At 35.3% G+C, this 144,179-nt stretch overlaps 2 protein-coding genes and 1 long non-coding RNA gene across 3 annotated transcripts; 1 reads left to right on the top strand and 2 right to left on the bottom strand.

Moving 5' to 3' along the window:
- Nucleotides 1–52,970: 52,970 nt before the first annotated feature.
- On the bottom strand, nt 52,971–56,703 carry LOC149554693 (7-deoxyloganetin glucosyltransferase-like). Its single transcript, XM_089828742.1, has 2 exons — nt 56,188–56,703; nt 52,971–54,116 (listed from the first exon to the last, which is right to left on the bottom strand). The coding sequence occupies exons 1-2, from the start codon at nt 56,678–56,680 to the stop codon at nt 53,191–53,193; spliced, it is 1,419 nt and encodes a 472-aa protein (XP_089684868.1). The 5' UTR covers nt 56,681–56,703; the 3' UTR covers nt 52,971–53,190.
- Nucleotides 53,972–106,268, top strand: LOC149554692 (uncharacterized). Its single transcript, XR_016364411.1, has 2 exons — nt 53,972–54,105; nt 105,848–106,268. It is a non-coding gene; the product is annotated as an uncharacterized LOC149554692 (long non-coding RNA).
- A 278-nt stretch (nt 106,269–106,546) lies between these two features.
- Nucleotides 106,547–108,820, bottom strand: LOC149554691 (cullin-1-like). Its single transcript, XM_089828959.1, has 4 exons — nt 108,722–108,820; nt 107,165–107,383; nt 106,919–107,086; nt 106,547–106,846 (listed from the first exon to the last, which is right to left on the bottom strand). The coding sequence occupies exons 1-4, from the start codon at nt 108,818–108,820 to the stop codon at nt 106,745–106,747; spliced, it is 588 nt and encodes a 195-aa protein (XP_089685085.1). The 3' UTR covers nt 106,547–106,744.
- Nucleotides 108,821–144,179: the final 35,359 nt, after the last annotated feature.

Here is a 144,179-nt window from a genome sequence, read left to right as displayed (position 1 = left end):
CCTATTATTAAAAAATGGAATGAAAGAGAGAAATATATTACTCTCATGTGTATTTCAGTTATCCAATTCTCTTGTGAACAAATAGAGAAAACTTTTGATCTAATTGATAATTTGAAAGATTTTGATGATAAAAGAGTTTCTATCCAATAAAGAATAATAATTTGTTTGTCAAAATATATAGGAGAAAAATTTTCTCTTTTCCCTAGTGCACTCAAAAAGATTGATAAAGTAAAAGAAAAGGAAGAGTGAGGAAAAGAATTAGATGATTTGCTTTGTCATAAACTGAATGACGTTATCAATGAAAAAGGACATGTGTTGTGGACCATGATCAATGAGGAATATGTCAAAGTACAACTATTTTACAATGCTATCAGAAAAGTGTTTGTTGAAATAGTCAAATTAGGAAGTTTTGTAATTAAAAAATTGCGTGAAATCCTAAATTTTGATTAGCTAGATGATGCTTTTTTTGACAAATGGAGGGAAGACCTTGTGTCTCCATAACAGATGGAAATAGAAGAAGGGGGTCAGTTCTAGGAAGAAGATCAAATAAATGACACCTCATTAGAAGAAGACAAAACAAAACAATCACCCTCAGTGATAGAAATAGAACAACCAACCATAACTGCTAGCCTTGGAGACCAAATTGATGCCGTGGTAGCCGAGGACTCAGAAATAACTATTGTTTTAATAGTTCATGATGACGGAAGTGTAGGGCCTCGAGTTGAAGTAACCTTGCAGAAATCAAAGCCAAACACATCATTGGCACATTTGATGGCCACATATTCTAAGGATTTAGAATAATAAAAGGCCAATCATGAAATTTTGGTATTTAAAAAGTGTAACAGAAAAAGGGCCCACCAAGAGAATATTATGATGTAAAGTCTTTTTTGTTTCACAAAATTTTGTCTCATATGACAGTAACAATTGTAAAAAATCTTTTGTCTAAAGGACAACTGCTAATTCTCTATGCTTGAAGCTTGTTGCATCTCACACTATATAAGTGATATTCGAGGGCTAGAGAAAGGGTTCGAGTTATTGCATATTTTAGTCTTTACTAAACTTGTTCAGTCCAATTTTCTTGATGTATACTTTGTGATATGTTTTTTTTGCAAATTTTATCAGAATACTTTAAATTGGCAGGACTTGGATGTTTCATCTTGAGTCATTCTGAGTCTTGTTCAATTGTATACAATTTTCAAATGAAATTAATACAAAGATGAACTGTCCCCATATTTGTTTTGATTAAGTAAAAATAGGTTTTGAAAGGACCTGAAACCTTTTAATAAAGGATAAGAAAGATATATCAATTAGGATCTTAATACAAATGTGGAAAACCACTCAGCACAATAGAGGGACACACCAAAGTTCCCAACAAGAGGGCAAACAACCCAAGAAGCCGTAGACCATCAAGATTTATATTTTGGTCCAGTGTTTTGAGAACATAAAGGCATATCAAATGAAGGAATGGAGGATTTGTCTTTTCTTCCTTTGACTAATGTCCAACCATCCTCTACCTTCCTAGTAGGCTTCTGCCAATCCCTATTGACCCCCCAAAACCCCTCATCAACAGTACTTTGGATAGAGTCAGTAGCAGTATGATCCAAAGTTGTCAAAGGGACAACAATCGAATCAATAGTCCTAATAGCAGGCGACGAGTCAAAAACAACATTATGATTCAAATCTGTTATAGGGACAACATTCAAATAATTAGAAACAACAATAGAATCCTCAACTAAAGAGAGATCAATATGTGAAGAGCTAATCAAACCATCCACCTCTGTAGATACTTTATTAACCATATAGTGATCATCTGAAACCCCCAACCACCAAGAATGTGATTTATTTGATCTAGCCTTGTTAGAGGAGCAACACGCAGTGAGATGGCCAATCATATGGCATTTCCTGCATCTGAAAGGAATACCCTCATAATCAAGCAGCTAAATCCAAGAACCATTTGGAGAATCCAACTTCAACATTGTTGGGAGCCCCTTGGAGGTATCCATCTCCACCAGAATGCGAGCATACGTTGTCCTAAAGACATTGGAAGAAATCAAATCAACCAACCCAAGGGCATCCTCTATAGCCTCCAGGACTGAATCCTGCCAGAAATGAAGGGGAACTGCCCCCATATCTGTTTTTGTTGAATCTTGTCTCCATTTTTATTACCTAGTTATTTTGATGTTGTATGAATAAGGCTAATTCAATTGAATGCAATTAAATCAAATTGCATGTCAATTCACTATTGCTTTTAATTCAATGAATTAAGTAAATGCTTCAGTGAGATAAATAGGATTTCCATGGTAATAGGAAGGATATTTGTAAGAATGAGTTTTAATGAGAATTGCTGATGATATTGATTGTAATGCAATCAATTAGATCTAGAGATTGAATGAACTCTGAGTCCCAATGGATGAGGCACTTTAGTTTGTAGATGAGAGATCATGAACAAGCATTAAGCTTAAGTTCAAAATCATTTCTATTTTGTTGTTTGAAGAATATCAATGCTGGTCAACACTTTTTTGCATTTAATCTCTGAGTCTTAGCTAGCTACTATTGCCAGAAGTACTTGTAAACCTAAGAAGAATTGTGACCAAATCTGCTTTAAGGGATGTGTGTTGTGGTAAAGTGTCATGGCATGAACCAAATATGTATATAATATTAGATTGAAAATCTTCCATCCTCAAGTATACCTACCTTGGTTCTGCAGAGACTGAAGAGTAGAAAATCTGCTTGATTTTCTTGAAGTTTGGTCAAGATATAGAACACATGTAATTGTTTATAGGAAGTAGCTGATCCTTAGATTATTTGTGATTTTATTGTCTTGGTATTGAGTATTTTGTTTCTTTATAGTTGGAAAACACCAACAGATGGGTTGGAGAATTCGAATCAAACTTAGCTAGTACTGCATTGTATATAAAAGATTTCTTAGTTCTCCAAAAAGATGGCCAAAGGATGAACCTATTTGATTGGTTTGATTAGTCATTTGCCATAACTAAAAGATGATGACAAAGATATGGTGGTTCTATTATGAAGATATTTATTGGTTCTCTAAATCTACTGGCTAGGAGTCTAGCAATATTCGTTGAGCATGTTGGGACATATATGGTTGGCCAAGTTAGTAATATACGAGACAATACACATTTTAGGAATGTAATATATTGTAAGTGATAGTTGGTGACAAGTCAGAATTCAATCAAAATTGATTGGCAATTACCTAATTTATTAGGAACTGTTCAAAGTGGACAAAATTTGCAAAAGAGATGATTACTTTGTACCTTTGCATGCTTCAATTTTAACTATTATATATATTGCTTTGCAACACTAAATGTAATTTAGGGTTCTTGAGAAGAACCTAAAAGTCATCATTCTTGGTAGGGTAGTGACCTGCTATTCTTAAAAGTGTTAAATGGACGTTTCACCGAGGAAAAACTTGTTAGAAACATATACTTGTTTGATTTATTTAGCTCAGACACATTTACATGTAGCCCATTGCCCGAAATTTCAAATCGTGTCTAAGTGAGTCACAAAATTTAAAACTGTAAGGCCTTATTGCATGGGTGAATTCCACTTTGGGGTGACAATAAATTGCAAACTTGTTAGAAATGTATGTATGTATGATTTATTTAGTTTAGACACATTTACATGTAGCCCATTGCCCAAAATTTCAAATCATGTCTAAAAGGGTCACAAAATTTAAAAGCATAAGGCCTTATTGCATGGGTGAATTCCACTATGGGTTGCTAATAAACTGCAAATTATGAAAATGTAGAACAAATCTAAGATCTATAATTTAGGAGCTCTTCAAAATTCTACAAAACATTGCCTACTTAATAGACCTTAGCATTGAGTTTGCATTAAGTATGTGAATTTAGATTAGTGTTACAAGATTTTTCAAGTCCTTTAAGGACTTTGTAAGTCTTGGGACGAGGGAGCCTTTCAGAGGGTGGTGGCTCTTGGACTCTAACTTGGCCGAATCCTCTAGGACTCATATAGTCCATAAGTTCTCCTAAATCTCTTGTGGTCATGACTCTTCCATGGCCATATAAGCCATAGAGCAAAAAATAAACATTTTAAAATTGTTTAAAGGATACTTTTGGCTTTTATGATTGTATTGTGATATCAAGTTCCAAAAATTTGTAATGGTTATTTCAAATAAGGCAATCAATATGGAGTAGTAAAAAATGTTTTGCGTGTAGTAGGTATAAAACATAACAATTTGTCTACAAAACAATTCACTAATAGGACCTCACTAATTTTTTTGCCAAAAAAGCATCATTATGTTACAATCTATGATCACCGAGTCTTCCAACTAGGTATTACACATTTAAAACATGCGAGAGCATTGCAAATTTGTAACAAATAAAATGATTTCCTTTTAAAGAATTGGATATCTCAAAAAAAAAAAAAAAAACTTTTAAGGTTTGTAAAAGGTTGAAAAAACAAATATCAATTAAATCGACCATTTGGCAAAGTTAAAAGATGATGACATTTGAGCAATTATGTAGTTAACAATTTGATATCATTCTAAAAATTCATAATGATCTTTCTTATATACTAAGAATAAAAAATTTATGCAAAGCATTATGAAATAACTTGCATAATAGAAGAATATAATATGAACTTTTTTGTAAACACTTGATAACAAAGTGCCAGTTCAAGGGAGCAACTTTGTAGTCCACTTAAAAAGGGAGATATCACAAATAGCATTCAATATGAATACAATGCTCAACATGATGATAAAAAATATTCTATATTATATACTATATACCTTTTATACTTTTAGTTTAACTAATTTCCTTTAGAAATTCATGTTGGTACTTATGTGATCAATGTTAACTTGTGCATGTATGCAAATTAGCTTCTATTCATGTCAATTATTGTATCTTTGATGTTAATTGACAAAATAATTCATGGAAAATGTTTTAAATCCTTAAATATATTTAAGTTTTATCATTTTTCAATTTGTCGAGTTCGAGTCCAAGCTCAAATCCAACTTGTCAAGTTCGAGTCTTGCAACACTCATTTAGATTAGGTAGGTTGCATTTGCAATAAAAGATCTATTTTTGTTTATTTGTTTACATTGTATGACATTGCATTGTGGAGTTATTAGTTGGATGAGTAAGTGGTAAGTTGTATTGATGCAGTAACATCCTACTTGTCAAACCCACAAATGATATTTATAGGCAAAAATTGTTATTAAAGGAAGTTGGTTTCCTTGAAATCTAGTCGATTCACAATAATTTAAAAAGTTATTAAAGGAAGTTAGCTAAAGTAGGGAGATTGCTAGACAGGTAGATATAATGTTAAAAGAACATATTTCTGCAATCCATGATCATTCTTTGTAATAACTTCTAGATTTGATTGTATTAAGTTTTTTGCATCAACTTTTCGAATCACACTCCGTGATCCATTATCATTTTTCCTTATGCTCACTGGCTTGGTTTCATCCTGATGATGGATCACAAAGTGTGATTCAAAACGTTGATGCAAAAAAATTAACACAATTGAATCTAGAAGTTATAACAAAGAGATAATGTTGTTAGATTACGTGCATGAGTTTTACACATACGTACATAAATACATTGTGTGTGTGTGTGTGTGTGTGTGTGTGTGTGTGTGTGTGTGTGTGTGTGTGTGTGTGTGTAATTATTCATGAAATTTTGGTTTTAATATGTTGTTTGAGAAAGAGTCATAATAAATGTTAATTTCTTGAACACCAAGTTTTTGGTATTAGAGCTAGAATTGTTGTAAAGATGAAGATAGGTTATTTTAATTCACAACAAGGATTATCAAATTATTGATGTTGAAGGGGATTCTAAATTTTAGAAAACCAAATTGCCTAAGATCACAAAAGAGCATAACCATTCAAAGATGCCACCAAGAGAAACATTGTTACTTTCCATCAAGCCATTGAACCATAGCTTGTTGGAGCACAAAGAAGAGTGGATTAAAGTTGGGAGTTAGATCATAGTCTTTTAGAAGGCAAGTTGATAACTTAAGGGAGCTTGTAAGATCAAATTACCAAAGTTCCAGGAGAATCCCTTTGAAGGAGATTTTTTGATGAAGGTTCAGAATTGTGAGCAAGGCTACCCAATAGGGGTATGAAGCCTATGAGAAAACCAACCCAACGAGGGCCACCACAAGTCTTTTTACTTCTTGATATGGGAGCACAAACCTATAAGCTGACCTCTTTGACTAAGAGCCAAGTACTCAGGGGTATACATTTCACCCTATTTGCCCGAGGCTTGATATCGACCACATTCTTTATGATGTTGAAGCCTTGCACTTAGCAAGACTTGATCCTTGGCATGCTCATTTGGAACCATTCAACTTTACCAATAGACCAAGGGTCCATTGACTTGAAGCAGATTGAAGACTCTAGTGTTGACAAAGTAGACTTGAAGCACCTAGATAAAGTCAAGAGTTTACATCTATAGAAAGTGAAGTTGTAGAACACAAAGGTATGATTGGAGATCATTGCAAGGTCTAGAGTCACAATAAAGAGAACATTTCTATACAAAGCATAATGCATAGTTTTATGTGAGATTAATCTTTAATAAGGAAAACATCATGACTTCATTAACTCACAAAGGCATGGAGAGATTTTCATATGGAATCCAATATAATGACATGAGATATAACTAGAAAAAAATAGTGTGGGGAGTAGATAGAGAAGAGTTGCTAACAATGTTTTTGATTAAGGAAAATAGGTTTTGAAGGGTGCTTGAAACCCTTCACACATCAAAATATTTTCAATGGAGCCCATACAAAAGATACAACAAACCAGAGGTGCAATAGGTCACCAACCAAAATAATGTGAGCAGGGTGGCCTCAAAGATAACACAAACACTTCTACCACCAAATTACAACTCAAAAAAACCATTTAGGACCCTTTAGTCCCAAAAAAGTGAGATCTAAGAAGCCGATCAGAGGACTATTGGGATCATTTGTATTTTTTTTCTTTAAACTTTGTCCAACCTTCCTCCACCAAAGAAGCCTCCTTCCAAACCAAAACATCGACATCAGGCCCAATCAGAGAAACATGCAAAACCATACTAGAAATATTGCCCATAGGATCTCTATCGACGGAGGGAGGGGAAACCGCTACATCCACATTCAACAAAGAACCAGAAGCCTGGTCAGACGGGAAAGAGCTACAGGCACCTGAAGCAACCACAGACATGGGGGAAACCAAAGGAGTAGATTACTATTGAACCAAAGCCCCAACCCACCAAGAAGGTCTTTTCTTTGATTTCCACAACTCCACAGGGCAGTGCACAACCACATGTCTAGTTTTGGAGCAGACCTATAGCAGAAAGGAATGCCTTACATAGTCTAGAGTTTGAATCTAGGAACCATTAGGGACCTCTGGTTTGATCTTCTTAGCGAGGCCCTTTGAAACATCAACCACCATGATAATGCAAACTTAAGTAGTATGAAGAATATCCGAAGATTTAGAATCCACCATTTGAAAGTCTCCAATGGCATCTCCCACAACTTCAAGAACTGAATCCAACCACAGGTGAAGGGGAAGATTTAGGAGCCTAACCCAAAGAGGCATATGAGAAAAAGATTCAGATGTAGGGTCGAAACCCTCATGCCAGGGTTTGGCCAACAAAGGGTAATGATCCTCCCAATTGAAGCGATTACACAAAATAAACCTTCTATCTTCAACAACACCAAATTTAACTATGAAAAAACCGCTGTCCACAAGGTAAATATGGACAAATTCAGAAATTAATGAGTCCCAATGCTTAGAAATCCAAGCATGCAGAGCCTGAAAGGAAGGCTAGAAGCCTCAAAATCTCAAAATAGCTACCCTCTCAAAGAAGTCATTGAACTTATGAGCAATTTCTCTTGCAACTTCATCCTCCAACTCCAACTAGATTGGATTGCAGACTGCGACAGGAGTCACACCCAAAGAGAATTCTAGACTATCCATAGCTGGAACCCCTAATCCATGGACCTTAGCTTCAAAAGTGGGCACATCTGCAAAGGAAGTGACACTACCGTTTGCAGCTGAGGCAAGGAACCTAACCCCCAACCAACTGCTAGAGACAGGCCGAGAAGACGTGACCCTAACAACCATTCACAGACTAGGCGATGGAGGGAGCAACGAGCAAAAGGAGTTGCTAACAATGTTGTAGAGATCTATTTGGAAAATAAATAATTTGATGAGATTTTATGTTAGTGTTCATACTTGTACAAAGAAAGGCTTATTTCACCTCGCCTTGAGTTGTAGATGAGAACTTGAGGGAGACTTTTTAAAGAAATGGTGACTCAATTGATTAGTGGAGGGGTGTTGTGGTTGAGTGTAACAACATTTTTGAGTGATGTTTTTGTGGAAAATTATAAACAAGCATATAATTGACATGTACTTGCTTCAATGAGATTGATTTATACCATAACACACAACTTTGGATTGGTAGTGCTTAGGTGTCTAAATTGTGCTCCTTAGTCTTTGTAGTGCTTGAGAAATATGAGGATAGTCAAATAGTTGGGAAAGAGACAAAAGAGCACATGCTAAACATCAATTTATGTAACCTACATTATTGATATTTATATTTTGCATTCTGCTTATGAAAGTTGCTCATATTTTAGGGGATTGTATGCATTTTTTTCTCTTCTAGATTTTCATTGTAAAAAAAACAAGATGATGTATTGTTTGAAAATTTCTAGTTATGGGATTCATTATTAAGTATCAATTTTGTGTATGAGAAGAAGGTTATTTTTCAGCTCTATACCATTATTGGTATATAAAAACAAAAAAACTCGTGCAGGTGTTAGAACAAACCCGTGTCAAGAGATGACACAATGAGTCCATGGAAGAGGACCAGATCAAGGAAGACCTAATGCCAATGCATCTTAGAACAAGACTACATGATATTAAATATTTTAGAGGGAAGTGTTTATAAAGGAGATGCCAGTAAGAACCAATGGAAAGAGAAGTGGATATAGATCTAGTTGTCCCAAAAGAAGAGAGGGAAGAAGATAAAATCACCAAGGTTATTATGAGAATCCACTCCAAATATAAGATAGAGATCCCATGTATGAGTAGCTTGGATTTATGTATTAGAAAAGTTTGAATAGCCGTAAGTGGATGATGAAAAGAAGGTGAAATTTTTTCTTACAAGGATGAAGGGTGAGTCCAAACATAATGATTATCAAACTAGTATATTTAGAACACTTTGAAACCTAAGACAAAGAAACTTATAAGAAAAATATTAGATAAGAGAATTTCTATGGGCCAACTATAAGAGTAGGAAATGGGGAGGATGACTTAGAGAAGGGATAAATATATTTTGATGGTTTGAAGTTCACCATTCTAGATGAGATTTTTATTCTTTATAATATATTAGTTGATGAAGCTTACGATTGCCACTCAAGGTGGAGAATCTTCCTTTTTGGAAGCAAACTTTGTACTCAAGAGGAAGGGACAAAATTCTTTGAGGTAGAGGACATCAAGGAGGAAAAATACAATTGGAATCATCTGAAGGGGAGGGTAGCAACTCATGAAGCTTAGAGGCTTTACACCAGAGGAAGAAGACCTTACGAAAGAGGAAGAAGAAAGTTTATGAGTAAGTGCTTTAGATGCAATAAATATGCAAGCCATAAATTTACAAGTTTCTAGAAAACCCCTCTAATAGTAAAGAGAGAGGTGTTAATGTGACTCAAAGTGAAGATGAGGGATGCTTATGGAGATCCTCTTGAAGTTGGTGAATCGCTCTTAATGATGAGATCATTACTCAAACCAAACAAGGAAATTGTAAAACCACATCAAAGAAAGAATTTTTTTACATCATGTAATACTAGAGGAAAGAATTGCTAGGTCACCATACACAATGGGCATACACAATAATTTTTTCTAATGAGAGATGGAGGAAAAACTAGGCTTGAAAAAGGTAGTGCACCCTGCTCCTTACAAAGTATCATGATTGCAAAATGAGCTTCAATTCTTGGTCAATGAGCAATAGAAGGTAGATTTTTCAATTAGGAACTTACAAATATTAGGTGGTATGCAATTTTATGGCATTAGATGTTTGCCACATAATTCTTGGGAGACCTTGGCAATCTAATATGAAGGCTATGGATGATAGGAGGCACAATACTTATGCTTTTGAGAAAGATGGAAGAAAGCATTCTCTTACACCCTTGAAAGAAGAATATTTGATTATTTAACCAAGCTCAAACATGGTTCTAATGAGTGATAAGGAATTCTTGCACCAAATGGAGAAGGAAGAGGTAAACTTCACTTTGATTGGAAAGCCTAGACATGTAGTCACTAGTACAAAGTTGATTGTTTTTCTTCAAGAAGTACAAGATATGTTGAACATATGTATGTAGGAACCATAGTGGACGATCTACATAATTACTAGCTCCATTGAGAAGTATCAACCATCATACAAACTTTATTCCACAAGAAAATCTTCCAAATAAGGCAACTTGCTAGATAACTCTAAAAGGAGAATGAAGAAATAAAAAAATGGTCCAAGAATTGTTGGAGAAATGGATGATGAGGGAAACTTTATGTTCCTATGTAATGCCAATAGTTTTGAGTCCTAAGAAGGATGTAGGTTAGAGAATATGCATATATTCTAGAGAAATCAACAAAATTACCATCAATTATGGATACCCTTCGAAAAGGCGAAGAACACTTGGTCTAGCTTCTTCAAAAGGATAGACTGGACACACTTATTAGAGATTTCATAAAACTCTACAAATTTTTATTAATGTTGATAATAATGATACAAGGATAAAGGAAATGAATTTCAGGTGTTTGAAGTTGTGAAATTTGTTCAAAACTCCATGCTTCAAAGGAAAACTATGAGCCATAAACGATGGCAGCATACATTGTTTGAAAACCCAATAACATAAGTTGAATTTGTTATGCAACATAAGCATACATTGTTGAAAACCTGATAACATAAGCATAAATGCAAGAATTTTAACTTTACAACTTTTAGAAAATATATTTCTAAGATTTGATTGGGTGAATTCATTTAACTCTTATGTGAGTTAGGTTTGATGGATTGTAAATTTTTATTAAGGTGAGTATGATTCATTTTTGATAAATTTTTACCCAGTTTTATATTTTTATATATTTTTTTGCATTTTTTTATAATATAATTTTTATCATTCAATTAAAAATACTAAAATAATGATATTTCATATAATCGTTTAAGCAAAATTATTATATACTATTATAATAAAGATATTATGATTTAATTATAATATAATAGTATCACATGATATATATGCAATTATATATATATATATATATATATATATATATATATATATATATATATATATATATATATATATATATATATATATATATATATAGATATATATATATATAAAACTAATTATATTAATAAATAAAATTATAATTAATATCATTGTAAAAAACTATAAACAAATAATATTTTTATTCATTAAAATATTTATTAAATTAAAACTATATCTATATAAAAACTAAAGGCAAGTACTAAGCCACTATGTGGCACTTGTTAATGCTTGCAACATTCATTGAAAAACATAAACAACCCATTTGGATTGTTGGATAGTGTTAACCACATTTTGAACAATTTATAGAATTTGATTAAAGAATAATGACGATGGAGTAAATTATTGTATATTATTAATGCTTGTAATATTCATTGAAAAACATAAACAACCCATTTGGATTGCATAGTGTTAACTACATGTTGAACTTGGTCCTATTATTTTTATTGAGTTCTTGAGAAGAGTTGTGAGTAAGGAATATGAACCTTGAACCTTGAACCTATCAGTTCAAAGTTCAAAGTTCAAAGATTCAAAACTGCTTTACTAACTTCTGGAAACTTTTCTTCAAACCTACCTTTATTGAATAAAACCTTGAACTTGAATCTTGAACTTGAAGCTTGAGCCTATTGGTTCAAAGTTCAAAGTTAATTAGTTCACTGTTCTATGCTTTCACACCTGGCAAGAAGAGTTGTGTTTTGTAATGGGTTTCAATGCTCTATCGAACTTGAACCTTGAACCATTTAAGGTTAGTTCAAGTTTAGGGTCTATGTCAAGAGTTCGTTACGTAATGTTTTTTAGATGTTTTCATGAGCACTTTAGCCTAACATTCTGCGACTAGGTGAACTTGAATTGTGAACCGATTTTGCTATGGTTAGATTCAAAGTTCGTGGGCTTAAGAGTCACCCACTTATAGATATGTGGTAGTACGTAGATATCCAATCTTTCTAAAAATGATGAAAATAAATGCAATTAATACCAATTCATGAAGGTGGTAGTGGTAAATTAAAGTCCAATACATACAGAAGTTAAAATCACTCATTAATAAGTAAGAGATCCTAACAAATCGGTATTTTCCCGGAGCATTTAGTGTACTCATCCTCTAGGTATGTTTTACGATAAAACCCCCTTTCTTGGTAAAAGCCAAAAATTTCCCGAACTAGCAAATTTGGCGTGTTTTCTTGGAACTAGAGGTGAATAGCAAATTGTGTCAGTGTTGAAAATTCATGTTGAGTTTTCCTTTTTTGCGTACATTCTTTGCTTTGTTTCTTTTCATAATATTAAAGGGTTGTTTGCTTTCTTTATGCATCTTGTCTAGTAATGTGGGTGTAAGCTTGTATCCCCATGGCCACCTCACATCCAAAATTTCCCAAAGAGAAGAAGCCTACCCCTTTGACAAGATTTTTACTAGAGTTAGGAGACATAACTCTTGTGGATAAGGAAATTGAAAAAGTAGTGGATAGGTTCAAGAATGTGCACCCAAATTCCATAGCCGAACATTTGTCTGAAAGTGGTGTTATCCAAGCTACTGGCTTCCTTGAAGCTATACCCTACCTGACCTAGTATTAGAATGTAGAGAAATATGATGCAGCTGAGAGGTGTATTCAAAGTTTAAATGGTGAAGTTCTGGTATATGTGAACCTTGTTACTTGTAATGCTTCGCTTGGGAATTCAAAAGAAATAAACCTAATATGTTACAAATTTTACTAAACTGTTGTTTTCTTCTAAATTTTATACAACATCAAAGAAACAATGCAGAAGAAATATACACAAACACAACACTTACACATGCAATTATGATATAGATCACTTCATTCCTCAAGGGTTTCTTCACGTTGAGTGATGTTTTTAAGATTTTATTATTATTAATTGTTTAAGTCTTAAGTAGAATGTCCATAATCATAAAAATATAACATATTAATCTCATAAGAAAATGCATGAATACATCTAATGGATAACATCCACCACACATGTCGCAGGGTATGTGAGATAGATACACGTACATCAAAATACAAGATAAATGATAACTTAAAAATATATCAAATGAATAGAAGTCTCCAAGATAGGGATAAGAATGATAAAGGTACAACTACATCATCAACCTTCCAATATTTGTAAATCTAAGAGGGATCCAAATGGTAAGAAGTCACTACCTCCCAACTGCGTGGTTACCTAGTTAGGCTTCCACTCCCACCATGCAGGGAAGATAATGAACATTCCACATACAACTAATCAAACCATAAACCATTCTTAGGAAAGGAATCCTAACATCATCAACCTTCCAATATTTGTAAATCTAAGAGGGATCCAAATGGTAAGAAGTCACTACCTCCCAACTGCGTGGTTACCTAGTTAGGCTTCCACTCCCACCGTGCAGGGAAGATAATGAACATTCCACATACAACTAATCAAACCATAAAAAATTCTTAGGAAAGGAATCCTAATAGGAAAATCTACCTTAAGGGTAACACAAACTACTCAAGAAGAAAAGATAACCAAAGTTGAAAGAACAATCATTCAATACCAACATCACATACCAAGTCAACATACATATACGAAGTATATATCGAGTACCAAAATAATGAGATAAAGTCCAAAGAAGATATCCACCTCAAGTCAAAAGACACATATCAAAAGTATAATTACCATGAATCAGCAATCATCATTAATAAAAGAAAACACCAATAATAAGTACAACATTAATAATTGCACCACTAGAGGTAAATACAAAATTTGTGGAGGAGACTTAGGCTACATACTAGGGAGTGTCAACACATGGTAAAACTACTTGAGTTATCCTGGATTGGTCTCTCATTATACCCTGGACCCTCAAGCGTTGAGTTACCCTGGAACCCCAATCCTCAATGTGACACATGTGGAACTACAATACCCTCTCATAAAGATGAAGAAAACTAGTCATACCTGTTGAAGTTGATGAAATATCAACCCCACAACTCCTAAGAATCACCTACATACAAAGACCTGTCAAAAAAGAGAGAAGAAAAAAACCACGGAGTTTGGAATTCTCAGATCCACATATGAGACATTCTTGATGAGAAAAAAAAAAATTGCTATGATTAAAAGTTGTAGGGCCCATTTGCTGTTGCACCAAAAGCCATGACTGTTAGTGAACATGGAACACCACATAATTAACCACCTGTGGGCAGGGAAGCGCGTCGCATCACCCAACAATCTTCCCCTCGACGCGCATACCAAGTGCTTATGCGGGTCGGGAAGGCACCGGGGAGATTTGGACCCATGACCAGGCCAAAACTAGGCTCTGATACCACTTGTAAGGAAACTTGGAAATAAAGAATATAACCGTTTCCACATAACCCATAATAAATTTGAAATATATACGAAATTAAAATCCACATGCAAGAGAATAGACAACATACCCACAAAATTGTGAAACAAGATATACCCTGGGAAACCCTCATTGAGGGAAAAACCCAGCCTCCAAAAGCATCCATCACCATGTATTATTCAATAAAAAATACCATTGCCATACATACATGGAAGCCTTCATGGCCATAGCCACAACTGAGCAAACTATGTGAACAAGCATGAATCCACACATCCCATGCCATGCTTTCAACCTTCACAAATGCTCCCTTGGCTAACCTGTCAAGCCTTGTCCTGCTCGACTCTTGCCTTTTGTCTTCTCCTTGTCACTCTTACTCTCACTACAACAACTACCCTTGTGGCTGCTTATATAGTAGCAAGTCCCACAAAACCACCAAGTGGTATTACATAAACCATGTGCTACCTAACCCATTGACCCCACATTTAATATTGGGCATTTAATTCTTTTCTCCAATATTAAATAATTACATGAAATATTATCACAATGTTACAATACAACTCATCAAGAATATTCCATGGAAATCTTTACATGTTGCACATCCATCTAGGTACAACATTACATAACAAAATAACAATATTATGCAATGTGTGCAACACCCATTATCTCAACAAAAGTGAATGAATAAAATTACAAAGAGATCAATCCTTATAAAAGGAGATCAAAACCCTAACAAGTAAAACTTATGTTGCATGATAATAATTAATTATTATATGCCTAAAGTTTAGCTTAAGTAAACTAGAGATAATAAGTGACTTAATAATTAAATCAAAATAATTTAATTAATAAGACAATATCTTATTACCCTAACACCCCACTTAAGATAAACTTAGGGAGTAGCTAAAAATCTAGAAACTACTGCTGAAAGCAAATTTGGGTCCTGAGAACAAGGATTGATGAGGTACCCAAGTACAACCAAATCTCTGTAAAGAGGAGAAATAGAGAAAACCAAATGGGAAAAACCCTACTCCAAAAAGAGATGGAAATGAAATGCTCTAGAAGATGGGAACAAAAGGATAATCATGAAGAACATCATTGAAGCATGAAGCTACAAACACTGCCAAACTATTGATCTGAAGAACCTTCGTTGTATAGAATATGATTAGGTAGAGAAGACTAAGGCTGAAGAGCTGATCAATTGAAGATGAAAGGTATATTCATGGTCTCCAAAAATAGGAATGAAAGAATGTCTATATGGTAAATGATCCATCTCAACGAAATGCATAGGTATCCAGCCACTGCAATCACTTTGCACATAGGATCAAATACTGAATACATACAATAGAACCGACATAACCCTCCGATAATTCTGAGAGGTAAGACATAAATGCTGAAAATAAATGGAATATCTCTTGCAAAAAGAAAAATCAGGAACATTGAGAGTGCAAAAGAAGTACAAACACCTATAATGGCACGTGTTATCGACACATCATGAGGCTAATGTCATTGAAGGAACACTCACTTGACAAAGGAAGATGATGAATATGACCAACATGAAACCCTCCAAGGTACTTTATGATTTAGTGCGAGTACAAAAAAATACAAAGATGTGTAAGATCTCGAAATGCAATAGAGTGACACTTTATCTCAATGCATTAAAAAAAATACTATAGAAGGATGTCAACAAAGATCAAAGGAAACATAAGGATGATACAATAGATAATATAACCCATTTAAAATCATCTAAAACAAAAAAATTGATCCCCAAACCTGAAACAACCAAGATATCCATCACAATGCAAAAAATAAAAAAAATTGAGTAGTATGTGCCTGGAGCAAAATCTAGAAAATAAAATGCCTCAAAATATGGGTCTTGAAATGCAAAATAGAACTTAAATAGAAATTTTGTCTTTGATAGAAAAAATAAGCAACCAAATAATATCAAAAATTCAAATAAATTCCACCATCACGATGGGCTCAGAATCAAATTTTCGACGCTTCTTTCAGATTAAAAAATGGAGTTCGGATGAGCAAGTTATGGCCAGAAAACCACATGCAGGTCAAAAAAGAGCTGAAAAAGCAAAAAATATTTTTTACCACCTCGGTACCCATGCCAAAATGGCTCAAAAATTGTGACCACTAGCACCAAAAATTGGCTTGAGAAGTGTGCTAGTTCCGTACCAAAATTATTTCAATTTGTGTGCCAAAAATCTTGCTTTGTGTACCAAAAATCTCATTGCAAACCAAAAATTTTCTTTTTCATAACAAAATTAAAAATCACCACCTCAAGAAACATGTAAAATCTTAATTTTGAACAAAAAATCTCGATTTGCATGCAAAATAGAAAATTTCCACCTCAGGAAACACACACAATCTTAGAGCAATATTTTTTGGCCTCAAATTCCAACTATGTCTAAATTGGACAAATTTGAAAATAGGGATTTTTGGGTGCTCTGAGCTCAGTGGTGATGTCTGTTTGGGCTCAAATTGCACCGAAAATTAGTGACCCCCAGATTCAATACAAAAAACTCTGAAAATTGGAACCCTTTGAAAAAAAAGGTACAAATCTAAAAATCGAGCTAAACTTCTCATAACCAGAATAGGGGCATGAAGACTTGGAGCTCTGATACCATGTTGAAGTTGATGAAAGCTCAATGCCACAACTCCTAAGAATTACCTACATGAAAACACCTGTCACATAAGAGAGAAGCAAAAAACTACGGAGGTTGGAATTCCCAGATCCATAGATGAGACATTCTTGATGAGCAAAAAAAAGATTGCTATAATCAAAAGTGAATGAATAAAATTACAAAGATATCAATCCTTATAAAAAGAGATCAAAACCCTAACAAGTAAAACCTAAGTTGTATGATAATAATTAATTATTATATGCCTAAAGTTTAGCTTATGTAAACTAGATATAATAAGTGACTTAATAATTAAATTAAAATTATTTAATCAATAAGGCAACATGTTATTACTCTAACAATACCTCTCACTAGGTATCATCCCATTTCCATCCTTAGGTTGTACAAGCACTCAAGGCATGGGTGAGGCACATCTCTAACTTATTTTGTAATGTATCTCAAGGAAAAGGGCTAGGCAAGATATTTTCATTACCATGTTATCACTTATTACACAACTTACAATAGGTTACCCTGGTACTGACCACTTTGGGTCATGGACCCCTATTGCAAGCCACCCCCAAAGACACGTATGTAGACAACCTCCCCTAAGCACATAAACTACAATTGTGTCTCATACATAACATCCATAATAATAGAACTAACTTCCTTAACATGCAACCCAAAAATAATTTGGTTCTCAAAACCCAAGTCATCATAAATGCTCACCAAATAAATCTCATAAACATAAGTCTCAATTTTGAATCATAAAATACATCCTAACATCTACTCAAATAACCATCATAAAATAAATCTTAAAAGATGCCTCTGGTGCACATCCTAGTTTGGCCAGCTAAATAGTTCACATAAAAGTCACCACAAAATAAAAGATCACATTAAAATTTCCAAAACCCATCACAAAATAAATACTACAAAACCTCAAATAAACACACATCAAATAATACAAGGTTCCATCGAATGATTTGGATTAGATTGTTTTCAAAAGTTTTGATTGGTTATATAAAGGGTATATAAATGTAGATAAATTTAGTATGTTAATTATCTAATTAGTTTAGAATTAATTATTATTATTTTTTAAATCAATAATATTTAAAAAGAGACATAAAATATTTTCAAAGTTTATAACAGTGAGTTTTTATGCAGTTTCTCTCTGTAGATCAGTTGGTAACTTAAATGTTATAATCTCATATGGAATGATACAAATATGCAACCTATATGATGGAAAGATAATTGAATTTCACACATTTTTCATTATTACCAATCCTAAAGGAAAATTCATTTGAATAGTGTGAAATATGAATCTTCTTAACAACACTATTCAGATTTGAAGGTTACAAATTTAGAAGAAAGAGCATAACTTTTTTTTGAATTGTTGGATCTTCATGAAAAAATAAATAAATTCATAATAGACTTGTTTAAAATCACAAAGAAGATACTTTCCTAACTATATATTTTGCAAAATTTATATGTGACTGTTCGCATGTCTCTAATTGAAAAATCAAGCTCAAATAGGCCTAGCTTTAGCATGTCAATCAATATTTGACCATGTCCACGTACAAAATAATCATATATGATTTTTTAATATGTTAAATAAAATCCAAAAGAATGTCTAAAACTATATTTTTATTTTTGATAAAATATATTAAATAAAAGTTATAGAAAAATCACACGTTTCAAACCCTAAAACTAACACACAAGTAACTGCAAACAAATTTATTCATAAGCAAGAATATAACTATATATTTTAATTACATTTATATAAAATAGTAAAATAATAATTATAAATACTAGCACCATAATTCATTTTAAATCTTCTCTTCTAAAATTTCCAAACAAACTTTCTCTGAATATCAATTATGTCATAAACATAATTTTAAATAAAATTCTACTAAACTCTATTTGTCAAAAAATCAAATGTCCTCATTCAAATTCAAGGCTAAATCTACAATAAAGAAAACACAGAGAAGACAATCTTTCTAACATAAATTGCAAAGAGATTTGAAAACCCTTGCCTCCAAACACCAATTTGATTTGTTAAGAAGAAGAAGAAAATCCAATTGTAGACTTCATTCCCAAGTTTTGAAGAAAAACTTTTTATTTGAAAATTTGAATGCATAACCTGTAACTTGCCTTCTAAAATCTTTGTTCTAAATTATTTTATTGTTGTCCAAAAATCTTCTCACCTCAATTCTTAATAAAGAAAAATAAATAAATAAAACTAATAAAACTAAAGTTTGTAAAATAAGTACACTTACAAAAGAAGATATCTCAACTAAAATAAAATAATAGTTTTTCTTTATTTTCTTATATATATTTTTAAAAAATCACTTAATTTTTTTAAAGAAAAGGAATACATAATTTCTTTTTTTTTCTCCTTTCTTTTAATATTAAATAAATAAATATTCTTTATTTATTTACTTTCTTTTCCCAAAATAAATTTATCTTTTTATAATAAAATAAATAAATATCACTTCTTTTAAATTAAATAACTTATTCCCCACTCAAATACTTATTTTAATTTTATTAATTAATGTGTAATTAGATTGCATATAATTAGTTTAATCATTAATAATAATTAAAGCTCACTAATTATGTATAACTCTAATTTTATTATCATTGATTAAATATTCGCGATAAATCAATATTTAGTCTTTAATATTTTGATTTATCCTTTTCCCAACTTTCACATTTTGACTTTTTAAATCAAGTCTTTTAAATAAAAAAATAATATTTAATTAATTCAATTTCCTAATTAACTAAATATCCTGATATTATAATTTGTCCTTCTATTTAAATAGTATTTAATAATTCTAATATTATGTGATTGATCTAAATATCATAATTAAACCTTTTACCAAATAAATAACATAGTCAAATCCACATAAGCAAAACCATTCAAAGCCCAAACTCAAACAAGATACACAAAGATAAACTCACCAGTTTAAAAAGGGGTAAAGAGTTAGAAACGATACCTCCTTGCAAGACAAGTGTTTAGGCTATGACTGGGATTGAACTTGATCAGTATCTTTTCATTCTTACCATTGAGTTATTATGATAGGGCATGCTCATCCTGGCAATTCAGGGAAGTCGATATCCAATATCTGCATCCTAAAAAAAAGACGAGCATGTATATGTGCATAAATATATCTAAACTAAATAGGCAATGATATGGAGTGGTACATCATGTAGATCCCAACTAGTAGGTGACTACAACTCCCTCCCTTAACCACATCAAACATGTCAGACAAAAAAAGTAAAACACACACACACACACACACACACACACACACACATGCAAATATGCGGTAAGTACCATAATGAATCACGAGTCAAATCATCAAATGTTCAAATATAAGAATGTGAATGTAAAATAATCATCATTAAAGGCATATCATTTGACATCGTTACGAAAGTTATCACATTTACTAATTAAGAAACATTAAAGCAAGATTAACACGAAAGTAATAATAAACATTAGACATCATGTGAAATATAATCAATTATGTAATCATAAATGATATTTTGAAGTCATGAGATAATATCATACCATATATCTATGAAACTAACACATGTATGAAATAGGCCTAAAAGAGTTCAACATATATAATATAAAGCAAACTACAGGTGGGCATGACATTATTGCCATGGGAACCCTAAGAATTCCACCCAAAGAAGTATATCAAGATTGGACTATCAGCCTGCGTATTCCCAATTCACCATTGACTCTAGAGATTATAATAGTGTTAGTGCTAAAAAATGGTTGTTGCAACCTGAGAAAGGTGGATCTCATTTGCTGAGGCCCCTTACCAAAGAACACATGATACCAAAGATTAGAGATGTGATCATTCTTTTGAACAGGGTGAAGGGAAATCCACATGCCTTCTTGTGGGAAAATTGGATGTATTTCCTCATCCAAGACATGCTTGCAAAAGACAAATATATTGACTAGGCCGAAATCATCATAGAAAAGTTGCGTGGAGAGTTTTCTTAGGTCTTTGGGACTTTGGGGTTCTATTAATTGCCTTCTTATCTTTTCTATGTTTTGGCTTGTTGTAGACAATTAGAAGGTTTGCCCCATGAAACATGGATTGATAATATGGCCATTTATGATTTCTACCCCCTATTGTAGAGAAATAGGAATTCTGAAGATTTTCGTAGAGTTTAGGATACTTTCCTAGGAAGATTGTTAGGATTAAACCACAGACAAAAATAACAATTACATGAAAATATAACCAATATTAGAAAATAATAGATCACACAGAAAAGAACACAAGACACCAAGATTTAATGTGGTTCACCCAATCCCTGGGCTATATCCACCAAACAATAAGTCTGATATTATTACGATCCAGTAATTACAACCTGATTACAATCCATAATACCTTATAGCTCAATACCGCTGCAAGAACCAATTTTTGCATCAAAACTACAAAATAATCCCTAACTCTAAGTCCTATTATACAAGTATTTTTACCCCTTTAGGTTTATAATTAATAATTATATGTTAGCCCAAAATCCCAATAAAATAGGGCCCCACATTTTTTTTAGGGTGATTCCCCAAACCCTAAAGAGTTTATGAAGTATGTACGGTACTTTCCTAATTAGTCACCACAAACTAACACAATTTGGTGTTTGAATTGCAAGGAAAAGAAAAGAAAATATTGTTAGAAGAGGCCATATTACTGATTACAATCTACGATAGCTATTTTATACAATTCCCCAAATTCACTTATCTGAGAGTTGGAGGTTTTCAAGGGAAGCCTTTAAAGTTACCTAGATATTTTAGGGATAGATACACTTTAATTGAGGTATGTCGCCAAGTTGTTGAAATTGATAAGAATTGCAAGATCAAAAAGGGTTCAAGGTTGTTTTTCCTATTGAACTAGGCCATTACTGTTGCAAAAGTATCCAAGATGCCCATGACCTCAAAGAACTAAAAACCATGAATTTGCAACCATACTCTGTCCAAACTAATTTTGATAGAAATAACTTTGCCAGTTCTCAATTTGAATTGCACTCTTCAATTGTTCATGAACCCCATGTGGAGGATTATTGGACAGACTGTGTAGATAATCCAAAAGTTAGGAAGAGGTTGTGGTCCCGATTCACAATCAAGTAGATTTTGGAGTTCAACCTCCCATTGAAAGTATTAGGAATTGAAGAAGCAGAAAATGAAGAGGTCTTGGACCATGTGTTCATAAAATAAGTTGAAGTTCTAGACAAAGACAAAGAGAAACTCAGATTGCTTGCTACTTTTTTACTCATACTTTGGCTTAGTTGTATTGTGAGAAACATGGGCATGAAAATTAAGAGAGCTAATCATGCTCTAATGATTGCCTTTCCCACTGAGGGCCATCCCATGATTCACTTTGCCAAGATCTTGTGTGCCTGAGGATTCCACATTACTTTTGTTAATACTGAGAAGATGTATGTGAAAATGTTGAAGTCTCCAGATTAATCAACTCCATGGGTAGCATTATTACTTTTAAGACAATTCCAGATGTGAAGGCATGCACTTCACCACTCACATACATCGTTCCACTGCATGCGCATGCAACAATGATGCATTTTAATGCATTCACAATGTATTAACTTAGATTGTTTTATTAATCTCATGCTTATTGAAACTATATGTTGTAGTTAGCTTTGTAGGCATCATTTTAAATTATTTTTTAATTAGTTTGTGTAAAATGCAAAATTGTTACTATCATGTAATCTCTTTGCATGTTATTGTTTAGGATTTTTAATTGTAGTTTTCAATATCTTCCTTGATCAACATTCAAGGTTAAGTTTTTTAGTTTTTCTATATAATGTACTATTTAAATTTAGAAATATACATTCAATTAAAACAAAATTATTATTTTGATTTCGGTTGTTCATTTCTTATGCTCCATTTTTTATTTCTTTGATTATCAGTATAACATAAGAGCTTTTATTTTAGATCTTCAATTAGTATCAAAGAAGGTTCTAGAATATTGTTCTCTTGTAGGAAGAACAATGGTTTTCTCCAAGATGTTTCAAAATTAGTAGAAGAAAGTTCTAGAATATTGTTCTCTTGCAGGTAGAGCACTAGTTTTCTCCACTATTTTTTGGAGACAACTATGAATATTGGAGTATCAAGATGAAGAACCTATTAGTATCTCAAGATCTTTGGGAATTAGTAGAAGGAGGATACACCAAGCTTGCAGACCTAAATGCTTTAAATGCCTTAATACAGGCTCAATGAAATCAGTTGAAAGAAGATAATAAGAAGGATAATTGAGCTCTTTTCCTCATTCAAACTGCATTGGATATGTCTATTTTCCCCCATATAGCTAGTATGAAAAAGTCAAAGGATGCATGGGAAGCCCTTTAAACAACATACCAAAGATCTCACCAAGATAAGATCAATGAAACTTCAAACCCTTCGAAGAGATTTCAAAAAATTAAGGATGAGAGAAGTTGAGTCCACTCATGAGTTTATTACAAGGGCTCAAACTATTATTAACCATCTTAAAACTCAAGGGGAAACTATCATAAAAAAAAGTTGTAGAGAAGATTCTGAGATCTATTCCTCCAAAGTTTGACCTAGTGATCATAGCCTTTAAATAGAGTGAAGATACATCTACCTTCAAAACTGAAGAGCTTATAGGGTCTTTGCAATCACATGAAGAACGCATGCAACTTTCAATGTAAAGAATCTAGTGCAAGCCTTTCGGTCTACAATAAAAATTGAAGAAAAATATGCAGCCCCTTTTCAATCAAACAAAACTATAGAGGAGTCTTCTACATCAAGAGGATGTGGTAGAGGACAAGGATGAGGAAATAATCGAGGAAGAGGAAGGAATTCTAAGGATTGAAGAGGCATCAAGTGCAGATATTGTGAAAGGTATGTACACTATTAATTTGGATGTAGAAAGAAAAAATTTGATTTCAAGAAGTCATGAGCCAAATATACTAAAAAATCTCTTGAAGATGCAATGTACTCCATGTTCTTTACATAAAATTTGGCAAAAGAACCTTAGAAGGAGGTATAGCGGGTGCTCAAATCATATGATAGGTAAATCCGATCTCTTTGTCAAATTAGATGAATCTGTGAGAAGTCAAGTAAAATTTAGTGATCATAAAGAGGTTGATGTTATGGAAAAAGGTACCCTTGTAGTGGAAACTAAGAAAGGATAAATTACTTATATTCATGACACCTCGTATGTGCCCAAGTTACAACATAATTTTTTAATATTAGGCAACTTGTAGCAAAATATTATAAGGTTGTTTTTGAGGATAACTGTTGCAAAGTTTTTGATAAATCAACTAACAACCATCTTGTAGCAAAGACTTGTATGATAGAGAATAGATTGTTTTCCTCTCACTTTGGTTTCTGCTAAGATACATGCTATTAAGGCAACTACAAATGATTCATGGTTTTGGCATCAAAGGTATGGTCATTTGCATTTTTAGGGCTTAAGATTGCTTCATAAAAAGGACATGGTGAGAGGACTTCCTACCATTCAAGAAAAAAAAGAAGTATGTTCAAGGTGTGCTCTTGGTAAGAAACATCAAGAAAGTTTTTCAGTGAACAAGTCATGGAGGGAAAAATCTCTTCTAGAACTTGTGGATTCTAACAGCTGTGGTGTTATGCAAGAGGAATCCTTGGGTAAGAATATATCTTTTTTGACCTTTTTTGATGATTTCTCACACTACACATGGGTTTATTTTCTTAAGCATAAATATGAATCACTTGGATGCTTCAAGAATTTTACAGCTATGGTAGAAAAGCAAAGTGGGTATTCCATTAAAATACTTAGAACAAATAGAGGGGGAGAATTCATCTCTAAAGAGTTTGCTAATTTTTGTGACATGCATGACATTTAAAAACAACTTACGACAACCTTTACCCCCCAACAAAATGGTATTGCAAAAAGTAAGAACCATACCATTATGGAGATGGCGCAAAGTATGTTAAAGTCTAAAAACCTTTCAAATTCTTTTTGGGAGTTGCAGTGGCAACCACAATTTATATTTTGAATCGAAGCCCAACAAAAGTTCTTCAAAATATCACTCCAAAGGAAGCTTGGAGTGGACACAAACCCTAAGTAGCTCACTTTCATGTATTTGGTTTCCATGCATATGTTCATGTTCTTGTTCAAAAGGGAAAAAAGTTGGATGCCAAATCCCAACTTTGTATCTTTGTGGGATATTTTGATTCCACCAAAGGATATAAATTTTATGAACTTGACACTAAGAAATGGATTATTAGTTGAGATGTGGTTTTTGATGGAGGGGGAGTATGAAAATGGAAGAAATAAGTTCAACAATCTACACCATTCATTATGGGTAATGAATATGTTTGAGTCCCTCCTCTTCCCACAAGCTCAAGTGGAGCCTCAAGCCCAAGTCCACCAAGTTCCTCTTCAAGTGAAAGTTCAAACTCACAATCTAGTCCAAGTTCTTCACAAAAGGTAAAAAGTTTATATGAAATATATCAAAGGAGTTCTACTGTGGATCCATTTGCTAAATTTTCATTGTTAAGTTTCATTCAAGTTGAACCTTCTATGTATGAAGAAGATGTGATAGAACCAATGTGGATTGATGCTATGAATGAAGAGATGCATGCTATTGAGGAAAATGACACATGGAAATTAGTTCCACTTCCAAAAGAAAAACAAGTGATTGGTGTCAAATGGATTTACAAGGTGAAATATCATGTTGATGGTTTTGTGAAAAGACGCAAAGCTAGACTAGTTGCCAAGGGATTCACACAAACACATGGAATAGATTATTCAGAGACTTTTGCTTTGGTTGCCCGGTTTGATACAGTTAAAATTATGTTGTCTATTACTACTCAAAACAAGTGGCCAATCTTTCAGATGGATGTAAAATCAGCTTTCCTAAATGGTTATATTGATGAAGAAATTTATGTGGATCAGCCTAGGCTATGAAATTTTAGGAAAAGAACACTTGGTTTACAAGTTGAAAAAAAAAACTCAATGGCTTGAAGCAAGCACCACGTGCTTGGTATGCACAAATTAATAGTTATTTCTTGCAAAAAGGATTCATTCAAAGTCCTTCAGAGTCAACCCTCTATATCCAAAATGTTGGTAATGATATTCTAATTGTTTGCATTTATGTCAATGATCTCATTTTTATAGGTAATAGCCCATCTCTCATGGAGAAATTCAAAGAAGAAATGAAACGAGAATTTGAGATGTCAAATTTGGGACTTACATATTATTTTCTTGGGGTAGAGGTGCAACAACAACCTGAAGATATATCCATTTCTCAAACCAAGTATGTTGTTGATTTATTAAAGTAGTTTAGAATGATGTCATGCATGACAATTGTTACCCCTGCAACTCTTGGTGAATAGTTAACTAAGGATGATCCAAGTCCCCATGTTGATCCTACATTATACATAATTTTAGTTGGAAGCCTCATGTATGTTACTACAATGAGATCTAATATTATGTATGCCATGAGCCTCATCTTTCGGTTCATGCAAGATCCACATGAGTCTCATTAGAAAGCTACAAAAATAATCTTAAGGTATGTGAGTGGTACACACAATTTTAGTATTCATTGTTCTGCCAATGATAAGTTTGAGCTGGTTGGTTACATGGATTTTGATTGGGTGAGTTCAATGGATGATCAAAAATCAACCTCTGGTTACATTTTCTCACTTGGTTTTGGAGTTGTTTCATGGAGTACTAAGAAACAAACAACCATGACTCTCTCTTTAGTGGAAGAAAATTATGTTGCAGCAACAACAACTAGTTGTCAAGTGATATGGATTTGAAGGATTATGGAAGATTTGCATTTGGTTCAAGAAAATTCTACAGCTATTTTTTGTGATGATAGTAGTGTCATTGCAATGACCAAGAATCATGTGTTTCATGCTAGATCGAAGCACATTGAAATCCACCATAACTTCATTCAAGATATGGTTCATAATGGTACAATGAAGTTACAATTTTGCCCAATTTTTGAGCAAGTTACTGATAACTTCACCAAAGCTCTCATTACATCTAGTTTTATTACCTTGAGAACTCAACTCGATCTCATTCCCATTGTTTATGCAGGGGGAGATTGAAGGCGTGCACTTCACCACTTGCATACACCATTCCATTGCTTGTGCATGCAACGGTGATGCATTTCAGTGCTTTCACAATGCATCAATTTAGATTGTTTTTATTAATTTCATGCTTAATAAAATTGCATGTTGCAGTTAGCTTTGTAGGCACCATTTTAAATAATTTTTAAATTAGTTTGCGTAGAATGCAAAACTATTAATATCATGCAATCTCTTTGCATGTTATTATTTAAGATTTTTAATTGTAGTTTTCACTATCTTCCTTAATTAGCATTCAAGGTTAAGTTTTTAGTTTTTCTATATAATGTACTATTTAAATTCAAAAATATACATTACATAAAAATGAAGTCTTTATTGTGATTTTGGTTGTTCATTATTTATGCTCTATTTTTTAAATTCTTTGATTATTAGTATAGCATAAGAGCTTTTATTTTAGATCTCCAAGATGACCTTCCTCCCGAGCATGGGCATACCACCCACCAAATTGATGAGCTCTACAAATCCATCACAAATAGTTGCCCCCCACATTTTGAGAAGGTGATAGATTAGTTGAATAACTCAGCAGTTTACGTCCCTCCATTAACATGCATTGTCTACAATGGAATCATGACTTTGTTTTCTTCCTCTCTTTCTTCTTTTATTCTTAGCTCTTTATAATCCATCAAAATAATAAAGAAAGAAAGGGGTTCTTCAAGAACTTTAAGGTATACTTGTGGCTTCAATGCTTCAATGCTTACTTCTCACTACCTCTTTTCATGGAGAAGGAATACATACCTCTCAAAGGTATGTATCTTATAAATACTTTTTTTCTTCCCTTCTTTCTTCTTTTATATCTTGTTCTTTATAACATTCTTTGAAAAAAATAAAGAAATGGATTCTTTAGCTGAGCATTCTTATGCATGATTTATGATTTTGATTTTTAATATAATAGATAGTTATAAGTAATGCCATAAAAAAATATTGAGATTCTTGAATAAATTTGGATTGAATGATATATCATTAAATGAAACTAATTAAAATAAAGATTTATTATTTTATGAAAACATCCATTCCCCTTAGTGCTCATATAAGTTCCTGAACTCTCCATAAAAATAAAACATGCACTCCAATAGTACCCACAACTACAAATTAAAGCATTCATAAGAAACATTAACTGTTTTTTGAACTCTCCCTTGCTATTTTTGTTTTAGATGGTTGAATACATTTAATATCAACTATCCTCACTCAACTTTATTATACTATTTAATTGCGACGCTATTCAAACATAGAGTATATAAATATTATATCAAACTTACACTATATTAGTATGAGTACAAAAAAGCACGTGACAATTTCAGAGTGTACAGTAATTGAAAGAAAATAACACAATATTTCAAATTTGAATAGTTATCATGAGGATATTTGTTCTTACATATTTGTCTTTATAAATCTTATGTTTGTTTTTATAAATCTTATGTTTTATTTTGATGTTTAACCAATAAGGCTGGGTCCCATGGGCACCTGCTTCCTTAAAAGTAGAGCAAGTGCCGCTGAGATTTTTTAGGATTATTTAAAAAGGGAAGCAGTCCTATGGATTTATATGTCAATCCACTTTAAAAATTAGCTCCTAAATTCAAGGAAGATGATTGTGTCATGAATTTTGAAAATAAAAAAATTATATTTCTTCATAAATTTCATTTTGCTGAGAAAATGTTGTTAACAAATGGTAGAAATCTTCCCTAAGTTGGTGGGATTAAATCTAGCCCCAACCCATTTTCACCCACTCAAATTGTGAGGGCTAAAAATCTAGGGCTCCTATTTTGTAGGAAAAGATTCCAGTTAAAGCTTTAGCCCCCTCTAAAAAATTACCATGAAGCCACCCGCTCCATAAAAATAGAGCCCAAGCCTCTCCCATAGGACCCTTGCCTAAGAGAAAGGAGCCAATTGTACATGAGGAGGTCCAACAGGTGATATGTTAAGTGAAGACTTTACATAATTAGGTGAACAAAATAGATATGGAGTGGTGCACTAAAAATGTCTCATTAATGAATATTCTCCAAAACAGTAGAAATTCTAAAAAATTATTTAGAATGATGTATCATCAATCCACATTAAACATGATTTAGTGCATACTATATGTAATATCATATTTGATCAACTAAATTTTATTTTTAAACAAAAACACTTCACAAATAAACTGTTATATAAAAAATTGAAAATAATTTGAAATTTCCAGGAAAAAAAAAAACATAATGAGCATGTACTGATGCTGGATGCTTCCTTATTTTACCTTTGCCGACTAATAATTATTATCAATTTTGGTCTAATCCTTCAACTTGTGTCTCTTGTGAGTTTTGATTTTCAGCTTCATGAATGCATGGTTTTTTGGCCACCCTTAAACATGACACACTAAGGGGAAAATTAAGTTTGGAAAAAATAAGCCAACTTTGACTATTTAACACTTTTAGTGCTAAAATGAAGCTTAGTGTGTGATGTTCCATCCCTAACTGGCCAACTTCTGTTGCCTTTTACTATCACATCTAAAGTAGTCTTCAAAAATAACTTCAAAATTATTATTTCTATAGTTAACTATTGTTGAGTGTATGCCCCCAATAAAAAATAAGCTCCAAATTGATAACTCTTTAGTTAACTATTATTGAGTGTAAGCCCTGATAATTTTTTTGCTAAGATTAAATTAAAATATTATAGTAAATTTCTATCTAAAGTTGTGAGAGTCCCAAAAATACAGTACTGCCATATGTTTTGACAATTAGTTGTAACCCATATTCATGCCACAATGTGTCGATGGTTGTATAATATGAATAATGATAATGCATGATTTATAGAATTGAAAACCACCATTGACAATAGAAAATCATAGTTAAAGATCTGAATCTATCAATAGTTATCTACCAACAATGCAAAAATGAGTGGACCAAACAACAAGTGAAATTGGGGATCACAGTTCAAACTGATGGTAAAAAGCATGATTTAATTAACGAACACCAACAAAAAATTCTTTGATAGAAAAGAGAAGTATTATTCCTTTTATATAGAGGATGATAGATTGTGAGAATGGAGCATTAGAGATTTCTCATTAGAAACCCTTTCATAACAAGGGCTGCAATGTCGCTTATTCTTGCCTAAAATATTATGTTTTCTTTACATGCAATTTATTTATTGCTCATGCCATATACTATAGCTAAGGAGGCTGTGCTAAACGGTGATTAAATTCTCTTCTTTCAACCAATCAAATTTCAGAAAATCTTTTGGAAAGGTTAATTATTTTATATTTCTAACTAAAACATGCCTAGGATTTAAGGGAGAAGAAACTTGGTGGCTTGGTATTGGCTAGTTTTAGCGGTTGCAGAAAGAAGAGAAAAATAAGGACTCCTAATGCAACAGAAAGTCAAAAAAAACTCTTTTATGGAATTATGCCGCAAGTGTCTGCACCATCATGGCCAGTAATGAAGATGGAGTGATTCCATACTAGAGAATATAAAAGGGGCAATGCAGACTGTCAGACTTCATATTGCTATTTTTCAAAGAGTTATGCGAAATCTTCTTTGTGTAACCTTCATAGGCCTAAAGGATGTTCTATTTTGTTTAAAGGGATTTCTTTTCTTATTAAGATTGAATTTTCCCATCTCAAATACTAAGCTCTTTCAGTAACATCAATCCAAGGGCAATGTTAATTCAGGTTAGATTTCTTTAGTTTTATTTAAATTGTCGTGTTCCTAATATAGAGTGTGGGATATGCAAGAAAAATAATCTACTTACTATGATTTGGAATTTTTCATATGCTTGTTTTATGTGATGAAAAAGCCTAATTTATTCAAATGAAGGAAAATTAAAAAGAAAATATAGAAAAGCTCTCATCAGGCTGAAATGGAATTCACAAATGCAACAATTCTTAAAGGCTAAGGACCTTTCACAATCTACCTCTCAGTATGGAAGAGGGGAAGGATCAATAGGAGGTGGCAATATTCCAAAGCTCCGAAAATAGTTTTGACTTTGAAGTAGCAACAACGAGCTATAGTCACATATCAATTTTGATGGATTGTCTGCCTTAGTTACTAGAGCATTAGTCATAGTAAATTTCAAAGTAGTTTAGTTTTTCTTGGTAACTAGTTCAGACTCATTTTTCAAGCTGGTTGTTTTATGTAAAAATTTAAGGTGACATCAAAAAAGTATTTCTTTTTGTAGAAATTAGTATTTTGGATTTGAATGTATATGGTGTTGACATGTGAGCTTAGTTAGTTGAATATAATGATTAAGATGTTAAAGAGAAATTGGTGATGTCGTTGGTCAGTTCTTGGTTTGTCTTTTGATGTTACAGTATGCATAGTATATATAGTTTTGTATTTATATCTTTTAATTTTCCATCTTGTTGTTAACTTCAAGCACAATGGTGTACTATCAATTCAACTTATATGGAATGAGATTAATGTCAAATTGGTTATTAAATGGGAAAAAGATTTGTCATTTTTAATTTTAGTCAAAAGTATTTCTCGATACCTTTCCAAGAGTGTTTTCATCTTCTCTATTTATCACAACTATATTCCACCATATTGAAATCACCCACAAAAAACCAATATGCCTTTGGTAGCTTAGTGGAGCACCATTCCCACAATTTAGCTATCTCCCTATACTCATTAGGAGCATAGATGTTGCATAACCTAATTACTTCCTCATTATGTTTAAAGATCACCAAAATTAGTCTTTGACGTGGTGAGCATCCATGTTGCACAATAAGTTCGGCCCACTTAGGACTCACAAGAATGGAAACACCACCTTTCCCTCTATCATGGTTTGAGTGAAAGCCTATGGCTTTATCCCAAAGAAATTTCAACATACAAGATGCCTAAAACCTAACCACCTTAATCTCTTATAGAAAAATAATGTCTTTGTGCTGAATTTTATTGCACCATCTTCTAACAGTGAATTTTCTGTCTACCATTTCTAGTCCTCTAACATTCCAGCTGTGAAGGTTTATCATTATGGGGAGATTATTTGGGGGGATTCCTCTGATTCTTATATAATATGCTAAAAAAATTAGGAATAACATTCTTATTACTATCATTATTAGGGAACGACCTTCTCTCATAATTGTTTCTCTTTTTCCTATCAACTTTAGTAAACTGGCCCCCCTAGTTTGAGTTCAAGGCCTTCTGGGCTACAAGTGAGGAAACATTTCTCTCCATTGGGTTAGCAATAGTACTCCCAAGAGTACTAGCCCTCTCATTAATAGACCTAATAGCAAATTGTTGGGCATTCAACTGAACGAGGTTCTTACCGTATCACCCAATTTCGTAGTGCAATATTGAATACTGATACTAATAAAAGAATTAAATAAGCTAACACTTATGATGGGATGAGGTTATCACCAAAAGGAAAGCAAATGAAGAATGGTAAGTTGCTTGGGCATAACCTATGATGATGAAGCTGTGTCCTTGATGAATAACAGATGTATGCTCACGTTGTGCTTAAGCGTCCAGAGGGTGGGGGTTTTTACCAAGTGTGTACATGGATGAGGTTTTCAACAATGGAGGTATGGATGGATTTCAGCATTATGATGGTGTAAAATGGCTATGATGGAGTAGTTAGTGGAGCATTATAAGGTTGCATAAAAGTGGATGATGAATTGTGAAGGGGAAGGGCTTTATTTATAGGCCAAGCGGTAGTGAGATGGAGGGTCAGGATGCAAAGATAAAAAAATGGTGAGGGAGGGCTAAGATGCTTTCAAAGGGAAGCACATGGATTGTGCTTGTTTGGAGCCAATAGGGGAGTGACACTTGTCATAAGGAGGATGAGTGTGAGGGGATGACATAAGGGTTGGTCAAAGGAAGTAATGAAAGAGGTTGAGTATGTAAGAGGGATGTAAGAGTCATAAAGAGGGATGTAAAAGGCATTAATGACATGTAAGAGCCATTAATGCTTTTGGATGGGGATGGAAGAGAATAAGGAAGATATTTTGACTTTGGTTTGGGTTAGCAAGTCTTAACCCTTGCTTAAAGTTGTGTACATGTTTAGGAGGGGGATTGGGATTAGCTTAGGAAGGGGGTTAGGGGGCAAGTGACTTAGCTTTGATGGGATGGGTTAGTTAGGAGGCTAAGTGAGGTTAGTATGGGTGAATGGGTTGGATTAGGGATAAATGTAGGGTTTTAGGGATGTTTTAAGGGTTTGGATATTTTATCAAATGATTTATTTAATAAAATGGGGATATGAGATTAAATTAAATAACTTTTTGAGACTTTATTTAATTTAATAGAGGAATATGGATTTACTTAATAATTTGATTTTGGATTATCATTTGATTTTATCAGTTAGACTATAGTTAATTAAATAAATAAATAAACTATGGGATGACGATTAATTAATTAAATAATAAATATTTAATCAATAATGTCCTAGGAGATGACTAAATAAGATTACTAGTGATGTAATCAGATTTAGGGGTCTATATTTTGCCCCTATTTGATATAGTGTTGAGACAACACTATTTCAAAGAAGTTTGAATATAAATGACGCGAAGAAGAATTTTTGAAGCAACATGGTTGCCCCAATTTTGAGTAGAAAAGGAGAGAATGGACTGTCTGATACCCCCTCAAGAAGGTGGTGAGGAAAGAGCATGAAGCTTGGTGACTTCTTGAAAAGTACAAGAAGCAAAGGTGAGTAGGAGGACTGAGAGTGGCTAAGAGAGGGGGTTTTAAGGAAGCTCATACTCTCACTAAGGGAGAATGATACAAAGGAAAACTGTGTGCAAAAGGCTAACCAAGGGTTAAGAACATTAGTGATGGGGGGGGATTGGTTGTTGTATATTGAATGTAGGGAAGTGATTCAGAAGAGGGTAGGGATGGGGAGAATATGATTCTAGGATTATGACTGGGGATGACTAAGATTATGAGTGATGCAAGAGCTATGATTATGATTGATGCAGGATTGGATACAATGGGATTTGATAGACTGGCTAGAACATGATGGTAGGATTGATTGGATGGGATGCTTGGATAGGATGGGATGCTGAGATAGGATAGAATTCTTGGATAGGATGGAAGGGTGAAGGAATCTATTGAAGCTTGAGTGTGGGGGTGTTTCAAAGGGGAGCACCACCATATAGTTGAGCACTTATTTTGATATAGAAATATTGGAGATATGCTAAGGTTACCAAGAACATCAAGGCATTTGAACCAATATTACATAGGACTGACATGAAACAAACACACAAGGATTTTCCCAACATCGCACATGAATTGCGAAAGAATCAAAGTGGAAATAATACTGGCCACAAGTAAATGATATTTCCCAAGTGCACCATGTAATCACAAGGGATCACATGTTTGGACTATGTAGGGGTCATATCTGACTAACTCACAAGTAGAAAAGAAGACAAAAATGACCTGATCAAAACCTTGCTTTCAAATTGTCCCATTAGTAGCACACCATGATATAAGAGATCGTGGCGACCTTGAGGAGGGAACAACTAAAATTTCTTGGAAGGGATGCATTAAGAACCAAACTTGAAATCCCAAAAAGAAAATAAATTGAAAGAAAATGTGAATCCATGAAAAAGTAACCTTTTGCCAAAGAGATTAGTAGGACTTGATACTGACGGACCAAGATCAGATGAGAGGAAGGATGCATCCGACAAGGATCTATTGGTAATATCAAGGACTAGGATGAGTTGAGAAAGCATAACTTTGTAGGACAACATTTTGATGACAACGGAACTCGTATGAGGATTCTCTAGAGCACCTAACCAAGTGAACTGCATTTTGTGATCAAACATGAACTGATACGAAGAGATGAGAGATATACAATGGTACCAAGTGAAAGACTAAGCACAAGGAATATACAGCTAATAGAACAAAGTATGTACAAGGGATTACTATACAGAAAGCTCAAGGGAATGATATACCTGAAGATAAGGAGTGGAAAAGATGGATTCCAATGATGATGATTGGGGTGTGACCAAGGCTTGCAAAAAGGATGGGTAGAAGATTAGGAAGGTGATTGGATGAGTTGAAAGATGTGCGATGGTATGGTGTAGTGGAGGGTAGATCTTTTAGGATCATTAGGATATGAATAGATGGCATTGGGATATATGGGGATAGCCTAGAGCTAGATACCAATGACAAGAGATGTACCAGGCGATGGAAAGATGGAGAGATGGTGGGAAGTGCAAGGATAGAAGAAAAGGGTATGATTGGTTTTGGGGATGACAAGATGAAAATAGGGCTAGAATGGGGGGGATGGAAAGATGGACACAACACGATCTCCAAGGAATATAGTGCCCCCAGTTATCATAGGTTATTCAAGAGGAGGTTTTATTAGGGATGTGATAGGATGGAAGATTGGTCAACAAGAGGATATAAGAGATATATGGAAGCTAGGATTTTTTTTATTAGGGGTTTGATAGGATAGAGGGTTGGAGGATAAGAGGATAATGAGGTAGAGAGAAGCTAGGATAGGAAAGGTGAATGAGCAGGGAAGGTAGGGGATAATAATATTCAGTGGATGAGGATGATGGAGGGCTTATATGGATGAAAGGGTGGGTGGATAAAGGATACGTAAATGCAAACTTTGATGGGGAATGGATGTCAAAAGGATGACCAAAAGCATGTATCTAGTGGTGGACTTTATTGTTAGCAAGATTCGAAGGAGGATGGCAGGTGAAATAGATAAAATGTGGTTGGTATGGTGGGATGAGATGGGTATGGTGGGTGATCGAACATGCCCCCAAGTGTACAGAGTATTTGGATGGAGGGATTATGCATGACACTTATTTTCCAAGTTTCCATCATGGTAATTGTCCAAGGTGCCTGAATTGCCAAGTTTTCACCAATGGATGCTTATTTTTCTTTACTTTTTTTTTTTTTTTTTTAAAGGAGTGGAATGGTGGGTGGGAGTTGGTAGGTAATGGATGGGAAGACATAAGGTTTGTGGGAAATGGATGAGGAAAATGGAAAGATCATCATTGGCACACACCTTGAGAGGTGATGAAGTAGCAGGAAAGATCATGTTGAACAAGGTGAAGGAGAAAATGGAGAAAGACAAATATAAGGACTAAAAGTAAAGTTGGAAGATGGAGGACTGAAATTTTAGGACAAGAAGTAGAGGGACCAAAAGTGGATTGGGGGGTTGAAGGATATATATATGAAGATTTGGATAAAGTATGAATGGATGAGGCTTTTTGAGTAGCCAGAATAGATGCCAATTGAGATTTTTCTTTGAGACGTATTTCTTTTATGAGCATCCTAGGTATCCACATGATTGTTGACTTTTTCAGCTTGGGCCTTTATGGCCTCTTGAATTTTTCTTTAATTTGGATCAAATGCTTCTCTTCAAGAACATGTTTTATGGAAGGGACATGTCGATACTTGGATTTTTGTGGATTTGTGGATTTATGCTTTTTTATTTTGGCATCCAATTTGCTTCTATTAGCCATGGTATGGGAACAAGAGCATGGACGATATGTATGGTTAATGGATGGAATGAGAGAGGTTGGAGGTTGGAAGGGGTTCAAGGATTTGATGATCTAACTTGTGGATTTGAGGGGATGGAATGATGGATTGGAATATAGGATATGGATGCATATAATTGCCTAAAATGGATGGAGGGAAGGAAGAATATGGGCCTAAAATAGATGGAAATGAGGAAGGAGTAGGTCCCAAAATAGATGGAGGAGATAAAGGATTCATATTAGGCATATAAGGACCCAAATGGATGGAAAGGGTGGGGGAGTTAGATAAGGGATATACAAACCCAAAATGGATGGAGAGGGTGGGGGATTTAGATAAGGGATATACAGACCCAAAATGGAGGGTTGGAAATAAGTAGTAGGATAAGGGCCCAAAATAGATGCAGAACAAGATGGATGAGAACTTTGGCGTGAAGATGGAAGGACTCGAGACCATGCAAGGATAGAAGGGATATCGACATCTAGAGATACACTTTTATTTATTTCCTCAATATGATGTTCATTATTTGGAACACAAGATGCGAGTCCATTACTAGCTAAAGGAGTAAAAGCTTTGGATATGATAGTTAGTTCTTCTTCTATGGATCTATCATCATGGATTATAGGGTATGTATGATTATGAAATAGAGGGGATGGAAGGATAGGATCTTGATTTGGATGGGTTGATGGGAATGGATCTTGAGATGGAGTAGGTAAGGTGGTAGGATTCAGATATGGAGGGGATGGTAAAAGTAGATCATGTAGGGGAATAAGTGGGATGGTGGGATCTTCTTTTTTGTCATGAGATATTGTAACATGCTTTTGGACAAGATCTTGATAGGAACTGATGGGAGTGGATGATAGGAGAAGTATTGATGGTTTCATTAAGTGAGGTAGATGAATGGGTAGGAGGTTCTGCAATGGGGATGGGTTTGTTAGGTTTATTACATGGTATTTGGGTAATGCTAGGAGGATGAGATGTAGATGGGTTTTGGAGGGATTTAATGGGTGGGGGGTAGGAAATGGAAGGGGTTTGATAAGTGGGGTGGATGAGATAGGGATGGTAGCGATAGGATGATGTAAGAGGAGTGACGGGTGTGGGAGATGGATTTGCTTTGGGTTTCCTTGTAAAATTCCTTGGAGACAATTGTGTTGGACTGGGAAGAGAAAGGGGATTGGGGTGATGTGTTGTATGGCTAGGATTTGGAAAGGGGTTTGGAAGGTATTGGGATGGTGGATTTGGACTAGGGATGTAGCTATTAGTAGTGTTCTGGAATGGTGGAGACTGGGATATGAAGGTGGAGGAAGATTGAGATATGACTAATGTATAAGAGGAATATGTGGGCACAATATAGGAAGAAGGTAAGGATGAAGATAATAATGGATTTCCCTTGTCAAAGGCATAGTAAGGAGTACTAGTGGGCATGCATGGAGGAATGATGGAGTAGTTTGGAGGAATGTTTGATTTTTGGAGGATGTTTGGAGGAATATCTCTAAGGCTTTCAATATACCCATCATAATCAACCAGATCTTCATCATTATTGGAATAGGATGGAGTGGGAGAAAAGGTGGGATGACCAAACTCATTGTAATAGGATTGTGACACCATGTTTTGATGATGAGTTGGGTAGGTATGGAATGTTACTAGTTAAGACATGGAGAGAAAAGGAAGACTTTATGGAAGACCTTAGGAATGATGGTATTAGAGGAAATCTTGGAAGCTTGGATGAATCTCAGATGAGGCAATGACTATGCTAAGTATGCCTTTCATTTGGGTTGAATGGTTGGGTTGTTGCAAACAGACTTGCTAAAAATCATTTCAAAGGATAGACAAGTGATCTCTTTACCTAACAACACTCAAGCACGTCAAACACATCAATAACACTATAAGGTTTGCTAGGATATACAAGATTAGCTAGGGGTGTCCTTGATATACACAAGGTACATGAGGCCCAAATCTATAGATGAAAGAAAATAATGCCACACAGTCGGGAGGAGATGGTATCCCAAATCTCCACCTTCACTTCCCAAAGGTATAAAGTTCTTTGGGGCTTACCTAAGAGTGACAATATTATGCTTCCAAGAGAGGTGTCTTTTATTCACCTCCTGATATTTATACTCTGCCAGAATGCTAGAGTTAATTAAGGTTGTCCCAAGGGGTGATGAAATCCCCAAGAAGGCCTCCTAAAAAGTGTAAAACAAGACCACATAAGTGATCTTGGGTTTAAAATACACTTGTTCATTCCAATTGATGATTTAGATTTTGTAATCTGTGATTGAAGAAACTTGTGTTTATGGCATACAATGTTCTTTCCAACTTGACATCATTGTCAGCATAATGAAAATTGAGAATTCATCAACATAAGAAATATGAGCATCATCAACATAGGAATGAGTTAACAAGTCAATTTTATTTATGCATTCAGGATTGAGTGGTTTCTTTTTAAGCCTCAAAGTTGAAGTGTGAGGGATAGCAATGATTATTTGATCCTTGTCATTCAAGATTGTGTTTGTTGTTTTAAGCATGCATTCCAATGAAAAATTTGATTTTAGTCCATGGAATTCAAGATTGATTTGAGCAACATTCATTCAATGAAATATTTGTTTAAACATGCAAGTTCATTCTAAGAAAAACCTGAAAAAAATATGGTTAGGCTTTGAAGATGCTCAAATCTGCAATGCGACAAAAAACCAATTTGATTAGTCACACAAAAATTCCCAAAATCAAAGCTTAACTATGGGAGTTTTTTTTTAAAACTTTTTTTGCTTTTTTTTATAGGCGTAAAAATGCTTAGAATTATCCCCATCCTACATAACAACCAAAAGTCAAAATTTGATTTATACTCTTTTTTTTTTAACAGTAATCTTGTGAGGCAAAAAGTGATCTTGCGGGTAGAACAACAATCTCGCTAGTTTAAATAGAAATCCCATAGGTAAAGTAGAGATCTTGTAGATTTAAAAAATGATCCCATGATGTAAGAACATAGCTAAGAGGTGGTAGGATTGCAGTATAGAGAATTGGTGAAACCGTGGAAAAATTGGCCGCAGGTAAAAAAATCACAGGGCGATCCTGTGGGTCTATGAGGGAGTGTTCCTATCGAAGGATTTGTCAATGGTTCAAAAAAGGAGGAAAAAAGTGAGGAGTAATGGTTGATTAACAAGGCTAAGTGTTCTTGCAGGTCTTTTATAGTGATCGCACTGGTAAAAACTGGCATTCCCGCGAGAATAGGGTTAGCAGGAATGATGGGGTTGTTTTTAATTACACGTGGTGCTAAAATTTGAGACAGAGAGAAATCCCTCCTTCACGGGGATGTGTTCCTATGGGTTTAGGCCATGATCCTGGGGCTGTAGATTTGCTATTTCGGGGCTACAGGTTCACTATTTCGAGGATCATAAAATGTTGCTTAAATTGGAATTTTCTTTCATAACCAAGAGAAAGATTTCTTATAAGAGACTTTGGTGCCTGCAAAAATGTTAAAACACAACCTATCTTCACAAATAAGCACAAACCATTAGGTGGATTAGTTTGACAAAATAAACAAAAGAGCATGATTATGGTGACCTAAATTTGGGGTCTCATCGGGCATGCCAAAATGTATCAACTAATTTAGTAGTGCTATGAAGGGATACTAATACTAAAAAAATTATCCACAAAACTAAATAAGTTAACACTTATGATAGGACAAGGTTATCACCAAAAGGAAGGCAAACTAAGAATGGTAAGCTTCTTGGGCATAACCTATGATGACGAAGCTATGTCCCTGATGGATGGAGATGTGCGCCCATTGTGCACTCAAGCTTCCAATGGATGGGTGATTATCAAGTGTGTGTATGAGTGAGGGTTTGAAACAATGGAGTTATGGACTGATTTCAGCATTGTAATAGTGTAAAATGGCTATGATGGAGTAGTTAGTGGAGCATTATAAGTTTGCATGAAAAGTGGATGATATTTGTGAAGGGTGAGGGTTTCATTTATAGGCTAAGAGGTAGAGGGATGAATGGCCAAGATGCAAGGATTGGAAAAAGTTTATGGAGGGCTAGGATGTCCTAAAAGGAAGCATATGGATTGTGCTAGTTTGGAGCCAATTAGGAGGTGACACATGTCATAGAGTGATTGGATGGAGGGAAGGGCAAGGTGAATAGTCAATAAAGGAGGCTCAAGAGATAAGGGCTTCATAAATGTTCATAAATGCTTTGTAAGAGCTTTTAATGCTTGTGTAAGAGCCATAAATGCTTGAGGGTGAGGGTGAGGATGAGATTGTTGACTTTGGCTTGGGTTAGCAAGTCTTAACCCTTGCTTAAAGTTGTGCACATGTTTAGGATGGGGATTAAGATTAGCTTAGGAAGGGGGTTAGGGGACAAGTGGCTTAGCTTTGATGGGATGGGTTAGTTAGGAGGCCAAGTGAGGTTAGTATGGCTGAATGTGTTGGATTAGGGATCAAGGTAGGGTTTATGGATGTTTTAGGGGTTTGGATATTTTATCAAATGATTTATTTAATAAAATGGGGATATTAGATTAAATTAAATAGTTTTGAGACTTTATTTAATTTAATAGAGGAATAGGGATTTAATTGATAACTTGATTTTACAATTGGACTATAGTTAATTAAATACTTAAATTAACTAGGTGATGATGATTAATTAATTAAATGATAAATATTTAATCGATAATGTCCTAGGAGATGACTAAATAAGATTACCTAGTGATGTAATCAAATTTAGGTGTCTACACTTACCATTATTAATTTCATTAGGAAATTCTAAATCCACCATACCTAGGGTCATGGGATGAACCTCACAAGAAATAGGACTAGTTTTACCAGCCAGGATAACCTCAAAATCTCTATAATATAGAGGGTTATCCAAAGAAATAAAACCACCATTATCAACCGTTTCCAAATTTGAAGGAACCTTCAAAGGCTGAATTGGTATACAATTTTCATCAATACTAACATTATCATTTTTATTTTTATTATTTGGAATAGCCTTCTTACTACCAACTTCAAAAGAGATAATATTAGCACCATCAATATTAACTTTAGCCTTATCGAAATGAGTTTTGAGAATTGGGCAATCCTTCTTAATAAGTCCATTACATTTGCAATGAAAACATACATGGAGATTACCCAATAGAGAAACATCCCATGAGAATTTTTCTCCTTCTAGGTCAAGAGAGATAATATCTGGAACTTCAATCTTAGTTGATAGGGCAACTAGAATACGTGCATTAAGATACGACAGGGTGAAACATTGAACATAAAGGACTTAGGATATGCGAGATAAAAGGCTAGAACTTAGCCTGAAGATTCTTACTTTCCACCCAATTTGGAGTGGATCTTTCCAAAACTTTATCAAAGTTTCCATTCGGTGATCAAACATACACTCATAATAGGGGATGGCCCATACTCTAAAACCCTTTCTTGAGAATTATTTCTTGCACACTGTGACTTTTCAAGGAAATAACAAAAAGACCCTTTTGTATTGAATTCCACAAAAACTTACATGTAATCCAAATTTCTTTCCCCGAACTGAATTCAACCAATCATCAATAAATTTATGAGATGGTAAAGCCTTAATATCTAAAAAAATAGAAAAAATAGTAATATTCTTTAAATGACTTTGTTCTGCCTAACAGATTTAACCATATCTTCATTGGGAGACAAGGTTAGGGTTTTCAAATTGACAAAAAAAGTCCTACCATCTTTGCCTCCATGCTCGAATCCATCTCTATCTCTAGAATCCTATCCATCTCCATTGGTTGAGGATCTTCTACCTCCGCTAGGGTCTTCTGAAGTCATTTTCCTTTCAAATCTTTCATTAAAACTAGTAGAGGCTGGACAAACTAGGATTGAATCTTCAACGAGAACAACTTTATACAAAGGTTTCTTAAACTTATTTTTATTGCCTGACTTACCATCACCCTTCTCAACAATATTAGTGATGCCATCATTTTTAAAACCCTTTGGATTATCATTGCATGATAAGGTAGGATACAACAACATTTCATCATTAGATTGCACAACATCCCTTGATGGATCACATAATGGATCTATGTTATCATCCATCACCTCTGGCTAACACGCATGAGCTAGTGAAGGGGCCAAACAACCCAACCCAAACTACCACGATAGGCCCTAGAAGAAAAAGGAAAAAACACAAACAAAGGACATGCCAATAAAAGGAACTAAAAAATACACCCAAGTGAAGAATGATGACAAAAAGAAAATGACACAAATGCATAAAAATGGAAGCACTAATCCACACAATGACACACAGGGCCACCATGACCATTCAACACTCTTGCATGAACTCTAATGAGTTACAACCAAACGGAGTTGCAGACTAGTTCTTCATTCTCCCAAGTTTAGTTGATTTACAAAAAAGAGAGGTGTCCACTTATACCCCCTTTTGCACACCATCTTGGTGTACATACCTATATCTCATTGTACTTTTATTGTGGTTCACCATACAGTGAACAACCACTGTACTTTTCATTCTAAAAAATCTCTAACTTGTTGAGGTACGCACTCATATCCATAGATGACGAATCTCCTAATGCATACATAATATCCATCTGATATGAATCCATTCAATAAAATCTCACAAAAGTGCAATAACAAACTTGTAGCATAAAGAACATCAACAATATATTAGTTATGTATCATGTCCTTGTACATACACCTCTAAATGCAAACAATGGTAATACCACAACTGTTCCAACAAACACATCTCTAATCACAAGAGAATACAACGTCAGCATCATCTATAGTATCCATGAGCACCTACAATTGATCAATCAATGTCAACCTCAATTGTAACATAGAAATATTATGAAGCATCTTGAAGTGATCAATATAGCAAGATCAATGTCAAAGTTTTCACCATGGCATCATGAGCATAAACATGACAACATGATCTAAAAATTGTCTCAACCAAAGAGATAACATGCTCCATTTGAACATACCATAACATGAAAAATTAAAATATAATATACACCTCTATCAAAGACCCTATTGATCCCTCATGGTGTCAACATCTTTAGTCACATGAAGATAAATGTCTCCAAACAATAATTCAACACATATGAAAAGATCCATATCAGGATCTAAGACACCTTCCAACATTTGCAATACCAATGAAAATCATTCCCTAAAAAAAGAATCTACATCAGTGACAAAAAATCCCATTGAAACATGGTCATGATTCACACATGTCATCTATATCACTGCCAACAACTCCTAGTGTATTGCGGTGCTAATTCACACATGGAATTGTGACAAACATCTTCCACATGAAGATTGAATTAATATAACTAGTCATCATTAGATGTCCTATTAGCCAAAGAAGTACTACTAGCATCTTCATCATCACTCTGAGAAGAATTTGAATCCAAAAGAACTCTTCATTTTATTCTTCTTCTTCGTCTTCTTCTCTTTGCAATCCTTTCAAATATGACTATTCTGTCCGTAGTTCGAACAATTTTCTTTGGACATTTTTCTAGAATACTCAGGCTTTATGTCCTTGCTTTTGTCCTTTGACATGTATCATACAATGAGAGTCTCTTTATCCACCTTGAAAGATTTCCCTTGTAGTGCCTCCAAAAAAAGTGCATCAAATACTTTATCCATTTTAAACTAGGTGGTAGTACTTGTAATGGCCATCACAAGGTGATCCCATGAATCGGGCAACGGGCATAGCAATAACATGCAACATTCTTCTTCATCAATAGAAACACCAAAAAATTTTAGTTATGTAATCACCATGTTGAACATGTTTAGATGATCTTCCATATTCATTCTTTCATCCATCTTGAGAGAGTACAACTTCTTTCTTGGGATGATCTTTTTCACCAAGGATTTTCCTTGATAAATATCTCCCAATTTCTTCCACAAAGAATGTATAATTTTCTCTTCATGAACATTCAACATAATAGAATCTATAAGGTTCAACCTTAATAGTCCTCTAGCCTTTTGATCTACCAGATCCCAACATTCTTGCATCATGCCTGAAGGCTTGTTGCCAAACACAATGGTCCAGGAGTCTCAATCAATCAATATATCTTCAACTTTAGGTTTCCACAACTCAAAGTTTGTGCGATTAAACTTTTCAATGTATATTCTCCCAATACATACCATCTCAATTTTTGGATTAAAAGTTTACAAGCTCCCATTGGAATCAAATTGACACAAATGACCAACCATACCAAATAAGGATAACAAAAACTAGTTTGGCTTTGATATCACTTGCAAGGAAAGTTTCAGTGTGGGAATGCATTCATAACACCAACTTTGTAGGGGAAATAAGAAACAGTAAATCTAAATATAAAGATGTGCAAGAGAATGGGAATATGAAAATACCACACACACAAGGCACACACAAACAACCAAATTTACGTGGGAATCCCTTTTGGGAGAAAATCCACCACTGAAAAATCCCAATCTTCTTTGTAATATAGTAAACAATTTACATACAACTAATAATGGATTTTTCACATAGGATTGAATAGGCTTAGATTGTGTTACAATCACCATTTCAGTCTACCATTCCCTATGAATGTCATAGACATTTATACACTTTGCAATTAGTTATGGAATTCAATATATCAACTGTCACATTATACAATAATCTACCAACTTCCATTAACCCAATTGTCAATCACAATAGAATTGTGTTCCACTGTAGAGACTACACCAATGACATCATTGTTCATCATCATGTTGAAACTAGCACCATACCGAAGGCACACACTTGACATCATACTAGGAACTAGTATCGTACCATCTTTGTTGTCCTCATACCCACTATACTAATACACACTCTAGACTCATACTTTCCATCATTCGTGTACTTGGAAACCACCATACTCATACTTTCCATAATAGTTGTACTCATACCCGACATCCATTATTCTTATACTTTCCATCATACTGTACTTTCCATTGTTTATGACCCTTCAACAATGAGTTTCCACCCCTACAATGGAATCATTGTACTGACCTCTCTACTACTTGACCTTGTTAGCTTTATTATACAATGGACTCAATTGTATAGTGTCTCATCCTACTTGTACATTGATTCAATGTATGATCAACAACCACTATACTCATCATTCTCAATAGTTTTTTCTCTTTGAAGATGAAGTAATTATGAAAATTATCAAAAATGAAATCCATTATAATGTGTGCCATCATACCAAGCCATGTGAGTACAACAAATATTGAAGTCATGTAATAAACTTAACATTCCATCAAGTGATGATTCCAAATTATCCAATTCATAACTATGTCAATCAAGTAAACTTTGTCCAAAGATGTGGGAAAGTGATAAATGATCTATCTATTCTAATCAAGGAGGAGATGTAGGTTGATTGACATGTTGTCATTATGGATTCTTAGTTGTAGTCATGTATTTATTGCATGAATTTCATGAGAATCTGTAGGTTCCAAATATCATCACATACAACATAACAATAAATAGTACTTGTGAGGAACAAAAGGTTAAGGAGGGAATTTTACTATTTGAGAAGATTATGGCTGAGGGTTTCACCCTAGATGTGGTCAACTATTTTTCACTAATCTACATCAATGCAATGAAAAAGTAAGGCTTGTGAAGATTTTATTACATGTCAAAAGTCGCGAGAGCTATGATTTCCCTATGTACAAGGGTCCTTAGAACTCTTATAGAAAGAAAGATCTATTACCATCACATTATGGAGGGAGAATTTGGCCATAAATTTCTACAGTTAACATAATTCATAGATATTAAAAGCATTGTGGAGAAATGGGAAATTTCTCCAATGTGATTGTGATGGACTTTCAAATTTTATAAAGATTTCAAAGAGAAATTTTTAGTTCAATAGAGACGAGCTACTAATCAAAAGACTTATTTAGAGATGTTGAAGATACCCAAGTTATCTCCTTGGTTGTGGTTAGGTGGGGAATTCTTGTTTCTTCATGTAATCTTGTAAATAGTGACTTTGTCACATTTGGGTCAAATTTACAAAATTGACTATTTTTATGCAAAATATGTAAAATTCATAACCCTATTTCAATTGGGAAAAGATGAGTTAGTTACTAACCCAAAAATGGTTAGTTATCAAAATGATGCCTATAAATACAAGGCAATTTATAATGTAAATGTGAGGAAAATTTATGAAGGTGAAATGTTGGAGAAATTTGAAAAGAGACATTTACATTTTCATTATACACTAAGTGTTATTGAACTTGTATATTTTGAAGAAAATAATGAAGAAATCATTCAGTCATATGTCTCAATTGTGTTCATCATTTGTGAAATCACTTCTCACATGTTGAATTAGTGATCTCTTGCACATGTAATAGTGGAATCTAATAGTTTTCATATTCTATGTTTAAAACTTTGATAAAACATATTCATTTCATGGTATCTTGTTATGGGTATATGAAAATAGCATATATTTTTGTATGTCAAGGTTTGTTATTCATGTTTTGTCATCATTACATTTATCTACTTGAAATCCCCTTGTAATTAATTATCCACTATGGAGTCCCATTTGGTATGTGCATGTCTATTAGTGGGGTTTCTTCTATTTATCTTGTTTAGTTTTATGCTTTCTCCTTTATGTACTTTAAGGTTAAAAGTACACAAAAACATAATACACTCATCACACAAGGGAGCTGCCCCTCCCAAATTCAAAGGAAGATTGCAAATTGATAATGATCAATTGCAGTCTATCCAATTTTTGGCATAGTTATCATTGTTCATAGGGTGAACATGGTTAGTTTCAGAGATAACTTCATAGTGATAAATTTGTTTACCAACATAGTCCAAATAGTGTAAGCCAAATCAAGTTCTTTTACCTCAATGAAATCTAATTTAGATACGATGTTGATTAGTGCCTCACTTGAAATCATGTTTAATTGGAAAAGCTTCCTTTCCTTATTTGAGCTTGAATATAGCTCGTGCTCATCTTTGATATCAAATATGATCTTTGTGATCAACCAATAATCAATTCCTATATAGATTAAATATGTTCTCATTTTGTTCTTCCATTATCATGGTTATCACCATCAAATTGAGGACTCTCCTTCATGTAAGACATTGTAGATCTCCTAAAACTACTAAAATTCATTCTCAAATAGGACTTGATGCTCTAATACCAATTTTTAAGAAGTAAAGTCCACACATAATTGAGAGGGGTTGGGGGGGTGAAACAATTCAGAGAAAACACAATTAAATCCAAACTCATAAAATTGATCACCAACAATTATAAAAATGATTAACAACAATAAGAGACCATACACCATAACAAGATGATTTTTTTGACAACAAAAACCCTTGATCAGAGGGAAAACCCTAATGGGGATGGTGCTCACAAGATAATGTACTAATATATAAGTTCCTTTAAAAAGGATGTAACCCTGTTAGGAGCTAAATCCAACTCATTTAGTACAACAATACCTCTTAAAGGATAAATCTATATTAGGAGACCTTAAACCCTTCTTAGAAGGTTTTAATCTTGTTAAAGGTTGATAAGAACAAGTAGAACCACTATCTAAATGCTCTGACAAAAGTGAAAGAAAAATATTTTAGGATAACATATCCAAAATCATGGACTGGTTGAGTTGCAACTTACTTGCCAAAATAGATACATTGAAGGCCGTTTAATCATCCACTCCACATCTATACTCTACTATAATAATCCAACATCAAGGCTCACATCATATATATCTAGACATACCAATCATATCGTGCATCACTTTGCATATCATACATACATCAAGAAAAACATCTTTCATTTATACCCTTTACAAATAATTAATTAGGCCGACCTATTAAAGCTTCCTCAGTGTACAATTAATTATGAAGGACCATGCTAAGGCATACACACATTCATAAGCATCTATACAATTAGTACAATAAATTTCTCATACATTACAATAGGAATATAAATTTTTCCAATGACAATCCACACACTAAAACAATACGGTCAACTTCCCAACAAGTACATTCTACCATCTTCTATGCTTGTTAGCATTAATTCCTTCTCTTCATTAAGATATAACAAAAACTCTGCAATTAACTTTGTCATATTTTACTCCACACTGGTCGGCTACCAGTCTTCACAAAACAATCTATAAGTAATCTAGAACATCACATCAAGTAAAACGAACATAGTATGTCGATACTTATTCTTCTACACAAATGTAAGCTTATATGTCCAAATATTTCAATCACTATTTGTATTGATCAGTTAAGTAGCCTTCCATATATAGAATTTGAGTATGCATGAACCAAAGAGCATATGTTTACATCAATGAAAAAAACCACCATTAATACATCTTTGCAAAAATCCAAGTGTCAACAATATCCTCAATTCCTAACATAGACATCATCATTCCAGTATTATGAGGGTAGGTTGGGAAGTCTAGCCCAAAAAAAGACATTTTCAAAAATAGAATCTAAAAGGTCTAGATATGGAGTCCATTTTTGAAGATTCAATGATGACTTCCCTATAACCCAAGCACTCACTCCTCACAGCTAAAATATCCTCCTTACAAGAAAACTAAAAAATAAAGTATCCATTAGGGAGAGAAGATACTTGAAGTTCACCATTAGTTCTCCATTTGAATCAACTACAATGCTAATTCAAATAAGATCTATGAGTTAGAAGCATAGTACGTATTAGTCTTATATTTTGCTCCTTATGGTTCTTTTTAAATATTTCTCTATCCAGTGAACCTTAATTGAATTAAAGATTTTGTATTCTTTCAAAAAGTTTCATATTCTCATGCTAATATCGATATCATGCCAAATGGATATGAATCACTAACAATGTGAAAAAAAATTGTTTACTTATAACTAGATGTCATTTTCTCAAATTCAACAAAGTTTAAATCATCATAAGAATGATATGATATTGATGAGGGAAATTATATTGAAGAAAGTGATGAGTTGAAAATGCTAGTTCTACCTTAAAATAAATAACAATCTAGTTTAAACAAGTTTGTTTTTGTTTTTTTTTTTTGTTAAAATGCTTTTGCAAATTAAAATAATAAGAAAAAATTTAGTTCTTATTCCATCAGCATATGTTACTGTATTTGATGACCAAAATAAAAGACTACCAAGACCTTGAGGTACAAATTAATCTAATCTTGTAATTTCTTAATGTCTAAGTTGGATTTAGGTGCATATGATTATTGTACTCTACATTTTCCTGGCACATTCTCAGTTGAGATGCATCTTGATAAATGCCATCACAAATTTAAGGAATTTTATAGTAAAAATAATCAATTCTACACATGAAAGTAGTTGCAGAGATGAAATAAGGTGAAATTTCCTTTTCCTTTTTATAAGGTTAGGTAAACCATTAAGTGAAATATTTCTTCAATTTTACCAAACTTAAACTATAGTTCCAAAGCATGTGAATCAAATAGAATATATATATATATAGCTCTACCTCTATAAGACACATGCAACATCATTAATTCATTGTGTAGTTTAAAATTAATGTTCTCTAAAAAATTTGTTCTTAATTTTATCAGCATGATTTCCTAAGAGTAGTTGTATACTAACTATACCTTTTGAAGAAAAAAAATTGGTTCTGTAACATTGTAAATGATTTGAACCTTTTATATTACCAAGAGTTTCATTCTGTGATCGCCAAACCCCTCACACATGTGGTTCATTTTGTAGAGAAATCACTTATGGACTATGGAGGCAGGGAACCCATGGTGCCCCCTATCAGGGTTGATATGAAATTCAAAGATCAAGGTGAATGGAATACCTTCATCATTAGGGCATCATGAACATGGATTTGAAAACTTCAAATATCTCATACTCCTAATGCTTCTAATGTCCTAGCGATTATGGTTGGTTGTGAAGTAGAAGCTAGCTATTGTAATAAACAGACTCGACGAGAACTTGCTTTGGCTTTCTGGTGTAAAACATTTCAATGAGCTCCAATATACTTTAGTAATTCTAAGACTTTGGGAGCTTTTTACAAGATTCTACTTGACATAAAATAAATCCCTCTCAAAATGCTTTGATCAACGCCCATAGCTATTCCATGGTACATCCAAAAGACTTCTGGCAAAGATTATAAAATATGACATTACACCTATTGCTTGAAATCTTAAAAGCTATTGAAAAAAATCTATTGTGTGCATTACCTGCAATTGTGTCTCTTTGTGACGCCACACTTGTTTGAAGAAAATAATCTAATGTTTAACATGCCTCATCTATTCTCCACGCTTTGTAGGTTTTCCTACCAGGTCATTTCCAATTTCTAATAAAATATCTCCATTATGATTATATGGATTCCTATAAGTTATCAGAATGCCCTCATTCTACCATCTAGAGTGAGAAAATTGGGAAACATGAAGGATCTTGGAATTTGCACCAACTAATTGCATTTGCTTTCAAGTTTTAAAAACATATCTGCTCTCTACCTATAATGTTGGCCACAACATGAGAGACCAAATTTCTTTGAGGCATTTTATAAATAAGAAAGCATATTTTATTTCAAAGATTCTAATTGTAGTACATAGAGGCTAAGAAGAGAGACAAGGGAAATAGTGGAATTCTTAGTGATGGTGGTGTGATTTTCAAATCTGTAAGTAACATAAACATTGAAATAAGGAATAAAGAGAGACAAGGGAAATAGTTTAACCTTCTCTATTTATAAAAGGAAATAATAAAAGAGCCAACTATGGAGATTTTTTTTATGTCATCCGCCTACAATAGTAGATCAAACTATGAAGCAAGATCAACTTGTAAGCTAGATAACCAAAAATTCTAAATCTTGCTGCAATAATATCCAAATGAAGTTGGGAATAATACAGGGAAAATAATAATATGAATGAAGCCCAATAAATTCTAGGAGATAACATACATGTTGAACACATTAGATTAAAATATATCCTTGTTGTGGTAGCTGCAGACACTTTGATTCTTGTGGGCTTCGTAAGTTCTATGATTTGTGTATATAATTTAGAGAACACAAATTGATTAATGTAATTCAATGTAGATAAATCATCTATTCTTTAGATCATCCCAAATGTTTCAGGATGTAGGTTATACTTAAAATGTTTCTTTGTATTTTATTGTTTAATGAAAATTTAAATACTTTTTATAATGCTATTAATAATGTCAAAAGTTTTGATAAAACTTTACTAACAATATTTTCTAAAATATTAATATCAAACGCTCTGTTTTACAGGTGAAGACTCAGCTACACCTCATTTTATTACACCACTTCAAGCCATCTATAATATTACCTATTAGATGGGGAAAAAATGATTGTATTATTTTTTTAGAAAATATGTTTTGCACTAAACTCTATCGTGAATCCAATCTGACACAAGATGTTGGTTTGACATTTCCATTCATCATTTTTACTGATTATAAATTTGCCAAATTTGCCTATAGGTATATGAAGTCCTTTAAAAAAAAATCTAATGGTTACTATAAAAATATGATGATGCTGCTATAAATCATTCATAGAAAATACCTGGATATATTTAAGATGGTCTAAATGTAAGGCATAAGGTACATTGGAATTAAAGAGAAAAAGGGAATTCTTCGTTTAATTGCCTTTTATGATCACAATGTTTTTTCATATTTAAATTTTACAATGTAATCCAACAAAAAATGTATCTACAATCTATACTTACCTTTCTTGATGGCAACACAACGAAGAGTGCATAATCGTCACACTGGACGAATGCTCTATTGGAAACTCTTAAAAATGTCTCTACATTTTTACCTTTTCCTTTCATGATAAATTATGAATGGAATAGTGGAAATGATATACACCTCATTACATGCAAACAAACCTTATTCAACAAGTGTTTATCTATTGTTGCCATTACATGTCTCGAGATTTGTTATAGGAGACAGGTAGCTTTCTTACAAAATGACAGTTGCCTTCCTAAATATTTTAGATAATATGTCTACCCAAAAAAGAAAAGACTGTTGGAAAAATTAGCAACAAGCAATAGAAAAAAATTAATTTACATTAATGACTTCATCATATTTTGTAACCTTTAGTGTAAGATGAGATTATTTCAAGAGTGCGAATTCCAACTCACAAACTAATTCTTCTAAATGCAATGAAAGGACTAAAAATAACAAAATCTAAAACTGATATAGATGAACATAAAAACATATAAATTTGAATACATTATACACAAACTAGTACTAATATGAATTTTTGAAAATGATAATTTTAAATTGTTGATCAATGATAAATTATTAAACCAATTAAACATCACTATATTACCTCAACCTAACTCTAACAATATATTGTTAACATTAATGTTACAGAAATAAAAAAAATCTAAATCTAGAGTTATCGATAAGTAATCAATATTCCATTAGAGATAATTATTCACTAACTATAGCCTCTTATTATGCCCAACAAATGGAAATCAATAGAATCTCTACTGAAACTAGAACTAGTTTAGATCAATCAGATCTCATTTCTTCCTTCCATCACCCCTAAGATCATCTCCATATTGTTATAAGAAGATCCTCCTTCTTTGACAGCTTTAATGGCAGAATCTCTGAACTCACGACACCTCCTCCTCATCTCATCCCCTTCCTGCCCTTTCATCAACAATCTCACCTTCTCCTCAACCTCCTCTCTTGTCACGTAATCATTCATTGAATTTCCAATTTTCCAAACCTGGCAAACGTAAGTCCTATTGAGCTGTTGCTCGGCATAGAATGGCCAACAAATCATGGGCACACCTGCACAGATGCTTTCCAATGTGGAGTTCCATCCATTGTGAGTTAAAAAACCTCCCACAGAACAATGCGAGAGCACTTCAATCTGAGGTGCCCAGCTTACAAAAAACCCTCTTCCCTTCACTTTCTCCGTAAACTCCATGGGCAACAAAGCAGAAGCCCCACAAACAAGATCTGCACGAATAGCCCATAAAAAGGGTTGCATGCTCGCCTCTAAACCCCATGCAAACTCTAGAAGCTCCCTTTCAGAGATAACTGCCATGCTTCCAAAGGACACATAAAGTACTGAATGAGGATCTTGATTATCAAGCCATTCCATGCAACTTGTTTCCTCAGCAAATATACTTGCAGAAATCATATTGCATGACCCTTCTGTTTCTTCTGACGCATAAAGTGAAAGAGGACCAATACTGTATATAGGAACCTTGAGCCGAAGTGTTTGTATTAATGGGCCTTCAAGCTCATCAAATGTATTAAACACCATGAAATCTGCTGAAAGAGCTGCCTGGCATTGGGTTTCTAGAAACTCACACATATAATTAGAAGCATCATACAAGAAACTTGGCACATCTTTTATACGCAACGTGGGCATCCCAGCAATGCAACTGATCTCTCCTTCTAGATATCCGTTTGTCAGGTAGCTTTTATCTGCCCCACAAATCGGCAGCTTTAGTTTTGTCAGATACATGTACTAAATATAGAATTGCATAGTTTTATTCGGTTACAAATGTCCAAAACCATAGTTTTTATAGTATCAGTGCCCTTTTATCTCTTTTGTTTTCAACGCAGTTTAGTTAAGATTCCGTAAAGGCAAAGCTCCTCAATATCAGGCAATTCATCCCAAAAAATATATTACAGTAAACTTTGTTGGAATTTCAATTTTTTTTTTCAATTGTTCCCAAGTTTTTTTTCCCTTTGTTACCTGCCTGTCAGAGCAGGGTCGGCAGCGGATTTATTTGACTGCAGATATTGGGATCTTTTCTTGGAGTAAATTGCTTGCGAGTGAATTAAAATGATGGTAGGTCATTTTTAATTTCGGCAGCGGATTTATTTGACTGCAGATATTGGGATCTTTTCTTGGAGTAAATTGCTTGCGAGTGAATTAAAATGATGGTAGGTCATTTTTAATTAAAAAATATAAAGTGGAATTATTTGTGTGAATAAGAAAGAATATTTTTTATATTAAAAGTTGACCAAAAAAATACTAATAATGTACTAGTAGTCACTCACTAAGAAATGTTAATACTTGTGTTTGAATGTCTCGGTAGTAATGACTTAATAGTGGTGCACAACTAGACCAATTACCAACCAAAAAAGTTAAAAATGATTGACTATTAGTACATGTGTGATCAGATATTAGTACACATATTTTCATTTTTTGGTAAAATAGTAGTTACTGATTATTGAACTCCCTATCAATAATTAAATTATTTTCCTGAAAGAAGTGTGCAACATAAGCTATGTGAGTTTGTGCAAAAGAGCAGTGATTATTCCAATCAAAGAGTACTTAAAAGAGAGCTCTAAAAAGGTTCAAGTACTTGGATGCAACTCAACTTAAATGTTTGTAATCCACAATCCATGATATTATATTCATGCTTCTGGTAAGATTGTGTGTGAGTTTATCAATATCAAAGTTTCGGATCACATTCACTCATCCCGATGATGGATCATTAAATATGATCCGAAATGTTGATGATTGGGATGAGTGAGTATGATCCTAAATGTTGATAAGGACAAACTCACACACAATCTTACCAGAAGCATGGACACAATGTCTGTAATTAACCTCTAATTTCTGAATTTGTATTCTTTTGTTTTGTAAAAATAATCTTCAGATTTAGATGCTATGTCTGTTTCAAGTTTTAAGGAGTTTAATTCTTTTACATAATAACCATTGTAATAGTTAATAGAAAGAAGTTTTAAAATTAAACCGTGTTCATTTATTTAATTGAATTTTGCATTTTTTTCCTTCTAATAATAGATCACTAAGTGTGATCTAAAAGTTGATCAAAATAAATGATCACAGTTTAATAATAAATTTTGTTTGTTTTATCGGTGGACTGGGGAAAGTTCATACTATCTATTTTAATAATTTTATAATACAATAAATTTAAAGATGAATAGATTTCGAATGAAAGTAAAATAAGATTAATCAATATATTACTTCTAACTTAAAATATAATAAATTTAAAGATGAAAAGATTTGAAGTGAAAGAAAATAAGATTAACTAATATAATACTTTTTGCAAATTACTCCTAAGAAAACTAGTAAAATTGTATATAACAAAGAGAGTCCTACCGTATGATCTTTGTACAATTAACATCAAAAGATTCATTTAGCAACTACCTTAGAAAATATGAACAAATTCTAAAGATTCATTTAGCAACTACCTTAAAAAATATGAACAAATTCTATGAAATAAGCCGACTTCTCTTGAAATCTGCCATTATCTAAATGGGTAGCCAATCCAATCTAATTCCAATTTATCTCAAAATCCAAACAAATTATTGAACTATGGTGATCCCTTATGAAGTTTGTTTGACTTTCAAACATAAAAAATGTAAAGAATACCTTTTCTTATTTATAAGTTCCCTGTAACGGGTATTCTTTATTTATTTTCAAGGATTTCACAAGAACATCATACAGCGGGCCGCAAAGAAATCCAATTAGTCTTCAAACAAAGGCAATTAAAAAATGAAGTGGAGCAGACAGGCATACCTTTGAGAGGAATATATCCCTTCTCCAAAAGAAGAGGTATTGAGAAGTAAATGTTGAAGCCGCAAGTACTGGCTGTCCAAAATGATATTGCAGGAATCCCCAATCTTTTGGCCGATTTTTGAGCCCAAGTCATAACTGCATTGTATACAATGCAGGTCAACGGAGGGACATCTGATGAGTTATTCAACTTATCTATAAGCTTCTCAAATTGTGGACAGCAACTATTTGTGATGGATTTACAGAGCTCATCAATCTGGTGGCTGGTACGCCCGTGCTCAGGAGGAAGGCCATCTGGAATAGTCTCGAAAGTAATGCCACCCATGGACTGGATCGAGCCAGATTTCAACATTTTTTCATGCATGTTTTCAGTATTAACAAAAGTGATGTGGAATCCTCGGGCACGCAAGATTTTGGCAAACTGTATCATGGGCTTAATATGGCCCTGAGTAGGAAAGGCCAACATTAGAGCATGAGGTTTTTTGGTTATGGCCATGTTGATCAGCAGAACTGAGCCTCAGAAACAGCCTCAATTGTGACTGAAGAATATAGCACCTGAGAAGGTTTGGTGTAACTATGAGGTGGCAAAGTCAACAACAACCTAAAGATGAAGACCATTAGGAAGAAAGATGCATCGTTAGTCCCTATCCCTGATCTGGCATGCTCAATTTTCAGTACTTTAAATTATCCACTTATTGGATGTAGCGATAAAGTAAAAGTCTGAGATGCTATTATTTTACCCCACATGCCTCGTCTGTTCTTAAAATGAAGTAACAAGTACAAAGATACGATTGTCAAAACAAAATGATGATCTTTAAACGATGAAGACCATCAGGAAGAAAGATGCATAGTAGTCCCCATCCCTGACATGGCATTCTCTTTTTCGGTACTTTAAGATATCCAATAGATGAGAACCGTAATCCACTTCTTGGATGTAGTGACAAAGTAACAGTCTCAGATATTATCATACCCCACATGCCCTGTCTGTACTTAAAAATGAAGTAATCAGTACAAATGATTGTCTTTAGAATTTTCCTCCCACAATATCATCCAGTCCCTTTACTACCTAATGCTTTTAACAACAAACAATGATATCTATTAAAGTGAAGTGATAAGATACGATTGTCAAAAACAAAATGATAATCTTTAAAACTTTCCTCCCACCCTATCATCCAGTCCATTTACTAATGCTTAAGCAACCAACAAAGATATTTATTTAAGGCACTTAACCAATCTTAATCATATATCTTCAATAGATATAAGTTTATAATGGTCTCTAGAACAGGCATGATAAGAATAACAGTTGGAAGGATGGTTTTTTATAATGTTGTATCAAAAGTAGTTTATAAGAAATAGGAGCTATCAACAGATCGCTAAAGCAAGTATCTATAAGTAAAGACTTAAAAAACTTAATTCAAAATTTTAACTGTAAAAAAATTGACGATCGTTAAAAGGACGTTGTACAGGTAAAAATATTGATATCAAATGGAATAAATCGCAATTGATTGAAGGTGATTAAACTTAAATCCTCACACATAATATCACGTGGATGCAAATTTCTCTGTTATTTGGAACATTTGGAAACAATTTCTTCAACATTCCTTACCAGAAAGTACTTAGCAGGCCTCATTGCAATTAAGAGCATTTCTAGTGGCCCAAACAGCCCCTATACTTTTAGGCAATTAAGCTCCAATCAACGTTTTGTTGCAGCAGAGACAAAGGAAACAAAGTATTTGCTCATATAAAACAGAGATAAACCAAAACTAACACACGTGGAGTGTTAGCTGACTGGACGGTCCGGCGGTGTTTTTGTATTCTGTAGCCGACGGTTTGGCGGTGTTTCTGTATTCTGTAGCCGACGGTCCGGCGGTGTTTTGTATTCTGTAGCTGACGGTCCGACGGTGTTTTTGTATCCTGTAGCCGACGGTCCGACGGTGTTTCTATATTTTGTAATCGACGGTCTGGCGGTGTTTCTGTATTTTGTAGCCGACGGTCCGGTGGTGTTTTTGTATTCTGTAGCCGACGTCGTCGGTAAATAGTTTGTAGCGGATAGAATATTTGTAGCCGACGGACTCCTTCAGGAAGGTTCGGCGGTAGTATTTATATCCCGTCTGGGATCATTGTAAAGCATCAATCATCTGCTATTATGAATAATAATATAAGTTCTGTTGTTCATGTTCATTGTCTGTATGCGTTCATTTTCTTTACCCCTACGGTAAACATTTGGCGCCGTTGCTTTATGAATCTGGAAGGTGGGAAGCATGAAGATTAATGCCAAATCAGCTTAACAAGGATCGGAATAAGGCGAAGGGAAAAGATGGAATCCGTACTGCGCAGGAGAATTTAATTCTGGCACAGCAAGCCGAACGCCGACGAAGATTTCAGAAGATTGCCAATGGAAACCGAAGTGCGGAGGAATTATTGGAGGAGACTCGGCAGCGGGTGGAATTGGTGGAAGAAGCACAAGAGGAGTTCTTGAATTTGTGTTCGCCGAGGGAAAAAAATTCAGACGGAAGAGCATCAACTCACACGGCTCGCAGTGCCGAGGGAGCACGAGCGTGGAGTGACCTCTTCGTCTGAGATAGACTTCCACGGGAAACAATTTCAGAGGATCCTTCTTCTTCACCAAGGTTCGCAGCTGTCAACACCTCCAGTGCGGGAGTGCAGATTGCCGATGTGGGAGTTCAGACTGTCGGTGCGGGAGTTCAGACTGCCGATGTGGGAGTGCCGACCGTTGGTGTGGGAGTTCCGACCGCCGGTGTGGGAGTTCAGACTGTCGGTGTGGGAGCGCCGACCGCCGGTGTGGGAGTGTCGATCACCGGTGTAGGAGTGCAGACCTCCGGTGTGACAGTGCAGACTTCCCGTGTTGTGATGGTGGGACCCAAAGAAAAGTTGCCGAAATTTGAAGGCAATGGTACAGCCGACCCCATCCGACATTGCAAGACATGTGAAACGATTTGGAGGGAAAATGGCATAATTGATGAAGATGACTGGATGAGGCAATTTTCGGCAAGCCTACGGGGTGTCACGATTGATTGGTTTTTGGATATGGATCCACAGAAGCTGGATACCTGGGATAACATTAAAAAGGAGTTCCTGGCGGAATTTAAACTCTTGCGAGATGATAATGAAATTGTAGCGGAGATTTTCAATACCAAACAGGGGAAGCACGAAACTGTCCGTGTCTATGCCAGGAGATTAAAAGACTTAATAAACAAAATGGAAAGCAAGCCGGCAGACGGATTGTAGAAAAGATGGTTTGTCGACAGCCTACGCTCGAAGTTGCGGAGGAAAATGAAAATTGTGCCACCGTCATCATATGTGGACGTGTATAACAGAGCACTGAACCTTGAAAGTGAGCAGAAGACAAAGAAGAAGAAAACTAGCTCCTCTGATTCTGATGACGACGAGCCTGCCGGAGATGATAGTAGCGACGACGAAGGTAGCAGCAAGAAGGTTCGTGCACTACAGAAGGATATGGTTCGCATGATGAAGGAGTTTAAAAACATGCAGAAGGAGCCAAAAGGTAGTGAACTGTGGTGCACGGAATGTAAGACCGATGGTCATACTAAGGGATCGTGTCCGAAGAACCAATTCTGTGACATCTGTCAGATCATGGGCCATTCGACAAAAGATTGTCCTTTTAACATGAAGACAAGAGGATCTCCACAAGTGTTTCTCACACAGGAGGATTCCTCGTCAGGTGGTAACGGAACCACGAATGCCGCCGGTGCTACATCTGGAGGATACAGGAATAATAGCAAAGGCAAAATAACAATGCAAACAATAACAATAATAATGGAAGCCGAAGTCGAACCCAGTATGATGCAAACGGACGGCCGATCGTTCAATGCCGAGCATGTAATTTGTGGGGTCATTTTGCGGGGGATTGTACAGCGGCAAACACACCGAAATTATTATGCAGATGGTGCGGACCCGGCGATCACGAAGATTCCAAGCGTCCAAAGGCTGGAGTAAACTTAATCACTGTTGGCATGGATGTAGAGGAGGTTCTAGCAATTACACGGAGGCAAGTGGAGGAAAAGAGAAAAGTGGGGGAAGCGCAGGTGGACATTGCAAAGGCATCGTCGGTGGGGACATCTCAGTTGAAGGACGTCACCGACACCTTGGCAAGGAACTTCGCAGAACAAAATATTGTACGACAGATCTTACAAACGGAGATACCGGTCAAGATAAGTGACCTCCTTCTCACAATGCCCCAGTTACGGACGGCCATTCTGAATCATACACCGTTTCCGAAAGTAACGGAGGACACAGGAAGGGACAGTAGGGAAGTGATGACAACAGACCCGATGTTGCTCGCACTCACCTTCGGATGACATCCGGCGGTCGTCGAGATGGGGATTTTGGGAAATGTTTTGACAGAGACAATTGTTGACGGAGGGTCTGACGTGAATGTCTTACCGGAGGATACCTGGAAGAAGTTGGGAAAGCCGACGCTGTGGCCACCTACATTTCAGTTGCTCACGGCGGACCAGCACGGAATCAAACCGTTGGGAATCTTGAGGGCGCAACTGGTAACCATTGGTACGCAACCATTTTTATTGGATTTTGTGGTCATTCCATTAAAAAGAAAAGGATATGATGCTATTCTGGGACGGGATTGGTTGTTGCAAGCAAGAGTAAAACATGATTGGAAACGGAATACTCTATCAATGGAGCATGGAGGCAAAAGATTCACAATTGACTTGCACATGCAAATGGTTGGCGAGGAGGCAGCATTGTCAGATTCTGACAGTGAAGGCGAGAGTGATGACGAAGGAAAGAGGAGAATGGAACTGGATGAAGAAGGAGTATTGAGACTTGACGGAGGATCGAATGATGACGACCTAGACTCAGTGAATGGCCTTTACCAATGGCAGATAGAAGACTACGAATTTTTTTCGAGTTGTAATATGCTAAGGGTCGACGAAGATGAGAAAAATGAGGAAAACGAATGTCCGGAGGAATGCAGGGAAGTGGAAGCTGCCATGGCTAAAGCTGAGGGGAAGAACATACAGTCTGAACACAGAAAAACGAAAAATCCCACTGTCCGGTACATGGTGAATGGACCGCGCGGAAAGAAAAGGTTACACCGCAGCATAAAATTAGTGGAAGGACACTGACAGCAAGGAAATAATCCAGTTGCGCGACAACCGCAAGCACAGTGGGCGATGGGGGTGGCACAGAACAAACGTAAGGCGTACGACGGTCAGAATGAAATCAAAGTGGAAAAGTTTAAGGGCAGATGGGTTGGACCATATTAGATTCGGAAGGTCGGCGACAATGGAGCGATTAGATTATCAACTTTGGATAGGCAGAAGATACCTCCAGCAGTCAACAGATCCAAATTCAAAATATATGGTGCCAGGAAGACTCCGTCGCTGTCACAGGATGGCCAGCTGACTCCGTCGTCGTTGCAAAATGGCGACGCTTGGAGGCAAAATGGAGGTACCTCTGTTATTTGATTTCTTTTAGGAAAAAAAAAAAAATCAAAAAAAAAGGGCCGCGGACAGAAAGGCCCGCGGGCTGAAAAGTCCCGCGGGCAACTGCTGTCCGTGAGCAGTGAAAGTCCCGTGGGAAGAAGATCGCGGGAGTTGGCGGAAGGTCGCGCGGATAGTCTGTCCGCGGGCTGTTAAAAGCCCCGCAGGCAGTTGTCCGCGGGCACAATTTTTTTTCTTAAGAAAAAACAAAGAGAAAACTTTCTCCACCAGGCCACGGGTAGGAGAAGAAAGGCCGCGGGGAGGAGAACATAGACCGCGAGAAAGGAAAGATAGGCTGCGGGTGTAATTAAAAGATTCAGCTCCGCCAGTCAGAGTTTCTCCTCCGCGCTGCAAGGGAAAAGACTTTCGCGGGGAAACAGAGACATAAAGAAGAGTTCTTGTTCTGCCAGAAGGAGAAGAATTTCTGTGTGCAGAGGGATTTGTGGTGGATTGTAGAGGAAGCAGTAACTTATAAAAAAAAAAAAAAAAAAAAAAAACGACAGAATCAAGTTGTTCAGAATGAGTGACAGATGATGCCAAAGGGAAGGGGACACATCCGTGGTTGCCAGAAAGAGTGCAGAATCGGAAAATAATGACAGAAATGGTGTGTTCCGTGCATTTTTGTGTGGGTTTCGAAGTGCTAATTTGGCCAGTCGTTGTGGATATCAGTCGTGGGAGTCTGACCAATTCAAAAGAGTTGAAGTTGCTGCAGGCATGGATTGTTTGTGTACCAGAGGCAGTGGAAGCAGGTGTTGGCTGTGAGGCTATCTTGGTGGATGCGTAGAGAGCTCGAGAGGAGCTGATCATCCAGTTGGAGGTAGTGCAGCAACACTTGGCTCAAGGTACCGAGGAATTGAAAACAGAGAAAGCAGCACAGGTGGCTATCAAGGTCAGCTTGAGGAGGTAGTATTGTGTTAGCAGAGGCTACAGATGTAATGGGATGAATGTGGAAGTGATGTGACAGAAGCAGATTTCTCTTGTTGTAGTCACTTTGTTAATGTATTTTGTTTGTTAATTTGTCTCAGATATTTTGTCAGTCGTCAGGAGACAACTTTTCTTTTTAGGAGGGATGGTGTTAGCTGACTGGACGGTCCGGCGGTGTTTCTGTATTCTGTAGCCGACGGTCTGGCGGTGTTTCTGTATCCTGTAGCCAATGGTCCGACGGTGTTTTGTATTCTGTAGCCGACGGTCTGGCGGTGTTTTTGTATCCTGTAGCCGACGGTCCAACGGTGTTTCTGTATTCTATAGCCGACGGTCCGGCGGTGTTTCTGTATTCTGTGGTCGATGGTCCGGCGGTGTTTTTGTATTCTGTAGCCGACGTCGCCGGTAAATAGTTTGTAGCGGATAGAATATTTGTAGCCGACGGACTCCTTCAGGAAGGTTCGACGGTAGTATTTATATCCCGTCTGGGATCATTGTAAAGCATCAATCATCTGCTATTACAAATAATAATATAAGTTCTGCTGTTCATGTTCATTGTCTGTATGCGTTCATTTTCTTTACCTGTACGGTAAACATGGAGAAAATAAAATAAGTTGTATTGATTCAAATATAAAATACTGTTTTACTACCTATGCCTTTGTTGAACAGCTAGATCTATTTCCCAATAGAGTACTGTTTCTTCTCTCTACAAAATTGTTACAACAGTCAAAATACATAGAGCCCTTTTTACAAAAATGAAGTTTCCAGGAAGTGTAAAGGAATTGCCCAGAATTATCCACGAGAAGACAGCAATCAATAAGTTAGCGAGGCAGGGGAGATTAAAAATGGACAGGCTGGAAGCTCACGTCACCAACACTCCCCCTTAATCTTCACTGCCATGTATGTCTGTAATACCAATACTTTCTCGAAGATGTTCAAAAACATTCTTTGCAAGAGGCTTTGTTAATATGTCCGCCAATTGTTCTTTGGACTTGCAAAACTCAATATATGTCACCCTTGTTCACTAATTCACGAATGTAATGATATCTTATATCTATATGTTTACCATGCTGATGAAAGACAAAATTTTTTAATAAAGCAATTGCCAAATTATTATCACAATATTCTTTTGTAGGTTCTTCTTGTGGATGCTTCAAATCTGAAAGTACTCTTCTCATCCACATTGCTTGATAGGCTGCTGATGTTGCTGCAACATATTCCGCTTCAGCTGATGATAATTTCACAATTGGTTGCTTCTTTGATGCCCAAGAGATAACTTCTGGTCCTAGATGAAAGATATAGCCCAAAGTACTTTTCTTATCATCAAAGCTACCTGCCCAGTCACTATCTATATAACCAATCAACTTATAATCATCTGAAGGTGCATATAAGACCCCAAATTTTTTTGTTCCAGCTATATATCGCAAAATTTGCTTTCCAAATTTCCAATGAGTTTCTTTTGGTCTATCCATAAATCTAGAAATAAGGCTAACTCCATATATTATGTTAGGTCTTGTAGCTGTCAAGTATAGAAGGCTGCCAACTAAACTTTTGAATAAAGTTGCATCTACATTAGAAATTTCATTAGTCTTGCTAAGTTTTAAACCCAATGCAACTGATGTAGGGGCTAAATTCACATTTGTCATTTTAAATTTTCTCAACAATTTAGTAGCATACTTACTTTGACAAATGTAAATGCTTTGATCATTTTGATTTACTTCTATCCCAAAAAAATATCTCATGAGTCCCAAATCAGTCATATCAAATTCATTTTTTATGGCTTCCTTGAATTTGTTAATTGACATATTACTAGTGAATATCAAATCATCTACATATAAGCAAACTATAAATTTTTCTTCTTCATGGCTTGCTTTGATATACAAAGTTGGTTCATAGCCAAACTTACTAAAACCATTATTCACAAAATAAGAGTCTGTTCTACTGTACCAAGCTTTGGGAGCTTGCTTCAAGCCATATAGTGCCTTTTTCAACTTGTATACCTTATGTTCTTCTCCCAAAATTTCATATCCCGGTGGCTGTTTTATATACACTTCTTCTAAAATGCCATTCAAGAATGCTGATTTCACATCCATTTGATAAACCTTCCAATTAATTTGAGCTGCTATGGATAAAACCTTTCTAATAGTGTCTAATCTTGCCACGGGTGCAAATGTCTCATTATAGTCTATTCCCGGTTGTTGTGTTAAGCCTTTGGCTACTAGTCTTGCCTTGTGTTTCTCTACTTTTCCATTAGCATTATATTTTGTTTCGTAAATCCACTTAACTCCAATCACATCCTTGCCTTTAGAAAGCTCTACTATATCCCAAGTTTCATTCTTTTCTATTGATTGAATTTCTTCATCCATGGCTGAGATCCATTTGTCATCTTTAATAGCATATTCAAAATAAATTGGATCAGCTTGTGCTAAGAGTGCAAAATTTACGCATAAATCACAATTTTCAGCCTCTTGTAATTCATCATATATGTCTCTAAGGCTTCATATCTTTCTTGAAGTATTTATAGACCTTGATCTTAATGATGCAAGTGTTGGATTAGAGGACTCACTACTGTTAGCGCTTGCTGGAGTAGCAGCATTTTGAGTAATAGGTGCTCTTGTAGGTGTTTTAGGAACATTTGTTTGTGTCGTAGAATGCACATCTTGAGTTTTATTTTCTTCATTTTCTTGTGGAACACTAGTTGCAACCGTAGTTGACTTATCCAAGCTACCATCATGCTTCTTCTACAAACTCAACATCACGACTTATTATTAGTTTCTTTGTGATGAGATTGTATAGTCTATATGCCTTGCATTGTTCACTATATCCCACAAATATACACTTCTTTCCTCTATCATCCAATTTTTGTCTCACTTCTTGAGTTACCAATGAGTATGCCACAACCAAATACTCTTAAATGTGCTATATTGTGCTTCTTTTTGCTCCAAGTTTCTTCTGGTTTTTTATTTATTACTGCTTTTGTTGGACATCTATTTGGTATGTATGCTGAACATGCGATTGCTTCAGCCTAATACTCATTTGGTAAGTGTTTCTCCTTTATCATACTTTTATCATCTCCATAATTGTTCTATTTTTCCTTTCCGCTACTCCATTTTGTTGTGGAGTGTACCTTGCTGTAAATTGTTTCCGTATGCCATTTTCTTTGCAAAAATTCAAAAAATCATTTGATATGTATTCTCCACCTTGATCGGTTCTTAATGTTTTGATAGAGTATCCACTTTCTTTTTCAACTTTTGCCTTGAATTCTTTAAAAATAGAAAATACATCTGATTTATACTTCACAAAATAAACCCAAACTTTTTTGCTGAAGTCATCAATAAATGTCAAGAAATAAAGTTTTCTGTTTAAGGATGGTGTTTGCATTGGCTCGCAAAGATCTGAATGGACTATGTCAAGTGGATGTTTTTCTCTATAAGACTTTCCAACTGGAATTTTTTCTCTATGTTGCTTTGCCAAAATACAACTCTCCCATATTGTCTTAAGTGGCTTTATTGATGACAACCCATGGACCATTCGTTTTTTATATAAGAGTTGTAACTCTTTGAAGTTAATGACCAAACCTTAAATGCCATAGCCAAGATTCATTTTTGTATGAAGCTTTAAAAGCTGATTTGGCTACCTTTTGCAATTCTTTTGGTTCTAAGAATAGTTCACTTTGAATTTTAAGTGGGAACATTCTATTTTGGGTTATTTCAACTTTTGCAATTAACCTATTGCTTGGTTTTTTATCTAGAATCACACATTTACCATTTTCAAAATGTATTCTATATCCCTTTTGTATTAGTTGCTCAATGCTTATGAGATCATGTTGCAATCCAAGAATATAATATACATCAGGAATTTTCTTTTCTTCACCTTTCTTAGTTCTTATGCTAATTGACCCTTTTCCCATGATTGAAATTTGATGACCCTTTTCCCATGATTGAAATTTGATGACCCTTTTCCCATGATTGAAATTTGATGATCATTCCCCTACTTAACCTCTGATTTTACTAATTCATTTATTGTTGAGAATATCTCCTTAGTCCCACCCATATGGTTACTACAACCACTATCTAAGAACCATACTTCTTTAGAACTCTCTTGTGCAACATTGCATGTTATCAAGATGGTGTTTTGCTCACCAGTGTTGGGCTGATTTTCATTTGTAAAATGTGCCTTTTGCCTATTCATGTCATATTGTCTTTTTCTACACTCAGATGCAAAATGCCCAAATTTATTACAATAATGACATTGGACATTAGATTTGTCATACCTTTCTCCTTGATGAAGGTTGTGAAGATAGTTGCTCCCCCTTCCTCATGTTGATGTGAAATGGGTTTGTGAGCTTGATGTTGGTCTTCTACTCTCAATCTGTGGATTTTCTCTTCCTCCTCTTGGTGTAAAACGTTCTTTGCCTCTGCTATAATTTGATCTTTCTCTCGTTCTTCCAAATGAAAGTTGAGTCTTGAAGCATTCTCCACCAATGAAGTTCCCGAATGATTCAACCTTTGTTCATGTGATAAGAGTGAACCCATTAACTCATCTATTGATAGTTGGGAGAGACCTCTGATTCTTCAATAGCTGCAACTCTTGAATCAAACTTATTTGGTAGGAGTAGGAAGAGTATTGTAACTGTTTTATAGCTACAAGTCGTCATCCTTGGAACACACGCACTATAGTTAGTTCCCACCCAACAATAGCTATATACCGATGCACTAGAATTCCTGCCGGGTTGGGTTGGGGGGGATCTTAGTTCCGGGTTGGGTGGGGTTGGGCTAAAGCTACGGGTGGGTTATGGCCCCTACTATTCTATGGCTAGTTGGGTGGGGGGCCCTCCCCCCCAATATAGTAGTTGTAGTTTAGTTGCCGCAGGAATAGTATTGTAACTGCCAACTAGCCACAAGTCCCCGGCCCTAAGGGCCACATTTACAGGTTCGGTCCTCCGGATGCAAAAGGCCTGCTCTTGGCTAGATTGACTAGGGGAGCCTAGCGACTATAATGGGTGGGGGGGGGCGGGGCGCGGTGAGAACTGGGGCTGATTCCCGTTCTTATGTATCATTATCGGTCCCGGTCGGCCCGGTCGGGCAGGATTATTGGATAGGGAGGGATATGGCCCCGGCTAGATAGTAGGGCGGCAGCGGGCCCCACTATAGATGCGGGGAACACAGAAGGAATGGGCTATCGTAACCATAAAAAAATGAGAGAATGACCGGTCCTCTCTTCACTTCAGTGCTTGCATCGGACTTATTCAACAACTATTATTATTGTTTATTATTGGGGCGGGCGGCAAGAGCCCGAAGCGAGCGTGATAGATCAACATGGATGGGTCGAGCAAATATGCAGTGGCCATTCGTACACTAGACCCGATAGGTGGTGGTGTCACACCCGAGCACCGCACTATTCTGCCATTTATCACCTAGCACCCCATAACCCATCAAATTTTAGGTAGGCATAATGGCAGAACTACTTTTATTCCCAACCCACCCCTAGCCATAGAATAGTAGAGGCCTAGCCTAGCCTAAAATTCTATGGCTATGGCTATGGACTTGGGCGGGAAACTGCTTCAATCGAAACTGTAGCTTCCACTTGATGCGCTTCCACGCGGTTAGCTGGATCTACCAGCTAAGGCCCTTTCCCTTTCAATAGTGGGGGTGGGGTGGGGATCCGCAACATACAATACTGGTTCAACTTGGTCAATAACTGGATTTTAGACGGCTCTGCTTTATCTGCTGCCATCTTTTCCATCTTAGGTGCTACCTTTGCTGGTAAATATGCGTGCGAGGGTGGGTAACCTGGGACAAGAAGGGGTGCTTGCTTTGTTGCTGGTCCTTCGCTTGATGGTCCTACGGCAAGCAACTAGAGATTCCGCATGGGCTGTTCATGATGATCCGCCTGCTGTGTATGCATGAGCTGTTAATGATTGACCGGCCACCAGCGAACTCTGATTGTCTTGATTCTTCACATTGTCTTGATTCTGCATTCGGCCCTATATTTTAAGGGAATTCTTTTTTGTGATATCTGAACTCTTATGTGGTGGTACGATGGCCCAGACCTGATAACAGGTGATCGAGAAAGCCGGGTGCTTCGCACACTCGCACCCCAATGGGTTCACCAATCACACAGTAACTGACTAATCAAGAAGGAAGAGATACTTACTTCCCTGATTTTATCTGTAGGAAAGCCAGAGCCTGAGGTAGCGTTCTACCAAATATGGAACATATATCTCTTTATGTCTAAAGTTAGCTCTTGAACTTAATGGCAAGACGTTCTAAATACACTTCGTTACACAAGTCATGAGGAGGTCCTATTCAATTTTATGGGCCCCATTCCTGTATCTTGAGGAGCTACCCGGAGCTACGATGGAGGTTTAGGATTGCTCCTCATTTGCGAAGAGGATAGTTGGGGCAACCCCATCCCTGTACCTAACCAGCCTTCTTCATTATAGAACTGCCTATAGACCTAGGGTGTCTAGGCCATCTATACTATCTACGTAACATGCGCACCTTGCCGCCTCGGATGGATGGGGCACTATATAAGATAGGGCACTACACTCTAGAGGATAGGGCCCCACCTGCCCTATCTTATATAGTGGCCCTCTCGATCTCAACAAGAACGCCAAGAGCTCGCTATAAAACTCGTGACAGCCAGACAGACATTCGGGGATGGCCCTACTATTCTATGGGATGGGCACTTCTATAATAAGTTCATAACGGGTTAGGGATAGGTACCGGTGTAGGGGAGCCCCTTACCTTGTTATCTAGGGTAATAAAAGCTTTATCGCATCCGCCCTACAATTTTATAATACCTTCCCACCAAGTTAGGTAGGTTCATCTAGAGTAGGGTAGGCTCCCCTAGTAGTAGGGATAGGTAATTCTAGAGATAGTAGTGGGGATAGCCAGGTAATTTAAATCTAAGGGGTACCTTGCTTTACAGATAGGCATTGAGTTTGCAGGGATACCCCCAAGCAAGAGTGGTTAGTTGACCCAGCCCATGTATAGAAAGGGCAGATAGGCATTGAGTTGACCCAGCGGACCTATCTATATATGGGGGCCGTACGGGTAAGCGGTTCATTAGCCCAAAAGCAAGAGCGTGCCTTAAAATAGTGGAGGGCGCCCAAAAGCAAGAGCAGTTAGTTGGGCCTACGGAGAGAATAGTGACCATAAAATTATAGGCCCGGCACTAGAGCAAGAGCGGTTAGTTGCTCCCTACTATTCTATAGGCCCCTACTATTCTATGGGGCCTAGTGCCATGGTAGGGGCGGGGCCCTACCATTCTATAGGAGATGGATTTAGATCATCCATTTCTACATAACATGCGACCCCTGCACGCACGGTTTTGCATTCCATTGGCCTGCCTCACCGCAGGTGCAAAGGTATAACATTAATCGTTCAACTGCATTTAGCCGTAGAATAGTAGGGGCATTGCGGGTGGGTGTTCAATGAAGGTTAGTATCAGTGGGGCCTGGTGCTGAGCATCCATAGAATTTATAGGCCCTTAGAATAGTAGGGGAATAATCACCATAGAATAGTAGGGCAGGGTCCCACCTCATTCCTTACGGTCCTATTCCTTTTGTTTCGGATCCACTTGCCCATAGGTGAAATAAAGATCGGATGGGAAAATTGCTTTTCCCCTTATAATAGTAGGGGCTGGCAAGGGAGGGAATCAGGGTTTCAGTAGGAGATCGGTCCCTTCCTTGCTATCTGTTGGCTAAGATCGTGTGGGAGGGTTTGATCGCTTCATTCCGATTCCCTCTTCATACTCGATCTTCTCTATACGTGATACACCTACCGAACCGAGCTGTTCTCGCCGAATAGAGTCTCGTGGGTGGGGGTGTACAAATCTATAGGAGTGGGCCCCAACTATTATTATTATTAACCCCTTAAAATTTTAGGGCAGCTAGGCGGAATCCTGAATGGAGTGAAGGTGATGGGCACTCGTCATCTCTCGTTATGGCCCGAAGGGAGGTCAACTAATCCAAGTCCTTTGCACTAGCATAACTGCAAAAGTGAGCCACCCCAAATGACTAGTATGATTGGTATCCGAGAAGGAAAAATCCATGTTAGCATGGGCCCCCAGTGTTTGAGCCTTAGAATAGTAGGGGGGGCGCCAGGATGAGGTCTTCTTACATACTTACTATGCCGGAGAGGATTAGAGGCGCGCTATATCTCTATCTAAGTGTCTGAACGAAGGGTGTACTGCCCCTTTGCCATAGTAGGACATAACTTGACTTGTGCATCGTGGCCCTACTATTTTATGGGAGCAAGCATCGACCCGAAAGATAGAAAGAAAGAAAGCTGTCTGCTATAGCCTTAACCTCGAAGGCACAGACCTCGATTAACTCTAGGGGTGGGTGCCTCTCCTCGACTTCTTTCAATGTTGTGTGGCGAGTGGGAAGGGAGGCTCTATCACTCCCACCCACCACTGCCTGGCGCCCCCCGGGAGGTATATTATCGTAGGGGCCCACCATAGAATTGTAGGGGGCCCACTTAAATTAATAAGTGCCCTAATATTCTAAGGATCCGTTCATTAATGCCCCTACTATTCTAAAGGGTTGGGTTGGGGTTAATAATGGTTGGGGCTTCGGCTAAAATAGTGATAGAATAGAATCGAGCCCCTACTATTCTGACGGGAAGAATGAATCTATGATTGGTGGTTGGGAACATATCGTCGTATCCGTCTCCACATCTGGTGGTGGAGTATGAGATAGATATGAGTCACGGGCCCTTCTTTTATAGAAAAAGTCGTGAAACATCTATTGATTGATCCGGCAGGTGGTAGTTATAGCACAACATCGATTCATTAGTGGTGTTTCAGAACGGTGGGGTGCCCTACTATTCTAAGGGACAACTAGTATTGATCTGGTACGGGGGCGCCCTACTATTCTAAGGGCCAACTGATATTGATCTGGTATGGGGGCGCCCTACTATTCTAAGGGCCAATTGATATTGATCTGGTATGCAATGCCTATGCTTCCCATAGAATTGTAGGGCAACGCAACGAACGTTGGGAGCCTCAACATCTAGAATTGTCCAGGGGCCCCAACATCCAGAACTGCCCTATGCTTCTCATGGCCCTCCTTGTGCCATGGGTGAGATGACTTTAACATCCAGAACTGCCCTATGCTTCTTATGGCAGTTCGAATCAGACCTGTGGGAGAGTAGATAGCAGGGGGGGTGGAGAGAAGGTGGAGTGGATAGACCGAGTTATTGCCAGCGTCAAATGCCATGTATCTTCGTGCCCGTGCATCTGCATAAAAGTTCATTTCCGCCCATTAGGATAGTAGGGCCCTGTGCTTATTAATAAAGCACCTTCAACTCAACTAATATACCAGCCTAGCAGACTACCTATAGAATGGTAGGGGCCTGCCTTTAGAATAGTAGGGGCCATCCCGATGAATAATTTGTTTAGGGGGAATAGTAGGGGCCCGGTGGAGATAGTTGGCCGGCCTGCATAAAGCATGATTACTCCCATTTCCCAGTTAGCCGCTTCTTTTAATGCCTTAGATGTATGGTTTATTTAGTGCCGCTAGGACCAACTGACCCTACTATTATATGCACATCCTACTATTCTAATGGGTGGGCCCTCCATTTGAGTAATGTTGCGATACTGAGCTCTTGTTTTGATATAACTAGAATTGCCAGGTGTTCATCTGAAATGCTGTCTCTGAACTGTACCTGGGCTATCTTTCCCGCAGCATTAGTGAGCCCCCCCTACCCCCTACCCCCTACTATTATAAGGTAAGGCCCGCCTAGAAACCTATAGAAACAATGGGGGCAGATCCATAAAATTATAGGGCCGCCTATCCCCTAGCCATTTTATGGATGGGCAGATCCATAAAATTATAGGGAAGGTAAGGCCCGCCTAGACAAAAATGGGCAGATTATTCCCCTACTATTCTATGGGCCCCCCCACTATTTTATGGTTCGCGAGGGCTTGCCATCTAGACGTAACATGCAAACTCTCAATTAAGTTGTGGGCCCCCCCTAGCCTAAAATTTTATGGGTATGGGCCCTACTATTCTAAAGGCCTTAGAGCCATAGAATTGTAGGGGGCCCATAAAATTCTAGGCCACCCAATGGCTACCATATAATAGTAGGGGCCACCCACCACCCATGTTACGTATAGAATCTGGCGCCATGCCCATAGAATTGTAGGGTCAGCCCCGCCCCTAAAATATGATTGATTGATTATTCGGCAGGCAGAGTTCCCTACCCTACCTCGCCTCAAAATTCTATGGGGTGGAGCGGATAATAAGGGAGGGAGGGCCTTATCAACATTTAGTTTATTTATCCGACTCCCTGTTCCCTCGCAGTTTAAAACTTTAAAGTGCTAGAAGAGGGGCTGGCGCGTCGGCCGATAGAAGGGCAGCTGGGCTATAGTATCCATCCCACCAGCCCGGCTAGTCCCGTAGAAGAATCAATCAATCGCCCGCGGCATGCAGAGTTGCCTCCCCCACCCATGCTAAGTGTTTTCTCTATAACTTGTTGATCCCCAAGGGTTTCTCCATTAGATCTAATCTGATTTACTATTCCCATTGCTTGAGTGAAGAATGAATCTATTGAATCTGAATCTTTCATTTGCAAGTTTTCAAAATCTCTTCTAAGATTTTGTAACCTTGAATTTTTTACCTTGCCTGTGCCCTGGTATGTTGTTGGCAAGTTGTCCCATGCCTTCTTTGATCTTGTGGTAGAAGCTACCTTTGGAAATATTGCTTCTTCAACTGCCTATTGAATAAAAAAAATGCCTTAGCATCCTTTTTTCGATTTTCTTTCAACAAATCTTTTTCAGCTTGTGAAAGAGCTTGATATGCCTATTGGTCTGCTGGTTCAGGGAACCCACTTTCAACTAAATCCCAAACATCCTGAGAATGGAAAAGGGTTTTCATTTTGATGCTCCAATAATCATAATTTTTGCCATTAAAAGTCATATTTTGAGGCTGTGAAATACTTCCACTAACTCCTGCCATGATTTAACAATAAAACTTTCACTCTTGTAAAACTACAAACACTTTCACTTCCTTCCTTACATAGCAACTATGATGTCTTCCTTAGATCTTCAACTTTGCTCTCATTTGCCCTTCACCCACAATGACATCTGCTCATAAAAACAATACCCAGATCTTCTACAAGCTCTGATACCAATTTGTTGCAGCAGAGACAAAGGAAACAAAGTATTTGCTCATATAAAATAGAGATAAACCAAAACTGACATCCACAAAGAAAATAAAATAAGTTGTCTTGATTCAAATATAAAATACTGTTTTACTACCTATGCCTTTGTTGAATAGCTAGATCTATTTGCCAATAGAGTACTGTTTCTTCTCTCTACAAAATTGTTATAACAGTCAAAATACATAGAGCCCTTTTTACAAAAATGAAGTTTCCAGAAGGTGTAAAGGAAGGGCCCAGAATTATCCATGAGAAGAGAACAATTAATAAGGTAGAGAGGCAGGGGAGATTAAAAATGGACAGGCTGGAAATCCATGTAACCAACACGTTTTTACTTGGCTAAGCAACACTATTCCTATTTGACTGTGTGCTACTTCTTATTAACCTTGCCATCAGACCAGAGTAACTTTCTAATCATTTTAAAAAACAAATTCAAGTAGAGGCATGATAAATAGGGCAATATTTAACAAATTTGTACCATGCCCAAAGACAGGCAATTATTGTTTCACATAAATTTAGTGAGAGGTTGATAGAAAATGGAACCTTAAGATTCCTCACCAGGTTGTTCAGACTTCTCCATTGCCAATAAAACTTAGAAACCCACTTTGGATCTAGCTCTGCAAGCTAGATTTCATAAAGAAACCTGGATACAGAAGCTTGACAAGAGATTTATGGTCTAACTGTTAGATTGTCCACATTAGATTCATCAAGCATAGGAAGCAAAGCAGTCATCAACAAATTGGACAAAGTTATTGGGGAGGGTAATGCCACGCACTTTTTCTTCAGGCAACTTTGTTCATAAGATGTAGTGCAAAGTCTTTGAAGCAATAACAATAGCTGGGGCAAAAGGGCAGCCCTTCTAGCATGAAAGGGAGGAGAGTAAGCCATTGACTTCTTGAACAGTAGCATCTTTGAAAAGTACTTCAATACTCACGAGGACTCTTGAAATTTTCAAAAGCTTCTAATACAGATCAAAATGAATGTTGCTCCATTTTGTCATTGGCTTTATTCCCCAAGACTTCTTGGAGAATTCAAAAGAGTCTACCATAGAAACAATGAATAATAGTCCACTTTATAAAAAAATTGGAATCAAAATGTCGGTATGTCGATATGATAATCCACTTTGATTTCATTGTTTTTATCCCTTCCTTTATCACAAAAAATTTGAGAACTCCTCTTCGAGTCCCTTTTGACTTCTCTCTAATTGATCCTTCCAATAATGTTTTCAACTATCTCATATGTGTTATCTGTTTACCGTACAGGTAAAATAAATGAACGCATACAGATAATGGAACATGAACAGCAGAATTCTTTAGATTATTTGCATATGCTAGAACATTACATTATGCTTCATAAGATAAGAGGAATGATAGAATATGATTTACAATGATCCCAGACGGGGTATAAATACTATCCGCTGAACTTTCCCAAAGGAGTCCGTCGGCCACAAACATTATGTCCACTACAAACTATTTACTCATCGGCTACAGAATATAGAAACACCAATGACAATCACCCTGTCGGCTATAGAAACACCAACAACAATCACTCCGTCGGTTGACACAATTTCTAACGACGACATCATCCCCCCCAAAAGAAAAAGTCATCTCCGAACAACAATTACAAAATATTTGAGATAAATTAACAACCAAAATACATTAACAGAGTGACTACAAAAAATCTGCTTCTGTCACATCACTTCCACATTCATCCAGTTACATTTGTAGCCTCTACTGACACAATACTGTCTCCTCAAGCTGACCTTGATAGCCACCTGTGCTGCTTTCTCTACTTCTAACACTGGGTCCACTGAGCTAAGTGGCGCTATACTGCCTTCTAGATGACCCACTCCTCCCGAGCTCTCTATGCATCCACCAAGACAGCCTCTCGGCCAACACCTACTCCTAGTGCCTCTGGTACACAGACACTCCATGCTTGCAGCAGCTTCAAGTCTTCTCAACTTGGTCAGACTCCCATAATTGATATCTGCAACGACTGGGGGTCCAGAGGGCAATGCCCCCAACGGGGTCTTGGGGTAGTGCCCCAGGTGCGCTCCCTGTTGCAATACAGGGCAGGACGAGGGGCAGCACCCCTTGCTGCCAAGACCAAATTAGCACTCTGAAACCTACACAAAACTGCATGGAACACACTATTTCTGTCATTTTCTATCGATTCTAGACTCTTTCTGGCAACCACTGATACTTCCCCTTCCCGTTGGCATCCTCTGTTACTTATTCTGAGCATTCTTGATTTGTCATCATTTTTTTTTTTTTTCCAAACCGTGGCCTCTTCTTCTAACTACTTCCGTCTGCCCTCTCTCCTAGCAAGATGCCAATTTCTTGCATTCATAAACTGTTCGAACTCTAATTTATCCCATCCAATCACCACGACCTCTTAACACCTTCAGTATTGGCAGCACAAACTCGGCTCCAGTCGTAGCAACCTTGAATCCTTTTGAAAAGATCACCAAGTCTTCATTCGAGTCACAAACCACGGAAGAATCTAGAATCATGCAATCAGAGGCTTCTCACGAAGAGGATTGAACAATGGATGAATTCGCAGGTCTTTGAGGAAAGATCTTCGATAGAAAAGGCACGATTTGCCTTTGAATTGACACTGCCAATGGCCAAATCGTAGAGAAATTCTGTTCAAAATCCCTTGTGGGCTCGTCGTACCCTCGTTGAGCATATAACACAGTCATCGAATAGTGAACCCGCGAGAAAAAATAGTGAAAAAAGGCTCTGTGGCTAGTTAAGGGGCTCCGCAAGAAGATTGTTTGACATCCGCAGGAGCTGTTCCGTCGACTTCACGTCTTCTCTGCCAATCTTTGCAATGGACATGATGAAAAAGAACTTGACAATGATAATACCACAGACGTTGACCTTTGCTTGGGTTAACATCTTAAAGATCGCGGAGTCTATTCTCTTTTTTTATGATGGCTGGAAGCTTTCACGACCCTTTTACAAAAGAATCTTCTCGTGACTCAGACAACTCCGCAGACAAGATGTCATAGATAGGTGCCCGCGGAGCACCTCCTGCGACGCTTTTTTTTTACAATAAAATAAATACAACTGCTCACTTTTCACTCTCAGCCTTGCCCACCTACGACGAGGAGGGAAACTATCGGGCTTGGTCATTCCGCAACGACGACAAGCTCTTCCTTGCATAGTATATCCTCAATTTCGATCCATTGATTGCCTGAGGCACTTCTTGCCCGTCCAACATCCCCAACTTTATCACTCGATTGTTGCCGACCTCTCGAATCTGATATGGTCCAACCCATCTTGCCTTAAACCTTTCCTGTTTGATTTCATTCCGACCGTCGTATTTGAGTACCAACTGCCTCGGTTGAAACCTGTTGAGTTTGTCATACCACGCCTTATGTCTATTCTGTGTCACCTCTGTTGCCCACTGTGCCTACGATCATCGCACATCTAGCTTATTTCCTTGCCATCGGCACCCTTCAACCAATTTTATGGTGTGATGCATTCTTTTCTTTTTGTGCAGTCCGTTCACCGTGTACTGGACGGTGGAATTTTTCTTTTTTCTGAGTTTGTATTGTATGTCCTTCCCTTCTTCAGCCGTAACCCCCTTTGCTTCATCCGCTTCTTTGTATTCCTTCGGATATTCATTTTCCTCTGTTTTCTCACCTTCATCGACCCTTAACATATTACAACTCGGAAAGAGTTCATAGTCTTCTATTTACTAGTGGTAAAGGCCATTCACCGAGTCTAGGTCATTGTCATTCGATCCCCCTTCTAGTGTCAACACTCCTTCGTCGTCCGGTTCCATTCTCCTCTTTCCTTTATCACCATTTCTTTCGTCGTCACTATCACCTTCACCTTCTGAGTCTGACGATGCTGCCTCCTCACCTACTATTTGTGTGCAGGTCAATTATGAATCTTTTGCCTCCGTGCTCCATTGATAGGGTATTTCGTTTCCAATCATGTTTTACTTTTTCTTGCACCAACCAAGTCTGTCCCAGAATAACATCATATCCTTTTCTTTGGAATGGAATGACTATAAAATCCAATTAAAATGGTTGTGTTTCAATAGTTATCGGTTGCACCCTTAAGGTTCCCAACGGTTTGATCCCGTGCTGGTCTGCCATGAGCAAATGGAATGTAGGTGGCCACAACATTGGCTTTCCCAACTTCTTCCAAGTATTCTCCAGCAACACATTCACGCTGGACCCTCCATCGACAGTTGTGTCTGTTAGAACATTTCCCAAAATCCCCATCTTGACGACCGCCGGATGCCTTCCCGTCATGAGCACGAGAAGCATTGGTTCTGTTGTCATCACTTTCCTACTATCCCTTCCTGTGTCCTCCGTTGCTTCCGAAAATGGTGTATGATTCAGAATGGTCGTCCGTAACTGGGGCGTTGTGAGAAGGTCACTTATCTTGACCGATATCTCTGTTTGTAAGATCTTTCGTACAATGTTTTGTTCCACGAACTTCCTTGCCAAGGTGCCAGTGATGTCCTTCAACTGAGATGTCTCGGCCGACGATGCCTTTCCAATTTCCGCCTGCACTTACCCCAATTTTCTTTTTTCCTCCGCTGGCAGTTTTGCTTGCCTCCCCGTAATTGTCAGAACCTCCTCTTCATCTGTGCCGACAGTGATCAAGTTTACTCCAGACTTTGGGCACTTGGCATCTTCATGGTCACCGGGTCCGCACCATCTGCATAATAATTTCGGTGTGTTTGCCGCTGTACAATCCCGGGCAAAATGACCCCACAAATTACATGCTTAGCATTGAACGATCGGTCATCCGTTTGCATCATACTGGGTTCGAATTTGGCTCCCATTATTATTGTTATTGTTCACATTGTTGTTGTTATTTTTCCCTCTATTATTATTCCTATACCCTTCGGATGTGTCACCTGTGCCATTCATATTTTCGCTACTGCCCGACGAGGAAGCCTCCTGTGTAAGAAGCACTTGCCGAGATCCTCTTGTCTTCATGTTAAAGGGGCACTCTTTTGTCGAATGGCCCATGATCTGACAAATGTCACAAAATTGGTTCTTTGGACATGATCCTTTAATATGACTGTCAGTCTTACACTCCGTGCACCACAGCTCACTACCTTTTGGCTCCTTCTGCATGTTTTTAAACTCCTTCATCGTGCGGATCATGTCCTTCTGTAGGGTACGAACCTTCTTACTGTTGCCTTCATCGTCATTGCTATCACCTTCAGCAGGATCATCATCATTCGAATCAGATGAGCTAGTCTTCGTCTTCTTCTTTGTCTTTAGCTCACTTTTGAGGTCCAATGCTCTGTTATAAGCTTTCATATATGACGACGGTGGCACAATTTTCATTTTTCTCCACAACTTCGAGCGTAGGCCTTCCACGAACCATCTTTTCTGAAGTCCGTCAGCTGACTTACTTTCCATTTTTTTTATCCAGTCTTTTAATTTCCTGGCGTAAACTCGAACAGTTTCGTTCTTTCCTTGCTTGGTATTGAAGATCTCTGCTACAATTTCATTATTGTCACGCAATAGTTGAAATTTGGCCAGAAACTCTTTTTTAATGTTATTCCAACTGTCCAGCTTCTGCGGATCTGTACTAGTAAACTAGTCAATTGCTACACCCCATAGGGTGGCAGAAAATTGCCTCATCCAGTCGTCTTCATTAGTTATGCCATTTGCCCTCCAGATCGTTTCACATGTTTTGTAGTGTTGAATGGGATCGGCTATACCATCACCATTGAACTTCGACAGTTTCTCTTTTGGTAACGCCATCACGATTGGTTTCTGTAAACAAGCATTACTCAGTCCTGCAACACTGGCGAACTGCACTCCCACACCGGCGGACTGGTCTCCCACACCGACGGACTGCACTTCTACACTGGTGGATTGGTCTCCCACACTGACGGATTGCACTCCCACACCGGCGGACTATTCTCCCACACCAGCGAATTGTTCTCCCACACCGTCAGCAGCTACGAACCTTGGTGAAGAAGGGTGTTCTAAAGTTGTCCCTTGTGGAAGTATATCCTAAACGAAGAGTTCACTCTACGCTCTTGCTTCGTCGGCATTCTGAGCCATGCGAGTTGATGCTCTTCCGTCTAGATTCTCTTCCCTCGGCAAACACAAATTCAAAAACTCCTCCCGTGCTTCTTCCACCAATTCCACCCGCTGCCAAGTTTCCTCCAACAAGTCTTCCGTGCTCCGGTTTCCATCGGCAATCTTCTGGAATCTCCTTCGGCATTCGGCTTGCTGTGCCAGAATTAAATTTTCTTGCACAGTACGGATTCCATCTTTTCCCTTGACCTTATTTCGATCTTTGTTAAGCAGATTTGGCATTAATCTTCATTCCTCCCACCTTCCAGGTTCATAAGGCAACGACGCCAAATGTTTACCATATAGGTAAAATAAATCAATGCATACAGACAATGGAACCTAATAGCAGAATTATATTCACATATGCCAGACATACATTATGCTTCATAAGATAAGAGGAATGATAGAATATGATTTACAATGATCCCAGACGGGGTAGAAATACTATCCGCCGAACCTTCCCGAAGGACTCCGTCGACCACAAACATTATGTCTGCTACAAACTATTTACCCATCGGCTACAGAATATAGAAATACTGATGACAATCACCCCATCAGCTACAAAAACACCGATGAAAATCACTTTGTCGGCTGACATAGTTTCTACCAACGACATTATCAAAATGTGATAAAGCTGCAATAATCTTATTCTGAGTTATTTTCATTTTACTTTCAAAACAAGGTGACCTAGTAAGTGTATGAGATAAGTCAAATGTGCATGAGGTGGGAGAAAGTGTGTCACCATATATATCTATATCATCAATGCCATCTTTTATACTCAGTTGTCACAAAGGATTAGGGGCAACATTGTATTCAAAAATAAATTCATCGCAAAAAGAATACATACTATATGAAGAGACCCATAGGTTTGAATCAATGTAAGCCTCATCACTCACAAAAGGTGTCGAGTCTTCATCATTGTAATGTTCTGTGCTAGCAGTGTAGTGTCTAAAACATGATGAGCAAATTGTTAGGTACAAATGGCAATCTGTGTGTTCTTGAATGGGGTCCATACGGTGGAGGAGGCTATGCTAGAAATAGGTTGAATGGTGGAGAGGGGAGAGATGTGCAAGGGAAGTACAAATGAGTCTATATGGTGGAAGGTGGAGGCCGTACAATGATAGGATGTGGGATGACGTATGGGGTGGTAGGAGGATGGTGAGAATGGTCGTACGGGGGAGCCAAGATTGCCATACGATGAGGTTGTAGGAAGGTACAATCGCCACAAGGAAGGTTGTACGGTGTTTGTAGCGAGGCCGTATGGTGGGAATAGGAAGGGTTGTATGGTGGGAATAAGGAGGTCGTACGGTGGGAATAGGAAGGGCCATATGATGGTGTGGGAGGACCATATGGTAGGTTTGAGGGTAGTACGACTTATCTTGGAGGCCGTACGGGGAGTAATGTTGTAGACAAAAATTGTACTGAGTGGTACGGAGGGGAAATGGTTTAGCCCTATACCTTAAACTGTTAACCTTGATTTCATCAGACAATACCAAACAAGAATGGAGATTTGAACACAAAAAACCTTGAATTAATATATGCCGAAAGATGGTGCTCCGATTTGCTAGATCCGAGCAAAGTGTTACAGGCAATGGAATAGGGTGAGGGTTAAGTCCCACCCAAACTGGATAAACCAAATAGGGAAGGTCTTTCACTTCCAAAATGGTAAACAATAGAGAACTCTAACAAGAATTCGCAATACAGAGAAAATATTCCAAATTGCATACCATATGACTACCTACAAGCCATGCTTAAATACTCGTCAGGGAAAAATTTTCGAGGGTGTACAAAGATGGCCGACAATGACACAAACTACGAAAACAAAACAAAAATGGGTCCGAGATATATTAAATCAATCAGCCCAAACAATAGTTTGATTAATAATTTATTTTATGATAGGAATATTACAGTCTTGTTGTCCCAAAATTTGCTTGTCCTCAAGCAAACACAATGCCGAATACTGTAGAATGTGCTCGCTTTCCCAGGTTGTGTCGTCTAGCAGTAAGTGTTTCCAGTGTACTAAATAGTCCTTTACTGTTCGGTTCTGCAGGGTCTTCTCATGTACTTCAATAATCTCTGCTGGTTCCAATATGAGCTTTCGTTCTTCATTGAGTGGGGGAAGGTCTGTAGTAAGTGTGACATTTTGTCCCACCACTTTCTCCAGGTAGGAAATGTGAAAGATGTTATGAATGCGGCTCTCCTTTGGAAGTTCTAGCTCATAGGCAACTTCACTGATGCAATGCACTACACGATAAGGGCCATAAAATCATGGCTTTAGTTTTTCATTTCTCTTTTCTTTCAATGAGGATTGTTGGTATGGCTAGAACCTAAGGTAGACCAAGTCTCCTACTTCGAAACTCCTCTCTATTCGGTGTTTGTCGGCATACATCTTTTGTTGATTTTGTGCCTGTTGTTAGTTTTCCTTCAGGTATCTTAAGATGTCCCATCCCTCCTGAAGCTAGTCCGTTGCCCTTGGTGCGCGACTGTCTCCTAGAACTGTGTTGATGAAGGAGAGGGGTTTGTATTTGTATAGAGCTTTGAATGGTGTCATCCCGATGGACATGTGGTACATGGTATTGTAACAATATTCCCCTAGGTGTATCCATTTGACCAATGCCCATTGTGCCGAAATGTAGTTTCAAAGGTAACCTTCGAGCCACTTGTTCACAATCTCTATTTGTCCATTTGTCTGAGGGTGGTAACTCGTACTTGGTGACAATTCTATCCCTGCCAACCAAAATAGTTCTATCCAAAAGATACTAATGAATCGCCCATCTCGATCACTGACAATGTTTCAAGGTAACCCGTGTAGACGAATGACTTCTCTAAAAAAAGATTAACTATTGTGGCCTGAAAAATCTGAGGGGATGGCGAAGAAATGTGCATATTTTGTCAATTTTTCAACCACCACGAAGATACAATGCTCTCCATTCACCTTGGGAAGTCCAGTTATGAAATCCATCGAGATACTTTCCCACTTATGTTCTAGAATTGGCAGAGGTTGCAGTAACCCATCAGGTAGAGTATGTTTGGATTTGTTTTGCTAGCAGACCACACACTCTTTTACATACTGCAATACGTCTCGTTTAAATCCTTTCCATGAAAAACTCTCCTTGAGGCGTCTGTACATTTTGAGGAAGCTCGGGTGTCCTTCCAAGGGTGAGCCATGTACCTCCTTCAAGTTTTTTGCTTCAATTTGGATTTGGACACTAAAAATATCCGATTCTTATAGTAAATGACATTATCCACCACTTTGTACCGATAATCCTTGGTGTTTCCATCCATTAGCTCACAAGAAAAATGTGTTTGTGGAATATTCTACCAACAAATGTGCTTTCCAGTCAGTTGAAATCTGGGTTAGTAAGCAGATGACGGGTTTCTTGGACAAAGCATCTGCAACCACATTGTTCTTTCCTTTCATATATTCAATGTCAAAATCAAAAGCCTGAACCTTGCTTACCCATTTTTGTTGCCTCTCGTTCAAGTCCGTTGCTCTAGAAAAAATCTCAGACTATTGTGATTTGTATGAATAACAAACTGGCGCCCACTAGATACTACCAGAACTTGGTTAGTGCATGTAGAATGGCCAACATCTCTTTGTCATAAATGGAATATAAGTGTTTTGTTCATGTAAACTTCTTGCTCTCATAGGTTATGGGGTGTTTATCTTGCATCAATACCACACCAATGCCTTCTCAGGATGCGTCGCACTCCAAAATGAAAGGTTGAGCAAAATCAGGCAATGCAAGTACGGGACAAGTGCTCATTGCTTCTTTCAACTTATCAAAAGTGAGTTGTGCTTTTACATTCCACTGAAAGGAACCCTTTCTTGTCAAATTTGTTAATGGGGTGTTGAGCTAAGAGAATCCATTTACAAACCTCTAGTAATAACTGCACAGTCCAAAAAATCCTCGAAACTCCATGAGTTATTTCAGGGGAGGCCAATCAAGGATAGCCTAAATCTTCTCCTGATGAACTTGAACTCCATATTTACTGACAACATGCCCTAAGTACAATATTTTTTTCATACCGAATTCACACTTGGATTGCTTGGCGAATAAGGATTGATCCTTCATGATTCGTAGGACTTTGTCCGGATGCTTCAAGTGCTCTTCCCATTCCTACTATAAATAAAAATATCATCAAAAAATACTAGTAAGTACATATGCAATTGTTTGTTGAAGATGCAATTCATGCATGATTGGAATGTAGCAAGTGCATTTGTTAATCTGAATGACATGACCAGGAACTCATAATGCCCGTAGTGACAATGAAAGACCATTTTTTCCACGTCTTCCTCCCTCATGTGGATCTGATGGTATCCGGAATGGAGATCTATTTTCGAAAAATAGACTGTGCCATGTACTTCAACCAACAACTTATCTATCCTTGGAATGGGATATATATTCTTTATTGTCTTTTTGTTCAATGCATGGTAGTCCACACATCTGTATCGTTCTGTCCTTTTTAACCAATACCACTGATGATGCAAAGGGGCTAGAAATGGGACAGATCCATCCTTTCTCCAGCAGTTCCTGAATAGTCTTTTCGATCTCATTGTTGAATTTCTTGGGATGGCGGTAGGATGTGGTTATGACCAACTTGGCTCGAGCTTCCAACTTGATAGTATGTTCAAGCCCTAGATGAGGCGATATGCTAGGAGGAATGTCAATAAAAGCTTTATCATGTTTATTCAAAATATTGTGGAGATCATCATCCTGGGGAGGTGTCAGTTGCCCTTTTATAGGTTCTGCTGAGACAAAAAAATGTGCAACCCAAGCAACGTCATCATATCGAAAAATTTCCTCCATCTGATGTGCAGAAACTTCCTTCGGACCTTCATTTTCCATTCCGTGGAGAACAACCTTTCCATCGACAACAAAAGTGAAGTCCTTCCATTTGAAGCTCTGAGTGTATTCATCAAGTGTCTCCATCCACTATATGCCTAGAATAACTTCCATGTCATCTACAGCATCCAAGGAAGGCAGCAGGCATGCAAATTACCCAATCTTGACACGGGGAGGTAGTGACAATAAATAACAATATTGGGCTCATTGAGTCTAGTAATTGGAATGAGTACAATCTAAATCCCTTAACGAGGATCCATTGGAGGGCAAGTCTAGTGCCAACAGCCGCAGTAATTCCAGCTCCAATAGTGTATATTTAAGTTGTTGCAGTTAAAAAGCTCATAGTTGGACCTTGGGTCATCACGGTTGGTTCGCCTTCTTGGTGTGGACTAGCCCTCACGTCCCTTCTACCGGCGGCATGTTCCTAGCCTTAATTGGCTGGGTCGCGGTTCCGGCGCTGTTACTTTGAAAAAATGTAGAGTGGAAATATCACTCAAGTTTCATAGATACGGAGATATGCTAATCGCATAAAATAGTTCAATTGATACATATGAATTAAAACCCAACATATACCATTCGTACCGCAGTACCAGTAGGCAAGGAAATTATTTCTTTATTAATACCAAAAATCCACACGAGTACAATACCAATGTTCTAGATATTTAAAGAAGGGTCGGTTAGTTGGAAACCAATTGACATATTTCCTCACTACTTAACTACTCAACCCAACTAATTTAACAAGTACTAAACATAATAGTTACTTTATTCTGACTAGCAAATCTATGGACCTTTTAAATGTCTTGTCCTCCATGAACTTGACATCACATTTGACTATAGTTCTTTTGATCCCTAGAATAAAAGTCCTATATGCCTTAAAGGTTTCATTATACCCAACAAATTGCCCCCTCTCTGCAGTCTGATCTAACTTTGTACGTGTATCATTTGGAATATGACAATATGCCAAGCTCCCAAATATCTTGAAGTGACCAACATCTAGCTTCTTCCTTCTGATAGCTTCCTTTGGTCTCATCTTCCCTAGTACCTTGTGTAGAACCCTATTCTAAATGTATATTGTTGTACTACATGCCTCTGGCCATTAGTAGAAGGGCATGTCTTGGTCATGTAGCATAGCCTTTTCTACCTCTGATATAGAATGATTCTTCCTCTCAGCTACTCCATTTTGTCGTGGATTGTAAAGAACAATCCACACTCTCTTGATTCCTTTCCTGGAACAAAACTCTTGGAGGTCATTTCCTTTGTAATCACCTCCATTGTTTGGCCGAAGAACCTTTATCTTCCTTCCTGTCAAATTCTCCACAAAAGCTTTGTACTCTTGGAATTGATTGAGAACCTCATCCTTGGTCTTCAAAAAGTATATCCAGGTCTTCTTGGAAAATCATCAATAAAAGTAACATAGTACTCATCCTCTGAGAGATTTTGTTGACATTGATCCACATACATTTGAATATACTAGATGAAGAATACCCTTAGATATGATAGTACTCCTTGGAAGAGATACTTTTGCAAACTTCCCCAACACATATCCTTGCATACATCATCATGCTTTGTGCTCACCTCTGGAATACTTGTCACTATGTCACGAAGCAATTTAAGTGCTCCATGATGAATATGGCCCATCCTCCTATGCCATAGCTCTTCGAGATCTCTAGGATTATTGCTTCTCATGAGTGCCTTAGTAGTATCAAACTGCAACCTATAAAGGTGATCACTTGTAACTCCAATAGTCATGGGTGATTTCCAATCCTTATGCTTGATCAACACATGTGCCCCTTTAAAGAGTACATTATACCCCTAGTCCTAAAGAATGGATATGGAAACTGGATTTAGACCTAAGCTTGGCACATCAACACATCATGAAGTGGAATTATCTTTCCCTTTTCCCTCTGAAACTGAACAGTCCCTTTCCTAACTAAGTTGAGTTTGGACAAGTTTCCCATAGAAACTTGGATATTGGTGTTCTCCTTATAACTGGAGAAGTACTCTCTAACTCTTGTCATATGAAATGATGGCCTACTATCTATATACCAAACATACTATGAGGTTGAGCTAACCATATAGGCTATGAGTGCAAATTCATCTTCCATTCTACTAGAGAGTTCTTTTGCACTTGTTGAAGCTGCCGTCTACTTTTCTCCCTTCTTCCTTTGTGAGAAATCACTGAAATAGTGGCCATACTCATGAAAACCAAAGTACTTGACCTTAGAAAGGTTCCTATTCTTCTTCTGACTTTGTGAATTTGATCCTTTGCTAGACCCCTTTTTTCCCTTCCCTTTTCCTGCTAGGGCAACGTTTTTCTTGTTCCACCTCACTTTTCTGACTCTTTTTGGCCCCATTGACAAGACTTAATCTAAAATCTTCCTAAATGAAATCACTCCATAGTCGATCCCAACTCGGTAAGGAGCCTCGTCCATTGAACTTGAACAAAGACACCCCACCGCTTAGTAAATCCATTTAGGGATATTTTTAATAGTTCATCATCACTGGGATTATCTCCAACAGCTACTAACTCATCCTTGACAAGTCTAAGTCTGGTGAGTGTGTGTTGGTGTTTTGAACCCCAATTTTCAAATTGAAAATCCCATCCTCCTGATGGCCTTCCCTTGGAATTTTAGTCTTCCTAATGATTCTCCTTTGATTTATATTAAACATGTTGTGTAAAGTCATATTGTTTAAGGCAAGTTTTGGACAAAATTTCATGACAGTGAACCAAAATATTCAAGCCCAAGGTTCAAGGCTTTCCTTTGTAAACTTCATACCATTTGAACTGGTTCAACAGTTCAGAGGTTCAGCAGGTTCAAGAAGTTCAATGGTTCCATGATGCAGTTTCATGTTGTAAGTTCCTTCGTTTGGGTCCACTATTCAAACTGCAGATTTCAAGAATATTATGGTTCAAACTCTAGATTCAAAAATTGAAGTTCAAATTTGAAGGTTCACATTGTTGAAGAGGTTCAGTGGCTCAAGGTTTGCAGGTTCAAAGATTTAGTTTTAAGAACTGTAACAGATTTTCTAAAACCTGAAAACTAGGTCCTAGTACAAGGGTCATAACTTTCAAACCCACTGTTGGATTGTGCTCAGTTTTGGATGTGTGAGTAAATCTAATTTTCTAAATTTGGAAAGGAGCAATTTTCAAATGAGTATTGATTTGTGAGATACATATGACTATTCATAGCACTGTTGAATCAGCACTAACAGTCACAAAATGCAAATCATAGAAAATCAGTCATATTTCGGGGGCCATATCTCTCAATCCAACTGTTGGATTGGGATTCATTTCAGATATTTCTTACCAAACCTAATTATCTAAATCTCCTCCAAATATTTTTATCAGATTCATTATGGATCAAAAGTTATGAATTTCTAAGTGTAGCACTGTCGAATCAGCACTAGCAGTCACAAAATGCAGATCACAAAAAATCAGTCATATTTTGGGGGTCATAAATTTTAATCTCTGCAATAAAAGACTTAGAAAGATTGAGGAAAGATTAATTGAAAAGGAACAATCTTTGCAACAAATGAATTCAGTAATAGAACATGATTCCACAACTCAGCCTTAATCCACTCCTAGATCAAGAAAAAGAATAGCGAGGGCAACTTTCGCTTTTAGGTTAAAAGCATTTTTAAAATCTCGTTCTTTGCATATCTAACCGGGGAGCTGTACCCTGTAAAATTCAGAGAGCGCTTGCATAATCTCATTGCAACATGATCCAACTGTTGGTGTTGTTTTATCTTTGAGTTTGGGCATTTTTGAGTCATCTTTTAAGCTTTTCCTATGAAGACAAATCTGTTTACCAATAGTAAGGTAACTTGTGACGTCTTCTCCTTGGTTCATCTGAGTATTCTTTAACCTCTATCTGAGAATCATCTTCGTGCTGGTAGTATAATTCTAGTACAGATTCAAAATAACATCCCACATCTTCTTTGTTGTATGTAACTTTGAGATATGTGGAACAATATGGTCCTTGACACCATCAAGGATCATCCTCCTCACCTTAGCATCAACTTTCTTGTATGTTGCAAGTTGTGTTGCATATGTAGGTACAACTACAATAGTGGTAACATAATCCTTGATACCATAATCCTTGGTAACATAATCCTTGATACCATCCAATTTGTTCTGATCTTTCAAACTAGGTGAAGTCATTTCAAGGGATAAAAGCAATAATAAATCTAAAGAGATCAACCTAGGTTTTATCGATCCTTAATGTCTTTCCTAGGGCAGAACTTTTCTACCCTCAACACTACTTTGATACCATGTGAAAATTACTATTGCAATTACTAATTATTAATCTCCTATCTTAAATGATTATTTAATTGCCAAAAAAATAATTCATAGCTAATATTGAAAAATAAGACAATTGCAACTTCACCAATAAAAATATGGATATAAATTTACAACACAACTTAGTATTTTCTGACAAATTATCCTTAAAAAGCCCCTAAGATAAGACCAGTTCTACAGATGAGGAATTATATTAAAATTCAGCAAATTAAGAGATACAAAATTCCTTGCCTCTTATTGGCATCATTGTAAATTCATTTTCTAACACTCCAAATACTTCTCAAACTTGTGTTCTCCAAACAACCCCCTGACTCCCTTTTATACTACTCTTGTTGGAAAACCAACGACCGAGATTGATTCTCAATCAATGACTGAGATTAAAAATAACCTAATAACCACTAACAAAATTGGTTGCAAGGTGTCCCTAAAGAGGCCAAATATTTAAACAAATATTTGTTTTCACACTAACCAAAGTTCCTCAAGAAAACAAATATTTTCTAATTATTGCGAATGGATGAACAACTATCCAAGCTAAAAAATAACAAAACTGTTAATCAATGTGACAGTAGAATTGATTTAGAATTTGGAAATAAAATTAAAAAATGAGGGAGAGTAATAATAGAAACTGGCAACAAGGTAACCAAAGGTATGATAAGTCCCAATGTTTTTGCTGCAAAAAGTATGGTCATTGCCAATAGGTGTTGGAAGAAGCAGGCAGATTTTGGTAAGAAGTTTGCACATGTCATTGAGAAATTTGAAGATAATCAGTAACATTTTTTTTTGGCTTGTGATATAACCCAGGAAAGTTGAAATGATGTTTAGTTTTTGGACAATGGTTTCTGTCATCACACTACTAGAAACAAAGAGTTTTTTGCCAATTTAGACACCAACATTCAGTCTGAGGTAAAATTGGGTCATAATAATGTTGCCTCACTTTTCATTTGAGATCCATGTTACTAATGCAATGATCAATTACAAGTTATTTCCATTTTTGGCCTATCACTTTTTCAATAGAAACAAATGCTCATGGAAATTCGGAAAGAACATATCCTCAGCGGGTTTCTAATCCATGAAGTTGGTTTTTCGCAAAAGGCACCAAATGACACACATGGATCAAAGACACAAAAATAGCAAGATATTCTATAATGAATCGACGCTCACTTTGCGATTATGACTTCAAAAAATCCTCATGGCTCTCATAATCGTCTCTGGCGGAAAACTTAGAATGAACTTCTCCTCGGCGGGTTTTCAACCCATGAAGTTGGTTTTCCGAAAAGGCAGTTTAGAGTGAAAAGAAATGATTAGTGGGCCCATACAGAATTTTTGCACCTCACTTAGACTTTCATGAACCCAAAAAGGACAATGGTCTAAAGGTCAATTAAAAAGGAAGCATTGGTGGAAAAACACAAATTGTCTTCTCCTCGGTGGGTTTCCAACCCAGGAAGACAATTTCCCAAATTTTTAAAAAAATCAAGCTGGTAACTGGATTGGACTAGTAATTTGTGCATAAAACGTCTCAGAATGATAATGGAAAGAATCTAACCATTATGGGAAAGAGTTAATGAGTGGAATTCATCCCAACAAATATTTTCCCACGGAGTACTCTATTAGTAACTTCTTGAAACTTAAAGGAAAATAGGAAATAAGTTATGGGGAGATAGAAAGTTACCATTGAGCCAACAGAACAGTGAAATGACCCCAAGATATCCATAAAACCTCTGCATTTACTGTTTCAATGGATCTCTCCTTCAATTCATTTGTGTGGCATGAATTCTGAAGATCAACGGATGAATCGAGGCTCCCATATATATGGAAACATGAACAGTTGAACAAACTACCGCTCTTTCTTTGAACTGCTATTCTATTAACGTACATAACTTTTTCAAAAAACCAGTATCTATTGCATTAGCTTTTCCTTTCATTTTCTTAATTCAAAACTCATTATCAAAAGAGTGGCAACCATATTTGCAGGTTTTGACAAGTTGAACAGAATCAAATCCCAATTGCAGAATTTCATAGATACCTCTCTTCATTTCTACAACATGCAGGATTTTCAAAATAGAGTGAAGTCTAAGCAAATTCATCCCATCAATGAGAAGCTTCGAGGATGTGGGTTGGTCGAGGTAGTTGATTTTTCAGTTACAGTTCAGGCCCCAGAGTTGATCTATGAATGTACACACCATTACAACCCAGAGACAAGGCAAATTGTACTACCAGATAATACAATGTTGATTTCCATTGATAGGAAAACTGTGGTGCATTGCCTACGAGTACCAGAACAAGAGGAATTCTCAAATTTGACCTTTGGAGAAGCCATTTCCGAGTTCTCCACAAAGAAGATGATTTGGAGGAAAGAAATCATGCAGACATGATTCTAAAAAACATGGAGTGCCAAGAGTAAGGTTCCTAAGACCTTGTTTGGGACTAATCTCAAACCAAAGATCATTGATATCTTGGTCCTTCTACATAGACTGAAAGGTGAGGTAGAAGCTTTGAATTTCATTGAGCAATATTTCTTTTTAGTACAAGTCATCTACTTTGACACCCAATCTATTGACTAGGCTTATGAGGTAAGCGAAATTCTGTCCAATGCTCTTTGTGCTGCATAGTTTTACAATACATTCTATATGTCCTCTTTCCTCATCTATATGTTGGCCTCATTACAATTATAGCCAGGCCTCCCAAGAGTGAAAATTTTTCTTGATGATGTGAAATCTTATGAGTTTTATCCATGCTTATAGTTGGAAAATAGCTATGCAAAATATGTGAAAGTTAATGATGCATTCACTATGAAAATTTGCAAGAAGCTACAGGGATGTCTAGAAAGGAGATTCAACCCTGAAGTCATGGCAGCCGTTAGCCAATTTGGGAGTTATTTCATCCAATTCTCATCCTTTTTTTATTTGTGTCTTGCAGCTTTTGATAGTTTCCCCTTGAAGCTACTGAGATATCCCAGTGATATGATCGTGCTGATTGAGATCATGTAGCAAGCTACTCAAGTGAATGTGTTCAGTGCAAGTTTGAAGAAGAAAGGGTGCGAGTTTCCCATGAAGGTGGGAGCCTTCAGCTGTGACACCTGTTTGGATGCTAAGAACATGTTGAAGGTGTTTGAAATGAAGTATAAATTAGAGATGTAAGAAGTCTTGAGGCCCATGTTTGATCTGAATGGGTACGTAAGGGATATTTTGAAAATTAGAAGTGTTATCAAGCACATCACCACCATTGAAGGCTGTTGGGCCGATTGCAAGAATGAGTTTGAGAGCCATGATCATGCCTTTGCCAAACTGATAGTTGATCAGGTGAAAATGTACAAAGTCAATATTGATGTGGAAGGAGTAGAAGATGATGGCTAGAACATGTATAGCAATACTTACCTGACTAAGCTAAGAGGCACTTTGACAAGTTCAGAACCTTATGAAGATTATGAGGAAGAGATAGATATAATGATGGCTCAAATCTACAAAAGGACCGGGAAGTGGGTTGAATGGACCATAGCTAGAAGGAGTCAGAGCAAAAGCACAATCGCTCAAGCTTTCCCAACAGTTGCAGTGGCTTCCTCCTCCCAGGGTGGCACATCAGGTGCAACCTTGGCCATTACCCAAGGGCCAGCACAACCATCAAATGGAGGTGATCAACCTCCCAACAAAAGTATTCCCTTAACTAAGACTTGTTGAGAAGAAGAAGGCGGGGGAATCAAAAGATGATGCAGTTACTCTTGCCCTCTTGCCTCATAGCAACGTAGTCCCATCTGTAAGTGTTGCACTTCTCCTGCCGAGTAGTCCCCAAGTGCAAGTAGTGGATCTGGGAGATGGAGGAAGCAGTGAGAGTGAGTCGACTAAATCTAATGAGGCAACAAAGAAGACTTTAGAGGTAGATAGGGGCTTGGATTCTTCAAAGCTCGTTTCACAAGCCCCACAGAATCCTTTTGCTTCGGCCATGAAGACACTCACTCCAGCCAAGAGAAAGATGTTTAGTATAGACACTCTTGGGACTACCTCAAAGGTGATCGACATAGATTCATGGCTGGAGAACACCTTAGATAGAAAAAGAAAGAGGAGAGATGAAGGAGCTCCTAACAAAGATACTTTATCTTTTTCTATGTGCTCCGGATCAACACTAAGCAAGGTCAAAAAGCAGAAGATGTTGTCCATTCTCAGACAAGATCCTAAAGTAAGGCATCTAACCATGGAAATTTCAAAGCCCACTAAAGAAGGAAGAATCGAAGATATGTTTGCAGATGATTTTGCTTTAAATTCTGTGGATCTTGGGGAGATCAAACATGACACCAATGTTGGCTTATGGAAGCCAACAAATGAGGTGATAGAAGAATAGCTTGAAAGGCTTAAATTATCAAAAGTCAAAATGAAGGCGGAAATCCATGAACTGAACAGCTTCACCAGATAGTTGGTTACCCCATTGGCGAGTATCTCTGGAATGTCGGTCACTAGTGACCCTACTTGCTATCGATGTCCAAGCACTCATCTCTCAGCTACAAGAAGATAAACACTTCAGGCAAATAGGCAGAGAGTGGAGTGGGAAACTCAAGCTAGAAGGGTTCTCTATCATAGAGCAGATCGGCAATACGATATTGAGGCTTGAAATAGAGAAAGATAACATTTCAGCTAATAGAGCTACCCTGGCCGCAGAGAAAGCTAAGAGTGAAGATTGTGTTTCTTTACTAAAGATGAGTATCCATATGAAGGCTAAGGAGGCTATGGAAGCAAAGATCTTGCCTAAAGGAGATAAGCCTTTATTTGAGTGGCTTCAGAGCATGCAATTCAATTTTGAGATGATCCTAGCAGTAGAGGAAGGACTTAAGGAAACAGAAGCTAAAGTAAAAAAAGGATCAAGATAGAGATTATGAACTCCTAAGAGGTCTACATACAGACTCATAGACTAGTGGGAAATGGAAGGGAATCCTTGGAGTAATAGTCATGCAAACGAACTTCTCCAACTTCAGAGATAGTTTGACAGGGATATCTTCCAGTCACCAAGACAGAGTTTCCGAGCTCTAAAAACTTGGTGGGTGTGTACATCTGGCCATGGAGGAAATACAAGACCAGTTAAATGCTGTCAAAGAATTAGCTAGAGAACATTCTAAGTGCTTTTAAGATATACTAATGTGCATGTTCATAGGCATGAAGAATTGATTCCAATCATTATCACTGCCAAGTCCTATAGGGAAAAATCAGAAAAGGGAAAGAAGGCAAAGTGATTCGTATTTTGCCCCTTTCATATTTTGATGTAATGATTGTAATGGACAAATTGGCTCCTTGCCATTTTTCATTTTGGAGGAGATGAACCGATTTAAATTCCTTTGTACCAGTCATCTCAGATTCCTATATGTACTAGATTGAAAGATTAATAAAAAGTTGGCAAATTTTATGGTGTGAAATACTTGATGTTTCAGAGACTTGAATGGTATTTTGCGTCAATTATTTTCTATTCCATTCTGTTTTATGTTAATTTTATATTCTCTCTTTTGTCTAAATTAAATCAAGTAATGAATAGAGCTTCACTCCCCTGTTTTGAGACAGTGAACTAAAGATGATAGTATTATTATCATAGGTTCAAGAGATATCCCTTTTGTGTTTTCTTTCAAGTTAGTCTTTTTGTCTTTGTGGTTAGTTTCCTACTGGTACCAGTTTAGTTTAGTTAGCATGCATTATCAAATCATTATGCCTTGCAGATTCATAAGATGTGTGAATTCATAGGCTTAGTTAATCTTAAAATACCATTTCTTGCGTAGGTTAGTTCCTGTTTAGGCCTAACCTGGTCTTTCTTTTCTGTTCTTGGGTTAAGAATACACCCCGTTTTAGATTTAGAAACAAACATAATTCATTGCAAATTACTATGCAATAGGGAGCTGTACCTAAGAATTCAGAGGAAAGTTAGTCTTTTCAAAACAACTTTCCAATTGTTGTAATCAGATTGTTCACAAACTTGGGTATTTAAGAGTTAAATTAAAAGAACAATATGTTTACCAACAAATAACAAGGTGAATGTTAATAGTAAATGAGTGATTGTTGTGTACCAAAAGTGATGAAAGATGCACAAAGGACGATGTGTACTATGTACCAAGTTTAAAATGCAATTTGTTGAGCATTGAACAACTAACAGAGAAAAGGTATAAAATGTTCTTCAAAAATGAGCTATGTACAATCATTGATAAGTATCCAAGCAATAAGCCAATAGAAATATTAGAGATGACTAAGAATAGAATGTTTCCACGCACTAAAAGAAATGATTTATCTATGAATGCTTATTAAGTTAAGACTTTAGATGAGTTGTAGTTATGACATTTAAGATATGGCCATTTACACTTTGGGTGGTCTAGATTTGTTGTAGAAAACCCTGGTGAAAGGGATGCCCAGTATTTAGCAACTGACAAGCTAATGTAAAAGTTACATACTTGCAAAACATCACAAAGAGAAATTTATTTCTGGAATTTCATGTAGAGCGATTGATCCATTAAAGATTGTACACACAAATTTGTTTTGGACCAATCCAAATACCATCATCAACTGGTATTAGTTACTTTTTAACCTTTATAGATGATTATAGTCACCAAAACTTGGGTTTATCGTTTGAAGCAAACCTTTGAAATTTTTAGTGTATTCAAAAGATTTGAAGGTAAGGTTGAAAAGGAGAGTGGAAAATATATTGATGTTCTAAGATTAGATAGAGGAGGTGAGTATATGCTAAATGATTTCACTGAGTTTTGTCAGGATTATAGAATCAACAGAATAGTTATTTGTTCATTTTATATCCTAAATAGGAGTCCCACTAAGAGTGTGTCTGAGTTCCTCAAGTATCTTGTAGTGGTAAGAATTGTAACATATTTTGTTTGAGATTTTTTCAGTTGTGTGGCTTATGCGCATGTACCCAAAGAGATGAGAAGGAAGTTAGATGGCAGAAGTGAAACACAATCTTCAAATACTAGCTCATCACAGTTCAAAACACCCAAAACTCAAGAGCACGGTGAACCATCAGGTCATGGCGAACAACAAACAACAAATTAGAGGTTAGCAATGAATCAAATCCCACATTAGCTTCGTTAAAGAATAAAATCTAAGCTTATAAGACTAAAAGTTTAAGAGTTATATGGCATAATAAAGTTCAAGTTTCAAAATTTGTATTGATTGCATCTGATCCTATCAACCTTGATGAAGTTATTAAAGAATAGGTTTGGGTAAAAGCCACGAATGAAGGAATTGATGTCACAAAGAAATAACACGTCATCTTGTAGATTTACTAGAAGGTAAATACTAAAAATAGTATAGTGTTAAATGAATTTATAAGACGAAGCTAAGCGCTAAAGGTGAGCTTGAAAAGCACAAAGCAAGACTTGTAGCTTAGGGGTTCAGCTAACATTTGATATTATAATGAAACTTTTTCACCTATTGCCAGACTTGAAATAGTGAGAATGGTGTTGGCTACTGCAGCACAAAACAAATGGAAAATGCATCAAATGGATGTAAAATCTGCATTTTAAATGGTTTTTTGGAAGAAGACATTTATGTTTAACAACCTCCAAGATATGAGTTTGAAGGACAAGAAGGTCTATAAGTTAAATAAGACATTATATGGATTAAAACAAGCTCCTAGAGTATGGTATACCAGGATTGATGAATACTTGAATAGTAGAGGATTCAATGGAAGCTCAAGTGAGCCGACCTTGTATACAAAAGAAAATCAGGAAAACTTTTTGATAGTTTTCTTGTATGTTGATGATTTGATTTTTGTCGGAGATCTTTCAATAAATGACTAAAACTGCCATGAAAACTGAGTTTGATATGATTTGGGATTGATGAAGTATTTTCTTGGTTTTGAAATTACTCAATCTGAAGAAGGTATTTTTAATATGTCAAGCTAAACATGCAAAAAATGTTTTGAGAAGGTTTAGGATGTTGAACTGTTCTCCAAACACCAATGATAACTGGTACAAAGCTTAGTAAGAAATATCAGGGGTCAAATGTTGATCCAACTTTATATAAGAGATACGTTGGAAGTCTCATGTATTTGACAACATGAAGGCCTGATATAATGTTTTCTCTAAGTTTAATATCCAGATTTATGGTCTCATATGAGTACCCATCGGTAGGTTGTAAAAAGAATCTTAAGATATATTGTCGGAACAACAAATCTTGGTATTTTGTGTACATCTCTTTCAGATTTTAAATTGACCAAATATTCTGACGGTGATATTGCAAACAGTTGATGAGAAGAAAAGCACATCTCGAGTACGTGTTCAGTATTGGATTGGGTGCAGTACAATGGGAATCAAAGAAGCAACCCATTGTGACTTTATCATTGGCAGAGGCAGAATATGTTGCAGCGACAGCAACAGCTTGGCAAATGGTTCAGATGAGAAGAATTTTGAGTGAATTGCTACATGAACAAGAGAGTCAACTCAGATTTATAGTGACAACAAATCTACCATTTCTTTAGTGAAGAATCATTTTTTCATAAGTAAGCGTATTGATGCTAGGTATCACTATACGGGAGAATTGTTAAATGCAAATCAAATTTGTATTGAGTTTTGCATATCAGATATATTTACAAAATCATTGGCAAAGGAGCTGTTTGAAATTCACAGGAAAAAAACGTAGGAGTTTGTATGATGTAATAGTAGTCCCTCTTAAGAAAAAGTAAGGGGGTAGTGTTGGAATAAAGAGTAATTGCTCCCCTGTATGCTTTCTGGGATCAACTCAGTCACCACCAAAAGAAGAGAAACAAATCAAATTTGTTATTTGTCCTCATCTTCACTGAGTTGTAATCAGAACTGAGCTGTCCGCAATGTGATTTTCTTTTTATCTCCAATAACAATCAGATTTGGCATTATCCCCATTGACTTGCATAGGAAGTTTGGTATGCTCTGTTTTATTTCCAGTCTTTGCTAGTTCTAACTACCATCTGCAGAATTATAATTCATGCTATCTTTATGTGCCTGGGTGAAGATCAGATTTGAAATTTGATTTGTACTTATTTTCTCTGCACAGATCAGATTGTTATTTTCTGTGCACTGCAAGTCTGTAGACCGCCTTTCCTCACTGTTATAGAGATGTTGTCTATACATGTATTTGTACATTTTTGGGTGCAACCGTTATGTGATTTTATAAGAACATAAATTGCTTGTGTATTGTAGCATAAACTATTTGTATCGACAAGTTTTTCAGTCAATAAATTTTGATCTGTATGCTGTAGGATACTCTGGTTTCTATGATTTGTTCTCTTTATTTTGCATGCACTGTTTCATATCTTCAATACTCAATTCCCCTGAATTCTTCAATCTTATTAAAAAATAGGGTTAACACAGGAGGGTTTGGGAATCGATTTTTAAAACCTCTACCTTTCATGATCCAAAATCATCATTTGAACAATCTTTTTGTGGGATAAATTTGCAATATCTGCAGGCGAATAAATTGATTTACTTTCTCTATCATGGCCTGATATATCCTGCGTTCTGGTGGAGATGTCATGTTCTCTCTTGGGAATCTTGTTTTAGTATCTTAGGTCTGAATAGGGGTTCCAATGCTTGCAACAACTTCACTCATGTTTCATTTTTATGATCATTCGTATTAGTAAATTGATAGTTAGGGTCTCAAATATCTTATTGGGGTTTTCTACTATATAATCATTAATTTCTACTATATTATCATTATTACGAGGGATATCAGTAGGGGGACTACTATGCATAAAAAGAGTTTGATTTGAAGAAGTGGGACTAATATACATAAAAAAAGGTTGATTTGATAAGGTGGAGTTCAAAATTTTCTTAAGGCCAAAAGTGAGCTCTTATTATTTCATTTTTATTTTTTTTCTTTGTGTGTTGTTTGTAGATTTATAAAATGGCAAGTGCTTGTAGCATCAAAAAAATCCTCCTTAAAAACATATAGATGCTCTGTACTACAGAAATATGTAGAAATGGTTCCACCTATGCTAGGTGTAGCAGCTCTTATAGTAGAGTGAAAGCACATACGTGCTTTATTCCTCAAAAACAAGTAGACGAAGCATCTATGAATGCAAATTCTCATCCTTCAAAGAAAAGTCTATAAACAACACAAGAACATCATTTATGGCTTTGAAGTTTCCACTCCCAAAGAACCACTCACAGAGGGCCACCTATTTTTGCATGATCCTCAACAACCAACTACAAATAAGAGAGAAAATGGGCCCTTAGAAATATCATTTCAGAATAATGCTAGGGAGATTTCCAAGGAAGACATAATGAGATGCGTCTTGCAAATCGATTATCATTCAATGTTATTCACTCACTGTATTGGCCAAAAATGTCGAGATCAATTAATGAGGCTCTCAAGGGGGTTCAAGGGCCCTAGTTATGAGAATGCACACACCACTTTTTTAGATAGAAAGATGATTAATGTAGAGCTTGCCATGCGGCCCAGCAAGGATTCATGGATCAAAACAAGTTTGACCATAGGTATCTAATGGAAGGGAAGATGCGAGATAACATCCTTTGGTCAATGATTCAATGATTGTGAAGGGTAGATGAAGGATAGTCCTTTCATTAGGGAAGAGTCTTTGGTGGTGTTGGCAATTTTTTTATCGTATTCAATATTTTGGAGATGTTGAAATTTTTATTATATGCATTGTCTTTGTCTTTTTTTTTTTCTTTGTCACATTAGTTCATGGTTCCTTGGTGAGGTATTCTTGGTCTCATTGATATGTCATTTTCATCTCTCTGCTTGTATCTGTTTCTCTCTTCTTTGTGCTTTCATGTGCGGTGTCCACAAGAGATGCAATGATTGTGAAGGGGAGATGAAGGATAGTCCTTTCATTGCAAACATTCTCATCTAAGATAAGTTAAGATAAATTTATTAATGTCCAACAAGAGACCAACAAGGGTCTAAGGGACTGGAAACAGTACAAAGGGAAAATGTCAGCAAGGGGGAGCACCAAACAGTGTTTGTGGAAAGAACGTGAAAGGAAAACAACAAAAGAACCAAGGGAAGGAAGAGCAAGAACTGGCCATTGATTAATTTAGCCATCAAAATGTTAATGTAATAACCAACAACGCCATGAATCGTAGTGCTACTGGGTTATTGGTTGAGGAGCACTTTAAGCACATTTTTCAAACATGAGTGGTGTACTCACTCAACCTAATACTACAAAATATTTGAACTAAAATTGAGTAGGTTAATGTATGAAGATGCAATTGAGATTCAAATATTCATCACAACGTAAGTTATATTTAGATAATTTTCAAAATTGGAGCTCTTGAAAGTAATTTAAATTATTTAAAATTTAAATATGTTTCCAAAATTTAGTCATTTAAGTTTAGTAAACTTTTATGCTTATAAATTTATTATTCCTTTGATTTTAGAATAGGTTGCCAAGGTTAAAGAGGCATTGTCTAGACTGGCAATCCATGCTAATTAGAGCATATGGAGGCAATCTAATAGCTTAAGGCATTGATGATAGATAAGTCTTGGTGGAGTTGTACTCAGTAAGCCTATATTGAGCATGATTTGGTACAATGAAATGGATAGGCCTTGCTTGGGTAAGGTATATAATGGTATAGATTTAATGATTGAGGATTGTTACCTAGTTACCAAAATGTCTCAATTTTGGTCCTGTTTTATCTTTTGGTCATTTTTTTAAAAAATTGCCTCTTTTTAAGTTTCTAATTGGTCTTTTCATTTATGAAGTTTTTGAAAGATCTTTTCCTTTATCATTCCCGACTCATTTTCATCTCCGCTCAGCACTTCAAATTTTCAAAAATGGAGTTATGAGTCAAGAGTTGCCACGGGTTAATGAAGAGATCTGGACTAATATTCTCAACATGATCTTAACCATTAACTTTCTAAAATGTGGTTAATATAAGCTTCAAAAGTTAACCTTTTAAAAAGGTTAATGTAAGCCTCCCAAATTAACCTCTCAAAAGAAGTTAAGATAAGCTTATAATATTAACCATTAACCCATTTTCCAAAAAAAAAAAAAAAGTTAAGATGAGCTCACAATCTTAACCATTTACCTGTCCCCAAAGGAAAATAAAGATGGTTAACATATGTTCAAAAAATAGAAGGTTAAGATGGTTACAGCCAGCAAGCCGTGTGTGTTTAGGTTCAAATTTTAAACTCTCCTAACACGCACACTGAGTTTGAACGGACGGGAGGAGTGAAGGAGTAAATGTTTTGAAAAATAGCTTCCAAACCCGCGGTCTTTCCTAGCTCTATGCACAGTGAGTGGGGAATAGTGCTAAGCAGGTGAGGCTGTAGCATACGTGAATGCCAACCTAAAAATAACTTTCAATCCACGTGAGCAGAATAAAGGGAATTTAGAAGATTTAATGAAGAATCAGCCTGCGGTTTATTATACAGCCTGCGCTACCTTGGACACCCCAGCTCCCAAGTAATAGCGCACTTACTTTGTCTTTGAAGATGTATCTGCAGGCTGTGAGAGGGTGAAGTTCCCACCTGTACCACTCACGTAGAACTCTGGAATCCAGCCGTAAGTTATGTCTCCCAATGCAAAATGTGGGTGTTGTTGTGTCCTACAACATTCCTATGCAAAAGTCGCAGAAATTATTTGATTTGAATCTCATTTTACTTAACCTATGATAAGTTTCAATTTGTGGATACTTGCAGCACTAAAATAATAACTTTCAATCCGCGGCATCCAGATTGGTAGAAATTGCAAATACAGTCATAATCATTTAACGTAATGCCTCAATGGAAAGGTGGAAAGCATAGATGAAGCATGTAAATTGTTTGATGGAATGATTGGCAAACTTATGATCATTATAAAGAAGTCAAATGATGTTTTGGTGAGAATATGAAAAGAATGGCAAAGCATGTGAAATGCTTGACAAAATGAAATGCTTTTTTTTGACACGTAACTTGAAGACCTTCATTGAGTTTATTTCCAAAAATTAAGATACCCAAATGCAGATTATCATCCTTATTTTCTTTCGCAATTGGCAACCTACATATTAATCGAGGCATCATAAATGTTATCCAGATCTGAAAATAAAGAGTGCAGTGCAGGGGGAAGACATTGGGAGTACTTGACAAAAGGATTGATAATCAAACAATGAAGTATAAGTATTAGAGATCGGATTATGCTCCCATTTTGAAAAGTACACTTTTCGATGTCAGTGATACCATTTTAGGAAGTGTTTGTCTTCATCATTTTTGGTCATCCCTTGAGAGTGAAGACAGGACTCCATTAGCTGGAAAATTTTTGGAAAGCGGTTTGGCTCGAGCAGGAGGGCACCCAATTTCAGTACAGTGTCCTGATCTACTATTGGAATGCCTGAAAGCCTACCATCCAAATACTAGAGAAGTTATTTCATCAACTAATAAAGTGATTGTCCATCTGGATCCTGTTTGTATTGCCATTTCCTTCCGATTGCCTACCAGAGTACAATATGCCAATATCAATCTAAGAACCACCAAGGAGTACTTTATCTCAAATCAAACTCAGTGTTTGAACATTGTTGCCAGGTCATGGCTCTTGCAACCAAGGAAAGGGAAATCTAAACTGGCCAAATCCATTCACAGGTCATTGCTAAAAGAAGACATAGCAAACATGGTAACTCTATTAAGTAGGATAGTTGGACTTCGAGATTCACACAAGTTCGAAGGTTGGATGTTCTTGTTTATCAACATGGTCTGTGAAGGAAAACAACATATTGATTGGGCTGAAATTATGAGTGACTCACTGCATAGACAGCTCATGGGACTTCAAGAAAATGACTACTTCTACATGACTTCATACCTTTTGTATGCTATTGCAAGTACCAAAAGTTGGCCAGGACTTAACCGATAGGGTATTTATGATGATGCGACTCTCATTTACAATCATCTTCCTCAGATTCAATATGACAATAGCCTGCACCATTTTAGAAGAGTGAATGATGCATTCACAATGCTGACTGTAAGGGAAATTCAAGGGAATATTGGACTCAGAATTTCACCAGAAGCGGCGATGAAAGTACAAAAATATGGAAGTGTTTTCATACAGTTCCCAAAGTTTACTTATATCAGGTTAGCTGCCTATGATGGGTGTCCACTGATGCTACCTAGATTTGTTGATGATAAATTGGTCTTGATTGAAATGTGTAGGCAGATTAGTCAAATCAATAAACTTTGCAGGAACAGGAGGATAGATGAAATACCTTTTCTTATCAGCATCGGATATTATAGTTGTGATACTGCATCAGATGCCAAGAACATAGAAAGATCTATTGCCACAATAAATTTGCATCCTTATACGATGCGTTTCCCTTATGATAGCAAGGGCTATGCAGTAAATGAGTTAAAGTTAAATCCCAATCTTGGTCACTTCCAAGCTCTAGAGGACTTTTGGGAGGATTGTGAAAATGATTTTGAAGTTAGGAAGAGAGATTGGATGTGACTAACAGTAAGGCAAGTAATAGACTTCAAGGTGGATATTGATGTGATAGGTGTAGATGATGATGAAGGTTCCTTGGTTGATCCATTCTACTATGAGAAAATTGAATTACTAGATCTCCCTCCTATTGATTGGTCGATTTCGCAGTTAAAAAGCTTAAAAGAAAGAACTGCCTGTTCTTAAAAGGACAAGAGACTGGGTCAGTAAAGTCAAAGCAGAAAGAGTAGTTGCTGAATTCCAAAGAAGGGAGAGAAGAAGTGATTAAGGAGAATCATCCTGAATGGTATTAAAGGAAACTTTTGGTGAGAAAATGCAGCAATTAGATGCAAGTGTTCCAGATCAAGATGAAGATCTAAATCATCCAGCTAAGTTTACAGTCAAAAAGAGGAGGACAAAGATGAAAAGTAAATCTACTAGATCAAATCAGGAAGGAAATGAGCCTAATATGAAGGATCAAAGAACTCCCCAAGCTATTGAACCACACATTCCCGTTACATCTTCTCATTATGTAGCACTCCCTCATTCGAGTCTCTCTCCTCTTGAGATATCATTAATAGACATCACACAGCTGGATAATCAATTATCTAATTCAGAAGATTTAATGATGATTGCTGAAAATATAATAGGTGATGTGCAAGTTTCAAATACTATGCATTCATGGTTCCATAACAATCTTCAAAAGAAGAAGAAAGTTGTTCAAATGATCCCGCCTCCATTTGATGTGAGCTCTAGTTTCCTTCAGAAACCTTCTAAGGTGAAAAAGACCAAAGTGATGTCTAGGTTAGTTGTTGATAAAACTTCAGGCAACCTATGTGTAGAAATAGCCAAGCCCATAATTGAAAAGGGTGTTGATGAAGCATCCAAATCAGACTTCATTCTAGATAAGGTGGATCTTGGTCCATCCACTGTAGAAAGAGATTTTCAAAATTTTGAAGTGATTGCTGCCCAGATGTTACAAAGGGCGAAGAAAGAGAAGAGAACCAAGGAGCAACTCAAGGAACAAGTTTAGATGCTGATATCATATATCAATTCAATCAGTGATTCTTATAATGCCAAAATAGTTTCTCCTTGATTCCTTCAGTGTCTAGATTCATTCAGAAATAGAAAATGGTGTATCAGATGCTAAAACTATGATGAAGCTCAACCTAGTTGCAGTCACGCTGGGAGATTGTAACATTTCAGCCTATCGGCAAGAGTCAAAAGAAATTTAGGATAGATACTTCACAGCCAAGCTTAGGACGGAGAATGTATTCATCCCGAATCATGAATCAATGATGATCATCCTCAATGCTTATAGGGCTTTCCAGGATAAGTCAATTGTTTTCAGATAGATAGAGTTAGTAGCTAGAAGATCAGTGATTGGATATGTATACATTCTTAGGAATTCTAGCTAAAAGTTTTGCTTTTGAAAGTCTTCCTTGTATAGGTTAATTTTCTCGAGGTTAATTAACCTTCCCAAAATCACATATTTTGGAGGTGGTTATTAATCACGAAGAGGTAGTTATTAACCTCTATGTTTATATAAGGATTCCTTTGGCTTTGTAAGGGGACTTTTTGGTTTTAAATAAGGGAACACTATGCTGAAATTTTGATCAAGAGATAACTTTTGGAAAGTATGTACAGTTTTTATCTTTGAAATTGAAAAAATCTCTATTATCTTCTTGGTACAAGGAAATGAAATGAGATGTGCTTTTGATCTCTTGTTCTGAAATCAAAATTGTTGCAGTTGTATTAGACATTCTTACAGTATTGTGCGAGTGTTTATAAATGATGAATGTGTGTGGTAATACTGGTCACTTTCAAGTGTAGTTCTTGATCATCTTTGTTATCATTCTTGTTTACCCAAGAAAGTTGTGAGGTCGCGTGGTGCATTTGTCTTGAACGGCTTTCTCTCAATCTTTGAAGTTTTAGTTTATTTATTCGAAAAACCCTTTAAAAATCATATCATACGAGGGAGCTGCCCCTTTAAACGCAGAGGAAGGCTGCATACCAAGGGCCTATCCAACTGTTGTGAACGGTTTGCCACATAGATTCCATTGGGAAAATTCTATAGTGACAAATCTGTTTACCAACAAGGATATAAAAATATCATAAATGAGAGCACAATCCCAAATAAAGTTCTTCAAGAAACCACCCAAATTCCTTGCCTTTGCATTGAGTGCTAGGTTCTACAAGAAATCGATATTCAAGTGGAATACCATTAGAGTTGCCTCATATAGAGATTTTGAAGCATACAGATCCAAGACAATTTTTTGAAGACTCTTGCTTGAGCACATACAACCTACATCAAAAACAATGCTGATGCTCATAAATGGCAGTACTTACATTGACAAATGTATCAACAACTACAACTCATTGCCATCAAATTTTTATTTCAAGTAATTTAATTCTTAAGATTCTAATTTTTGAATTCTTGTTGATGAATATTGAATTAATACTTTTAATTTTTTTATTCAAAACTCTTAACTCTTTGATTTCAAAATTCAAAATCTTGGTAGGTTGCAAGTTCATTATCATCCAAGAGGAATTGGATCACATACTCCATCCATTCAATAAAGTGCAATAGACCCAATTCTAAGAAAGCAGATAGCTTGTTCTTTGTACATTCAAACTTGAGGCTCACAACACACAAAGAAAATGCTTACAAAAAGGGGAGGCAAAGCATGGAGTTGGAAGATTCGATTGCGTACGTACTTTGATGCATTTGCACTTGATGATGATGATCATGAAGTAATCTAGCAACACCAGAACGATGATGATTTCTTTGATGGTTTTTAATGATATTTGATCATCGATGGCTGATTAGTAACAGTAATATTATTGTTTTTGAATTTTGAATCAAAATATTGATATGGGTGTATTTTGACATTTTGTTATGTCATTTAGACTAAAACATTAATATGTAGTTATGCATTGAACTATGTTGCTTTGATAATAACATAATGATATATGAACAGACACACACATATATAATTTTAATTGTTTTTATATGAATAAACTCAAAATTAGCAACTTAACTTAAAATTGCTAGTATTATTATCTATATATGGCAAAATGATAAACACATTTGAATCACAAAAATGATTTTCCAATAGAGAAAGCTCAAAAGATAAAAGATACAAATCTATCATCTCCCAAGGGAGAAAACCCACAAAGAGATACTGAAATATACAAACCATACAGATCAAACCAAATGGTAGACATTATCACAAAAATACATTCCCGAAAAGTCTAATAAATTAGCAATTTGTATGACAATATTAACACTCGCAGCAACTGATTCCTATAAAGCTGGTTCTTAATTAAGCTCTGATATGGTTGGAATTCCACAAAAGCTGGATCTTAATTAAGTTAGGATGAGAAATTTGTCCTTGCATGCCACACCCAATTATAGCTTATGGCAAATATCTTATTATGGTGCGATCATTTGGATCCCGTTCAAGCAGCTCCCTTTCAATGAGTTCTTCCATAACCATCTTGATTTCTGTCGCATCCGGCTGCAGGAAATTTCAAAATAAGACATTATACCGAACTAAAAGGAACACATTGAAATGTGACACATATCTTACCTGAAAAAAATTGATCAATTCTTTGACACACTCCGTCTGCAGCTCCTGAAAATATAAAATCCTTTTATCCTTCGTGATGCGAGCTATTGCAGCCTGTAGTTGATCTCTTTTTTCTTTACTCACGCTTTCCACCACTTTCTTGTTCTCCTCATGGAGGGGGAGTAGAACCTGCGATTAAAGATGAGTATGGTATTACCGATTGATTGTTTGGGTAAGAAAGGAAGGCCGAAATAGAATGTCCATTACCATTATTCTTTTATCGTTGTCTGTGAATCCTGAGTTGAACACAAAATAGTCAGAACGTGATATGAACTGGCTGTTTGGCTCCTTGATGAGAATTTGGTACTTTGAACATGAAAGTGAATGCAACACTCTACATGCTTCATCATCATCCACATTCAATTGAGTTTTAATGTCAACATAACTGAGTCTCTCAGTGTCGTTGAACAACATTAACACAGAGGTCTGCAGATGATTCCATAACAATCAAATTAAGATTGCTTCGAATCAGACTTTTGAAAAATGCATATCAATTTATAATAAATAACTTTTTTGTAAGTCAATTGAAATGGATTATAGCATCTATTGAAATTCAAATTCTTGAAATCTCAATCAAAAGAATATCAATTTATAAGATTAGACTCTCAAAGAAACTCTTTAACAATTGCACACAAAGTAGAAACATGTTTTTTGGAAGTGCATTTTTAGCTTAGATAATTATTAGAATCTATATTAATTTAATAAATAGTTAAGAGATTCACAAGTTCAAATGATTGGGGCCATGTACGATCTTTGAGGTAAGGGATGGGGTTGATGGATATTAAGGACTGTAATTGGAAGATTACTTATTAAGTCCTTTATTTTAAATTAGAGAAACATCACTGTGGGATCATACTTTTATAGCATTTTAAAAAAAATACAAGTGATTAAAATCTTTTATATTGTATAACATTAACATGATTCAATAATAGTCAATTAAAATAGTACATAAAGCTCATCTCAGTTTCAAATAAATATTTGAGTCTTCTTGATTTCTAAACAATTATACATTTTAATGAGTTTAATGAGAATGACTATATGTTCTTTGTGTTGGCAAATGATCAATGTTCTTCTTAGGATTTGTGACAATGGTCAGCTCTCCCTCAGTAATTCGTGAAAGGGACTAGCTGATAGGATACAAGGATAGAGCTAGAAGTGTTGCAATTACTTTGATCTAATAGATACTTCTCAAATTATAAACAATTAGACATTCTAATGAACTCAAGGGATAGTAAATATATGTTATTTAACTAGATCATCATTCAATATTCAAACATAAAAGTATAATAGAAATGATGAGGCTGACATTTTGTAAATCTCTAAATTTTACTCAATGACTAAAACTGAATCTCACATTCATTGAACAATATTAACAAAGAGTCCTCTAGATGATTCAACAATAGCCAATTAAAACTGAATGTAAAGTTCATCTTAATTTCAAATAATTATTTGGGTCTATCTTGATTTTCTAACACTCTGATTAGCCCAATTGATCACTGTATATTCTTTATTTATGTGATTCAATAAAACGATATAAGGAATGATGTCAATTCTGTTAAGGTGATTGTACATTGATTGCACTATCTATCAAGATTAGTTAAAAGGAACAGATATTACTCAACTATTATTTGAAAAGATAACAACATGAGATCATATCACATATAAAAATAACTAATTAATACTGTAAAATCATCCATAAACTTAGTTTTACTCGCAAATAATTAACTTCTGTAAAGGACGGTTGATGTTCCAAAGGCTAATTACCTGAGAAGGCGATAGTACCAGCTCTATTGTCTTGGCAGCAAACCTTCCTTCCACGATGCAGTTCCCAATAGAAAGCATCCATCGTAGTTTTTGATTCATAGCTTCATTACGATAGAATTGTTTGAATACATCTACAGATTTATTCTGCATCAAAATTATAAAGAATAAACAACTAGGACTAAATGTTTCTTTTTCTAATGCTAAAATTAAAATTTACAGTCACAAATAACTTTTACCAGCTCTTTAGGAAGATTGACATCAACAGATCTTATGGGTGGCCAACATTGACTGTTAAGGACAGTAACACTCAAATCTAATCCAACGTCGTCTTTGTTAACACTTTTCTCAAATTTATCTTGTATTGCCTTCGCTAGAATGAAGTCCTTCACCTGGAGTGGACACCAACGTCTTCGAGTGAAACAGATGAGTAATTCAATAGAGTAGTTTTTTATCTGGTTGTGTATTTTTTTATTAAATGTTTTCCATCATATTGTATGATTTATATTTTTTTCATCTCTTGTACTCCTTATATGTTGATGTTCAATCACAGAATATGATCTAAAATTATATACACAATCAAAGTAAGAAATTAGTGTCCTACCATTTTCTCCATCTTAATTGTATATCTCGCCCCATATAGCTTCTTTAATTTCATCAACATGCTCTCCTCATTACCAACATCAGTACCTTTGTCAGACAACAATCTACGAGCAAGTTTTATGCTGGTAAATTCAAAATATCAGATTTCTGTGGGATAATGCATTGAAGTGATAATAACACTGTTTCTAGTATCATTAGTCACATCTCTATCCTCTTAGACGATGGTTTGGGTTCTTCTCCGAATAATTTCAATTAGTTGATGTACGAGGTATCTGATTTGAATCTATTTTTCATTTTTCAACATAGTAATGTATTCAAACATAACTTTTTACTGATTACAAAAACATCTAATTTCAAGGACTCTAGGAAATGGGAATATTACCTGTAGTATTCGTTAAAACTAATTTTATCTAAAATGTATGAAAGAATCTTGATCCCCTGTATTTCATAAAATAAAAATGTAAAACGTACATTCATTTCGAGAATGATTAAGTAATTTGTGTAATTCCTAAGAAATTTAAAAAAGCGCAGGTAGCAATATATTATTTTTGATTGAATAAACAGGAGAGGGACCCTAATATTAGATAATATAGTTTAAGAATAACAGTAAAATTACAGCTTGTTTAATTGTCTAATAAAGATCATTTGTAATGTGATTCATTGATACTAACATACATCTTAGCAAACTAAAAAACATTTATGTTCATGAATGTAAAACACAGACAATCACATTTTAGAAAGAAAACATACATCCTAGCTCAGGCCATTAAAAATATTTATATTCGTGAATGTAAACACAGACAATCACAATGAACCCACCTTTCCAAGTTCATCTTCAATCTCATCAGCATTTAATATCTTGGTAGTACCCTTAATTAGCACAAGATCAAAAAATGAAGAGAGTATGTCCGTAATCGTGATATTCTCATAATTTTTGTTACAGAATGCATCAAATGCCGACTTCAGAGCCTGTAAACAAAATTATATAAATAAAAGACTTATTTTTTGACAATCAGCAGTATTGATTAAAAAAAGAACTTAAAAAACTCATCATATAATGAATAAAATTTCACTAATTTTATATTCAAAGCCTGTGATAAAAACTGCATATCTAATCTCATATATTATCGATGTGGTTTTATTAATTTTACCATTGTATACCAAAAATACAGACACTTGAGTCAATGAAATCTCTTCGTATAAATAAATAACCAATGCAATATGGTGAAGTCCATCACACCTGAATAGAATATACCAAATACCTTATCAAAAAGCCTGTTGCCCTGAAAACACTCGAGAACATATTGCTCGTACTTGGCATGCAATTCAATAAGCTTCTGTATGAATTCCTGTGAATCAGAATTGCAACCCTCAAATATTGAGTAGAAAATCACAATGCTAACCTTAAATATCCTGTAGAAATACATAATTGAAATATATGCTGCAAATGCTTTCCACCGTCTATTACTGTAATATGGTGAACTAAATAACACATTTTGCATTAATATTCAATAACAACATTTACAATCGAAATTCAAGCCTAAACTTTCACTTTAATTAGATGGGTCCTATTAAAAGAACAAGCCTAATATCTTTAAATAGTCTAAGACTTTAAAACATGATTTTAAAATTCAATAAGATATGGTCTGACTTAAGCTTTGATTTGTTTATATGACTCATTTAAATAAAATAATAGATAACTCTTGTACAATTGATTTCAGATTTGTTGTTTAAATCTGAAATAATTAGAATGTATATTTTTTATTAGATAAAAAGAAATATTGACAGGACCTTATCCTTTCTACAAAGAGAAAGATGAAACATTAAGTTCAACAAAATAACCACCAGCTAAAATAGAACAATAATAGTACAACAAATAACTTTAAAACAAAAGTAATAGTCTCATAAAGCAAAAAAGAACATATGATTAAACACAATGAAATGATCCTTTCTTCAAATTGTATTTTCTTGAGGGAAGGGACATACAATCACTAGCACATTTTTCATTACATTTTAGAGTCCAAAAAGGAAATTCCTTATTATGGTGAGTAGATCCTCATGAAAATGGGGAGTCTCATTCTTAATGTTGTGCCTTTTGATAAAATGTAGATTTTGACCTTTTTGAAAGTTACCAATTTCTCATATGCATTTGTCTCCTTTTTTAAAATAAAGCATCATTTCTTTTTTGGACAAGAATTATATACATGACTCTCCTAGTTACAAACCTAACAAAAAGCTGGGGAGTCCTCATGCTCAAGTGAGGCACCCATTTCCCAAATTTAGATATTAGAATGATTTGGGGAGGGAGAGTCAATTTTTTCTTCACAAGGACACAAAAACTTGCAAATAATAAGCACTTTCCAACTTCTTAATTTTCTCCATAGTATTCGACTTGCCAAAGGAATTGACAATCAATTTGAAAATATTTTTATTGGAAAACTCCAATGGTAAACTAGACAATTAAATGTAGCTAGGATAAGTTATTTTTTAAATTTTGTGTATTTTTTAAATTTTGTGTACTAAGAACACTTGAGAGCCAAAGAAATCAAGGGTCTTTAAATAGAATCTTAGGACAATCCTCTTGACAAGAAAATCAATATGACTTTCACAAGACATCCCAATAAGAGAAACCCTACCCAAACAATCAATATAGAAGAATGAATTTATGAATACCAAAGTCAAACACTTTCCATACCCATACAACCATTGCCACTAATGGAAAATTAATTCCAACCTCCAAAAATATATTTATTGAAAGTCCTTAAAATGAAAAAGAAAGGGTTGATAGACAAACCAGGGGAATCTTGAAAAAAAGAATAGGAGGTAGGGAGTGTTGGAATCACTACTGCCAATGTTGGACAGAGGCACCAACGTAGAGGGGATGGAGGCAGCGACCTCCCAACAATCCCCTCCTCAGCATGATCAGATGGATTTGAACCCATAATCCTACACTTTGATACCACTTGTTGGAATCACTACTGTGGTTACACCAAAAACTCAAGCTGTCAATGCATGTTATAATGACCAGAAACAAAGATCCACGTGAAAGCACGTCACAAATCCATCGGTCAATGCTGGACAGAGGCACCAACCTAGAGGGAATGGAGGCACTGACCTTCCAATAGGGAGATCACAAAGGAAAAACAGAAAACAGCAAAGGAAAAAAACACCCAAGCAACAATACAAACTTTAACTTGTTTCAACAATTTTTTTTTTCTGATGACCACTAATAGAGAAGTGCTTTTTTATTTTTTATTTTTTTATTCAACCAAGTATAATTTCAAATGAATCACTAAAATAAATGAAAGTTTAAAACATATTGTTCTAAATCTGACAATATTAAAAAGTACATTGCAAAAACTATCTTCCATTAATATAATGCTAATATAATAAATTCAAAATGGAGGAAAAAACTTTACCGAATCCTGAGTTGCACTGAAATACCTTGGCCCATGCTGAGAACATGCAAGGCATGAAAGTTCAACAAGAGACAGAGACAGATATTAGTGTACCAACTTGCTCATGGGCACTATATCTTTAACAAAATTAAAACTATATATTTCAACTGTTATCAACTCAATTTTAAATCATAGTTAGGAACATTACAAAATTAGCCGCTGCCTGTTCAAATATTTCTGTTCCTTCAGCAGTGACAAACTGCAAAATTCAAAGAAGCCAGCTAAAAAATCTCTGCATTGTGCAGCATATCTAAATATAATAATAATAATAGACGGTTTAAAAAGTATTCTAATTTTGTTATTAAAATTCAATTTTCCAAGCATATCTAAAGATAATAATAATAGATAGGCAGTTTAAAAGGAGTTCTAATTTTGCTATTAAAATTCAATTGTACAGTTGACTTGACTTGAAATGATATTGTTGCATTCTGATAACAATATCACAAAAAATATTTCTTTCTTAACTTAAGAAACAAAAACCTGTTCAAAAGTGTTTGCAATTGGAGTCAAGGCCTGAGATATATTTTTAAACAGTCTGTACATCCTTGAAATATCTTGTGTCTGCAACAGAGACCAAATTATGGGCACTAATCAATATAATCATAAAGGAGAAAAAAATGCATATCCTGTGCTAAGTCAAATTTTTCTTTACCTTTTCAGCCTTAAACAAGTCCAAGGGACCAGAACCCTTTCCCAAAATTTGCTCCTTATAGTTATAAAGTAATTCTTTTTCTAGTTTCTGAACAAAAAAGAGGACAAAGATTACGATTAATTCAAAAAAATTACGAACCTTAAATTGTAAATCCTAAATATTTTGTTCAAAAGAACTGTTCAACTAATACTCACAGATAACAATTTCTCCTCGCTGCTGGCATGCAAATAATTAGAAACTCTATCCTTTTCAAGTTGAAAACATTCTTCAACCTGTGGTACAAGAGAAGAGAATATATCAGAAATATTTTGATCATGATTAAAAATATATTTCTCAATCAAAATGATACATCAATATAAAAAATAAAAATGGCTTTGTATAGATCCCACTATTTTTCTAGACCTTTTTAGATCTCCTCCCAAATACAACTTCTGAAATCCTCTATAAAAGAGACAATGTGTGATGTAGTTAAGCTGATCTTGTATAAAAGATGTGTATAACACACAAATGACAAATAAAAAAAAACATTGTGTTTGATTGTAGTATATGAAATATAGAGTTATGTTCTAGATGTGTAATTCATCTACTGTAATTTAAATTTTACTTCTGTAGTCGATTAGTAAATAGAAAAAAGACATTTTCAAAATTTGAAATCTATCAGTATTAAGAATGATCCAAAATAATGATACAAAAGAATTTCTTACAATTTAGTAAATAAATAATATAAATTGTGACTATCTGTTTTCTTTTAAATTTACAATTACCTGCAAAACAGATAATCTGAATACTAAAGTTTACAATTACCTTTAACAAATAATCTGGAAAAGAATATTCTGCAACCCATAATTTAGCTTTCTGAGCATAGTAAGTTTCATATTCTTCTAACAATGATTTTTCAAAGTCTTCCACATGGTGATTCAAGTCACCCATTCCAGTCTTCACAAATATGTCGACAACAGTTTTCACTAAAGATTGCTCAATTGCCTCCCCCTCACGTTCCCTTTCAATCTGAGACACTCAAATAGTAAGGCTATCTCAAATAATCCATAAATCTCAGAGACTGAATATTACATATTTTAGATTATTTAACTTTTTATGTAAGAATAAAATATCTTGAAATGAAAAATTATAATAGTTATAAGGATATAAGAAAATTAAAAATTAAATTGAATATCTCACATTTATTTTATGGTGATTTATAATCAAGAGCGTTTATTTTCTTAAAACTACACCCTAACACTTCAAATAAAAAACATACCAGATCAATCAGTGCATTCCTTGCAATAACCTTTATCTCACCATAGGCCTACAATAACATTTCATAGACGGTTAACTGCATTTCTCATAAGACAGTTTTACTTTTAACTAGTTTCCTTAGTTCTTAAGGCAGTTTTAACTAGTTTCCTTAGTTCTTGATAATGATGATAATGATAATAAGTTTTTTTCAATAAGTGATTTACCAAATGAGCAAATGTCTTAAGTCCAACTTCTCCTATCGAAGGAAGGCCACGCTTTGAAGTGTAGAAACGATCCACGTAAAAAAACAATTTAGACATCCATTCTATCATCACATTGTGATTTTCCCAACATCTCTCAACTTCTCTCACCAGCAGCTTACCTTGCTTTCCCTCTAAACCAATTAAAACCTAATGAAAATCTCTTCAAACGTCAATAGCATTTAAGAATCTTGATGGAAAGTCACCTTATGAAATAAAATAAAAAACTCTTAAAAGTTTTTATAAGACCAGCCTAACAAATAAATTTCCATTAAGAATACATTCTCATGTTTCTTTGTAAGAAAAAGATAATCACCTTTGTATTTATGTATTCCTCGAGTACTCCCTTGTATCGACTGTAAAGTTCTTCAAAATTTTTAGAATGCTTCTTTGTACACAAATTGTAGACAGTTCTTTGAATATTGTGAAGGATTACATTATAAAGATGAAACAATTAAACCATAAAGAAAAAGACACTGAACAAATATTTAAAAGGATACGTATAAATTTCCATAAGTGTATCACCAATTTTAATATGTTCATAACCGTCAAGTCCTTCCAATATGTTAGAAACATTTCTCAAACCATTTTCTATAATATTCCATCCTTCCTCTAACTCCATGGATATCTGATAATTGTCTGTTTGAGTTTAGGCTGCAAAGATGTTCTCTCTGTGTCTGCATCACATTAACAAAAGTGTGAAAAGTTTGAAAAGAAGTGTTGAAAGAAATTTACCGTCAAATATAAAAAGAAGAAAAAATAATGCAAATAACAATCATTCTACAAAACCATTATAAGAGGTGAAACTAGTAACTGCAAATGCCCTGATAAACATGTATGAAATGTGTAAGAACAGACAATTGTTTGTCAGAATGCCTCAACTAACGTGAAAATCACAGAATTAAAATGGATAAGTTCAGAAAACTTTATGTAACTTCCAAGAAAATGAAACGTCAGCTGTATGCTAAATTTTGCAACCATCGCCAATATCCTTCTCAGATCATACTGAAATGGAGGCCTTGAAACAGAAGTTTGGACAAATATGAAGAGGGTATTTGTGACCGTTCTAAGTGGGTAGTTATGACCGTTTTATGTGAATTTGAAATCCCGGCCCCAACAAAAAGAAAAGAATCACGAATGAATCTAAAAGACATCAAAAGAATTGGATAGTGAATCGATGGAGTTGAGAATAAAGTGAACAGTAGCAGCTTGAAGTTTTCCCTTCCACATGACCTATGTTCTCTTTTTGCTAACCACTAAATATGAAATATCAAACTCAATCTATAATTTATACTACACAAAGAAATTCCAATCTTGGACACATAGGTTGTAGGGAGTTTTAAAAATTAGTACTCATGGTTGCTTTTGTAGGAATCGTGGTTTCATGGGATTGGTTGTGATAGTTCTATGAACATTTAATTTATTTTTTCTTTTATAAAGGTTTTCAATCAAATAATTTTATGGAGGTTTTAGCTATCTTGTGTGCAACTGCTATTGAATACGGCTGTGTTCTTGGGTGGAGAAAATAATTGTGTTTTATACTTTGTAAAAAACAGTTGGATGGTATTGGTTGGCACTTACAATTAATTATTAGACACATTCTTCAAATTTATAGCTCTTCACAGTCCATTGTTTTTAGGTCATCATTTCCTAGTGAATGGAATTGCTGATTTACTGTATTGTTTAGCCAAATGAACTTATAATTTAATTTACATTAGAATATTGTAGATAAAGGACAACTCCTTCCAAAATGGCTGTTGTGTTAGATCATTTGTTCGAAAGTGACATGACTAGTTAAGCCCCAATCCTTCTCTCTTTCTTCTTGTTGATTTTTTTGTCCTTGTAACTTTAAAAACCTAATTTATTCTATGAGCATAAATTCACCATGACTAAAAGCATTAAACTCAACTCTAAGAACATCTACTTTCCTCTATAGAGCTACTTTAAAAAAGGATTTATTTATCATAAAAGTTTGTATTTTCCCAATCCTAGGGTTGCATAGATATATCATGAAACTAAAATCTAGATTGTCTTAATTCTTCATCCATCCACTATTGGAAAAAAAATCAATTCATACAAAACCATTAATCTTGTCTAGATTCTTTATAAATAGATAAAAAATCAATATGAACCCTCAAAATATTAATTTCTCTTAAATTATTAGTTCCTATCAGAACTATAGACAACAACAGAATTTTTATTTTATCTTTTATGAATAGACCTACAAAGAGGCTGGGATACAAGATTTTATGTTTCAAAAATTATTATTTTATTTAAAGTTTAAATACTTGTTTCTTAACAAAGCTATATTGCCAAAATTAATTATTTATAATTTGATTGGTTGAAATATGTGGAACAATAAAGAAACTTAATTTTTTATTTTGTACATTTTAATCAAAATATCTATAATGTGTAATTATGTACATATTTTCCCCAGAATTCAATATTTTCTTTAAAATATTTGATTGTGTACATTTTGATTGAAAATCTCCATTTACATTAACATGCATCTAATACTGATTCTAATTTACTCCATAATCTTATTATCCTTAATTATTAAAGATTAAAGATTAAAATTATTTTATTATTTGAATAACTTTTAGCAAAATAATCTACACTTTTAAAATTAATCGATTAGAACAGTGTAAAAAACTGATTACAACAGGTTCATCATGAACAGTTCAACATAAAAGAGAAGGAAGCAACCATAGTATCAAAATTTTAAAACTACCAGATCACCACTAAATATGACTTATAGGGTAGTCAACCCATTTGTCTCACTTGAAAAAGTAATAAAATAGTATGATTTACATTGTATATCAAAAAGATTTACATAGTGTTGATTATCAAAATTAAACATGCTATTGATCTATATTCGGGCCCCATCCATCATTAGAATCCAACACTTACAAGAAATCTGCATCGAACAATTCATCATTCCATCCTACTAGAATAAAATCATTAGTCAGTTGAATCTCTTCACTAGTAGAAACAATTGGAATGGGTTGTTGGGTACTAGTAGAAATCTATAGATCCTCCATCATTCTTTCAATCTGTTTAATATCATTTGGGTCCATCATATCCTTGAATTGATGAAGGTACTTGAAAGCCTTGACCTCGTCTTTATGAATAAGTAGCATTCTATCCTTGACCAATGTCATAAATTGAACCATAGAGATTTCTGGCGAAAGTGACACTTGAGACATCATGGAAAAATGTGTGAATTTACAAGTAAACTCAGTAAGTCCTCTATCCTTTTGCTGAAAGACCTCTTCATTTCTTGCTTTCCAAAGGAACCATAAAATCTCACATGTAAGAACAGACCAAAAAGAGTTAAGCTTAGAGTTAAAAGCTTCAACATATCCAACTAAAATTTCACTCGAGGAAAGACTTGGTTTGAATTCCATACAATAGGATCGCCCAAAAAAATTGACCATATCATAAAAACAAAATCACACTAAAAGAAAACATGTTCAAAAGGCTTAACTATTTCATAGACTTTGCAATGACTAGGAGTGAGACCTAAAGACTCCAAGTTAGATCCTAAGGCAGGTTTTTTGAGAAATATAAGCCACTTAAAACATACTTTTTTGGGTTCCACATTTGACTGCAATAAGTATTGAAAAAAGAAAGACCGTTCAGAAAAAGGAAAACACAATCCCCACCCTTGGATCACTCTTTGAATGATTTTAGGATCAGACACAAGCATATTATATAACTGTTTTACTATTACTTCATTAAGCACTATTCCATCCTTCCACAATAGTTGATTGAGAAAACTGTTAGAGTCAATAACCTTGGAGAAGTTACATGTACCAAGTGCCTTGTAAATTAATATATATATTTTCTTCTGAATCTGTGTAATACCATATAGGTATGTCCAGGATCATGGTCAACCAAAATATGGCCTTAAGTGTCAATTAAAAACCAACAAATCAGGTTTATGTTAACTTGACACATGCTTTTAAAGTAGTTATGGGCTTTATATCAAAAAGTTGTAACAAAAGGATTTGTAGGAAATTGAATGTAGTTTCTAAACTGGGTATGTGCAGGATCATGGTGTGCCAAAAAGTGGCGATGTGAAAAAAATTGAGTTTGAAAATGTTTGAAAGCATTTCAAAATTCTCTTTGACTTTTTTCCACCTATCCTGATACCAAAGCTAAAAAGTTAGGACCAAGCCTTTTCGGCTATTTGATTAGAAATCAGGTATCCAATTTCATATCGGATACCTGATATTATCAGGTATCTGATATGAAATTGGATACCTGATATTATTAGGTATCCGATATGAAATTGGATACCCAAAACCTGTATAATAGATTTTAAAAAAAAAACCTAAGAGCTCTTTTTATATTGCATTTTTTTGGCTTGTGTGTTGACCTCCATTTGGGTATCAGATTTTAGAATGGGCATATGATAAGGGTAAGTTTTTGTTTTGTTTTTGTTAATGTTTTGAATGAATATTATTATAAATTAGTTATTTTTAATTGAATTTGTTAAAAAATAGGTTTTTTAATAGAAATTGTTAAAATTTAGGTTGCTTTTAATAGAAATTATGTTTTGCAAATTAATAGGTATGGCTGACCCAAATGATGATACTGAGGTAGGAAACAATGTTCCTTGTAACCCTCCACCAAATAGTCTAGTACCCCCTCAAAACCATCCACGAAATGATCTCCTACCCCCTCAAAACCCTCCTCAAATTGAAAATTTGATATTTAAAAATCTTGCCGAATTGAGAGTTTTGCAAATCACATATAACACTATACCCACATTGGCTCTCATGTTATCCACATTAAACACCATAGTTGATACTATTGAAAAACTTACCAATGAACAAAATGTTGCTCTTCGCTGGCGTGACCAAATGCATGCCATGTTTGATGATGGGTTGGACTATGATGAGGTTGTGGCTCTAAATATAACTAAAGATGATATGGTTAGCCTTTTTGTGGACCCAAAAATGGTAAACAAGTAGAATGCACAAAGCCTAAACTATCAATTAAATGGTGCACAAATAAGGCTATGCGTGCAAACTTTTGGGAACGTTGGTGGATGGTTTTTGATATCCCTCCACAGAACAATTTAGAGGTGCCAATTTATTTTATTAGAAAATTGTGTGCCAAATTTGTGTTGGGCCTCAAGGTGAACTATTGGAGCATTAGGCCCAACATGGTGTAGGAGGAGGAGCTCCTCAGGATAGACTCTTTGCCTAGTGGAAGAAAGTTGGCACTTTTGTCCCCTCTACTAATGTCTCCCCCCCTCCTCCAGTGCAACATCCTGATAACATTGCAAAGGCTAGCTCTTAGACTATTAGAGCGATCCATAAATTGAGTGGCCTATTGATATCCCAGGCTAGGTCAATGTTGCTTCCCTATGTTGATGATGCCAATGCGAGTTCATCATCGGTGAGCTCATCACATGTTTGTGTGCCCCATACTTGCATAACATATAAGAATATTTGTCTGGGTCCCATAAGTGATCTTTTTGAGTATCAATTTGTATTTGAGGAGGATACAATAGATGCACATATAGAGGCTACACACCCTGATGTGAGAGAGGAGGGGTATGTAGAGGCATGTAGGAATCCTTCTATGTTGGTATGCGTATACATTTTTTTGTTACAACATATGCAATTTAGAGTTAATCTTTATAATAGAGTAATTTTAATTTTTATCCCATATTGACTTATACATGTATGTGATCTTCATTCATGTTTAGTTGATGACTGAGGAGGAGCTTAGAAAGGTTGATAATGTTGCACTCTCAACTATTTCATTTGGCCTCGAGACATCTACAACATATATTATGTTGTGTTCTCATTGTTTTTTCTATTTGATATTGGAGCATATATGATTTCTAATCTTTCTTTTTTCTTGTAGGTATCACCTATTAGTGGGGGGCAAAGTGAGAGGGATGAGGCACAAGCCATTGAAAAAGGAAAACTAATTAGGTTCTTTTAAAGTGATTAAATATTGATGCATTATTATAAAATGTTTGTGGTAATGAAATTTAATTACATTCTTTTTTGTATAGGGCATGGCTACTAGTGATGAGTCTAGGTAGATTACACATCATAGACCCTCTGGTGTTTCCATTAATAGTGAGAGCCCCATCATATGTATAAGTATCATTAATTTTTTATTTTCCTTATTTTCATAAATAAATTCAAAATTGATTTATGTGATATTAACAACTAGTATTTTGTATCTCATAGGAAACACCTAGTGCACAGGAGGTTGGATGCTAGAGTTTTGTATCTTTGATGATGCAGTCATTATATCCAAAGAAGGAGTTGACACAGGTAAGTTGTAGTTTGAATTCTTTATTATATGTTATAAATTTAGCATGATATGAATTATAATGTTATAGTCTAAGTTGTAGATTCATCTGACAAACATACTTGAACATACACAAGCCACAATCAACGAGGTTCAAGCATTGCCAGGACATATGAAAGGACTCTTGATTGACACAGGGGATAAAAAAGAGAGGTATTTATGATGAAGTTTAATACTATAAATCTTCATTAAAAAAAAGATAATTATGCATTTTAGTAGTTCAATGTTAGATACATAGAATCATATAAATTTAGTAGTCTAACTTTGGGTTTTCCTTTTTTGTTTATGGAGGCATCTGATCCACCTAGTGCAACGAAGACGTTGCATTTTTATCATCCACCAGTAGCATAGGATAGTATAGTTGTCATAAGATGCGTCATGAGACATTTTGAGATGGCATATGCCACATTGTATACAGAAACATTGATATTATACACATTCTGATGGCATGATAAGCCATATTTTGTATATGGATTTATGTATTTTGATATATATTTGCATAATTTGTTTATGGATACATGAAATTTGATATATATTTTTGTAAAATGTCTATGGATACATGTATTTTGATATAAATTTTTGTCATTTATGTGCACAGGGATATACATATTAATTTAGTATAGTATTGTTCAATTTATCATGGATCATGTGTATTGTTCATGTTTATGGAATATCATTCATTTTGATCATGTTTGTTATATTTGATTCAAATGCAATAATTTGTGAATAACATTTTAACAACCTTTATTATCAAATGTTGATGCAATGTTTAATTTGATATGCTATCATATATGTTTAATTTGAAATAATCTCTGCAATCCCTTAAGATGTCACTATGGTTCACCTGCCTAAACGCACTTAGAACGCCTTGGAAATGAGATAGGTTATTGTAGACCTTGACATGACTATCCTGTAGCATTCAAAATTTCATTGATAGCTCCTACAAGCTCTGAGTTATGACCCTTGGAAGATCAACCTCAAAACAAACTTAGAGCACCTTGGAGACTCTTTGATACGAGGTGGCCGCGAATGATGGAGGCTCTCTACGGCTAGAAAAAAGGTGTCACTAGGGTTCATCTATCCATCTAGAGCTAATGGCATTGATGATTTGATGCAAGATCAATGGTTTCAAAGTTACGTTGTGATGCACCTATGAACTGAGGTGCACTGCAAGTTTTGGCATCGAGTGAGATCACTATGCTAAATCCAAATGGAATGTGATCTCTTGAAAGTGAGTTAGGTTATTTTAGGCCTTGACATGACCATCTTGTAGCATTTGACATGTCATCAATAGCACCCACGGGCTTTGAGTTACGACCCTCAGAAGATCAACCTTGAAATGCACTTAAAGCACCTTGGAGACTCTTCATTACAAGATGGCTGCAAATGATGGAGGCTCTTTGTGGTTAGAACAAGGGTGTCATTAGGATTCACCTGTTGATCTGGGGCTAATGGAACTAATGATTCGATGCCAAGATCAATGGTTTGAAAGTTATGCTGTGATGCACCTATGAACTGAGGCACACTACGAGTTTTGGCATTGACGAGATCACTTTGCCAAATCTAAATGGAATGTGATCTCTCAAAAATGAGATAGATTATTTTAAGTCTCAAAATAACCATCTTGTATCATTCAATTTTTCATCAATAGCCCTCATGAGCTCTGAGTTATGATCCTTGGAAGATCGACCTCGAAACACAAAGAACCTTGGAGACACTTCGGTATAGGGTGGCCATGAATGATGGAGGCTCTCCATGGCCAAAATAAGGGTGTCAATAGGGTTCACCCACCCATCCAAAGCTAATGGCATTGATGATAGGTGCAAAAATTAATGCTTTCAAAGTTACATTGTGATGCACCTAAGAACTGAGACACACTACAATTTTTGGCATCGAGCGAGATCGCTGTGCCAAATTCAAACAGAATGCGATCTCTCAAAAATGAGATAGGTTATTTTAGGCCTTGACATGACCATCGTCTAACATTTGATGTTTCATCAATAGCCCTCACAAGCTCCAATTTATGACCCTCGAAAGATTGACCTTGAAATGCACTTAGAGCATCTTAAAGACTCTTCGGTCCGGGATGGCCACGAACGATGGAGGCTCTCTGCAGCTGGAATGAGGGTGTCACTAGGGTTCAACCACCTATCTAGAGCTAATGGAACTAACTACTTGATGCTAAGATCAATAGTTTCAAAGTTACGTTGTGATGCACCTATGAACTAAGGTACACTATGAGTTTTGGCATCATGCGAGATCATTGTACCAAATCCAAATGGAATGTGATCTCTCAAAAATGAGATGGATTATTTTATGCCTTAGCATGAATGTCCTATAGCATTTAACATTTCATCAATAGCCCTCATGAGCTCCAAGTTACGACCCTTGAAAGATCGACCTCGAAACATACTTAGAGCATTGTGGAGACTCTTCAGTATAGGGTGGCCACAAATGATGGAGGATCTCTATAGCTAAAACAAGGGTGTCAGTAGGGTTCACCCACCCATATAGAGCTAATGGCCCTAACAATTTAATGCCAAGATCAACAGTTTCAAAGTTATGTTGTGATACACCTATGAACTGAGGCACATTGCAAGTTTTGGTATTGAGCGAGATCGCTGTGCCGAATCCAAATGGAATGTGATCTCTTGAAAATGATATAGGTTATTTTAGGCCTTAACATGACCATCCTATAGCATTTTATTTTTCATTGATAGCCCTCATGAGCTTTGAGTTACGACCCTCATAAGATCAACCTCAAAATGCACTTAGAGCACCTTGGAGACTCTTTGGTACGGGGTGGCCATGAATGATGGAGGCTCTTTGTGGCTAGAACAAGGATGTCATTAGGGTTCATTAGCCTATTTGAAGATAGTTTATTTTAGGCCTCAACATGATCATCTTGTAGCATTCAACATTTCATTGATAGTCTTCACGAGATTTGAGTTACAACCCTTGGAAGATTGACCTCAAAACGCACTTAGAGAACCTTGGAGACTCTTCGGTACATGGTGGCTACGAATGATGGAGGCTCTCTGTGGCAAAAATAAGGGTGTCATTAGGGATCACCTACCCATCTAGAGCTAATGGCATTGAAGATTCAATGCCAAGATCAATGATTTCAAAGTTACATTGTGATGCACCAATGAACTGAGGCACACTGTGAGTTTTGGCATAAACCGAGATCACTATGCTGAATCCAAACATAATGCGATCTTTAAAAAATGAAATAAGTTATTTTAGGCCTCAACATGGTCATCTTGTAGCATTTGATGTTTCAACTATAGCCCTCATGAGCTCTGAGTTATGACCCTCGAAAGATTGACCTCGAAACGCACTTAGAGCACCTTGGAGACTCTTCGATACGAGGTGGCCATAAATAATGGAGGCTATCCATGGCTGGAACAAGGGTTTCATTGGGGTTAGTATTAGGTAAAAACATTATTTTTTACCTCTCTCAAGTTTTTGGCATTGGGTACAATGCAAGTTTGGTGTTAGTATGTATTAAAATCATCATTTTTTCGGTCCCTCCACATAAATTGCATTAAGTAAAATCATCTTTTCTTTTTACATTAGATCAACAAGTTTATGTTTACAATATCTCAAGTGTTTCATCATTATTACATCAATACAAAATTACCAAAAATTGTAGTGTCAAAAATAGTAGTGTCAAAAATAGTAGTGTCAAAAATTGTAGTGTCAAAAAAAGTAGTGTCCAAAATTGTAGTGTCAAAAATAGAATAGATTTTTCTTCATTCTGCTCCTTTTTTAGTTTTTTATCTTCATGCATGGTGAATCTTCATGATGTACCTACATTCAAATATCATAAAAAATATTAGTAACTTATTGTATTAAAAAAGATAATCATCAATTCATTGAATTATTGTGAATAAAATAACATAAGAAGTAAACATACCTAGTCGAGTGTTCCAATAGGGTCCTCTTTATTTTAGGGTCTCCAATAGGGCTTCATGATCAACATTAGTAATAGTAAAAAGTTATTTTACTTTTTGTCTTCCTTGATGCTTCAACAACTTCACATTTTTTTCTATAATAAGATGAGAATATATGAGAATTATTTTGTGCTTCTAATAGTCTTCAAATGCAGGAATTCCATTTCTTCTAAGCATGTATGTTTGCAGCCATGTTCCAGCAATAACCATTGAGCTAGTAGGATATGTGAATCCATCATCATTTGTGATTAGTTGTGCAAGCTTTTGTTTACCTTTTACACAACATGCTAACCAATAATCTAATTTCTTATCATTCCTCTGTGGTGCAACCGATGCAAAGACATGTCCTAGCTGAAGAAGATTTGATCGATGGTTATGCTCAAGTGAAATTTCCATGTCATCATTTCTAATAGAGGGTATGATAGACAATGGAGATAGATAATGTGGAGCCCATGTATCCACCCACTCACTTGACTCACAGTGATCCTAATCACATTGAAAACAACTAGGACAAAAGAAAGCTAGTTGTCATGTCCAAATGGTCCATGTACTAGAATAAGAGCTCTAGAATGAATGCATTTTTGATGAGTCTCTCATTGTAGCACAATTTGATCTATCACCTATGGACCCTCCCTCAACCAACCAAAAGAACCTACGTACTATTGAATCAAGAGTCCCCCCTTGTGATAATGCTGAATTGGACCAATCAACAATGCTATGAGCATTAAGAAGCTCTGCTCCTAAAATCTTCAATTGCTCCTTAATTAGAGCTCTCTTCACACATGCCCTTGCTCCATCACATTCCCCTTTCCCATGGCCGAACTCAAAAAAATTCCAAATATGAGGCACCCCCCTCTCTACGTGCATCCTACACAACCAATAAAACATGCAAGCATTCATGAATTGACCTATGCAATTATCTGACCAAATGACATGTCTATCCATAGCAATGTCATGCTTCTATAAGAAATCAAAATAATTCTTGAAAAAATGTTGCACAAATTCATGAGAGCGAGATCTATCATCACTCATATAAAAATGGTACTCTCTAATAATCTTTCAATTATCTTCCGCACTATCAGGGACATGTCTATATGTTATGTGGACAAAAATAGCAATCCGAATGGAGTTGTAATATCAAGATTGTGTCTCATTTTGAGGTTGCAATGTGTAGTTCTCAGCAAAGTCAACAACTTATATAATAGTGCCAATGGGAAAAGTCTCCTTACACATTCTAGATTGTTGATACAGCTACCGAGACATGTGACTATGTCTTTCATACTTGTAGAAAAGATTTGTCTTGAAATCTAAAATAAAACTAGCCACACTGATTTCTTCTGCAACCAATTCACAACTAGAGCCTTCACCCCCACTCTTCAATGTGTATTTCACCATTTTATATACCTTTTTTTACTATTGTCTTCCCAAGATCTTGTTCACACCCCACATGGAAACATGTGTCAAACTTGGAAAAGCCACCACATTTTGAATACTTCTTATTTCTATAAAAGAAACAACCATCAACTCTATGACATAAAAATTGATCTAGCAAGTCTCTTAATGATTTTGAAAGCCCACTAGCACCACAATTTTCTAACATTTCTTTACTATGTAAAGTAGAACAAATGGAATGTAATAGTTTATAGTGCATAGAAAACTCAACATGATATTTGCAACAACATGTATTTTGAATTTTAAGTGACACACAATAAAATAGCTTCAAAGATTCAAAAGCCCTTTGTAATATATGCAATCTTGGATGACTTTCTCTAAATTCTTTGAAAAACATAGTTTCACTTACCTGGAAATAATGTTTAGGATGTGGCATGCGGTCTCTGATGCCAATTCTCAACTTTAACACATATTTAGCATTGGGTGATACTCTTGAGCTAGATGCCAAAATTGTGTAATTTCTTCCTTCACATCATCAGATAGCTTCTTATCGAAATGTGGAAGTCTCGTACCAAAATCCCATGTTTTATTTTGAAGAGGATCATCAATTCTCTCTCATCTACTAAGTGCTCTTCTCAAAGTAGTACAATTTAGGTTCAAGTCAATACAAGTTTGTCTCATATATCTACCCTTTCTCAAATGACGACTTACCAAAGAGGTTGTAATAACCCTTCGAGCAGTTCTCTTATCCTTCTCCCTATTGTTTTTCCCAATGCTATTGAGAGCACTAAAAATATTCTTCACAATAATGACATTTCTTTTCAAATTTTTATTGAAACGAGTCTTCAATTTGAAAAGAATAGGTCTCATCTTTTGCATCTTTAATAAGTGCATAAAAAGTTGACATTGCTCCACCACGGTCTGGTTGTTAAAAAACGTCTTATATAGTCTTGAAGCCCATAACCAAATGGTTCTTTCTGATTTTTCCCTTCCAAATTGGTAATAATCATTTCATCAATTTCAATTATCTATTTTGGTGTTCTATAACCTACATGTCAATTATAATTAGGAGATATGTAACGTTCTTGTGCATTGTCATTTTCGACATGGTCAATCATGCAATTTAGATTATGAACTAGTAAAATTTTATGAACTAGTAAAATTTCATTCTCCAAATTTTTTTTCTCTAAATTTTCAGTCCGAACATTATCATTACCAATTGGTACATTTTCATTCTCCAAATGTACATATTCTTTATCCGACACAATGATTTCACCTTCAATCAATACATCGTCAACTTGACTCACATTTAACATAAATTGTCTCTTCCTTCAGTGATTTACCTTGTCCCTTTCCCTATATACTATAATGTCTTCATCGATACCTTCCTTTTGCATTTAGCCTTTTGATTACTATTGCTCCCCATTCAGAAAATAATATTGGACACCTAATCATACATTATAGAAACTTTTTTGATCATATGGGCCCAAGAAATCATTTTTCTCCAAATCCATGAAAATGGCCTCCAAAAAATATGATTGTCGAGCTTGCAATGATAGAGAATATTTTAGAAAAAGCATGCCAGTATTTCGAGTACTTGATCCCATATCAAGTACCCAAAATGGATGCCCAAATTTTGGATGGAAGTCAAAATTTAGAAACTATGGGCAATGTGAACAAATTTGTACAAATGTTATTATATATTAGTGTTTTATTAAATATAATATTTGTATATAATAATAATAATTATTAAATATAATATAGTAATATATATGATGATTATGATTATTAATATTATGATTAATAATAATAATAATAATATTATGACCTGTAAATATAATATATTAATATACATGATTATTATTATTATATTTAATAGGATATTATATATTATTGATATATATGATTATTATATTATATTATTATATTTTTACTATTATTATTAAATATAATATAGTAATAAGTATTATTATTGTTATTATTAATATGACCTATAAATATAATATTTAATATATATGATTATTATTATTATATTTAATAGGATATTATATATGATTATTATATTATATATGATTATTATTATTATATATGATTGATATATATGATTATTATATTATATTATTGTATTTTTACTATTATTATTAAATATAATATAGTAATAAATATTATTATTGTTATTATTAATATGACCTATAAATATAATATATTAATATATATATGATTATTATATTATATTATTATGATTTTTACTATTATTATTAAATATAATGTAGTAATATATATTATTATTGTTATTATTATTATCATTATGACCTATATATATAATGTATTAATATATATATATATATATATATATATATATATATATATATATATATATATATATATATATATATATATATATATATATATATATATATATATATATATATATATATATATATATATATATATATATATATATATATATATATATATATGTATGATTATTATTATTATATTTAATAGGAAATTATATATAATTCGATCAAATGGGTCAAAAGGGCCTATGACCCCTTTTGACGCATTTCATGACAACATATGTCCTTAGGGGCCCTAGGACCCCTAGGGACTCATTTGGTGGTTTGAATGCATCGAAAGGGATCATAGGTTAACCTATGACCCTTTTCGATGCATTTCATGAGAACATATGTCCCTAGGGGCTCTAGGATTGCTAGGGACCCATTTGGTTGGTTTAAATGCATCAAAAGGGCTGATAGGTTAACCTATGACTCCTTTTGACATATTTCATGACAACATATGTCCCTAGGCACCCTAGGACCCCTAGGGACCTATTTGGTTGGTTCGAATGTGGCGAAAGGGGTCATATGATAACCTATGACCCCTTTCAATGTATTTCATGACAACATATGTCCCTAAGGGTCCTAGGACCACTAGGGACCTATTTGGTTGTTTCGAATGCATCGAAAGGGGTCATAGGTTAACCTATGACCCCTTTCGATGCTTTTCATGACAATATATGTCCCTAGGGGCCCTAGGACCCCTAGGGACCTATTTGGTTGTTTCAAATGTGTTGAAAGGGGTCATACAATAACCTATGACCCCTTTCAATGCATTTCATGACAACATATGTTCTTAGAGGCCCTAGAACTCCTAGGGATATTGAAAGGGGTAAAAGGTTAACCTATGACCTCTTTTGATGCATTTCACAACAACATATGTCCCTAAGAACCTTAGGAACCCTAGGGACCCATTTGGTTGGTTCAAATGTGTCAAAAGGGGTGATAGGTTAACCTATGAACCCTTTTGACAGATTTCATGACAACATATATTGCTAGGGGCCCTAGGACCCATATGGACCAATTTGGTTATTTCAAATGCATTGAAAGGGGTCATACAATAAGCTATGACCCCTTTCAATGCATTTCATGAAAAAATATGTCCTTAGGGGCCTTAAGACCCCTAGGGACCCATTTGGTTGGTTCAAATACATTGAAAGGGAACATAGGTTAACCTATGACCCCTTTCAATGCATTTCATGACCCTAGGACCCCTAGGGATCCATTTGGTTGGTTTGAATGTATTGAAAGGAAACTTATGACCCCTTTCAACACATTTCATGACAACTTATGTCCCTATTTGGTTGGTTCAAATGTGTCAAAAGGGTTCATAGGTTAACCTATGACTCCTTTCGATGCATTTCATGACAACAAATGTCCTTAGGGGCCCTAAGACCCCTAGGAACCCATTTGGTTGGTTTGAATGCGTCGAAAGGGGTCATAGGTTAGCCTATGATCCCTTTCGACACATTTCATGACAACATATGTCCCTAGGGGCCCATTTGGTTGGTTTGAATGCGTCAAAAAGGTGTCATAGGTTAACTTATGACCCCTTTTGATGCATTTCATGACAATATTATATTTATTAATAATAATATAAAACTATATATTTAATATAATAATAATATATTACTAGACTATTTAGCAATAATATCCATATATATTACTATATTATATTTAATAATAATAATCATATATACTAGTATATAATAATAATAATAATTATATACATTACTATATTATATTTAATAATAATAATAATAATCATATATATTACTATATATAATAATAATATATTACTATATATAATAATAACAATCATATATAACAATAATAGTTAATTATAATAATCACAATCATATGTAATAATAATAGTTAATAAAAATAATGCTCAAACTTTCCAAATTTTGGTTTCCCTCCAAAATTTCAAAAATTTGGTTTGGGCTATGAACGATTGAAAGATCTTTGGTCGCCACTTTTTGGGTACCCAATTTCATATCAGGTATCAAATACCCAATTTTGATATTGGGTACTCAATTAGGCTTGGTATTTGACAAACCTGTTTGGTCAACTCAAAAAGCATGTTCAAGAAAGGTTTTATTGACATTCAAACTTCGAGTAGCCATTTGAAAATATTATTTTCATCGAAATTCAATGAAATAAAAAGGGGTTTTTCATAACACTATCAAGATTCCATTGATATAATTGCTGTCAAATTTTGAGTTAGATAAGTATTTATTAGTTAATTTTTAAAGAAAATGATTGTAAAGTGCTGATTGACATACTGATTGAAAAATAGATATAATTTTCAAACGGTATAACATTTTTGAAATCTAAAAGTTGAGTCTCATTCTATGCTTTGTCTAGTATAAGGAAAAAATAAATAAATTTGGTAAAGTTTTCAATTAGTTAAGGTGGCCAGACAAAGGATTTCTTTTATTCTAAAAATGTTATAGTAGAAAATTCATATTTAATTATTTATTTAGAATAAAAATACCCAAAAATATGTGTCACATCCGAGCATGAGTCTACTTTTTATATCTATAATTATATTAAAAAATACTATCATTTGATTTTGATTAAGGTGGTCAGACATACACCTACTTTTATTTTCACCCTAAAATTTTTGTAGTACTGCATTAAAATCGAAACTTTTGAGCAATCAAATAATTTTTTTCCTCATAAGGCCTAGTAGTTTAGAAACTAGTTTCAATTTCCTATAGATTATTTTCTTACAACTTTTTGATATGAAGTCTAGAACCACTTTAAAATTATGTGTCAAGTTGACATAATGTTGGTTTGCTAGTTTTTTACTACCACTTAAGGCCATAGTTTAGTTGACCACGATCCTACACATACCCAACTACTAGGCCTTATCTAGAGAAACAATAATTTGATTAGTCAAAATTTTAGATTTTAATGCAATATTAAATAAATTTTAGGGCAAAAATAAAAAAGTATATGTTTGATCACCTTAATCAAAATCAAATAATAATATTTTTAAATCTAATTACAGATATAAAAAGTAGACTCATGCCTGGATGCGACACATATTTTTGGGTAATTTTATTCCAAATAAATAATTTTATATAAATTTTCTACTATAACTTTTTCAGAATAAAAAAACTCCCTTGTTTGACCACCTTAACTAATTGAAAACTTTACACTCTTTTTTTTCTTTTCTTTTCTTATACTAGGCGAAGCATAGAATGTGACACAACTTTTGGATTTTATACCATTTGAAAATTATAGCTAATTTTGAATAGCTTACAGACATCTTCATTAAAAATTAGCTAATATATACTTATTGAACTCAAAATTTGACAACAATTATATTGATGGAATCTTGAGTGTTATCAAAAAACCCTTTTTCATTTTATTGAATTTCGATGAAAAAAATATTGTTAGATGACTACTCAAAGTCTAAATGGCAATGAAACATGTCTCAAACACATTTTTTGAGTTGACCAAAGAGGTTTGGTAAATACCAAGCCTAATCGGGTACTCAAAATTTGGTAGCAAAAAATAAATTTAAAAAATAGATTGCCCAAATTTTGGAGGGAAATCAATTTGGCAAGTGTTCAACATTATTGTATATTATTATACATTATTATATATTAGTATAGAATAATAATAATAATTAAATATAATCTATTAAAATGTTATTATTATTATAATATATAATATAGTAATTTATATGATTATTATAATCTAGTAATATATAGTCATATATTATTATATACTATAGTAATGTATTATTTTTATTATTATAATATATTAAAATATGATTATTATTATTAAATAGTAATATAGTAATATAGTAATGTAGTAATATATATATATATATATATATATATATATATATATATATATATATATATATATATATATATATATATATATATATATATATATATATATATATATATATATATATATATATATATATATATATATATATATATATATATATATATATATATATATGATGATGATGATGATGATGATGAAGATAATAATAATAATAATAATATAGTAATGGGGTAGGCTAGGTAATCAATGCAATGGGTTAAATGGTGTCATGGGATAGCCTATGACCCCATTTGACTCATAACAATTATTACCCTATGTCCCTAAGGGTCTTAGGACCCCTAGGGACATAGGGTAGTTAATGCAATGGGTCCATTGGGGTCGTGGGGTAGGCTAGGTAATGGGGTAGGCTAGGTAATCAATGCAATGGGTTAAATGGTGTCATGGGATAGCCTATGACCCCATTTGACCCATAACAATTATTACCCTATGTCCCTAAGGGTATTAGGACCCCTAGGGACATAAGGTAGTTAATGCAATGGGTCCATTGGGGTCGTGGGCTAGCCCACAACCTCATTGGATCCATTACATCATGATATGTGTGACCCCTAGGGACATAGGGTAATTGATGCAATGGGTCTAATAGGGTCATGGGTTATCCTATGACCTCTTTTGACCCATTTGAATGAATGAAATAGGTCCCTAGGACCCCTAGCGGCATATGTTGTCATGAAATAAGTCAAAAGACCCATTCAAATGAATAAAATAGGTCCCTAGTAGTCCAAGGACCCCTAGAGACACATGTTGTCATAAAATGCATTGAAAGAGGTCATAGGACAACTTATGACCCCTTTCGACCCATTTGAATAAATGAGATAGGTCCCTAGGGGTCCTAGGACCCATAAGAACACATGTTGTCATGAAATGCATCAAAAGGGGTCATAGGTTACTATGACTTCTTTTGACGAACTCGAATGAATGAAATAGGTCCATAGGGGGTCCTAGGACCCCTAGAGACACATGTTGTCATGAAATATTTTAAAAGGGGTCATAGGATGTCCTATGACTCCTTTCAACTCATTCCAGTGGATGAAATAGGTCCCTAGGGGTCCTAGGACCCTAGGACCCCTGGGGACACATGTTGTCATAGAATTTGTCAAAAGGGTTCATAAGTCATACCCCTTTCAACCCATTTGAAAGAATAAAATAGGTCCCTAGGGGTCCTAGGACCCCTAGGGACACATATTGTTATGAAATGCATCAAAAGGGGTCATAGGATAACCTATGACCCCTTTCAACCCGACCCACTCAAATGAATGAAATAGGTTTTAGAACCCCTAGGGACACATGTTGTCATGAAATGCATTGCAAGGGGTCATAGAATAACATATGACTCCTTTCAACCCACTCAAATGAATGAAATAGGTCCATAGGGGTCTTAGGACCCCTAGAGACACATGTTTTCATGAATTGCATCGAACCACTCAAACGAATGAAATAGGTCCCTAGGGGTCCTAGGACCCCTAGTAGCACATGTTGTCATGAAATGTGTTGAAAGGGGTCATAGGAAAACTTATGACCCCTTTTGACCCACTTGAATGAATGAAATAGGGACCCCTAGGGACACATGTTTTCATGACATATGTTGAAAGGGGTCATAGGATAACTTATGACCCTTTTCGACCCACTGGAATGAATGAAATAGGTCCCTAGGGGTCCTAGGACCTCTAGAGACACATGTTGTCATGAAATGGGTTGAAAGGGGTCATAGGATAAGCTATGATCCCTTTTAACCCACTCAAATGAATGAAATAGGTCCCTAGGGGTCCTAGGACCCCTAGGGATACATGTTGTCATGTGTTGAAAGGGGTTATAGGACAACCTATGACCCCTTTCAACCCACTCAAATGAATGAAATAGGTCCTAGGGCTAGGACCCCTAGGGACAAATGGTGTCATGAGATGCATTGAAAGACTCAAACAAATGAAATAGATCCCTAGGGACATAGGGTAATCGATGCAATGGGTCCAATGGGGTCATGGGCTAGTTCACGACCCCATTGGACCCATTGCATCACGATGTGTCCCTAAGGGTCCTAAGATCCCTAGGGACATAGAGTAATTGATGCAATGGGTCTAATGGGGTCGTGGGTTATCCTAGGACCCCTTTTGACCCATTTGAATGAATAAAATAGGTCCTTAGGGATCCTAGGACCCCTAGAGACATATGTTGTCATGAAATATATCGAAAGTTCAACCCATTCGAATGAATGAAATAGGACCCCTAGGGACACATGTTGTCATGAAATGCATTGAAAGGGATCATAGGATAACCTATGAACTCTTTTGACCCACTCAAACAAATGAAATTGGTTTGTAGGGGTCAAGGACCCCTAGGGACAGATTTTGTTATGAAATATGTCAAAAGGGGTTAAAGGATAACCTATAACTCCTTTTGACCCATTCGAACGAATGAAATAGGTCCCTAGGGGTCATAAGACCCCTAGGGACACATGTTGTCATGAAATGCGTCGAAAGGGGTAATAGGTTATCCTATGTCTCGTTTTGACTCATTCAACTATATTATATTTAATAATTATATATATATATATATATATATAGATATATATATATATATATATATATATATATATATATATATATATATATATATATATATATATATATATATATATATATATATATATATATATATATATATATATATATATATATATATATATATATATATATAGATTAGCAAACAACCGAAGCCTTTGATTATATTAATTCAATTTAAAAAAATCAAAATATCTCCATTCAAGTGAGCACCGGTAGGAAAGAATGAAGAAGAAAACCTCCAATCTTGCCCGAGACTGTGGTCCTATATTTTAACATTATTAAAAGGGGCACACCCTAGTTACAAAATTTCAACTATTCTTTTTAAATACAAAATAAATGACTATATTTCTTCTTTGAATTTTGTAAGCTCCAATGATCTCTATCACAATCACTTATACTATACATTATCTGATATTTATGTGACAAATCGACAAGATCTTTATATACTTTGTAAAAACCTCTTCTTTTGTTATTATATATGATGGTTATGCCTTGTTAACCTTCTGATAAGTGATGCAACTCAAAATGGCTATTAGTATTATTATTTAAAAATAACATTTTAGATATCCATGAGTTTCTAGTTGGAAATCACTATGTTTCTTTCATTTAATATTATGGATAGGATTACTGAAATCAGCCATAAATTTTGTGAATGATCTCACTCAAACTCTAACATATATTAAAAGTTATGGTGATATTATATTGCTTGTATCCTTATTATCTGCATTATCCATTAGGGCTAATTTAACTAAGAGGACTTAAAGTTACATTATCTAGTTTTTTTTTATTACTTCTATTTTCTTTTTGATAAGTTTACTTACAATTAAATATTAAGAAATTTTTTCCATTAGCTCCTTTATTTGCTAACTGATTTGCTTCTATATTACCTTCCCAAAAAATATGGCGAATCTTAATTTCTTCGAAATAGTGTAGAAGATATAGTACTTCTTCCAATTTGGAGTTAATAACCCAATTTGGTGTCTCCCTTTTCCTGATGGTATTTAGGGCAATTTGCGAGTCTCCTTCAATAATCAGTTTTGATATACCTATATTTAGGCAAGTTTGGATACCTTCTTGAAGGGCTTCTAATTCAATGATGTTCTTAGTGGTTGATCCTATAAATTTATCCCTTTTAGTGATCCAATTGCTAGTCATTATTAATGATGCATCCCATTCTAGTAGTACTAGGGTTTCCTCTCGAGGCTCCATAAACATTTAATTTGGTCCATCCTGTTGGGGGTGGGATCCACCTACATTTGTTTCTTGACTCTTTATTCCTATCTTTATACATAAGTGAAGGGTTAATTAAGTTTTTCCATTTTTTTCATAAAACCATCCCATTTTGAAAATGATCCTTCCTCTTTTGGAATTTTCCTAAGGCGAGAGTTTAATGTTTCAACTATACATGTTTCAATTTAATTTGTAATCTCAAAAATTGTTAAATCTTGATCATGAAATATTCTCCTATTCCTTTCTTTCCATACTTCCCAAACAAGGATAGAAGGAAAAATATTCCAGAGGTTACCATAGATACAACTACTACTATTAGTGGGCCAACCTTTAAGTAGATCGTTGAGAGTTTCAGGCAAGGGCGTTGTCCAACCCAACATATGTCTAAGCCATTCCTAGCATTGTTGTGTATATGGGCACTTATATAATAGATGATCCATGTCTTCATTGTCTTTCTTACATATCACACATCTAGAAGGCCCCTCAACTCCCATCTTTCTAAGTCTGTTAGTAGTTAGAATCCTATTCTGAGAGGTAGTCCATAGAAAAAAGCCTACCTTTGTTAGACAGGAAGAGTCCCAACAAAGTCTAAGGGAAATGAAAACTTCTTCCCATCTTTGAGATTGGGTGATTGCTTTATATCCATTTTTCACATTATATCGTCCATCTTTTGATGCTGCCCATATAAGTTTGTCATTTCTCACTAATTGTTTTATTTTCCTCTTGTTAATGATATTTTCATATACCTTTTTAACTGCTAGTTCTAAGTCAATATTGTCTAAAGTTTTCCATTCCCATCTTATACTGCCATTAATATCTTTTTTGGTTTTATAATTTCTGACCTTGCACCCCAAGAGTTTGACTAAATGGTCTTTAAGACTAGTTGGGATACTCATTTTATCTATTAGGGGATGCCCATACCAAGAGTCCTCCTAGAAGAGAGCTTCCTTACCCTTACCAACATTCCACATGAGATATTTGCTAATTAGGGATTTTCTTTTAACTATAAAATTCTAGCTCTCATATCCTTTAGGAAGCATCCTCATTCTAAACAAGGAGTAAGGATCAACTACACTTAGATATTTGTTAAACATAATTTTTGCCTTTTTTTTGTTTCTTTCTATGAATAATCTCCATGTCAGTTTGGCCCCTAATGCTTCATTTTGCTAGCTTAAATTTTTGATACCCAAACCTCCTACTTCCTCAGGTTTACATAATTTCTCCCATTTTATCAGAGCTAGTTTTTTATGTTCCTCCATGTCATTCCATAATTCTTTTTTGAGTTTTTCTTCTATCTTCTTATTCAAACTATTAGAAAGAGGTAAGCAAGAAAGAGGGTATGTTGGAAGGGCTGATAACACTTCTTTGATCTTTATAGCTTTACTAGTTTTTGTTAGCCATTTATCTTTCCAACCTCATATCTTCTTATCCATTTTTTCAAGAATAATACACCAACCCTTATTAGTTTTACTACCTTTCTCTAGTTCTATTCCCAGGTATTTACACCAAAATGTTCCTCTTTTATAATCCAAAATATTACAAATCTAGTCTTCTCTTTCAAGTTTAGTATTAATGAAAATTTTTCTTGATTTTTCAGCATTCACTCTTTGCCTTGAAGCTTCCATATACTATTAAATGATTGATTTGAAGTTTAGAGCCTCTTTTATTGTACTTTCCCTTGATAGAATGGTGTCATATGAATATTGTTGATGTGTTATATTAGAAACATTCTCAGTAATTGAAATTCCACTAATTTTTATCATCTGAGTAAGCTTTGGAGATTGCTCTACCAAAGGCTTCTACCATGATGATGTATAGGAATGAAGATAGGGGGTCTCCTTGTCTTATTCCTCTTGATGTATCAAAGAATACTTTAGGAGTTCCATTGATAAGAAATGGAAATTTACTTGTTGAAATGCATTGGTATATCAAATTAATCTATTGGTTCAAGAATCTGAAGGCTTCTAGTGTTTTACATAAGAACCTCCAATTAACCATATCATATACTTTCTGAATATCTAATTTCATGAACATGCTTGCCATTTTATTCTTATTGGCCATGTGTAATGTTTCTTGTATAATGATTATCCCATCTAGAATTGATCTTCCTGATACAAAACCTGTTTGTTCTTATGATATAATCTTATGTAAAATTGGTTTCATTCAATTTGCTAAAATTTTGAATATGATTTTATAAATGGTGTTGCAGAGAGCTATAGGTCTGAAATCCCTTGGGGTTTTGGGATCATTTTTTTTGGGTATTAAGGTGAGAAAGGCATTATTAATTTTTGAAAGTAATGATCCACTATTTCTGAAAGTTTCAATGGCTTTCCAAAGATCAGTTCCAATAATATCCCAACATTTTTAATAGAAGAATGCTTGGAATCTATTTGGACCTAGTGAACTATCAAGATTCATGTTGAATAGAACAATTCTGACTTCTACCAAGAATATGGGTGGATTTAATGCTTTATTTTCTTCTATAAAAACCACTTTTGGTATGCTTCCAAGCATTTTAACTTGACCTATCATGTTTGAACTATCAAAATTATTTAATAGCTTATTGAAATGTTCTACAAATATCTTTGCTATATTCTTTGGATTTTCAGTATTAGAGCCTAAGGCATCTTTAATTTTTATAATTTTTCTTTTTGTTCTATTGTATATAGTTCTATTATGAAAATATTTTGTATTACGGTCCCCTTTTTCTAACCATCTTTCTTTGATTTTTGCCTCCAAAAGACTTCTTCCTTTGCAAGAATGTTTTCCTATTTTGCTAGTAGATCTTTTTCTAAGATAAAGGTCTCGTTATTCATAGCTTCTTTGATTACTTCTGTGTTTAATTTTTTTAGGCTTTCCTTGATGTCTATGTTTTCTTTAAATATATTGTTGAATTGTTCTCTATTCCATTTTAGTATATTCTCTTTAATCATTTTCATCTTAGATTCAAATATGTACATTTTGGAACCTTTAAAATTGCCTTGATTCCACCATTTTCTGATGAGTTCCATGAATTTTTTAATCTAAAAACCACATTTTCACATTAAAAAGTATTTCTAATAGGTTTAGTAGGCTCTCTAAATTTAATTCTAATAGGATAGTGATCAGATCTTGCTATAGGTAGTATTGATGCTTGTAAGTCTAACTCTAATTCACTTAATTCACCTTTTAACAAGAATCTATCTAGTTTCTCAGCTATAAATGCAAAGCCTTTCCTTCTATTATTCCATGTGTATTTATTGTTATTAATAAGAATATCAATAACATAATTAATGTCTATCCATTTTTAAAATTCCATTGATGCTTGAGAACTGTGCTGGACACCTCCAAAATTTTCATCTAAATTTATGATCATGTTAAAATCTCCACCTATAAGAATGTGCTCATTTCTATGGTTTTTTATAACTATACTCATTTCTTCCCATAACAATTTTTTATCTATGTTCTAGGTTGGCCCATATATGTTTATTAAAAATAGTTGTAAGTTCATTTTTATGCTTTTAATTCTACTACTCATCCAAGAATTATTTGAGTGTATTACATTTAGACTTACTTTCCTAGGATTCCAAATCATTCCTAATCCCCCTAAGGTTCCTTTGGATTCAAGTAAATTGATGTTCCAATTACCTAATATCTTTCCTAGCTTAATTCCTTCTTCCTTATTTAGTTTTGTTTCTTGTACCATTATAATTTCAGAATCAAATTGTTTCAAATTATGTTTTAGTAATCATTTCTTGCTATGCTACCTTGGGAAGGATCTTCCCCTTCCTTTTGTTAAATAACTAATTGATCTTTTGTTGTTCTCTTGCCTGACCATCTACTTCTCTGAGTTCTTCCAACGAATTCCTTCTTCTTTTAGCTTTCACTTTGACATATTTAGGGGAATTTATCCCTTCTTGATTCATCAAAATACCCAGTTTCTCTATGTCCTCTTGTGCATTTAAAGCACTTTCAGATTGCTTTCCCTCTTTCTCACAATTTTCTTCATTTTCTAATTCTTTCATTATTTGTTCTACCAGTCTTATTTGATTCCTTGTATGAGTATCATCTACTAATGTTGGAATACACCATGTTTTGTCTAACTCCATACCCTCCCCTTGATTTGTTATTGTTCTAATTTCAATTGTTTATAAGACTCTATTTCTCTTATCTTCATCCTAAATGATTAGCACGTCTATTCTCAAATCTTCAAATGTGTAATTATCTCCACCTAATCTTAGTACTCATTGTATTAACTCCTCTTTTCGTAAGTCACTGCTATTATCAATATTGTCAAAGTTAAAAACTTGGATCAATTCATCAATTAATAGTTCTAGGTTCTCTTTCTCTGTCTCATCTTAAATTATCATTTCCATATCTTCATTCTTTGGTGCATCAACATTCAGGAAGTCATTAAAACCTTGTATAATAATTCCTTTGTCTTACTTTGATCCTTTCCCTTTGTATTGTGCTCACTCAACTTTTAGAAAGGCAATTCTTGAGTTGTGGTTGGTGTCTACAAAAATTTGGTGCATCATTTGATTGCCTATTTTTTAGTGTTTGTGTTCTCTTTCACTAGTTCTTTTGTCTTTTGTTGTGGTATTTCTATTATTCCTTTTAAGCATTTAGCATTTCTTCATTCTGGAGACTCCTTAGTGAATTTTTTTTCTGCCTCTTTAAGATTCTGATTATTATTCTCCTATATCTTTTCCTCCTAGAATCTCAATTCCTTTCCTGACATTTTCCTTTTCCCATTTATATCCTTACTACTCTTAGTTTTCTATGTTTTCCATTTTCTTTGCTTAATCTTTTGCTGCTGTTGACTATCCTTAGCTTCTTTAATTTAGAAATCTTAACTTATGTTATTTCTTCTTTGCTCTTGTTGATTACTTTATCATTTTTATCTACATATGTAAGCTCTAGAGTCATCTATAGGGTAAAGCCCTTACCCTCTTACATATTTAAAAATTGAATAGTTTTTTATTGATTTATGGAATTAAAGTCTTTTCCTTCTCTATTTTTTGAGCCTCTTTTCCTTTTGATTCTTGTAGTATTTCCATTTCTTTCTTTTGATCTTTTTTGGGAGTTAGTTTTAAACTATTACCCATTTCTATAGTAGCAGTTGTAGTTGTTATTTTACCAAATTTGCTTTCCCCATCCTCTGATTGTGTCTCTACATTCCTTGATGTAACCTTACTAGGTTCTAGACAATCTATCTCATTTATGATCTTCCCCTATTTTTCTTTTTTATTTCTAATATTAATCATGGGGAAGATATCCTTAAGATTCAACGTCGATTGAAAGGTTTTAAATGATATCTTTCTCTCATTGTCTAATCTAATTATTTTTGATATTTTGCCTTCAAATCTAAGATATTTCAGTTTATATATAGAGTTGTTTGAGATTAATTTAATCGTATTGTGTTTTAGATTTTTATTCCTATTATTAATAAAAAATTAAATAGTATTGCAATATTTATAAGAAGCATCTATTCCTACCAAATTACCAATAGAACGTCCAATTTTTTTAAGAATATCGAAAGGCATTAGTTTAGGAGGTAATGATTGAATGGTCATCTAGGTTGGCATGGAAAGGTTTAACCATTTTTCCTTACAATCTGACATCCATTCAATGAATTTTATAGCATAACCTTTATAATAGAAATAAAAAACAAAGAGGATATATTAATTTACATACTTATTACTGTAGTGAATATATATCAATCTATCAGTGTGGTGAGATATACTTACTTGATTTTCAAAAAATTCCTTTATCCAACCAATGAGATTGGTCATTTATTATCTTGGCCCATTCCAAAATGCAAATACACCAACCTTCTGACATTCCTGCCATCACTCTTTGCTGACCTGATTGCTTATAATCAGAATCTGTTCTTCAAATTTATCATTAGTTATTTGCAATGTCATAAGAGTTTGAGTATGGGAATGAGATGGGTAAATGGAGAGCCCAATCCTATGAAGTGGTGGTATATATGTAGATTTAATATGTGGTTGGGGTTTAGTATTTTCTATCATTCTAAGATTGGTTTCATGGGTCCTAGAATTAGGTTCAGCAAGAAATCCTTTGTATTGGGAATAGAGAGATAAACTATTTTGTGCTACATATTTGATACAATTAAAGAAGAAAATTTGTTTGTCTAATCTTGCATTGGAGAAAATTATATTAGGGAAAAACCCATACCCAGTCGATATGTTGCCTACTTTGAAGAGATCGTCTCTAATAATGTTTTCAAGAGGCATCAAAGTCTGACTTGCCTTATATTGATCTAATGAGGGTTGGGATGGATTGGCCTGGTTCTTTTCCAGTTTGGATCCCACTTTGTTGTTCTTATTGACTTTTGCAACTGGCCGCAACCCTAATCTTTCCATGGATTTGCTATTAGCATTTGTGTGGATATGCTTTCTTTTCATTACCAATGTGCTTATTATATTTTTTCTATGGAGAAATAATCTACTTGAAATCATCATAAGCAGTTAAGGCTTCAAATGGATTCGATGTTTTAAGAAAAAAATGAAGATCTACACCTAGAGAAACATTGACATGTGGGGGGCTAGTATCAAGAATTCTAATCTTATCTACTTCTCTACTAGATCTTCATTGTGATGTTCTTTGTTGAAGCATTGGATGTATTTTAAATGCCTATAGAGTTTATTTTGGATTGGTCACCATAGGCACCAATTTTTTGAAAGGCCTTGCATGTTTGGTTCATTGAATATTTTTGTTTCCAACTTTTGTGTACTTCATAAATTCTACTCTCCCTTCCATTTTTTGCTTCAAATCAATATAATGTCAATGGATCAACCAATCTTATGATGCATTACTATGATAGATTCTCCAATCTACTAGTTCTTCTAGCTTTTGATTAATAAATTGTAGATAAAGAATCAAATCGACTGTGTCTTTTCCTTTTTCACTTTAGAAATTTTTAAACCCTAGTTACATAAATTTTCAGCAGCAAACCCTAGCCCCACAAATTTTAATTGTCAAATCCCTTTTTGTGCCAGCCAAAATTCAAAGCGCTAATTTTTTTATTCTTTGGATCAATCATAACGAGATTCTCTGGTTTTTCAATTGCATAAATGCACCGATCGAATCTCCCTGACGATAATCTCAGGACATTAGCTTTACTATTTTCTTCTCCAAATTTTGGCCGTGAAGGTCTTCATTACCTAAGAAAATGTCTGACTATAATGAAGGATGGAATTCAATCTAGTAGCAATTCAAAGATTACTTTTTTTAATCCTTTTTAGTTTTGAAACCTTTGAGTTATTTTGGTTGAGTTTCAATTCTTTTGGCATCTTTTAACCCATCAAAAGGCCGCAAATAGATAATACAACTCACAAAAAATTCTGACATAGACAGATATAAATTGGTATGTTATGCCTACTAACAGTACAATAAATGAAATTATTTCATGAAATGTATTCTGCCAATAATGTAGTTTGTCATTTGTATTTTATAATTCATATGGTGTGATCTATTACATATTCACTTGAGCTCTATCCTTTGCTTCAAATTGGAGTTTTATAATAATTACATATATTACCCCTAGGGGCACATGT

The sequence above is a fragment of the Cupressus sempervirens genome, chromosome 5 (genome assembly GCF_028749045.1).
Source record: "Cupressus sempervirens isolate cs-2001-9-10 chromosome 5, ASM2874904v1, whole genome shotgun sequence".
In the NCBI taxonomy this organism is placed as follows: domain Eukaryota; kingdom Viridiplantae; phylum Streptophyta; class Pinopsida; order Cupressales; family Cupressaceae; genus Cupressus; species Cupressus sempervirens.
This window is presented reverse-complemented; position numbering and strand designations above follow the sequence as displayed.

Bases quoted from the DNA above. Each gene is read 5' to 3' on its own strand.
- LOC149554693 (XM_089828742.1), bottom strand. From the start codon at position 56,680: ATGGCCATAACCAAAAAACCTCATGCTCTAATGTTGGCCTTTCCTACT. The intron at 54,117-56,187 runs GTATGCCTGTCT...TTTGTGGGGCAG, and splicing joins GGGATATATTCCTCTCAAAG to ATAAAAGCTACCTGACAAAC.
- LOC149554691 (XM_089828959.1), bottom strand. From the start codon at position 108,820: ATGAATCAAAAACTACGATGGATGCTTTCTATTGGGAACTGCATCGTG. The intron at 107,384-108,721 runs GTAATTAGCCTT...AATCATCTGCAG, and splicing joins TGGTACTATCGCCTTCTCAG to ACCTCTGTGTTAATGTTGTT. The intron at 107,087-107,164 runs GTAATGGACATT...CTTTAATCGCAG, and splicing joins ACAACGATAAAAGAATAATG to GTTCTACTCCCCCTCCATGA.